Raw genomic sequence first — 123,622 nt, 5'->3', positions numbered from 1 at the left:
GATTGGCCCAGTCAGCTTTTAAGTGTAAGGCAGGACTAGAACTCCCAGTCTCCTGGTGATTGGCCCAAAGTCACCCAGTTTTCATTCTTAAGGTGGGACTAGAACTCACGCCCTCCTGCTTTCTAGCCTGGTATCCTAATCACTAAAAGGGCTCTGTGATGCCCACAATATGGCCGGAGATACGCCACAAGCTGAGAATCTCAGCTTTTATTTACTCCGAAGGGGGGCAGCCCCTTACGAAATAAAAGTTTCTTGTGGGCCTGTCGATTCTGGGGTCAGCAGCCGTCTCAAAGGAGAACGCTGAAGGCGCTAAGAAAACACACAGAGGGCAAAAGTATGGATGGATAAGAGTTCTGAAGGCCGGGAAGAGGGGCGTGCTTGCAAACGACGCAATTTCTGTTTTAAATGCGGCCGCATTCTGTTCCGCAACCGGTCGTCTCTCGTGACCTGTTTTCGGCCTGGAAACAGGCTGGGACGTGCACAGTTGTGTTGCAACTTGAAATTTGCCTTAGTGCCGTGATGGCGAACCTATGAAGCCATGTCGCAGTGGTGAAATCCAATTTTTTTTTTACTACCGGTTCTGTGAGCGTGGCTTGGTGGGCGTGGTGTGACTTGGTGGGCGTGGCAGGGGAAGGATCCTGCAAAATCCCCATTCCTACCCCACTCTTGGGGGAAGGGTTTTGCAAAATCTCCATTACCACCCCACTCCTGGGAGAAGGATATTGCCAAATCTCCATTCCCACCCCACTCTGGTCATGCCTCTTCCTGCAGAGATGGCGAAAAGTGGCTCGGTGGGGCTGGAAGATATGGAGACGGCCCTGGTTGCAACTCCCAAGTGGAGTTTCCACAAAGCCGAAGAGGAACAGATGCTCAAAACAGTAAGAAAGATGCATTTTAAGGGGCGAGGGGTTAAGTAGCACCCACTTCCCCATATCCTGGCCCTTCCCTTTGTTCTGTGGTTGGGTTGTGCTGAGGGTCTCTGCTACCCTGGCACACCTGGGCATGGCTAGTCTAGTGAAGAGAAGGACCAGGGGAGACATGAGAGCATCTTCCAATATTTGAGAGGCTGCCACAGAGAGGAGGGGGATCAAGCTATTCTCCTAAGCACCCGAAGGCCAGACAAGGAAGAATGGATGGAAACTGAACAAGGAGAGATTCAACCTGGAAATAAGAAGGAATTTCCTGAGAGTGAGAACAATCAACCCATGGAACAGAAGTTGCCTTCGGAAGTTGTGGGAGCTTCATCACTGGAGGCTTTCAAGAAGAGACTGGACTGCCATCTGTCAGAAACGGTGTAGGATCTCCTGCTTGGGCAGGGGGTTGGAGTAGATGACCTCCAAATTCCCTTCCAACTCTAGTTATTCTGTGACAGGTGGGCTCGGTGTCCTTTCTGCTAGGCGGGGGAGGGCCCCCCCAAAACTTTTCCTTGCCATTGGAGAGCCCCAAGACGCCGCCTTCCGACGAAGCCATTCTCCTTTTGAGGCCACGCCCGGGGACGTTAGCGGTGTGAGTCATTTTATTTAATTGTTCCTCCCTTTACAACGGTTCCACTGGCTGCCACTCCCCCTCCTCCCGAAACAAAACGAGGAAGGTAATTCTCGACGCCCCTTACAAAAAATCAAAATAAATAGGTGTGAGGAGTGGAGGAACTAAAAAAAGAGGGGTTTGTTGCAAGTCTCAGCCAAGCTGGCCGTGGCTGCTCCTTAGGAAGTTTAGAGCGGGGGGGGGAGAGGGGGGACTCTCGGGCTGTAGCGGACTACCGGGCCACGGCTTGTTCAAAACCGGGCCGCTGGAGAAAGGCGCAAGTGTGAAGCTCCACTTACACGACTGACAGGCAAGCGAGCTTTGCACGCGAAGCTCCACTAAACACGAGCGGAGAGCGGTGGGCACTTGCATTCCCGCGCAAACCATTTGTGCGAATGGAGCTTTGCGCACGAGCGCAGGCGGCCTTCATTCGTGTGAGGGGAGCTTCCCTTGAGTGAAGGGAGCACAAGCGCCCTTCACTCAAACCACCCTCCACTCGGGCACGAAGCTCCACTGGAGCTGCGAGCGCGTGCATCAGTGGTGGGATTCTACCGGTTCGGGCGAAACGTTAGCTCCTACTATCAGCTGTGAGCGAACCGGTTTGTACCGATTTTAAAGTGGGCCCACCCGCCTCTGCGTTATACTCACATATATTTCCGTTTCCGAAGCCCAGCTGATAGGCGCGGCAGAGTGGATTGCAACGCCTCAGCTTTTTTCCTTGCCGGCAGCGATGCGGAAGGTGAGTTTTCCTCAGTGTGGCGCGCGAGCTCAGCGAACCGGTTGTTAAACCGGTAGGATCTCACCCCTGGCGTGCGTGCGCCTGCCACTCACTCACACACATACACACACACCAGGGCAGGCCGCCAAGCTGGGGACTGCTGATTATAGCAGTGGTCATCAAAAATCTTATTTAAAAAACTGAAAAACCTAGCAGAACCCAGGATACTGCTGAGTTTCTTAGCTGCCGTTATTTGTGACGGAGGTAAAAAAAAAGTGTTGGGAGTCCCCAGTTTCAAAATCCAGAGGTTTTCTCTTCCTTTCCTGGGCTGTTCAACTGCTCATAGGTGTCCTCCAACACCTGCCAGAGACAACTGTCCAAGGGGAAGTCGTTGTCCACCAAGTTCACCAGGTAATAGTTGTCGTGAATGTACTGGACGATCATACGGGACGGCGATTCTTCCTCGTACAGCTTCGCCCACTGCTCGATCCACAAGGCGAAGGCCTCGTCCTGTCCCACGGGAGACAACACGGGAGTTAAGACGTTTTAAGAGGTCGTAGGCAGGGGTGAAATCTACTTACCTTCCCAACCGGTTCGGAAGTGCAAAGGGTAAAAACAGGTTGCTTCCTGGTTAAAAACAGGAAGTAACGAGGACCGGGAGGGTGGGCGGAGCCTCGCGCCACTTTACTTTACTTTACTTTATTTGATTTATATACCGCCCTACTCCTGAAGGACTCAGGGCGGTGAACAGCCAAACAGTAAAAATACATAGATACAAAATTTAAAAACAAAGTAAAATCGAATTAAACAATTTGGCCCAGACAGATTAAAACACCCCAATCATTTAAAAACCGATTAAAATTTGCATAATTAAAAAGAGGGAAAAGATTAGGCCAGGCCCGCCTGGTGGAATAAAAAGGTCTTAAGAGCGCGGCGGAAGGTGCGCAGATCCGGGATCCTCCGTATCTCCGGGGGGAGCTCGTTCCAGATAGTAGGTGCCCCCACAGAGAAGGCTCTCCATTACCAGTTCTCCGAACCACCGGCTGCCATCACTACCGGTTCAGCCGAACCGGTCCAAACCAGGAGCATTTCACCCCTGGTCATAGGGCAGGAGAAGATGGCAAGACTCGAACACGGGATTCAGCCCGGCCACGGTTCCAGTAATGAATACAGGTAGTCGCCCTGTAATTGAGCCCAAAATTTCCACGGCTAAGTCAGAAATTTGTTCAGTTTGTCTCATTTTACGACTTTTCTTATCCCATTTGTTAAGTGAATCACTGCAGCTCTTAAGTTAGCCACATGGTTGTTAAGTGAATCTGGCTTCTCCATTGCCTTTGCTCGTCAGAAGGTCGCAAAAAGGGGGTCCCCTAACCCTGGGACGCTGGCAACCGTCGTAAATATGAGTCACAGCTGTGATTTACAATCAATTGCAGTGATTCATTTAACAACTCCGGCAAGAAAGGTCGTAAAACGGGGCAGAATTCACTGAACAACTGTCTCGCTTAGCAACAGGAATTTGGGGCTCAGTTGTCATAAATCGAGAACTACCTGTATAACATTTTTAAATTTCAATGACCCCAGAAGCTTGCGCTATTAATGAGGATCAAAGGAGAGATTAATTCACAAACGCTGCAAAATTCACAAAAGAGCCGAGGTGGCGCAGTGGTTAGAGTGCAGTACTGCAGCTACTTCAGCTGACTGCTAGTTCAGCAGATCAGCGGATCAAATCTCACCGGCTCAAAGGTTGACTCAGCCTTCCATCCTTCCGAGGTGGGTAAAATGAGGACCCAGATTGTTGGGGGGGCAATATGCTATTTAGTATACTGTCTTTGGTGTAAGCCGCCCAGAGTCCTCGGAGAGTGGGCGGCATAGAAATATGAATAATAAAATAAAATAAGTAAAATAAATAAATACGTTAAAACAATCCAGGGAGCGTTGGGAAAAAAAAAATAAGACTTGCTGCTATTTTTTTCCAAAGAAGGGTCGTTGGTAGCTTCCCTTTGGGTTGCGGGCTGGACTGTGAGAAACAGGCTAGGCAGAAATCTGCAGGTGGGAAAAGGAAACAGGTTTACCTTCCAGTACATGAAACTAACTGGGTCCACCACTGTCGGCTGGATGATCTCTCTGCCCGGGAAGATCCCCCATGTGACAGCGTTGGGTTGCATCTCGTGAGCGTTGGTCACGTTTTCTCCCTGCAGGAGCAACAGGTCAATGCCATGGAGAGCTGTATGGTCACCCAACTATTAGACAACACTTGAAATACTGCATCCAGTTTTGGTCGCCACGATATAAAAAGCCGCTTCTTTCAGTCGCTAAAAACGAACCGTTGTGAAAGCTGCCTGGGACAACTTTTGTTTTCAAACCTTCCTCAATTCTTCCCGAGTGGACGAAGATAATTTTACGCAACGTTTCGCAGGTCCATGAAGTGAGGACTCTTAGCCGGGCAGCCGTGTTAGAAACACAGTGTCAAGCACGTCAAGATGCATTTATCCTAGTGCTGACATAAGAAGGAGAATGCAAGTGTCTGCAACGGGACGATTGCCTTTCACCTACTTATTTCCTCTAGAGATAATGTCCCCTAGGAGATGGATGGGAGGGGGGAAATTCTTTGAATTGGAGCAGTAGATTAGGGGTGAATGATTGGGAAGATGGCCAATGAATGCAGAGGAGTGGGGGAAGGAAGAGGAGGGGTTTTGGGGCAGCACGTCAGTGCCAGCTGCAACGAGTCAGTGTAAAAAGTGCTGGGCTTAATAAAATGGAAATTTGTTTTATAAAAGACTTTTGTTTGCGATGCAATTTATTTGAAGACAGCCTGAAAACCTGACACACAGGCCGAGAACAGACGGGGAGACTACCTCAACATGGGGTGGGATTACATCTCCCGTCGTCCCCTTCCTCCTGAGGACACACCGCCCTGCAGTTTGGGAGTGAGCCCTCCAGGGGTTGAGAGCAAAATGTAAAAGCCCATTTTCGAGGCAGAGGATTTGAATCGGGGCCATTTGCAAATACAAGGGATCCTGGAGTCTTAGTGGACAACCAGTTAAATATGAGCCAGTTAAATGTGGCGACAACAGCCAAAAAAGCCAACGCAGTCCTAAATTGCATTAACAGAGGGATACAATCAAGATCAAGAGAGGTACTAATAGCACTCTATAAAGCCCTAGTAAGACTACACCTAGAATCTTGCATCCAGTTTTGGTCACCACACTACAAACAAGAGGTTGAGACTCTAGAAAAAGTGCAGAGAAGAGCAACTGAGATGATGAGGAGACTGGAGGCTCAAACATACAATGAACGGTTGCAGGAACTGGGCATGGCTGGCCTAGTGAAGAGAAGGACCAGGGGAGACAGGATAGCAGTCTTCCAATATGTGAGGGGCTGGCACAGAGAGGAAGGGGTCAACCTAATGGTGAAATCCACATTTTTTTACTACCGATTCTGTGAGTGTGGCTTGGTGGCATGACAGAGGAAGGATACTGAAAAATCCCCATTCCCTCCCCATTCTTGGGGGAAGGATATTGCAAAATCCCCATTCCCACCCCAATCCTGGTGGAAGGATACTGCAAAATCCCCAGCTGCTCTTCCAGTTGCTGCTCTCCCAGTTTCTGATGTTCCCGCATGCGTGAAGACCACCTGGCCGGCACGCCAGAATCCGGAAGAGCAACGGGCAACGGCTCGCGTGCCCGGAGAGATGGCTCTGTATGCCACTTCTGGCATGCGTGCCCTACAGAGGTGAGTTTCAGCAGGTTCTGACCAGTTCTGGAGAACCGGTAGCGGAAATTTTGAATAGTTCGGAGAACTGGTAGTAAAAATTCTGACTGGCCCCGCCCCCATCTATTCTCTGCCTCCCGAGTCCCAGCTGATTGGGAGGAAATGGGGATTTTGCAGTATTCTTCCCCCGGAGTGGGATGGGAATGGGGATTTTGCAGTATCCTTCCCGTGGAGTGGGGTGGGAATGGAGATTTTGCAGTATCCTTCCCCTGGAGTGGGATGGGAATGGAGATTTTACAACATTCTTCCCCTGGAGTGGGGTGGGAATGGAGATTTTACACTATACTTCACCCGGAGTGGGATCGGAATGGAGATTTTGCAGTATCCTTCCCCTGGAGTGGGATGAGAATGGAGATTTTGCAGTATCCTTCCCCCAGAGTGGGATGGGAATGGGGATTTTGCAGTATCCTTCCCCTGGAGTGTGCTGGGAATGGAGATTTTGCAGTATCCTTCCCCTGGAGTGGGATGGGAATGGAGATTTTACAACATTCTTCCCCTGGAGTGGGGTGGGAATGGAGATTTTACAGTATCCTTCACCTGGAGTGGGATCGGATTGGGGATTTTACAGTATCCTTCCCCTGGAGTGGGGTGGGAATGGAGATTTTGCAGTATCCTTCCCCTAATCGGCAGCAGAGGTGGGTTTCAGCAGGTTCCGACCAGTTCGGGAGAACCGGTAGCGGAAATTTTGAGTAGTTCATAGAACCGGTAGTAAAAATTCTGACTGGCCCCGCCCTCATCTATTCTCTGCCTCCCGAGTCCCAGCTGATAAGGGAGGAAATGGGAATTTTGCAGTAACCTTCCCCTGCCACGCCCGCCAAGCCACACCCACAGAACCGGTAGTAAAAAATTTGGAAACCCACCACTGGTGCCATAGGTTTGCCATCATGAGTATAGGGTCTCCCACTCAATCGGGTTGGACTAGAAGACCTCCAAGGTCCCTTCCAACTCGTATTATTATTTTTCTAGCCATACAGAGCTGAGCTGATATTCTATTTTTCTGATCAATGAGAGATTCTTGGTTTTGAGGGGCCTGAGACAGGGGTCCCCAACCTCCAGTCCATGGAACAGCACTGGGTCGCAGCATGCCAGAAACCGGGACATGCAAACAAGCGACACCCCATCCATGGGATGCAGACAGCACGGAAAACCACGTCTTCCTCCTATCCATGGAAAAAAACTCCACAGAACCGGTCCCTGGTGCCCCAAAGTTTTTTTTGGGGGGGGGGCACTGGCCTGAGAAATTCCAGAAATACCTTCACGTTGACGATGTGGTAATTCACGCGCTCTCCATATTTTTTCAGAACTGTGAGAAGAGCTTTGATGTTCTCGGCTGAGGTAAAAAACTCGAGGTAAGCCTGTAAGGAAAGGGTAGGGGGGAAGTCAGAGGAGAGAAAAGGAGAGCAATTTCTCTTCTGTCCACACAGCTTAAAGTCGATGAAGTTGAAACAACTTCGCAAGTGGCCGCCATTTTTAAGAAACCTACCGCATTTTTCGGAGTATAAGACGCATCTTAGTTTTTGGGGAGGAAAATAAGAAGGAAAAAAAAATTCTGCCTCTGCCTACCAGCATCCATCGGTATTCATCTGGCTAGCGTCCTGTCGGTGTGTGAGAGAGTTGAGGGCTGTTTGGAAACTGAAACAGTATTTGCTGTGCGAGCAACAGGGAGAAGGAGATGGCAAGGAGCCTGGGCGTGGCTTAGCTCTGCAGCTCTGAGTCTAGTCTCCTGCTCAAAACTGAAACGGAAACTCCTCTCCTCTGCTTGTGTTTTGCTTGTATTTACTACCTGCTGGAAAACCTGCTTTTGGTATTGTATATTTACTTCATGTGTCATATTATATATAAAGAGAAGTTATTGAATCCTGCTGAATCAGTTACGTCTAAATGCTATTGTTATCTATCTTCCTTCCTTCCTTCCTTCCTTCCTTCCTTCCTTCCTTCCTTCCTTCCTTCTTCCCTCCCTCCCTCCCTCCCTCCCTCCCTCCCTGTGGTTAGAATGCGGTATTGCAGGCTAACTCTGCCACACTGCCAGCAGTTCGATCCTGACCGGCTCAGGGCTGTAAAGCACTGTGAAGCAGTATATAAGTCTAAGTGCTATTGCTATTGCTATTCCCTCTCCTTAGGCACAAAGCCAACTAGGGATCCTTATGCCAGTCCCTCTCTCTCAGCCCCGGGGAAACAAGCAATGGCCAACCACTTCCAAAAGGGAGTTTTCCTGCCAGGGGTCAAGACTGACCCCAAAGGGACAGAAACAAAGAATCAACCAAGTTGATTAAGGAGGCTACTGTTCTGATCTAGGCTTCCCCAGCAGCACGAAGCCAAGTCCTCGTCCCAATAAACCCCTTTTATTTAATTGACATTGAATTCCTCTCCAGCCAAGTCTTTCCTCTCCCAGTCTTTCAAGATAGTTCACAATGACCGACCTTTATCAGGCTTGGAGAGTGGCCAGGCCGTTATCTTTCATTGGCAAGAATGCAGGAATGAACTAATTGTCTCCTGCAAACTCCCCTCCCCTGTTGCTCCTCTTTTATTCCCTCTGGGAAGGGCCATTCATCGTCCACCTGTGGCTTTACTCCTGAGTCGACCCTTGTTCTTTAGCTGTTACCTTCGTCTGGAACTCTGCGCATGCGCACACTGGGAACAGGCTCCAGCTGTTCCTCTGCCTCACTGATGTCTGACTCTGAAGGCAGCTGATAACTGGCAGACGGCCCTGGCCCCATCTCTGCCTCCGACGCAGAGACCTCATCAGAGCCCTCCCCAGACTCCAGGACTGGCCCATCTTCCTCCCCAACCTCCTCACTGTCCGAGTCTGCTGCCAGATCCGCTGGCCACTAGTGGGCCACAACAGCTACCTTCTGGAAGACGTAGCCACCTTCTGGTCCCCAACCCACAATGGGGTCCGTGGAAGGCTTTCCGTTGATGTTAGGTTGGGAGTTGATGGTCAGGATGCCTCTCCGGTTGACTTTAACCAGCTCGTCTTTCATGAGGTTAGTCTCAGCAGCCAGAGGGTCATCGTTCCATGGCAAACAGGTGACCTTAAGGAAAAGGAGAATAGATCAAAGCTGTAGAAGGGTGTTTCTCTCATCAAACCTGGTCCTTGGAAGACGGGTGGACTTCAATTCCCAGAATTTCCCAGTCAGAACAGCTTTTTATTTTTTATTTTGTAATTTATTAGGTTATAAGATAAAATCTATATACCCTGTTTCCCCCAAAATAAGACATCCCCTGATAATGAGCCCAATTGGGCTTTTGAGTGCATGGCAATAAGGCCAAGCGCTTATTTCAGGGGAAACATGGTATATAAAAGTGAAAATATATGTGTGTGTGTGTATGTTCCAGCATAACTCTGGAACGCCTCAAGCAATTTCAACCAAACTTGGTACACAGATGACTTACTCTCTGGAAAGAAATACTGTGGGGGTAAGACACTCCTAACACCCCCCTAACACAGGGTGTGTGTTCTGTTAAGATACCTGTTTAAGGCCTGTTGTGCCTTAAAATGGCTTCTGCTGCACTGCCTTAAAATGGCTTCTACTGTACAGCACAGTGGGGTTGCCATGGTAACGGCTTCACAGTACTCCACAAGGGGGCTCCCTCTGGTAAGGGGGAAAATCCAACATTAGAAATTACGTTTGCTCCGGACATTTTCAACAAGGCTTTGATTATTTTTGAGGACAAATGTATGGCCATGATCAATAAAACGTTACTGCAACTCGGCCTGCCTGGACCAGTACGAGACTGACACGACGTACTTCACGTAGATTACGTACGAGAAAAGAACTACAACGTCGAACAGCTGAGTGTATATATCGCAGATAAGAAGCCACTTCTAAATCAAGATCAGAAAAAAAGCATACCAAATGATCACGGATCAGCTAGCAAAACCACAAGGTGGTATCGTGTTACTTGACATTTCTGGGGGCACAAAGGAAACATTTCTAACTAATTTAATTGTCGCCGAACTCAGGGCTCAGGGTGAAGTTGATCTTCCTGTCTAACACAGGATTGGGATTAATAAATACCCGGGCAACGCCGTGTTATCAGCTAGTACAAAATACAAAAGTAAATAGGAAGGCAGTTGGGGGGGGGGGGAAAAGGGGGAAGAGAAGTGAGGAAGGGCTGGGAAAAAGGGAAAAAAACGAGCGTTGACTTCCGACTCCCGCTATTGCAGTAAAATTAAGCATTAACACCAAACCGCAACTTTTTTTGCTTTTTTCATAGTAATATAAACTAGCCATTTTTATAAGCAGCTACCAATCTTCCATTTTTGTGCGTTCAGGAGTCTTGCTGCCGCTGTCAACATATATAAAATCAAAGTTCTGGATTTTTTTTCTCCAAATCGTTTTCCATGAAACCCAAAAGAAAAGTTTCCGGTTTCATTTTTATCTTTCTTTTAAAAATATGAACCTTACTCCAAAATGTCTTTGCTTTTATCACATGTCCACCATAAACGATAAAAAAAAAACCTCCCTTCTTTTACTTTTACACTTGCAACATTCATTTGACAGTTTGACAGTTCTACAGAGGAACGATGGAGTCTGTCATCTGCACCTCCATAACTGTCTGGTTTGGTTCTGCAACCCAACAAGACAGACAGAGACAGACAGAGGAACATTAGAACTGCAGAAAAAACCATGGCTACCAACCTGCCTTCCATGGAGGACCTGTCTGCTGAACGAGTCAAAAAGAGGGCTGGGAAAATATCTACAGACTCCTCGCATCCTGGACATCAACTGTTTCAACTCCTACCCTCAAAACGACGCTATAGAGTACTGCACACCAGAACAACTAGACACAAGGACAGTTTTTTCCCCAAACGCCATCACTCTGCTTAACAACAAATTCCCACAACTCTGTCAAATAATTTACTAAGACTGTATTACTATTATTCTTCTCATCTCCCACTTATGACTATAACCATGTTGCTTGTATCTTACGATTTATATTTATTTAGTTTCCTAGTTTGATTTTGATTGTTTATTTAGTATCCTATGACTATCACTAAGTGTTGTATTTTATGATTCTTGATGAACGTATTTTTTGTATACAGAGAGCTTATGCACCAAAGACAAGTTCCTTGTGTGTCCAATCACACTTGGCCTAATTTGCTTTTGACTGCTTATTTAGTATCCTATGACTATCACTAAGTGTTGTATCTTATGATTCTTGATGAACGTATTTTTATATACACTGAGAGCTTATGCACCGAAGACAAGTTTCTTGTGTGTCCAATCACACTTGGCCAATAAATAAGTCAAGTCAAGTCAAGTCAAGTCAAATCAAGTCAAGTCAAGTCAAGTCAAGTCAAAAGTCTAGTCTAGTCTAGTCAAAAGTCAAGTCAAAAGTCTAGTCTAGTCTAATTTTTTTGACATACCTTTATACATTTTAGATAACTTATCTGGTGTTGGATACCAGCGGCCAAGGTTGAAATACATGGCTGGAGAAGGGACCCTAGACCAAAGCAGTCAATTTTGGCTGGGACTTCTCATGACCAACATCCATCTTTCTTCTTCTTTTACCAAAAAAGGTCCGAGCTTTTCATGAATTCTCACCTTGTGTCCATTCCTGTTAGCCTCTCCAGCGATGTAGCACCTGAAGACTTCGTAGACGCTCTCCTCGCTGATCAGCTCTTCCCCCCACATCTTCAGGAGTTCCTCTCGGGGGGATTTGCTCTTCAAGTAGAAAAGGTAGTAGTCTTTCAGCTCCCCGAAGGCAGGGGACGAAGAGTTGCCCCTGGAGATTTGGGGGAGAATTGGCAAGTGGGTGAAAAGAAAGAAGAACCGAAGTAGGAAATTTTCAAATGCTTTGGTCGATTGTTGCCGGAGAGCCTTCAAATTAATGTTTAAATTAAGGGCATCGACTTTTTGAGTAGCTTTAACGTCCATAATTAGCAGTTACAACAGTATAGAAAAAAAGTGACTTGGCCACAATTTTTCACACTTGTGACCATTGCAGCATCCTAAGGTCACGTGATCAAAATACGGATGCTTGTTTTAACAGCGGCTAGAATTGTATTTGCTAAAAATTGGAAAAAAGAGAAAATACCTACTGAGGATGAAGTTATTAAGAAAATTATGGAATGTGCTGAAATAAGTAAATTGACATTTGAAATTAGAGAACAGGAAGACAAACAATATTATTTGATATGGGATTTGTTTTACCAATGGCTAGATAATAAGGCATGGAAATGAAGTATGAAATATGAAATTAATGTAATGATAAAATATAAGAAGTATTTTTTTTCTTCCTTTTTTTTCATGGGAATTAAACTTTTATTAAATAATTGTTAAATGAGAATAATAACATATAGGAATGTATAAAATTGTTAAATAAGAGGAAATTAAATAATTTGTAAATTGTGGATATGGGATTAAGCACAAAAGATTTTTAACCGATCGACACATTTTCTGTGATTGTAATGGATGATGGTTGTTTTATATTTTGTTATGTTTAAAAATAATTTTTTTAAAAAAAAAATGTGGTTGCTTGGCAATATATTTATGATGGCTGCCATGTCCCAGAATCACATGATCCCCTTTTGCAGCCTTCTGACAAGAAAGTCAATGTAGAAACCAGATTCACTGAAACAACTGTATTGCTAAAACTTCCCAACTGCAGGGATTTCAACTGAACAATTGTGACAAGAAAGGTCATAAATATGGGGCAAAACTCACTTAACAACTGTCTCGCTTTGTAGCAGAAATTTGGGGCTCAAAATGTGGTTGTAGGTCGAGGACTACCTATATATAATTTATGCAAAAATTTTGGGGGATTGAGAGAAATAAGGATCATTCCTGTAAAAGTAAGGAGTAAGAGTTATGCCATATTTATCCTTTGTATGACCTCAGAACTCATTAAAGGTAAAAAGGTTCCCCTCGCACATACTTACTAGTTGTGCCCGACTCTAGGGGGCGGTGCTCATCTCCGTTTCAAAGCCGAAGAGCCAGCACTGTCCAAAGACGTCTCTGTGGTCATGTGGCCGGCATGACTCAACGCCAAAGGTGCACGGAACGCTGTTCCCTTCCCACCAAAGGTGGTCCCTATTTTTCTACTTGCATTTTTTTTACGTGCTTTCCAACTGCTAGGTTGGCAGAAGCTGGGACAAGTCACGGGAGCTCACCCTGTTACGCGGCACTAGGGATTCGAACCGCTGAACTGCCGACCTTTCGACCGACAAGCTCAGCGGCTCATGAGCCACCGCGTCCCTATAGAACTCATTAGGAAACGTTAAGCAACAGTAAGCAAGAAACTGAGTTAGCAATAACAACGTTATAAATCTATTATGACAGGGGTATTTGGGCTAAGCAGCTAATTTCCAGGAAGACAGGAAGACCGCTGTCAAGGCTCCAGATGCCCTGTTGAAATTAATAACTTTATTGTTAAGATAATAGTAACTGTTGTTAAGGAAGTACTAATTATGTAAGGCAGAGGTGGGCTTCAAAAATTTTAGCAAGGGGTTCTCTGCCTGGTTGCTGGGTGGGCGTGGCCAAGGTGGGCGTGGCCTAGTCGGCCTCCTGCACCACGGGGGCAGGGGGGCGTTTTTGCCCTCCCCGGGCTCCGGAGGCTTTCCTTGAACCTCCAGGGTGAAAACAACCTCCCCAGGCCTCCGGAAGCCCTCTGGAGGCTGAAAACGGACCTGTTTTTCACCCTCTCGAACTTCCAGTAGGCCCGTTTTTTGCCCTCCCCGAGCCTCCGCGCGCGCCCTGCACTTACCTGCATCCAAAACGGGCCACGTAAGAACTCCTGGGAGGGGAGGGGTGGGGTGGGCGGGACCATTGAAGAGTGGGATGTGGGGGTTCTCCGAACTGCACAGAATCTTAGCTAGAGATTCTCCCGAACCCCTGCGAACCCCCAGCAGCCCCCCCCGATGTAAGGAGATATAACCATATAACCATGTAAGGAAATAATTAGATTGTGAACCCCAAAATAGGGGGCAGTGATAAAGGCCTAGTCTTGATGAGTGAATAAAAGACATGTGTTCCTTTGTCTCATCGTCCCTCTGCCCAGCTACCACATTTAGCTCAGAGGGTCCGCTTTTGCAAAAGCTTTCTTTGTACAATAAAGGCCTCTTTTAATTGTTCATCACATACATACAGGGACGCGGCAGCTCAGTGGCTAAGACTCTAAGCTTGCCGATCGAAAGGTCGGCAGTTCAGCGGTTCGACTCCCGAGTGCCGCGTAACAGGGTGAGCTCCCGTTCCTTGTCCCAGCTTCTGCCAACCTAGCAGTTGGAAAGCACGTAAAAAAAAATGCAAGTAGAAAAATAGGGACCACCTTTGGTGGGAAGGTAACAGCGTTCCGTGCACCTTTGGCGTTGAGTCATGCCGGCCACATGACTACGGGAACGTCTTCGGACAGCACTGGCTCTTTAGCTTTGAAATTGAGATGAGCACCGCCCCCTAGAGTCGGGAACGACTGGCACATATGTGCGAGGGGAACCTTTACCTTTACCTAATCCTTCATCTGTCTCCTGTTGATTCACCTGAGGGTTGTTTTTCTCACAGGGATTATATACGATGTATATAAAAACAGAATCTGACCACCAAATCCTGAATAACGCGCTGACGTGAATTTGTTTTAAGCGCGACTGTTTTCCAGTAGAAGCTATTTCGTTCGTTTTGCATCAACAGGCAAGAGTACTACACTCACCATCGTCCGTTGGGGAATTCGTCCCACTCCTGTGTCCGATAGATGTAGCTCTTTGGCCGGGAAGCCCAGAAAATAGGCCGGACATCTTCGACTCGCCGTTTGGGGTGAGCGCTGACCGCCCATGGCAAAGGACGCCTGGCGTGGAGAATATCAGGGATGGAAAAATTAAAAACAGTTCAAACCCTGGATCAGACTTTTCCAGGAGCTTTTTAAGGTTAGCTCATCTAGACATCACTAACCATGATGGAAAAGTTTCAGAGTTGGAAGGGACCTTTGCAGGTTATCTAGTCCAACCCCCTGACCCTACATCTGCCTCTACCTAGGATCGAACTCACAACCTCCTGATTGTGAGGCAAGAGCTCCACCTCTAAGCCACAGCAGCTGGTAAGGGAGGAAGGGCTATCCTGAACCACAATTGCTTGAGAAATGAGGAAGTCTAGTCTGGAATCTTCACTCATGTGATTTTTGAAATTTTGGTTCTCTTTTTTTTTAATTTGTATTTTGCAATCCTCCCTGACTTCTCCTAGATGACAACAGTGGCGTTTTTTAAAGCAAGCTGACTCCAAATTCATCTTAAAGAGGAAGTTACATCAAGTTTATCCCGTGTCCCTAGCTAAGAGCAGAGGTCTACAAACGTGGCCACTTTTAAGACTTTGGGGACTTCAACTCCCAGAATTCCCCAGAAACTTGGCCACTTTTAAGATTTGTGGGCTTCCAACTCCTAGAATTCCCCAGCCAGCTTGAATTCTGGGAGCTGAAGTCCACAAAGTCTTAAAGTGGCCAAGTTTGGAGTCTTAAAACAGCCAAGACCAAATTCCCTCATCTGGGTTTAGCTCAGTAGAATAGGCCAATCCAGATGTTAGGGTGATAAACCATGATTTATGGCTTAATGTGCGTTGGAAAGGAGACCATTGGGGCTTGTTCACCAAGCCAAGGCTGAGCCCCAGGTCCAGCCATCCCACCTTCTGGACAGACACACCTTGGGTCTTCTTTCCAAAGGCCCAACCGTCGTAAGACCTCCATGGTGGCCACCTCGCGATTCAAGGTGTAGAAATGCAGACCGTGGACCAGGCCGCTATCTAAGAGTTCTCGGCACATCTTGACCGCCAGTTCAATGCCGTAGTTCCTGATGGCCGCATCGTTGTCCTTGATTGGCTCAATTATGTCCTTGATTTCCTGAGGCACCACCAATTTTGAGAGCTTCACAAGCTGGCGCAGAGAATGATAACCCTGAAAGAAATCAAGATGGCCGGCTGAGAGTTGAAAAGTCTACATATCTCTTAGAATGGCTAGAGTTGGGAAACGCTGAAAGGGAGATTGCCTGAATTATTGCCATTCAGGCAATAATAATAAATAAAGCTTATTTCTTTATTTATCAAATTCATTTACCGCCCATCTCGTGGTTCAAGGTGACTCTCGAGTGGCCTTGCGGTATTAGTTGCTTTGTTATAATACGGGTAGTCCTCGACTTATGGCCACAATTGAGCCATTGAAGCTTCTGTGGCTAAGCGAGACAGCTGTTCAGTGAGGTTGGCCCCATTTCACGACCTTTCTTACCGCCGTTAAGTGAATCACCACAGTTGATAACTTAAGTAATTAACTGTTGAGTGAATCGGGCTTCCCCATCATCGACTTTGCTTTTCAGTGGGTCGCCAAAAGGGGAAAATCACATGACACTGCAACCGTCATAAATATGAGTCGGTTGCCAATTTTGATCACGTGACCCTGGGGATCCTGCAACGGTCGTTAAAAGTGTGAAAAAACCAGTCATCGGTCACTTTTGCCAGCGCCATTGTAACTTCCCAATGGTCCTTAAAACGAATTGTGGTAATTTGAGGGCCACCTGTATGCGGGACACCTTTACCTGGATGGGGAATATCCCCGGCACCACGGGGCAGCTGATGCCGATGGCCTGGCAGTCTGTTAGAAATTTGAGGAAAGTTTCCGTCCGGAAAAATAGCTGCGTAATGACGAAATCCGCTCCGGCGGACACTTTTTCCTTGAGGTGTTTCAAGTCATCGATGTAGCTCTCGGCCTCAGGGTGCCCCCCAGGATAACCTTCCAAATAAAAGTGAGAAACGGTGAGTTTCAACCTGGTTTCACCCTTCTTATCAAAATATCTCGGCTTCCTGAGTCCTTAAAACACACAAGTAGTCCCAAAAATCTCTTTTATTGCAACAGCTGTGAATTACGTTCATTCACAGCTGAGTCCCAAAGTTGCAAGAAGTCCTTCGGGATAATCACCAACCTTTCTCTCCCTTGAAACTCTGCCAAAGACCTACTTGGCAAAGCCACACGGAGCACAGAATCAAACAGAGATGCCGACTGGGAACAGAATTAACAACATTAATCCTGCAAAGTGCCCACGTGCCTTTGCTCCTCTTTTAAGCCTTATGGGAGGGGCCAATCATCTCCTGGCCTTACTCCCGAGTCATCCCTTTTGTTTTAACTGTTCATGCCTCCTGGCAGCTCTGCGCATGCACACACCGGGAACAGGCTCCCCCTGTTCCTCTGCCTCTCTGCTGGCAGAGTCCGTGCATCACTCTCAGATGGCCCTAGCCCTATCTCTGTCTCCGACGCAGAGTCCTCATCTGGGCCTTCCCCAGATTCTGGGACTGGTCCATGTTCTTCCCCCAGCCTCCTCACTGTCCGACTCTTCTGCCAGCTCCGAAGGCTGCTGGTGGACCAAAACAATATCCTCCTTAAGAGAGAGAACTTAAGAGAGAACTTTTCCAAAATGTTTTATAGATGGCATTTAGACCCAAAAAAACTAGCTCGTATGTATCCAAATTTACAACCCAAGTGTTGGCGATGCGAGTGTGAAGATGCTACATATTTTCATATATGGTGGACATGTAAAAAAATTAAGGCTTTTTGGATTAAAATATGGTGGATTATTCAAAATATTTTAAGGAAAAAAATTAAATTTACACCACAGTTTTTTTTGTTGGGAATAGTCACGGATTGTACTGTAATAGAGACTAAGTTGGTTTTGAACTTAATAACAGCTGCCAGGTTACTGGTGGCACAGTACTGGAAGAAGGAAGATCCACCTACCATTGAGAAATGGACATTAAAAGTTGTGCATCTGGCTGAGATGGCCAAAATTTCATCATATCTTAAAGACCATTCAAATTAAAGATGCATATCGGAATGGAGAAGATGGATTGACTATATGCAAAAAAAGTACCCGAACAAGAAGATTCATATAGCTTATGAATGAAATATTTTTAAGTAGTTTATGTTTGTAGTTTCTGAGCTATAAGGAGTTAAAGACCTAGGGAGAATATGAATGCAATAATTTGTTAGCATATTTTAGCTTTATGTTTGTGAATGCTATACCCTGTGCCTGTTCTGGGAAGTCTAGGGAGGGGGAAAGGGTGGGGGGGGGAAATGTTTGTATTTCTTATAAAACTTTTCAATAAAAACAAAACAAAACAAAACAATATCCTCCGTGTAATTCATAGTCATGTTGACAGAGAAACCTGTTTTACAGGATTTGATTTGCGTTTCTGGGACCTACCCTTTATTTTCCTCTACTTGCCCTCCTCCAAAAGAAGAAACCATAGTTTTCTTAGTCTCAAAGCTTCCTCTTTTTCCTCAGGTCATCGGGACCCAGGAGGAATCCAGCAGAAGAAGGGAGGTTTCTGAATTAAACTTCAAAATTTGGGTGAAATGCACAAATCTCTCTCTAGAAACTTGCATACCTGGTTTTCTTAGAGAGTCCTAACATACCAGGACACAGACGGAAAGTCGTTGTGTATCACCGGACAGATAAATTTCACATAATGTCCATAAAAGTGAAACTTGAGAAGTGGAGAAACCTGAATTCATTCTTTGTTGACACAAAGCTAGCTGAGCGAGCTTAGGCCAGCTTCTTTCCCTCAAACCCAAAAAGACCATGGCCAACAAGTTATGAAAATGTTGTGCCCCCAAAATGGCAGAGACCAGGCCGGGCCATTGCCAGGAGTCCAAGATGACCTGAAGAAGGCGCCACCGCTGGTTAGAAAAGATGGACCGACTCTTGAGGAACCTCTTGAGAAGATCAGGAGAGCTTTGCGTGAAACTCATCTACTCACCCGCCACGCAGATGTCAAAATAATCGTCAAACTCCTGACGGATGTGCTTCACCAGGTCCACTGCGTAGTTGAAGCCCTCCAGTTCTTCTTCCCACTCTTCCCCAACAGGATCTGCAGGAGAAGAAGACCCCCATATTCTTCAGAAAACAAGGCCCTTCCTTCCTCTGGAAGGAGAGACCATCTCGTAGTCGTTCCTCACCTCCTCGTAGCGCCATAATATTCTTCAGCCCCAAACGTTTGGCCTTCTGTAGGTGGGCGGTGATGGTTTCCCTGTTCTGATTGCAACAGGTCATGTGGAGAATGGTCTCTAGCCCGCAGTAGTTGAGGGCGGTGGTGGCCATCATCATGGACGAGGTCTCCTTATCGGAGCCCGGATCGCCAGCCGGATGCCAAGTGACGTCGATGAAAAGGGGGCCGCCTGCCCCCATGCGGTCGAACCTGCAAGGAACAAAAGAAATTGCCCATCTTCATCTGGTAGATGTCTATGGAGATTCTCAGTCATCTAGGTCACGGTTGTCCCAAAGGTGCTTTTTTCAAGAGGCAACTGGACTTTTTGTTTTTTCTTTGAAGACATTTCGCTTCTCGTCCAAGAAGCTTCTTCAGCTCTGACTTGGATGGTGAGGAATGGAAGGATTTATACTCCTTGCAGACAGTTGGACATTTGGGGAAACAAAACAACCACTTCATCAACGCATGGCTCAACGTAGGAGAACAAACCCATCAGGACTAGACTCAGCAGTCCACATTTAAAAGACAAAAGCTGCTCTTTTGAAGACAGCAAAGTCCAAATTTTGGACAGAGAGGACACTGGTTTGAAAGAGGGGTCTGAGAGGCCATCTATGTCCAAGTTGAACAGCCCTCTCTCAACAGAGGGGGAGGGATAAGATATGGAGTTCCAGGTGAGTTATTTTTAGCCTGATTCCCCTTATCTTAATGGCTCTACTTAAGTATTTCTACTGTCAGCTTTGTTAGCAGTGTCTTCCTTTCAGCTGGTGCTTCTTGGTTTCCTTAAAGGGGGAAGGGTTGGCTTGAATCTCTTGGTATTGTTTTCTGAGGTTTCTGGTGCTATGGGGGCCCTGGCACTGTCTCCCTGGCATACACTTCCCACAAGATGCTTGGCAACTGACTCATATTTATGACGGGTGCAGTGTCCCAGGGACGGACATTCAGTCCACTTTTATGACCCAAGTCAACGGGGAAGCCAGATTCTCTTAACCATTGTGATTCTAATTTAACAACTGCGGCCACTCCCTTAACAACTTTGGCAAGAAAGCTTGTAAAATGGGGCAAAACTCACTTAACAACGGTCTCGCTTAGCCACAGACATGTTGGGCTCCATTGTGGTCGTAAGTCGAGAACTACCTGTATTGGAAAGAGCGTGCTAGAGCAATTGTGTTCCCTTCACCCAGATTCAAGGTTTATTGGTTCGAGTCAACCCAGATTCAAGGTTTATTGGGTTGCGTCAACCAAGCGCCCATGGAAGTGGAGGAGATCCATCAACTCAGGATTTTAAATGAATCCATGGATACTTTCAAGGCCATCAGCTGTTGGAATAGCAATAACAGCCCTTAGACTTACATACTGCTTCACAGCGCTACTAAGGAACCTTGGTGGTGCAGCGGACTAAAGTGTTGTTAAGTAGCACTTAGCTGTCAGCTGCCTGCAATTACTGCGAGTTCAAATCTCACCAGACTCAAGGTTGACTCAGCCTTCCATCCTTCCAAGGTAGGTAAAATGAGGACCCGGATTGTGGGGGAAATAAGCTGATTTTGTATAAAATAGAATACCGCTTAGGGGGCACCAAAAAGCCCTACTAAGCAGGTATATACAAAAGTATGAAGGCTATTGCTTAACGCATTGTCAGCCGCCCTGAGTCTCCGGAGAAGGGCGGCATATAAATCGAACAAATAAATCGAATAAATAAATAAATAAATCTGTTTACAGAGTCAGCCTCTTGCCCCCAACAATCAGGGTCCTCGTTTTACTGACCTCGGAAGGATGGAAGGCTGAGTCAATCTGCAGCTGGTCAGGATCGAACTGCTGGCAATGGGCCGAGTTAGCCTGCAATGCTGCATTCTAACCACTGGGAAGGAAGGAAGGAAGGAAGGAAGGAAGGAAGGAAGGAATAGCACGTAGACTTATATAGCGCTTTACAGTACTTTACACCCCTCTCTAAGCGGTTTACAGAGTCAGCCTCTTGCCCCCAAGAATCTGGGTCCTCATTTTACCCACCTCGGAAGGATGGAAGGCTGAGTCAACCTGCAGCTGGTCAGGATCAAACTGCTGGCAGTGGGCAGAGTTAGCCTGCAATACTGCATTCTAACCACTGGGAAGGAAGGAAGGAAGGAAGGAAGGAAGGAAGGAAGGAAGGAAGGAAGGAAGGAAGGAAGGAAGGAAGCTATAGCACTTAGATTTATATACCGCTTCACAGTGCTTTTACAGCCCTAAGTGGTTTACGGTCAGCCTATTGCCCCCAACAATCTGGGTCCTCATTTTACCGATCTCTGAAGGATGGAAGGCTGAGTCAACCTGCAGCTGGTCAGGATCAAACTGCTGGCAGTGGGCAGTTAGCCTACAATACCGCATTCTAACCACTGGGAAGGAAGGAAGGAAGGAAGGAAGGAAGGAATAGCACGTAGACTTATATAGCGCTTTACAGTACTTTACACCCCTCTCTAAGCGGTTTACAGAGTCAGCCTCTTGCCCCCAAGAATCTGGGTCCTCATTTTACCGACCTCGGAAGGATGGAAGGCTGAGTCAACCTGCAGCTGGTCAGGATCAAACTGCTGGCAGTGGGCAGAGTTAGCCTGCAATACTGCATTCTAACCACTGGGAAGGAAGGAAGGAAGGAAGGAAGGAAGGAAGGAAGGAAGGAAGGAAGGAAGGAAGGAAGGAAGGAAGGAAGGAAGCTATAGCACTTAGATTTATATACCGCTTCACAGTGCTTTTACAGCCCTAAGTGGTTTACGGTCAGCCTCTTGCCCCCAAGAATCTGGGTCCTTATTTTACCGACCTCGGAAGGATGGAAGGCTGAGTCAACCTTGAGCCTGGTGAGATTCTCACTGCCAAATTGCCGGCAGCAGAAGTAGCCCTGCGGTACCGCACTCTAACCACTTGCGCCACCGCGGCTCTTAATAATCAACGTTTGAGCCTCCGTGACCACCTGCTTCTTCACCTGGAGATGAGATTCACGGCTCCGTTGGCTGTCCGGGGAGGGAAGAACTCCAGGGAAAACCACTTGTCCCCGGATTCCTGACGACGACGCATTTTTTCCCGCAGGCGCTCGTGACGCTCCGTGTCTAGGACGGGAGTGGAGCACCGGGAGCTGTTTTGGGAGCTCTCCCCGCTGCTGCTGCTGTTGCTGCCATTGGATCGGGTGACGCTGAGGCCGTTACTCATCGGAGGAAACTCACCGTGGGACTCGTTGACCATGGCGAAGGCCCTAGAGAAAACAACGAGAAGACAACACTCGTACTTTTTACAGGGTGATCCTCGACTTATGACCACATTTGAGCCCCAAAATTTCTGTTGTTAAGCAAGACGGTTGTTAGGTGAGTGTTTCTTCAATTTGCAACCTTTCTTGCCACAGTTAAGTGAATCGCTGCACTTACAGTAATCCTCGACTTACGACGGTTCATTTAGTGACCGTTCAGTTACAATGGCTGGAAAAAAAAGTGACTTGTGACCATTTTCCACACTTACGACCGCATTTATGGCTGACTGGCTTGTATTTATGACGGTCGCCGTGTCCGGGGGGGAGGGGTTTCACATCATCCCCTTTTGCGACCTTCGGACAATCAACGTCAAATGGGGAAGCCAGATTCGCTTAACAACCGGGTTACTAACTTAACAACTGCAGTAATTCACTTAACGACTGTGGCAAGAAAGGTTGTAAAATGGGGGCAAAATTCACTTAAGAAATACCTTACTTAGCAACATAAATTGTGGTCGTACCTAAAGGACTACCTGCATTAAATTCGTAACACGGTTGTTAAGTGAATCTAGCTTCCTCAGGAAGCTTCCTTGCTTGTCAGGAGGTCGCAAAAGGGGATCCCAGGATGGACACTGCAAATACGAGCCAATTGCCAAACGTCTGAATTTTGATTATGCGACTTTGGGGGATGCCATAACGATTGTGTGAAAAAAATGGCTGAGTCCTTTTTTTTCAGGGCTGTCACTAAATGAATGGTTTATTTGCATTTCACCTGAACTCAATCTAATCTAGAATTTCATCTGCATTAAATTCACCTGTATTCTATTTATAAATGTAAGCGACTCCAGGTGGCTTAATAACTTCTCCCATGCCTTCATCCAAGCAGGAGTTTCTTAGCTAGCGGTTTGCAAGAGCCAGTGAGAATTTTTTTTTTTACTCTGAAAACCACTGGAAATCTTTAAAAAAAGCAATTTGCAGCTGGACGGATGGGCAGGCACAACTTCTCCCTGACCCAGTGAAGGAAGGCATGGATGGGGTGGGGAAGGCAGCCCTAATTTTGCAGATCAGGAGAGGCAAATGATTACGCAAAGGATCAACTGATTATAATCAGTTGATCCTTTTCTAAGCCTGATTATAATCAGCCCCAAATCCATGATCAATCCCCCAGTTGCAAGCCAGCAGCAGAACAAAAATAAAAACAGGGAAGAGAGAATGGGGGGGGGGGTGGTATGATTGCACCCCAAACAGCAAAAGGCAGGAAGGAGCAGCAAAAAAATTGAGTTAAGAAATTTCAGCCCCCATGCCCATTTACGTTTCCGTCCTGATCTCAGCTCAGCCGCTAACCAGCCTTGCAAAATTTTGCAGACCCCCCGTTTCTTCCCCAGTGGGGAAAGGGGGGCCACACGGCTAGTTTTTCAGGGTCCCATGAGAGGAGGAAGTCAAGGGAAGGGATGCACAGAGAGAGAGAGTGATCCTAAGCATTCACTCACCTGGTGTTGGCGTTGTCCCTCTGGGTAATTTTCCACCGGGGTCTGGACCCTCCCTCCGATTTGGTTGACCGATTCAAGCCTTCCAGTTTGCTAATTTATTTGTGGGGGGGGAAGAGCTCATGGACCAAGTTCACCCCAGCATTTACTCAGTGGATTGGATCCAGCCCATACTGCTGGATCTGACCTTCCCGCAAAGGTCTGGAGAAATGCAAAGTGGCCAATTGTCCTCAAGAGAGTCACACCTTGTCTCTGGTGTCACAATATCCCTTGCAAAGGAAGCAACCTGCAGGCACCCCTTTATCAAAAAAAAAAAAAAAAAAACAGTCCCCGCCAATCGGCGCCCGGCTTCTCTACCAATGGGGGAGGTGGGTTTCCCAGAGAAAAGCCCACCCACCCACTCACCTCCTTGTTTGCTCAGCAAGGAAAAGAGGCTTTGCAAAGCTTATCTGGAGGGTGAGATTATCGCTTGGGCACAGAAACAAACAGGAAAACCGGATTCCCAAACATGCATTTAAAAATAAAATCATAAAATAATATGACATGGGAGAAATGGCATGAATGGTTAGAGGAGAGGGCTAAAAGGCACGGAAAGAGTAAATGAGGAAGGTGTAGGAGTTGAAATGCAGTAACCTACGAGTGGAAATGGAAGGGACGCAGAATGTATGATCGCTATTGAGTACACTGTTATCTGTATGTGTATAAATCAATATATCAACTGTATGTTATAAATGGCCAATTGAAATAAGGGAGAAAAATGGATATGTAAGAAGCGTTGACTGAGGTGAAATTGTTGAAAAGAAGAAAATTGTAAACATTTCTTTTTTAATTAAAAAAAGAAATGTTTAATAAACATTTCTGTTAATTTGATTTCTGTTTCATAAAAATTATTTCAAATAATTATTTAAAGTTATTTTAAAATAAATAAATTAAATTAAATTAAATATAAGGATGGTACCCACCTTGCAAGGGGCGTTTTTTCGGCCAGCTCCATCGGACAAGTCCAAAGTTTTGGCTCCCGCAAATCCCAATGGGAAAAAAAAAAAAGCTGGAAGTTTGCGTGTGTCAAATCTCCTTAAATTCCTCTTCCACAGCAGGCATGGTGGAGGGGACGGATTTTTTCCTGGCCTTTACTGTAATAATAATAATAATAATAAAATTATTACAACCTTATTGATAAAAGATTCTTAAAGTCTTTCTATAGAGATGGTTCTCGATTTACAACCACAACGCAGGCCAAAATTTATGTTTTAAGTGAGACGTTTGTTAAGTGGTTTAGGAGTGGGGAATTGTTGGGGGATTGTTATGTGTGTTGGACCTGGTCTTTGGGTGTTAAGTGAATTTCGTTGTACATATACTGTGTATACACGTACAATGACAATAAAGTTATAATTATTATTATGAGTTTTGCCCCACGAATATGCTGCCTTTTTTTTTTTTAATATTTCCCAAAATATTTCATTCTTCGGGTGAGGGGGAGCTTCCCACAGCTTCATCCCCCCCCTCCCTGAGGAAAAAAACTCTGGAAACTGAGCCACAAAATCATAAAATCTTGCAAAGTGAAAGGTAAATTCCCCCAGGTTGCGTTCCAATCTCTTCCCCTTTTATTTGGGTCTCCTGCTTGGGGCGAGGTTGGATTAGATGACCTCCAAGGTCCCTTCTAACTCTTGTTATTCTGTTAATTTATTCCAATTGGTACTGAAGCCGTAGTGACTCCGGGTCACAAAGGTAACGTCGTATCAGTAAAATTTAAAAACCATTCAAGGCAATAAACCTTTGGCCAGGATTCACCCGCAGATAGTCCTCGACTTATGACCACAATGGAGCCTGATTTTTATGTTATTAAACGAGACGTTTGTTAAGTGAGTTTTGCCCCATCTTACAACCTTTCTAGCCACAGCGGTTAAGTTAAAGTAACAAGGTTCTTAAGGGAACCCAGCTTCCCCATCGAGTTTGTTTCTCGGAAGATCGCAACGGGGGATCAAAAATGGTCGTAACTTACTTTTTTTTTTTTTTTTTTTGCAGGGCTGTGGTAACTTGTGAATGGTCACTAAATGAACTGTCGTGAGTTGAGGACAACCTGGACTACTTTAGCCCGAGGCAAAATTGCAGGAAAAAAAATAAAATTGATTGGACGCAAAATCTTTCCCCTTTGGGGGAGTTTTGTTATGGACCCTTGGGGTCATTCTTAATTCTGATGGTTTGGGGGCTGGTCCAAAGACCCCCCCCCAGGCGCTGTTGTTTTTCCTGTACAAGGAAAGACTAGTCCAAAAACGCCTTTAACCACTACACCACACTGCTCGCCCCTGTTAAAGATTACAATTGCCATTAATCTGGCCTGGTTAAAATGGTGGGTAGCGAGGATGGGACATGTAGTTAGTGACGATGGGAACTTGCAGGGTCCACCAAGGATGGCATTTTGTATCTCAGCAGGAAAGTGGGAGCCTTAAAGTTGGAGGTCGCCCCCCCACCCCCCAGCTCTGTCCCCCTGCCCTCCATTTCTCAGCCCAACCCATATAAGGGGGCGAAAATCTGGTGCCTATTTATAAACCTGGAGGCTTTATTTATTTAATTAATGCAAGGAAATGTTTTCTTTTAGGGTAGGGCAAAAGGAAATAATCTTTTTGCAATTCTTATGGTGGGGGCAGGGTTCCTTCCTTCCTTCCTGGGGAGGGAGGGGAAATTGCACCAGGTCTGCAACCCTGAAAGGAAATTGCAAAATTTTGCAATGGGAAAAAAAAAAATAATCACACGCTTCTCTCCAGCCTTCGATTCACACATTCGCATGCAAAACGGGACCATAATTGAATTGAATTATTAGGCATTAATTGTATCCTTACATTTTGTTTTTTTTTTAAATTTGATTTATATGCCGCCCTTCTCCGGAGACTCAGGGCGGCTTACAATGCACTAAGCAATAGCCTTCATCCTTTTGTATATTTATACAAAGTCAGCTTATTGCCCCCACAAACTGGGTCCTCAATTTACCTACCTTAGAAAGGATGGAAGGCTGAGTCAACCTTGAGCCTGGGGAGATTCGAACTTGCAGTAATTGCAGGCAGCTGAATGTTAATAACAGGCTATTAGTCTGCTGCGCCACCAGGCTCTTTTACAATATTGATATTGTTTCCTGATTGCTTATTTGTACCCTACGACTATCACTAAGTGTTGTACTTTATGATTCTCAATGAACGTATCTTTTCTTTTATGTACACTGAGAGCATATGCAACAAAGAGAAATTCCTTGTGTGTCCAATCATACTTGGCCAATAAAGAATTCAATTCAAAATTCAATTCATTCAATTCCCCCAGGAAGGCGGATGGGTATGCGCAGCGGGAGAAAGAGATCTAGCATCATCATCATCATTATTGGTTAATCTTTAGTGAGATTCACAGCCTTTGAGGCTGGTTAATAGTTCAGCAGCTCGAGTCCTAAACAAGGACCTAGGAACTGTTAAGGTATCGTCGGAGGATGTAAGCTGTTCCGAGTAAGGTGGTTTTTTGTAGAGTCAAAATGTTCAAGTCCGGCAAATTTAGAATTTCTAAATAGCGGGGTAGCCCTTTGGGTATTGCTCCGAGGGCTCCAATTACAATCAGGACAACACACAATTTCTTTTTCCACAATCACTCAACTTCAATTTGTAAGTCCCGGTACTTTGTGATTTTTTCTTGCTGCTTATCTTCAATCTGTACTTCACCAGGTATTGCAATGTCAATAAACCATACTTTTTTCAACTATTGTTATGTCAGGTGTGTTGTGGACCAAGTGCCTGTCAGTCTGAATCCTAAAGTCCTACAAGATCTTGAGTTTCTCATTCTCTAAAACTTTCTCAACCTGATGTTCCCAATGGTTTTTGCTGTACTTAAATCCAAACTTCTGGCACAATTTCGAGTGAATGATCTTAGCAACCCGGTCATGGCGTTGTAGGTAGTCAGTTTGTGAAATTTTGCTGCACCTACTGATCAAGTGGTCGACTGTCTCATCTTTCTCATTGCAGAGGCGGCATTTGCTGTTGGTGGTAACATGTTGAATTTTTGCCTTCACGCAGTTTGTGGCTAGGGCTTGTTCTTGAGCTGCCAAAATAAAGCTTTCTGTTTCTTTTTTCAGTACTCCTGATGTTGTTGTTGTTGTTGTTATTATTATTATTATTATTATTATTATCATTATCATTACTGATTAAACATGAAATTCAGTCAACTGAAATTATTATCTATTTTATTCATTAAACATGAAACTCAGTCAACTGAACTTATTACTTTATTCATTAAATATGAAACTCAGTCAACTGAAATTATTAATTTTGATTAAACGTGAAACTCAGTCAACTGAAATTATTATTATTAATTTTACTCATTAAACATGAAACTCAGTCAACTGAAATTATTTTATTCATTAAACATGAAACTCAGTCAACTGAACTTATTATTATTGTTATTGATTAAGCATGAAACAGTCAACTGAACTTTATTATTTATTTTACTCATTAAACATGAAACTCAGTCAACTGAACTTATTATTATCTATTTTACTCATCAAACATGAAATTCAGTCAACTGAAATTATTATCTATTTTATTCATTAAACATGAAACTCAGTCAACTGAACTTATTACTTTATTCATTAAATATGAAACTCAGTCAACTGAAATTATTAATTTTGATTAAACGTGAAACTCAGTCAACTGAAATTATTATTAATTTTACTCATTAAACATAAAACTCAGTCAACTGAAATTATTATTATTAATGTTATTGATTAAACATGAAACAGTCAACTGAACTTTATTATTTATTTTACTCATTAAATATGAAACTCAGTCAACTGAACTTATTATTTTATTGATTAAACATGAAACTCAGTCAACTGAAATTATTTATTTTACTCATTAAATATGAAACTCAGTCAACTGAAATTATTATTTTATTGATTAAACATGAAACTCAGTCAACTGAAATTATTTATTTTACTCATTAAACATGAAACTCAGTCAACTGAAATTATTATTATTATTATTATTATTATTATTATTATTATTATTATTATTATTATTATTATTATTATTATTATTATTATTTAAAATGCATTATTTGGTGGCCGCTGGAAAAATTGCTTTTGGACCCCTCTCGCCCCATTCCAGACCCAGCTATATATAAAAAAAGAAAGGAACGCTTGCTTCTCCCCCCCCTCCATTTCTTAATGGTTTCTTCTACCCTTCCCTTGCCAGTCGCTTACACAGTCGCCTTCTCCTCCCCTCCCCCCCCCCGTCCGGACAGATGGAACGCTCCGCGGGTGCGCGCGCGCCCCCACTCACCTTCCTCGCGGCGACCCCCCCCCCCCCACGCGTACAGTTGCGGGGCTCGCGCCAGCGTCGTCACCGAAGAGAGAGAGAGAGAGACGGAGAGCGCATGCACAGCAGCCCTTCGGCAATCCCTCGTGGCCGCCTCGTTTAAATCTCCGCGTCTAAATACCATGGCAAAGCCACGCCCCTTCGGGGGCCACAGCCACGCCCCTTCGGCGGTCTGGCCCGATGCCCGTTTCCAAGATGGCAGCGCTGACGTCATTTTACCCTTTAAAAAAAAAACCAGACGTCTGTCATTCGTGGTTGTTATTGTTGACACGTGGTTGCCTGGTTAACCACAAATCTGGGATGGTTTATTTTTTTTCCTCCCCCTCCTTTGCATCCTTGCTTGATAAGCAAGGAGTCCAGAATTTAATCCAAATCATTTAAATTCCTTATCTGCCTTAATTTTGGAGCACAAATGCACCAAGACAAATTCCTTGTGTGTCCAATCACACCTGGCCAATAAAAAAATTCTATTCTATTTTATTCTATTCTATTCTGTTCCATATTTTCTATTCTGTTTTGTTCTGTTCTGTTCCATATGTTCTATTCTATTCTATTCTATTCTATTCTATTCTATTCTATTCTATTCTTTGTTCACTTCAGCCACCACGTGTCTGGGCAGCAGGCAGCAAATTCCCAGTTTGCAAAGAAAGCACCCCCTCCCAAGTGTTTTTAAATGCACACCCTGCATATTGAAGGAGCATAGTGACCAAGCCAATATTTACTGTTTGCTTCTGATATACTGCTAGAAATCATTTATTAGGAATTAAGCTTTATTATTGGCTTCTTATTAAATTTAGTCCACTGTAGTACAGTGGACTAAACACTGTTATTAACATCTGATGCTTGCAATTACTGCAAGTTCAAATCTCCCCAGGCTCAAGGTTGACTCAGCCTTCCATCCTTTCTAAGGTAGGTGAAATGAGGACCCAGTTTGTGGGGGCAATAAGCTGACTTTGTATAAATATACAAAAGTATGAAGGCTATTGCTTAACGCATTGTAAGACGCTCTGAATCTCTGGAGAAGGGTGGCATATAAATTAAAAGCAAAAAAAAAAAAAGCAAACTTTTTTTCTATCGGCGTAAAATGTATATAATACTCTGAGCCACTCTCGCAGGTGTGTGGCTATTCCTTACATGCATTTTGTCTGTAAGTTTTGGATATTAGTTTTGTCTCCCAGCCTTTTTACTTTGGCCATAAATAAAAAAGCTGTTATTTTTATTTTTTTGCAAGCCTTGTTTTGAATCTCACTCTCTTTGGCATCTCAGTGGCTCGGGGAAACGTCTGGGACCTTACAATATAAAACGATGACAAGAGAGCTAAAAATAAAAGGCTTGTGGCTTGAAATCAGACAACCTCAGCCCGCAAGAACATCATAATAATAGTTCAGGTCACTGATTAACTAGATAAGGCAGGTTTGTCGCTCTTTAACGTGCCATAAACTTTCAGTGGTTGCGACATCCGGAGTCTGGTTGGAAGTGTACACAGGCCCTGCCTGTCTGAAAACCTTTGGCCTATTTTCCGTAGCAATCCAGACATGCAGATTGGTGGAGAGGAATATGTTTGAATGGGGGTGTTTGGAAAGGTTAAAAAAAAGTCACAGGAGAGAGAGCTTGCCTGCTTTAAGGCGTTGGAAGAAATGTCCATCTGGGTTCAGTTCCAAGTGGAGAGAAAGACACTGGAAACATGGTGGCTGATTGGAAATATGGTTTTTAATGGTGGACAGGACCACATGGTTTGAGGTCCTGGGCAAAAAACCACATGGGGGGGGGGGGAAGAGAGAGAGAGAGAGAGAGAGAGAGAGAGAGAGAGAGAGGGTTATACCCTTTGTTGGGATTTGATTCTGAGGTTGTCAGACTCCCATGGGGCCATGCAGGGGTAACTTTGTAGGTTGTCTGTGTTCTAGGCTTGGTTGACTCTTGCTGGGTGGTGATGTAATGAAAGGCCTTTGGGCAATTCCTACTCTAGGTCTGCCTGAAGGAGGTAGATCTTTGTTAATGGCCCATTGACGAAGATGTGGGGGAGGCTGAGTTTCTGCCTCCCTTTTAGGGGAAATATTCTGCCCTTTTAATATTTCCTAAAATATCAAATTTTCCTAGGAGAGGGGTGGGTGCTAACTTCCTACAAAGGGGAAGCAGCAAAAACAGCCAAATGCATGTTTCTCAAGGTTGAATTAAGGCTTTGTTTTATCTTTTTGATTTATTTATTGTGACATTGTACCATAGGATGTAGGTGGTTGGTTTCTATTGAAAAAAAGAAATTGCTGAAACCCCTCCTCTTCGTCAGTGCTTATAATAATAAAGGTTTAATTTTCCCACAAAGGCCACCACAGAACATCTCTTTCATTTCCTTGGGTTTTTAAAAAAAAAACTTCATTTTTTATTTTATTCAGAAGGTTAAAATACAAGGCTTAGAATAACTTTATTGTCACTTTGAATGTACACTAATCGGCATGCATTAAAATGAAATTTCTTTGCATACAGCTCTCAAAGGGAGCGCTCACCTCCAATATACTACATAAACATGATAAAATAATTAAATAAATACTGTTGGAAGAAATATCCTTCTGGGTTCTGCTCCAAGTGGGGAAACAGACACTGGAAACATGGAGACTGCTTGGAAAGATGGTTTAATGGTGGACAGGATCACATGGCTTGAGTTCCTGAACAGAAAAGGGGCAGATACAGTAAATCCTCGGGGTTTTATGCTCTCCCTGCTCTGAACTTCCTGGGGCCCAGAAAGAGTATCCTGATTGGTTGTCAGACTCCCAGGGGGTGGGGGTCTTAGCTAGCCTTGCTGGCTGATGGTCACATGTGCTTCCCAGGTCACATGCTTCCCAGGTCACATGTGGTGAGTTTCTGCTGCTATTGTGTAGAGGGCTAATCCTATCTTTGTTGGATCTTGGGCAATTCCTACTATGGCTCTGCCTGAAGGAGGTAGATTTTTGTTATGTAGAATAGACTGGCCCAAGCCTTAATGGCCCATTGACAAAGGGTGGGGCAGGAAGATGGGAGCTGCTTCAAAACATGCTTATCCCAGGGAAATATAATATTCTGCCTTTTTCATATTTCCTAAAATATTTCACTCTTCCAGGAAAGGGGTGGGTGCTAACTTCCTACAATACAAAATTACGCATATACTTCCAGACGCAAGATTCGTTTTTCTTGCCATGTACATGTATACATCCGAACTAGACTGTTGTTTCTCTGTGTCATATTATGTGGGTACATGCATAATTTTATATTTATTTTCTTATTTGGTCATGTTTATATAGCATATATTGGAGGTGGTGACCCTTTGAGAGCTGCATGCAACAAAATTTCATTTTTTAAAAATATACAAATACAAATTTCTTTACAAAATAGAAAAGAAGAAAAAATTAACAGGCAAGAACAAAAAATGTGAATTAAAAAGGACAAAAACAAAATATATTGTTTTTTTTAAATAGAATAGAATTTTTTATTGGCCAAGCGTGATTGGACACACAAGGAATTTGTCTTTGGTGCATACGCTCTCAGTGTACATAAAAAGACAAGATACATTCGTCAAGGATGATAAGGTACAACACTTAACGATAGTCGTAGGGTACAAATAAGCAATCAGCTCATACTAGGAAACAATCAGATAGATAGATAGATAGATAGATAGATAGATAGATAGATAGATAGATAGATAGATAGATAGAATTCTGTATTGGCCCAAGTGTGATTGGATACACAAGGAATTTGTTCTTTGGTACATAAAAAGAAAAGATTGTTGCAATTGATTTGTCAATGTTCAACTAGGGGTGATAATATGTTTTTTGACTTTTTGTCCATTTTGTTAGTTTTGTTTTGTTTTTTACGATCGCTCTGAATTTTCTCACAGGAAAAGCAATATTGCTTTGGGATAATATATAAACCCAAGCCCAGTTCTTTGAGAGAGAGAAAATTATCAATAGGGACATATCACTGCTGCTATTATTATTTCTTTAAATTTATTGTTCTCCCAACTCCCCATAAGAAATTCTGCTACTAATCATAGATTTAAAAATCTCTATGGTTATTCTTGAGGAAGGCTCCTATACACAAAAGGATGCATCTCTTCCCTTTTTTCCCCCCACCCATCTCCTCTTCCTAGCTCTACAGCTCCACTTCCTGTTTCGCGGCCCACTTTCAAGATGGCCGAACGAACAACTTCCGCCCCGAAGCCGCCGTCTCCAATGAGCGGAAAGCTTTCTTAAAGGAACGCCTACCTTTTCCCGCTTTTCTGCGCCGGCTCGGAGGATGGTGGTGGCGTCTTTCCGAGAGGCGCATGCGCGAAGGCGGGCTGCTTTTTGGGGGGCACCAGAGTGGGCTTCTTGAGGGGCGACGATGGCGGCGGGGTGCCGGGGGGGCTCTTGCGGGTGCTGCTGCTGCTGCTGTGGGGAAACAGAGAGCCGCACTCCGGAAGAGCTGGTGAGGGGTGGGCTAGGAGGGGCTTTCCTCGTTAGATCCCCCCCTTTTTTTTTTCAACAGATATGGGGGTGGGGTATTACATTTGCATATGCAAATTAGGCTGGGTCTGGTAGCACTTTTTTTTTTTTGCTGTTACCTCATGGCAAAGGCGAAGAGGGCGCCTCTGAGCACGTACAGAGTTCCTTGTGGAACCCAAGAGGTTGAACATTCAAAATGTGCTGAGGGTTTTGGAAGGGAAGAGGAGGAGAAACAAACAAAAAATATATATAAAAGAAATAACAGAAATTATTATTTATAAGAAAATTACGCGCAAGAAAACGACGGAAATAAAAGCAAACCAAAATGTGAAATTAAAAACAGGAGTCTTTTAAGTATTGTTTCATTTGCAAAGGCAACGACTTCAGCATGCCTTGGATTTCTAAGGCAATCCATGCAAAACCTTGCTTTTTAGGTGTTTTTTTCCCCTCTGGATGTTGGTTATGAATATTTATTTTATATTTATTTTATTTGTTTGTCAAACAAGTACAAGATAACAAGTATAGGTATGAACAGAAGCATGAGCAAAGGAAGTAAATATATTTGGTTTGCCTTTATCATACTGATCTGTTAATTATTTCTTTTATTTTGCAGACCATCCTTGGAGAGACGGAAGATGAAGACGATGAAATTCTGCCCCGTAAAGACTATGAGGTGAAGTGCCTCAAAAAAGAGCTTCATTTGTTAGAAAGAGCATGAAGCATTGCAGAAAAAAAGGAGAGAGATGTTGCTGGGAGTTTCTGCTCTTCTCTTAAAAGACTGAAAATAAAGTTAAGAGTAGTTGCCCAAAAATGGGACGTGGGTGGCTCAGTGGCTAAGACGCTGAGCTTGTTGATCAGAAAGGTCGGCGGTTCGAATCCCTAGTGCCGCGTAACGGGGTGAGCTCCCGTGACTTGTCCCAGCTTCTGCCAACCTAGCAGTTCGAAAGCACATAAAAAAAATGCAAGTAGAAAAATAGGGACCACCTTTGGTGGGAAGCGTTCTGTGCACCTTTGGCGTTGAGTCATGCCGGCCACCTGACCACGGAGACGTCTTCGGACAGCGCTGGCTCTTCGGCTTTGAAAGGGAGATGAGCACCGGCTCCTAGAGTCGGGAACGACTAGCACATATGTGCGCGGGGAACCTTTACCTAGTTGCCCAAAGCTGTTTCATTCCCGAGTAGGTCTCTTCTAAATGAGCCTTTTTTGGCCAAACTCTGCGACTTCAATCGATGTTGGGAAACTAAGCGAGGTCAGAGTTGAGTATCTTTGGAAAGGAGACCACAAAGAAACCCCCGGGAATGTAGGCAGGACAGGAGGGTCAAAATAACAGAGCCTGAAAGAATGACAGATTTCTTTTGTACAGCTGGAAAGAAAATGGCTTGGACAAGTAGGTTTAGTCACCGTTAAAAGTGATTTTAAAGGTGGCATTTTCAGTTACTCCGGAGAGGGTGGCTTTCTTTACTTAGAAGCCAACTTCTTGCAGCACTCAAAATTAGGGTTGATGAATTAGGTTCAACTACCGTGTTTTCCTGAAAATAAGACCCTGTCTTATATTTTTATGAACCCTGAAATAAGCGATTGGCCTTATTGCCATGTGCTCAAAAGCCCCATTGGGCTTATTTATCAGGGGATGTCTTCTTTTGGAGGAAACGGGGTAGTTTTTCATAGGATTATGGATTTATTTATTTAGCGTATGGCAAATACATGGACTTATAGTAGTTCAAATGTTCATGTCCAGTCCACCCAGCCATTTAAGGACAGGGTGGTGTATGTTGAAAAAAATCAGACATTGGACCGGTGTAAACTCTTGATGGACATTAGGACACAATGTGGTGGATAGTTTGAGGATTATGGAGTTTGACATACAGTCCTCGACTTACGACGCCAAGTCATAATTGAGCCCCTAATTTTTGCTGCTCAGCAAAACATTTGTTAAGTGAGTTTTGCGCCATTTTACGACCTTTCTTGCCCCAGTTGTTAAATGAACCACTTGCAGTTGTTAAAGTGAATCTGGTTTTCCCGTTGACTTTCCTTGTCAGAAGGTTTCAAAAGGGGATCATGTGACCCCGGGATACTGCACCTGTCATAAATATGAGTCGGTTGCCCAATGTCTGAATTTTTTATCCCTTGAACGTGGGAATGCTGCAGTGGTCGTAAGTGTGAAAAATGGCCCCTATGTGACTTTTTTCAGTGCTGTTGTAACGTTGAACGGTCACTAAACGAAGCGTCGTAAATTGGGGACTAGCTGTAGTGTGAGGTGTGGATCCAGCTATCGCGTGAAATGGCTTTTGCTTGAAAGTTGGCTATAACCTGCTGTCAACCTTTCTGAAAATATTGGCATTTCGTTTTTCCTCTCCAGAGTTTGGATTATGATCGGTGCCTCAATGAACCGTACTTGGAAGTCCTAGAAAGCCTCGATAACAAGGTAAGACGTAACGGGAGTCTTGATCGCAGTGGGTTTAGTAAATCAAATTGTGAAAGGGGGCTTGCGTTCCTGGGAATAGAGGAATATTTGAATTTGCTTCAAAGCGTATTAATGTTACTGTCAGGCAGGGGTGAAATGTTCCCAGTTCGGACCGAATCGCCCGATCCGGTAGCGATAGTGGCAGGCGGTTTGGAGAACCGGTAGCAAAAATCCCTGCCCCTCCCATGCCCAGCTGAGCTGTGCAATCATCAGAGGCTTTTTTTTTAAAAAAAAAAACATTGTTTCTACAACCTCTTCGGCCGAAAAAATGCTTTTAAAAGTAAAAAAAAAAAAGCCTCTGATGATTGTGCGGCTCAGCTGGGATCATCAGAGGCTTTTAAAAGCATTTTTTCTACAACCTCTTCGACAGAGGTTGTAAAAAAATGCTCTTAAAAGCCTCTGAGGGCAGAGGCCAAGGCTTTTTTTTTCTTTTATAAGTCTCTGATGATCCCAGATGAGTTGCCTGATCGGCAGAGGCTTTTAAAAGCATTTTTTTTACAACCTCTTGGGCCAAAGAGGTTGTAGAAAAAATGTTTTTAAAAGTTAAAAAAAAAAAAAAAGTTGGCCACGCCCACCTAGTCACATTACCCCCACCCCCACCAAGTCACGCCCACAGAACCAGTAGTAACAAATTTTACATTTCACCACTGCTGTCAGGTCTGGAAGCCATCTGCAGGCCTACCACAATTAGTGCTGTGGGAAACTGGGAGGGGGGATTGTATGGAGCTGGGGAGATATGTAGTCAAAATAACATTCCTTTCTCCAAGAGTCAAGGCCACTCTGCCCTGCACCTGGAGGGGTGTGATTGGGAAGCATCTCCAGTTGGGACGGTGCATTGATTGGACCATGTGATGGACATGTGGGTGCTGGTGCAGGGACCTGGACTTTCTTTTGGGTGGGGAAAACCTGGTAGCTTTCAGATTCGGGTTTTCCCAGATGTGCCAATATGACATCTCTAATAAAATGGAACTTTGAGGAACGCCTAACCTCGGAGTTTTCTTTCGTTCGGGGTGTTACTTGGAATCCTGACATTTACTGTGAGAGGCACTCTACGTTTCAAATGCATGCTTCCCTCCATATTCTCCGTCCAGTGAGTAGGTAAAGAGCAAGAGTAATTACAGGGAGTCCTCGACTTACGACCGCAACTGAGCCCAACATTTCGGTTGCTAAGTGAGACATTTGTTAAGTGAACTTTGCGACCTTTCTTGACTCGGTTTGTCAGGTGAATACTGCCGTTCTTAAATTAATAACACGGCTGTTAAGTGAATCTGGCTTCCCTGCTGACTTTGCTTGTGAGAAGGTTGCACAAGGCAGATCGCGGGATCCCGGGACGCTGCAACCGTCATAAGTACGAGTCAGTTGCCGAAGCGTCTGAATTCTGATCACGTGACCATGGGGATGGCATTGCAACAGTTGTAAGTGTGAAAAACAGTCATAAGTCGTTTTTTTCCCGAGCTGTTGAAACTTTGATCGGTCACTAAATGAATCGTTGTAAGTTGGGGACAATGTGTGTGTTTCTGTTAGTAAATTGCTAAGGTTTACGGGTCTGGGAATCTATCAACATTGGTTGCTGTTGATAGTTTTTCCCTTTGTAAACTACTGTATTTTTCACAGTAAAAAACGGATCTTTTCACCCCCTAAAAGGGGGTGAAAATTTAGGTGCGTCTTATAAACCGAATGTAGCCCCGCCCACCCACTGGCCCCCACCCTTTGGCCTCTGCCTCCCAGTAGTTACCTCCTTGCAAGCAAACAGCAAGGAAAAACAGCTCCTTTCAGCTTCAGCACAGCCTCATTAGCACAAGTTAATTGGATCGGCCTTCCGACTCTCAGTTGATTTGCTTTCAGCTGTTTTGCGCAGGGCTCTGCTGCTTGCTGCAAAGAGGTAAATTATTGGAGCAGATTTTTTTTTTCCTTGTGCTAATCAAGCTATGCTGAAAACGAAACTGAAAGTAAAGCAGGCTGTTCGTTGCAAGGAGGCAAAACGGCTCAGAGGCAGAGGGAGATTTCTTTTTCTTCTTTTCCTCACCCAAAAAGGTAGGTGCGTCTTATACTCTGAAAAATACGGTAATCTTATCTTTGCGGATGAGGCTGAGTTGGAACGTCTGATTGCAAGCACTTCCAAAGTTGAACTGTGTGTTTCGGCGTGGATTTGACCAACGTGTAGCTTTTATCATCCACGCCCCCAGGTGCCCCGTCCGACCTTTGCCTGGGGAATGTTGATTGAAGGAAAAACACTCAGACCATCAATTGGCACAAAGCAGTTATCAAAATGCTCTGAGCACAATTTGGAGCTGAAAGTGAAACACACAATTCTGGGTTTAAATGTCTGTAGAGATTCTCCGTCATCCAGTCACGCTTGTCCCAAAGGTGTTTTTTTTTCAAGAGGCAACTGGACTTTCTTGTTTTTTTCTTTTGAAGACGTTTCGCTTCTCATCCAAGAAGCTTCTTTGGTTCTGACCGGATGATGGTGGGGAAGGGAAGGATTTATACTCCTTGCAGATAGCTGGTCATTTCCATCCTTTTAAGAGAGCCGTTGAGGCCACTTAGAGGTTTGTCTGTGTCCTCAGGGTCACCTGAGTAGTGCAAGTGGTTCCTGTAATCTGCAATTTTTCTGGAAATTCATTCATACCTCCCACACCGTTCGAAGGGTGTCCAGAAAAGAGATTCTCAGAAAAAGGATCTTTGGGACAACCTGTTGTGGTCTGCCAGCAGCCTACGGAGCTGTCAGCGGAGTCAGACAATGAGGAGGCTGAGGAAGAACATGGGCCAGTCCTGGAGGCTGGGGAAGGCCCGGATGAGGGCTCTGCATCGGAGGGATGGGGCCAGGGCCATCAGGGAGTGATGTGTGGACTCTGTATCCTCCAGAGGCTGACAGTAGAGAGGCAGAGGAACAGGAGGAGCCTGTTCCTAGTGCACGCATGAGAAGAGCTGCCAGAAGGCAAGAGCAGCTACAGCAAAGAGGACGACTCGGGAGTAAGGCCAGGAGATGATTGGCCCCTCCCATAAGGCTTAAAAAGACCAGCAACGGCTCTTGGGCTCTTTGCCGGAAAACAACGTTGATAGTCTTGCTGCGCTTATCTCTTGTTGGCGTCTTCTGCTTTTGAACTTTTGCCAAGAGAAGCCTTTGGCAGTTTGCCTAATTACACCAAGGTTGGTGATTAGACTGAAGAATGGTGTTTTGAGAACTTTGCTTTCATTTAATTTGGAAGACGCTGAGAATGAGTTAATTCTCAGCTGTTTTAATAAAATCTGTTTGTTTCTTGGAACTGTGTTTTGCATTTAATGTTAACTACGTGGGCCTGGGACACAACACAACCATGATCTGGATGACTGGGAATCTCCATAGACTTTTAGCTATGCCATTTGGGATGAACGCCCTTCCAATGGTGTGGGAGGTATGAGCGGATTTCCGGAAAAATCGTAGGCTGCAGGAACCATTTGCACCCCTCGGGTGACCCTGAGGACACAGACAAACCTCCAAGTGACCTCAACGACTCTTTTAAAACACGGGTGTCAAACTCGATCGTGTCGCGTGACGTTTTGGGATGTATCGCCATGGATTTTTTGTCTATGTGGAGCCCGGGGTGGGCGTGGCCTGTGCGTGACGCATCTGCCAGTTTGACAGGCCTGCTGTCAAAGGATGCCAATGACCAGCTGTCTGCAAGGAGCATAAATCCTCCCATTATTCCCCACCAGTCAGAGGTGAAGAAGTTTCTTGGATGAGAAGCGAAACGTCTTCAAGAGAAAAAACAGGAAAGTCCAGTTGCCTCTTGAAAAAAAAAAAAAAAAGCACCGGTTTTAAATCTTTTATTTTTTAAAAAGAGTTTAAACTCAACTCAAGAGCTGGCTTGAGTTAAATTTTAAATTGATTTTCAATTGGGTTGTTTTAATTTACGGCCAAAATATTTAATTATTTTAATACTGTTTTTAAATTTTGTATGCTCTGTTTTTACTTTGGCTGTGCACAGCCCTGAGTCCTATTTGGAGAAGGGCGGTATAGAAATTTAATTAAATAATAATAAATAATAAATAAAAAAAATGAAGCATATGACCATTTGTTTAAACAAGTTATTTAAGCTATCGCATCTTCCCAAAAGCATCCATGAGATCTAGAAACCTGATGTTTGCCTTTGTCTTTCTCCCTTTCAGAAAGGCCAGCGCTATGAAGCGGTGAAGTGGATGATGGTTTTTGCCATCGGAGTTTGCACGGGGATGGTAAGCCGCAAGTGCTGTCTGCTCCGAGATAGACACGCTCTTTTATTGATTTATTTTATTTATTGGTTCGATTTATATGCCGCCCTTCTCCGGAGACTCAGGGCGGCTTACAATGGGTTAAGCAATAGCCTTCATACTTTTGTATATACCTGCTTAGTAGGGCTTTTGCCCCCCCCCAGCAGTGTTCTTTTTTATATAAAGTCAGCTTATTGCCCCCACAATCCGGGTCCTCATTTTACCTACCTCGGAAGGATGGAAGGCTGAGTCAACCTTGAGCCTGGTGAGATTCGAACTTGCAGTAATTGCAGGCAGCTGGTGTTACTTAACAGTACTTTAATCTGCTGCGCCACCAAGGCTCTTCTTATCTTTTCCTTAGTGTGCAGTTGCTAACAAGCAAACCATAAGACAGTAGAAAACAGGCACGTAATCCTCGACTTACGACCACAACTGAGCCCAAAGATTCATGCTGCTAAGTGAGGCATTTGTTAAAGTTGAGTTTTTGCCCCCATTTGATGACTTTTCTCGCCGCATTTGTTAAGCGACTCACCGCCTTTCTTAAATGAGTCACACGGCTGTTAAGCGAATCTTGATGATCCCCATGGACTTTTGCTTGTCAGAAGGTCGCCAAAGGCGAGATTGATCATATGACTCCGGGACACTGCTAACGTCATAATTACGTGTCAGTTGCCAAGCTAGTCACGTAACCGTGGCGATGCTGCCACGGTCGTAAGTATGAAAAAATGATCATAAGTCGTTTTTTTCAGTACCATTGTAGCAATAGCAGAGTTGGGATTCACATAATTTAGCTACCGGTTTGCCCAGCACTGAAAATGTGAGCGTGCGCAACCTCTGTGCATGCACCCGGCCTTTCACACATACGCTTTACTTGCGAGCGTATCTTCCGCTGGTTGCGCCTGGCTTCGAAAACGTGCCTAAATAAGACAGCATAGAACCGGGGTAATTTCCACTACCGGTTCGCCTGAACCAATCAGAACCGGCTGAATACCACCTCTGAGCAATAGCAATAGCCCTTCGACTTATATACCGCTTCACGGTGCTTCACAGCCCTCTCTAAGCGGTTTACAGAGTCGCCCCCAAAAATCTGGGTCCTCATTTTACCGACTTTGGAAGGAAGGAAGGCTGAGTCAACATTGAGCCAATCAGGATCGAACTTCAGACTGTGGGCAGAGTTAGCTTGCAGTACTGCGTTCTAACCAGGATGCAGAAGGAAGGGAAGGGAAGGGAAGGGAAGGGAAGGGAAGGGAAGGGAAGGAAGGAAGGAAGGAAGGAAGGAAGGAAGGAAGGAAGGAAGGAAGGGAAGGCAATAGCACTTAGACTTATATACTGCTTCACAGTGTTTTACAGCCCTCTCTAAGCGGTTTACAGTGTCAGCCTCTTGCCCCCAACAATCTGGGTCCTTGGAAGGACGGAAGGCTGTGTTAACCTTGAACCGGTCAGGATTGAACTCCAGGCGGTGGGCAGAGTTAGCCTGCAATATTTTATTCTAACCATTGGGAGGGAGGGAGGGAAGGAAGGAAGGAAGGAATAAGGAGAAGAATGGAAGGAAGGAAGATAGCAATAGCACTTAGACTTATATACCACTTCACAGTGCTTCACAGCCCTCTCTGAGCGGTTTACAGAGCCAGCCTCTTGCCCCCAACAATCTGGGTCCTCGTTTTACCGACCTCAGAAGGATGGAAGGCTGAGTCAACCTTGAGCTGGTCAGAATTGAACTGCTGGCAGTGGGCAGAGTCAGCCTGCAATGCTGTATTCTAACCATAGGGAGGGAGGGAAGGAGGAAGGAAGGAAGGAAGGAAGGAAGAAAGGACGCTTAGACTTATATGCCGCTTCATAGTGCTTCACAGCCTCTCTAAGCGGTTTACAGAGTCAGCCTCTTGTCCCCAAACAATCTAGGTCCTTGTTTTACCCACCTCGGAAGGACGGAAGGCTGAGTCAACCTTGAGCCGGTGAGATTCGAACTGCCAAACTGCTGGCAGCCGGCACTCTTTAACTTTGTAACTTTGAACAGTCACTAAATGAAGTTGTGTTGTTGTTGTTGTTGTTGTTTTAAATTGCCTTGTTCCTTCCTCCCTCTGCAGGTGGGCCTTTTTGTAGACTTTTTCGTCCACCTCTTCACCAGAATCAAATTCCACGTGGTTCAGAACTGTATCTTTTCTAGTTTGGATGGTGGGTCTTGAAAGTTGACAGGAGAGAGAGAGAGAGAGAGAGAACGCCAGTCGTCCCGTTAGAGGAATCCTGCTGGCCTCGGGCAGGGCCCAGCGTTTGGGGCAAAACAATTACAGTAACGGTAACAGTCACGGAAGGGACCTTGGAGGTCATATAGTCCAACCCCCCTCACGCAGGAGACCTGTACTAGGGATTCGAACCGCCAAACTGCCCATTTTTCTGATCGAGAAGCTCAGTGTCTTAGCCACTGAGCCCACCTAGTCAGGCGTTGTTACCTTGCTCTTAAGCCAGGTACTTTTTCACGAACATCACTTGGTGCTTCTCCTTCCTTTCCTTGACTCCGTCTCTGCAGCGGTGGAGGACTGCAGCGAGAAAGGTTGCCTGGCCATTTCCCTGCTGGAGCTGTTGGGCTTCAACCTCACCTTCATCTTCCTGGCCAGCCTCTTTGTCTTAATCCAGGTAAGGCTTCCCTTCCGGTTCTCCGTTCACAAGGAATAGATTTACAATCGACAATCTGTCTGTAGAGATTCTCAGGTCATGGTTGATCCAAAGCAGTGGTGAAATACAAAAATTTGTTGCTACCGGTTTGGTGGGCGTGGCTTGGTGGGCGTGGCTTTTTTTTGTTTTTTTTTTGTTTGTTTTGGCTTTAATTTATATGCCCCCCTTCTCCGGAGACTCAGGGCGGCTTACAATGCGTTAAGCAATAGCCTTCATACTTTTGTATATTTTATACAAAGTCAGTTTATTGCCCCCACAATCCAAGTCCTCATTTCACCTACCTTTGAAAGGATGGAAGGCTGAGTCAACCTTGAGCCTGGTGAGATTTGAACTCGCAGTAATTGCAGACAGCTTGATGTTAATAACAGTGCTTTAGTCCTCTGTACTACAGGCTCGTTGGGGGGTCATGTGACGGTGGGCGTGGCTGACCTTTTAAAAAAAAATTTTTTTAAAGCATTTTTTACTAGCTATTCGCCTGAACCGGTAGCATTTCACCCCTGACCCAAAAATGCTTTTTCAGGAGGCAAACTGGATTTTCTTGTTTTTTTCTTTTGAAGACGTTTCACTTCCCATCCAAGAAGCTTCTTCAGCTCCATTCCCCACTAACCTGTCAGTGCTGAAGAAGCTTCTAGCTGCGGTTAAGACATGTAAAATTAAGCATGTATTCCCTTTATTATATTTTTTCCGGTAAGCTGCCCAAAACAAGAATATTTCTGATTTTAAATCTATATTGTTGTTTTATCATTTTTTTTTTCCAACCACATATGTACTTTTCTCCAGTATTTTTTGACTTTGGGGCATGTCCACCACATATGATAGTACGAGCCTGGTGCCTGATGACATTTCCAACATTTAGCAGAATTACCCTTAAACATCTTTGCCAACCTTGTGGGTGAAAAACGCCATCTGTAAAACATTTTATAAATGTCCTGTGTTGTGCCTTCCTTTCCAGCCAGTAGCTGCCGGATCTGGGATTCCAGAGATCAAGTGTTACCTGAACGGAGTCAAGGTCCCCGGGATCGTACGTCTTCGGACTCTGATCTGCAAAGCCCTGGGGGTCCTTTGCAGCGTGGCTGGAGGTAACGCCCAAAACCGTCGCTCATTCTCGGTCCTTGTTCTTTCTGGCGTTGGGAAGGTAGCTGGGTTTTCCCGTAACCGGACGTATCTTTTCTCCCAGGTCTTTTTGTAGGGAAGGAAGGCCCCATGATCCACAGCGGCGCTATCGTCGGGGCTGGCCTACCTCAGGTGAGCGCGAGTGCTAAGCTCGTCCCAATGGGGGAGTGTGAGATTTTTAAAAAACAGCAAACCTCATAAAAAGTGAAACAGAGACTATGAACAAGTAAAAAGCAGATTTATTATGTATGTATGTATGTATATGTATATGTATATATGTGTATTTTTCTTCAACCGGGTATTTTCCTACCTAAACCAAGTTTCTCAACTTGCAGCCATAACTCAGTGAAATCACATCCACTATCCTAGGCTTCTTCAGACAGCAAGCAAGCATTTTGCTGCCTTTTGGGAGACTAATATAGATCTATTTCAGACGATCAGCAAAACAATTAGAATGCCCCCGCCAGATATTGTTTTCGGTTGTTACATAACATTTTGGCTTTCATTCACATGTTCCGCCCTGGAGTTCCCCTCCAAAATTCCTCTCCAAAAATACATCTCTTCCTCTTTTTCAATAGAACTTAGGTCAAGCTTGGCTGTCTCAGGAATTCTGGGAGTTGAAGTCCACCGGTTGTAAAAGAGCCACATTTGCCCACCTCTGACTTAGGTCAACCTGACCCAACTTAGAATGTACCAAAACATCTATTTCCTCAAAACCAAGGAGTCACAGTTCCCTTATTTTTAGTCACAGTTCCGTTTCCCAGAACAAAATGCTTACCCATGTCCTATTCTGATTAATGCTGGAGAGCCAAACTCAGGTTATATAAAACAGTTATATAAAGCATGTTATATAAAGGTTAAATATGGAGTTGCTTAGGTTTTTTAATTTTTACAGGAATAATTCATTTTTCTCTCAGGCAGAAATTTTTTTTTTTGAAAATGCTTCTCCGGATCTGTGCTTGGTGTGTTCCAATGCAAGATAAAAAAAAAGCTGAGTTTTAGTTAACGCTTTCCAAGGTTTTCATTTGAGGCAAAGATTTCTGACAGGAAAATCCCAGTTTTGCTAACCTGCATTTTTCAGAATTTGGCCAACCTAGAACAAGCGCCGATACCTGGGTCCCAGAGGTCTGTCTGTGTGTCTGGTTTTACAGTTGTGAGATTAAGAAGAGTTCATCGCCTTTTCGGGTTTTTCTTTCCAAAAGAAAAAACGGACACTTCAGATAATTACAGGTAGTCCTCCACTTACAATCACCATTGAGCCAAAAAGTTCTGTTGCTAAGTGAGACATTCGTTAAGTAAGCTTCGCCCTATTTTACGACCTGTTTTGCCTAAAATGACCTGTTTTACGACCGTCATTAAGTGAATCCGTGCAGCTGTTAGATTAGTCACACGGTTGTTAAACGAATCTGGCTTACCTGTTGACTTGGGCTTGTCAGACGGTCACAAAAGGGGATCACATGACCCTGGGACTCTGCAACCGTCATAAATACGAGTCAGTGGCCAAGCGTCTCATGACCACGGGGATGCTGCAACGGTCATGAGTGTTGAACAACGGTCATAAGTCCCTTTTTTTCACTGCCGTTGTCACCTTGAATGGTCACTAAATGAGCTGTTGTAAGTCGATGACTACCTGTGTAGTATCACTCCCTGTGAATTTTGTCTGGTGTTTTTTATATATATATATGTGTGTGTGTGTGTATGTGTATATATGTATATAAGAGGCGATAGACATCACGGACGTTTAAAGTTCGCGATAGACATCACGAACATCCGGAACGTTTAAAAGTTTAAAATTTTTCATTTTAAAACTTGTGCTAAGCTTTCGTCGGCCCCTACCGACTTCGTCAGAGTATAAAATCCCCATTGAGGAGCTGCTTGCTTTTATGTGATGCTGATCAATTTAGTCATTGCGTGTGTAACAGGCCCACACCCTTGCCTTCCCCCTGTAATTATCTTTTTTTCTGCCTTAGGGAGACTAGTATAGATCTATTTCAAGCTATTTAGCTCTCATCAGCTAGCCATATTCTTACTCGGATTCGAACTTGGGCTGCCTGCATATTAGGCAGTTGTATTAACCTCTGAGTCACAAGTTCTCCTCCCTTCATCAACTTGAGCCAGGGGAGAGATTAAGTGTTTTTCTATCAAGGCACCTGGTCTACCCCAACATGTGGGATATGTATATATATATATATATATATATGTAAATAACTTGGCAAACCCGCAATTATCCTTCAACATTCACTTACTTTTCCTTCTCTCTCTCTTTTTTGTTGTGCAGTTCCAGAGTATCTCTTTAAGGAAAATCCAGTTTAATTTCCCCTATTTCCGAAGTGACAGGTATGGTGGCTCCTTGAGTGGAGAAGGCATGGCTCTATGTGTAGGAGAAGGATGTGTTTTCAGATTTGCTGTTTGCCCAGTGGTGAGAATTTAATCATGTTTTGCTGTGGGATGGTGTTGCCATGTGGTGTCTCTTTTAGAGAAGCAATTGCACCCTCTCATCAGTGGCTGCCTTCGTTATTGGCTGCCAATCAGCTATCAGACAACAACTGACAATCCATAGATGGAGAAGCTCCCGTGTTTCCCCGAAAAGAAGACCCGGTCTTATTTTCTTTTGATTTTCTTTTGAAAAAATGACTAGGGCTTCTTTTCGGGGGGGTCTAATTACTGACTCATCTTGTGGTGGCGGCACCAACAGCTCTGACCAGCAGGAGCCCGTTGACGGCCCACTTCTGCGGCCGCTTGCTGTCGCTCGCACGCGTTACCCCCGGCTTCCGTTTCGCCGTTAGAACCTTCCGGAAGTCCCTCTGCAGCTGAGAAACGGGCTCTGGATTGATGCATGCTTTGCCCCCCTGCCTTGGCTTCCATTTCGCCTTCAGAGGCCTTCCAGAAAGCCCTCTGCAGCTGGTAACAGAGCCCCGGATTGATCTGGAGCTCTATTATCAGCTTTCCGGAAGCCTCTGACAGTGAAACAGAGGCCGGGGGTGACACACGCAAGCGGCCACAGAAGAAGGGGATGTGTGGGATGTGTGAGGCCTGGTAAGTAGGGCAGCTTCACCACCCCATATCCCCACCCTAACTTAATTTTTACCTGTGCACCCTGCACCCACCTCTTGCACCCCACCCCCTGCATCCCGGGGTAGGCAGGATCTTAGGGTTAATTTGGGGGGTAGGGCCTATATTGGGCACATGTGTAACAATCAAGCTAGGACTTACTTTCAGGGTAGGTCGTGTTTTTAGAGAAACACGGTATTTATTTTCCTCTTTTTTTAAAATTTCTAACTCTGAAATCTGCTCAGCTTTTTAAAAAGTCTCCAGCTAGTCCATGGTGAATAAGTCCAACTGCAATTTTTTCCTCCCTTGGTATTTTCGAGGGTCTCTAACAGGTTGTGTGTCAGGTTTCGATGTCATCTCAAATAAATTGCACTCCCAAACAATTAATCTTTGCTGAAATATTCCATTTATTTGAGTACGACAGATCTGGCCCCGACTTCGTCGTAGCCGATACTAACCCTCTGACCCCCAAACCCTTCCCTTTCCGTTCCCCAATTCTCCTCTTCATATTGGCCATCTTCCAAGTCAGTCTCCCAGCTTCTGACCTCAACCCACAGGAATGTCCCCCCTCCCATCCCATCTCCTAGGGGATATTATCTACAGAGAAAATAAGTAGGTGAAAAGTCAAGCCTCTTCTTCTCCTCTTTATGGCAGCATCAGAATGCTGACATTGTGACTATGAACTATGGAGGAACTCCTTTTCAAAATCCCTTTTAAAACCATCCAGATCTGAATCGAAGGCCGTATTTGCTACTCTGAGAATCTAATTTGCCTTCATTGCTGTGTGACGTTTTGCACTATAAGCCTTGGCGCTCAGTAAACTGGCTCAGTACAGGTAGCCAGCTAGAGCTTTCCTGACAGACCATCACTAAGCAGACCATGGTTTAGCTTCCAGCCAGCATGGGCAGTAAGAAATTCTGAGAAGGATAGTTTTAACCATCTGTGTCTCACTAGGACTTCCCCCTGGGTCTTTTTCGATTCATTGATTGGTCAGTTATTTGTCCAGAGTGGTATACGGTCTCCGGCTTGAGTAAGGGGTTGAACTTAGGAGACCTCCAAGGTCCCTCCTTACCTTGTTATTCTATATTCTGTGAGCCACTTAATGTATCGTACTTTTCGGAGTATAAAACACACTTTTTCCCTCCCTAAAAGAGGGTGGAAATGTTGGTACATCTTATACGCTGAGTACAGCCATTTTGGGCCTCCTGAAACCCCGCCCTGTGTGTCCCGTTTTCATCAAAAACAGGCCCATTTTTCGTAAAAACGGGGCCTGCAGAGGGTTTGAGAGGCCTGCAGAGTGCTCCTAGGGGCCGGAGAGGGCAAAAACGCAACGTGTGTGGGGGGGGTGTTGGGTGGCCAAAAATGGGCCTGGTTTTTTTTTTGCAAAAAACGGCATTTTTGCCCTCCCCAGTCCCCAGGAGCACTCTGCAGGCCTCCCAAACCCTCTGCGCACTGCATTTTTGTAAAAAACGGGCCCGCTTTTGGTCTCCCAAACCCCTCCACGCGTTGCGCTTTTGCCCTCCCCAGCCCCCAGGAGCACTCTGCAGGCCTCCCAAACCCTCTGTGCATCCTGTTTTTGCGAAAAACGGGACGCCCAGAGAGTTTGGAAGGCCTCCAGAGTGCTCCTGGGGGCCGGGGAGGGCAAAAACTTTTTTTTTTCTTGTTTACCTCTTCGAAATCTTATGCGTCTTATACTCCGGTGCATCTTATAGTCCGAAAAATATGGTACTTCTTAAAACATGCCCGTTGCCCTTCCCCAATGGGGGTGTGGAAAATACAATGCTGCCTCCCGTGTTCGTTCTTTCTGCCTCAGGCACCTCCTGTTTTTTTTTCCCCCCCTCTCTTAGGGACAAAAGAGATTTCGTTTCTGCTGGTGCGGCTGCTGGAGTCTCCGCAGCCTTCGGGGCGCCCATCGGAGGGACGCTTTTCAGCCTGGAAGAAGGCTCCTCCTTTTGGAACCAGGGCCTCACGTGGAAAGTGGTGAGACCAAACTCTCAGCTTGGCCCTCGTGGGTCTGGCTGGTGGGTCAGGATGCCGTCCCCATGTTCACGTGCTCCTGGAGGGCTCTCGGCGGGCCTTTTAGCTCTGAACACGGCATAGCCAGGCAGTCCTCAACCTACGACTGCAGTGGAGCCCTGAAATTTTTGCAAAGCTAAGCGAGGCGGAATATTTTGTTCCTATTTTTACGACATTTCTTGCCACAGTTGTTCCGTGGATCTTGGCAGTTGTTTAAGTTAGTAACACCGTGGACGAGTGAACTCTGGCTTCTCCCATGGACTTTGCTTGTCAGAAAGTCGCAAAAGGGGATCACACTGAAGTTTGAAGTTTATTCGATTTCTATACCGCCCTTCTCCCGAAGGACTCAGCCATATTAAAAGACATAGATTTATAAAATTTAAAACCAATTAAAATCAAATATATAAAATTTGGCCCGCGAATTAAAATACACATACTCCCATAATAAACACCCAAAATAACACTCAAACCGTCATAAATATGAGTCAGTTGCCAAGCGTCCGAATTTTGAACAAATTTTTGAATTTGTAGCCATGAATAGAGGCTACAACGGTTATAAGAGTGAAAAACAGTCATATTTTTTTTCAGTGCTGTTGTAACCTCAAACAGTCACTAAACGAGGACTACCTGTAGGCAAGCTTTGGGACCTCGAAAATTACCCACACAGATCCTGGGAATGACCTGAATTTGTATGTCTTTTCCTTCCAGCTGTTCTGCTCCATGTCCGCCACCTTCACCCTCAACTTTTTCCGCTCCGGCATTCAGTTTGGAAGCTGGGGGTCTTTCCAGTTACCGGGGTTGCTGAATTTTGGAGAGTTCAAGGTAGGCCTTACTTGACTTTGAAATCTCTTTTCCTTGATTAGAAAACCATCTGTTTTCCTAAAACCAGTGTAGAAAAATGTCCTTGGCTAATAATAATTTAGCCTTCTGGCAACAAGTTTCTCTCTCACCGCAGGCTAACAAGTCCCTCCGTCCAGAAGATGAATAGTTGCCTGCCACATCTATTCATCTCCGCCCCCTGCCTTTTATCCCCAGAGTTAGGGTGGGGCTTCACTAGCAGCAGTGGCTCTTCTGTCCCAAGGACCGGCCCATAGATTTCCAATGCTCTCCTCTCCTCTGCCTTCTGTGCATCCGTGCGTCAGGCACTGGACCCAGCTGTTCCTCCTCTTCCTCATCAGCCACCTCCAGACCTGGGGGCTATTGACTCTCCATCTGAGGGCTGATGGACGGCCCAGGCTCCGCCTCTGACTCTGTTGTGACCTCGGCTTTCTGAGTCATTAAAACACACGAGTAGTCCCAAAAACCTCTTTTATTGCAACAGCTGTGAATTACGTTCATTCACAGCTGAGTCCCAATTAGTTGCAAAAAGTCCTTCGGGATAATCGCCAACCTTTCTCTCCCTTGACACTCTGCCAAAGACCTACTTGGCAAAGCCACACGGATTCCAGAATCAAACAAAGATGCCAACTGGGAACAGAATTAACAACGTTGCTTTCCTGCAAAGGGCCCACGTGCCTTTGCTCCTCTTTTAAGCCTTATGGGAGGGGCCAATCATCTCCAGCCCTTACTCCCGAGTCGTCCCTTTAGTTTTAACTGTTCGTGCCTTCTGGCAGCTCTGCGCATGCGCGCACTAGGAACAGGCTCCTCCTGTTCCTCTGCCTCTCTGCTGTCTGACTCTGGAGGCTCTGGAGTCCACGCATCACTCCCAGACGGCCCCAGCCCCATCTCTGCCTCCAACGCAGAGCCCTCGTCCAGGCCTTCCCCAGACTCCATGTTCCTCCCCAGCCTCCTCACTCCACTGCCAGCTCCGCATGGCGGACTACAACCGTCTCCCTCTCTGACAGCTCCGTTCCCTCTTCCCCCTTGGAGCTCTCAGGTTGCCTTGATGCTGACCTGACTCCCACACCTCCTCCTCCTCTGATTCGGCTGCTGGAGGGGCCGGCGGCTGACAAGCCACAGCAGCAGGTCTCCAGGCCCAGGTTAGAGAAAGCTGGATTGCGGCCATGAAACATGCAAGGCATTTGCGCCACTTTCCTTTGTCTTGTCTCTTCCGTCTCCAGTGTCCAGAGTCTAACAAAAAATGCCACCTGTGGACCATCGTGGACTTGGGTTTCTTCATCCTGATGGGGGTCGGCGGGGGCCTCTTAGGGGCCACCTTCAACTGCATCAACAAAAGGCTGGCCAAATACCGTATGAGGAACGTGCACCCCAAACCCAAACTGGTCAGGTACCAGGACCTTTTCTGCGCTTGGAAGGTTTTTGCGTGTAACGGTTGCTGGAAGTGGGTATGTCTAATATAATGAAAAGGAGGACTAGGGGAGACATGATAGCAGTGTTCCAATATTTGAGGGGCTGCTCCAAAGAAGAGGGAGTCAAGCTATTCTCCAAAGCACCTGAGGGTAGAACAAGAAGCAATGGTGGAAACTACTGAAGGAGAGAAGCAACTTAGAAGTAAGGAGAAATTTCCTGACAGTTAGAACAATTAATCAGTGGAACAGCTGGCCTCCAGAAGTTATGAATGCTCCAACACTGGAAGTTTTTAAGAAGAGACTGGACAATCACTTGTCTGAAATGGTATAGGGCCAATGATGGCGAACCTATGGCACGCGTGCCACAGGTGGCACACGGAGCCATATCAGTGGGCACGCGAGCTCAGCTCCGGCGTGCATGCGTGCACCAGCCAACTGATTTCCAGGTCTTCTGGGCCCACTGGAAGTCAGGAAAGAGGCCGTTTCCGGACTCCGGAGGGCCTCCAGGGGGGTGGGGAAGGCCATTTTTGCCCTCCCCAGGCTCCTAGAAAGGCTCTATAGCCTGGGGAGTGTGAAAAACGGGCCTTTCGGTTCCACAGGAAATCAGTAAATGGGCCATTTCTGGCTTCCAGAGGGCTTCGGGGGGGTGGGGAAGGCTGTTTTCGCCCTCCCCAGGCTCCTAGAAAGCTTCGGGAGCCTGGGGAGGGCAAAAAAAACGGGCCTACTGGGCCCACCGGGCAAAAGCAGGGGAGGCGCATGAGCATGTGTGCGGGGGGGGCACATAGAATTATGGGTGTGGGCACGTGCATGCGTGACCCCCCTGCGCTCTCTCCGCTTTTGGCACATGATGGCGAAAAGGTTTGCCATCACTGATATAGGCTTTCCTGCCTAAGCAGGGGGTTGGAGTAGAAGACCTCCAAGGTTCCTTCCAACTCTTATTCTGCGTAAATCAGGAGAAGGCATTTTTGACAATAGCTGTTGTTCGGGTGCCAGGGTGTGTTGGGGTGAAGAGGAAGGGGGCTATGCAGGCAGTCCTCAGCTTACAACCACAGTTGAGCCCCAAATTTCTGTTGTTGAGCGAAGACAGTTCGGTGAGCTTTGCCCCATTTTACGACCCTCCTTGCCACAGTCGTTAAGTGAATCCCTGCAGTCCTTACCTTGATAACACGGTTGTTAAGCGAATCTGGCTTCCTCGCGGAGTTTGCCAGAAGGTCGCCGAAGGGGATCGCTGAACACGGCAACCGTCATAAAGATGAGTCGGTTGCCAAGCGCCTGAAGTTCGATCCCATGACGGTGGTTTGTAAGTTTAAAATGGTCATGTCACATTTTTCAGCGCCGTTGTAACTTTGATAGGTCATTAAACAGATGGTTGTAAGTCAAGGATGCCTGTACTTCGTTTTCTGTATACGGGGGGACCAGGGGAAAAGTGCGAGGGACACTTATTCCCATGTCGCCTTGGGCGCCATGAGGAGAAAAATCACCAGTGCATCTTCACATTCAGTACAGTTAGTCCTCGACTTACAACAGTTCATTTAGTGACCGCTCAACATTACAAACAGCACTGAAAAAAAGTGACTTGGGACCATTTTTCACAGTTGCAACCGTTGTAGCCTCCCCCTTGATCATGCGATCAAAATTCAGACGCTTGGCAACTGGTCCCATATTTACGGCCGTCGCTGTGTCCCAAGTTCCCACGTGATTTCCCCTTTTGGCGACCTTCTGGCAAGCGAAGTCACCACGAGGAAGCCAGATTCACTTCACAACCGGGTGGCTAACTTAACAAACGCAGTGATTCGCTTAACAACGGTGGCAAGAAAGGTCATAAAAACGGGGCAAAATACACTTAACAAACATATTTTTATCTTGGCTGTTCACCTGAGTCCTCCGGGAGTAGGGCGGTATACAAATACGATAAAATAATAAAAATAATAAAAATAATAAATAATCTCACTTAACAACAGAGGTTTTGGGCTGGCTCCCTTGTGGTCTTAGGTCGAGGACTACCTGCACCTCAAATCAAGGGGTCCTGTTCTAACCTAGGCTCCCTTAAAAAAGTAGGAAGCAGAGTCTTGGTCCCAGCAAAACCTCTTTTATTTACACGACTGTGAATTCCTTTCATTCACAGTCAGCAAGGCCTGTCCAAACAGTCTTTCAGAGGAATACTTATTAACACAGACCTTATCTCGCTTGGCAAGCTGCCACGTAACTTGTTTCCAAACGCAATACAAGGCAAAACTTGGCACAGAGTGTCTCAGAGTCACGGAACGAACGAATTGTATCCTGCAAAAGCCCCCTCCCCGTTTGCTCCTCTTTTGTTTCCTATGGGAGGGGCCAATCGCCTCCAAGGTGTGGCTTTACTCCCGAGTTGACCCTGCTTTCTGAGTTGTTCTTGTCTTCTGGTAGCTCTGCGCATACGCACAGTGGGAACGGGCTCCAGCTGTTCCTCTGCCTCCCTGCTGTCTAACCTCCAACGCAGGGCCCACGTCTGAGCTTTCCCCAGCCCCCAGGACTGGCCCATGCTCCTCCCCAACCTCCTCACTGTCCGACTCTGCTGCCAGCTCCGCTAGCAGGTCTCCTAGCTCACCTGGAGGGCGGGTCGGTGGGTATCTCAGCTTCTGTGACTTTTCAGGACATTGGTGTGGGGTTCCAAACAACGCATGTTTTTCGTTGTGCTTTGCATTGATTGCAGAGTCCTAGAGAGCCTTTTGGTGTGCTTGACAACTACGCTTGTGATATTTTTCGCTTCGATGCTCCTTGGGGAATGCCGGCCTCTCTCTTCCACTGGCCACGGAGACAACAGCTCCTCCTCCTTCAGCCTGCAGGTGAGCGGAGAGCGTTTCATGCTGACGCGTCTCAAAAGATGGATGATGTGCATCTCGGGGTCACCTCTGGGTTGTTTTAAAATCCGTTTGAAACCTTTTGAAGGTCGCCCGGGAATCGATTGTAGAGCCCCCCCATCACAACCCCAATGTCCTTGGGGGTCTTGGGGGGGGACTCCCTTTTAGAGGATAGATAGAGGAAGGGACACGGTGGCTCAGTGGCTAAGAGGCTGAGCTTGTCTATCGAAAGGTCGGCAGTTCAGCAGTTCGAATCCCTAGTGCCGCGTAACGGGATGAGCTCCCGTGGCTTGTCCCAGCTTCTGCCAACCTAGCAGTTCGAAAGCACATAAAAAAAATGCAAGTAGAAAAATAGGGACCCCCTTTGGTGGGAAGGGAACAGCGTTCCGTGCGCCTTTGGTGTTGAGTTATGCCGGCCACATGACCACAGAGACGTCTTCGGACAGCGCTGGCTCTTTGGCTTTGAAACGGAGATGAACACCGCCCCCTAGAGTCGGGAACGATTAGCATATATGTGCGAGGGGAACTTATACCTTTATCTTAGAGGAAGTCCTCGCCTTACGACCACGATCGAGCCCAACAATGTCTGTTGCTAAGTGAGACATTCGTTAAGTGGATTTTGCAACCTTTCTTGACAACGGTTTTATTTATTTGATTGATTTATTTTAGAAAATGTGTATCTCGCCGCCTGCTTTCACATGGCGACTCAAGGTGGCTCACACGGATATCAAAACCCTATAAAAGAAAGATAATAAAATAATTAATTAGGAAAATAATAAAATAATTGCCCATCCCGGTGACAACACACATTCATACCAGCCATTTAATAGACTCCATCTTGCTGTGGGGTCCCCAGGCCCTCTGGCAGAACTGCGTCTTCAGAGCCTTCTGAAAGAGAGTAAGAGTGAGGACTAATCTAATTTCCGGAGGGATGATGTTCCAGAGAGAGGGAGCCACCACAGAGAAGGCCCTTCTTCTGGGTCCCACCAGATGGACCTCCTTAGGGGACGGAACCGGCAACATTCCTTGCCTCCCCGCTCCGATAGGTCAGGTAGATGTGACCAGCAAGAGACGGTCCCTCAATTAACCTGGTCCCAAGCCATGAAGATCTTTAAAGGTGACAACCAGCACCTTGAATTGCACCCGGAAGCAAATCAGCAACCAATGCAGCTCCCGCAGCAGAGGTGATACATGTGCACACCGACGTCTGCACAAAACCAGGTGGGCCGCTGCATTTTGCACCAGCCGGAGCTTCCGGATGCTCTTCAGGGGCAGCCCCTTAACGGTTGTTACCATATTTTTCAGAGTATAAGATGCACCTACCTTTTTTGGTGAGGAAAAGAAGAAAAAGAAATCTCCCTCTGCCTTTGCCTCTGAGCAATTTTGCTTCTTTGCAGCAAACAGCAAACAGTCTGCTTTACTTTCATTTTCGTTTTCAGCATAGCTTGATTAGCACAAGGGAAAAAAATAAAATCTGCTCCCAGCAATTTATATTTTTGCAGCAAGCAGCAAAGCCCTTCGCAAATCAGCTGAGAGTCGGGAGGCCGATCCAATCAACTTTTGCTAATTAGGCTGTGCTGAAGCTGAAAGGAGCTGTTTTTTCTTGCTGTTTGCTTGCAAGGAGGCAGAGGCCAAAGGGTGGCGGCCAGTGGGTGGGCGAGGCTACATTCGGTGTATAAGACACACCTAATTTTCATCCCCTTTTAGGGGATTTTACTCCAAAAAATACGGTAAGTGACTCCGTAAAGTTGTTAAGTTAGTCATAAGGTTTATATTGCTTGTCAGGAGGTCGGAAAAGGGGATCACGTGAACCCCCCCTTCCCAGGGCACTGCGACCGTCATAAATGTGTGAGTCAGTTGCCAAGTGTCTGAATTTTGGCCACGAATGGGTGCTAATGTCAACGTTCCAGAAAACCCCCAACTCCAATTAAAACCTCTGAGGCAAGCATTTCTTCCATTTATTAGAGTAGGTATACTAGCACATCTGGGAAAACCGGAATCAGAGTTCCATGTTTCCCTTCAGTAAATCAAAACTCCCAAAACCATCCCCTCACTCATCAGTCCATCACATGCTCCAATCACCATCCGTCCCATCTCAAGACATCACTCCAACCACTCCCTCTCTAGATGCAGGATCGCCCTGACCTTGACCGAAAGGAAGAATGCTATTTTGTCTAACTACATTCCCTCTACTAAATCCCCTCTCCTACTTTCCCACACACGAGAAGGTGGCAGCATGGAAGCTTCCGGCCTAATATGGCTTCCAAAGCTGATAGCTGCAACAGTTATTAAGTGTGAAAAATCGTCATAAGTCACTTTTTTCCAGTGCTGTTGTAACTTTGGTCCCTAAATGAATCGTCGTAAGTCAAGGACTGCCTATACTTCCACTTAGCGGGGAAATATTTATTATTATTATTATTATTATTATTATTATTATTATTATTATTATTATTATTATTATTTTAATTTGATTTATATGCCGCCCTTCTCCGGAGACTCAGGGCGGCTTACAATGCGTTAAGCAATAGCCTTCATACTTTTGTATATTTATACAAAGTCAGCTTATTGCCCCCACAATCCGGGTCCTCATTTTACCTACCTTGGAAAGGATGGAAGACTGAGTCAACCTTGAGCCTGGTAAGATTTGAACCTGCAGTAATTGCAGGCAGCTGTGTTAATAACAGGGTGCTTTAGACCACTGTACTACCAAGGCTTCCAAATATTGAAATTGGAACCAGAGATGGAAACCTCAGAACGGTCCCGAGAGAAGGTGCCATCTTAAAAGGTTGCAGCCGTTCAGGGACCTTGGGAGGTAAATTTTTAGAGATGCTTGACATGATTTTTGTAACGGGGGTTAAACACAGTGCTCGTTTCTGCCAAGGATTCGTCATCGGAGGAGGTGAATTCAAGCATCAAGACATTCTTCTGTTACAATAATACTTACAATGACATGGCAACCCTGTTCTTCAACCCTCAAGAGTCGGCCATCTTGCAACTCTTTCATCAGGAGGGTGAGTCCCAGCTCTCCTCATACCAGAGCCGCGAGGAAAGAATAGGCTATTTCCTGCGCTTTTATGCTTGCTTGCCTTCCTTGCTGGATTGGGCAGTGGCTCCAGAGGGTCTTGGTTAGAAATTTGAAGAAGTTTACTCTTGAGATGAAATTCAGGGAACTGGGGTTTTCATGGTCTCGGAATTCGTGGCTTGAGGGACGTGCATTTTTAATTAAGTAAACGAATTAAGCAAATTTACTTAAATGAATTAAGTAAATTTATTCACTTCAGGTGTCAATAAATTCTCCCAAGGTGGCCAACAGCTTCCAGGCAGTTCACACGCTTAGTGTCAGCGTCCCAGCTCTGACATATATAAGGCGAGGAGAAGCTTGAACTTTTGCCTACTTAATCCCTTTGAAGATTCTGCCTCCTCGGAGATGGGAGGAGGGAGACATTCCTGTGATCTGACGGAGAAGGGATGAGGAAAGTAGCTTGGAAGATAGCCAATGAGATGCAGAGAATTGGGGATCGGAATGGGAGGGATTGAGGGGCAAAGGTCAGTACTGACCGCGAAAAAGCCAGGGACAGATCGCTATGCCCAATAAAGAGAAAATTTCCTCAAAGATCGGCAGTTTGGAAATTCATTTATTTTGAGATAGCATCGAAACCTGACACTTAGGGCATCTAAAATTCTCACGTTTCACACAGGAGTGTGAAAACACGGGGAATTACGCAGGTTGTAAGTCCTCCTTCCCTGCCTCTGTGGTACTTGGCTAGCAGTTAAATTTATCCTTTCTTGGTTTCTCTGGCAGGAAAAAAGACTTTTTTCTGTTTCCTTCTCTGCTGGCACATGCACCGTCGCCGCAGGTCAGATCTCTGTGGCGTTTCTTTTGTGAGCTTCTGTTTCCCTACAATCAACGAAACAGAAGCTCACAAAAGAAAAAGATCTTATCTCTTGCCGCGCTGCCAGTGTTGTGATGCCCCGCCTCCCACACATGCACACATGTCCACGCATTCGCGAGCACGCAGTTTGGACACTCGGCGTGTAAAAGGTTTGCCATCACTGCCCTAGCCCGATTTTCATGCCTGTGCCTAATATGAGCCCTAACCGAAAATTAAATCCTAGTTAAGCCCCGCTCACCATCTGGTTGTATGAGGGAGGATGGCACAGGCATAAAAATCAAGCAGGGGTGAAGCTGTGCCCCGCATCTCCTTATCTTAGAACCGCTGCACCCAGCCTCCCATGCCCCGGATGCCGCGAGACTCATTGCGCCAGTGTAGCTGCTCGCACACACAACAACATCATGCACACCATCCTGCTGTAAGAAGCTGTACCAGCGCAATGAGCCACGCGGTGTCTAGCCGCGAGCAGCCGTAGAAGAAGTCAGGCAGTGGCACAACAGGTGTCAAGGCGTGGGAGGCCTGGCTCCGGTGGTCCTAAGGTAAGCTGGCAAGACATCCCCCGAAAATAAGACCTGGTGCTTATTTTGGGGCCAAAAAGAATTAAGACCGGGTCTTATTTTGGGGAAACATCCAAACATCCATACGATTTATTGGCCGCCCATCTTATTATAGGGCAGTGATGGCTAACCTTTTTGCCATCGCGTGCCAAAAGCGGGGGGAGTATGGGGGGGGGTCACATGCGTGTGTGCCCACACCCATAATTATATATACCCTACCCCCCACACATGCGCGTGAAACACCCCCTTGGTGCTCCCCCCGCTTTGGGCATGCGATGGCACGGTGTGCCCGGTAGGCCCGTTTTTTTGCTCTCCCCAGGCTCCAGAGCCTCCCTAGGAGCCTGGGGAGGGCAAAAACAGCCTTTCCCATCCTCCCGGAGGCCTTCAGAGGCTGGAAATGGCCCGTTTCCCTACTTCTGGTGGGTCCAGAAGGCCCGAAAATCAGCTGCCCAGCCCGCACATGTGCGTCAGAGCTGAGCTCACATGCCCACCGATATGGGTCCATGTGCCACCTGTGGCACGCGTGCTATAGGTTCGCCATCACGGCTATAGGGTAACTCTGGGCAGCTTACAGTTACATAAAGTTAAAAATCAGACATTAAAACCAAAGACATCTGGGGAGGGCGGAGTGGGGGGCGGAGATGGGATCTATTAGTACTCAATCCTCTCCATTGCGCTGATCCCCCCAACTGGGCCCCCAAATTGACTGGCACAGCCACGTCTTTAGACCTGTATGAAAAGATAGGACAGGCTAACCTCACATCGGCGGTGTTGGGGAGAGGGGCTAGGTGTTCCAGAAGGCAGGAGCCACAGCAGAGAAAGGTCCTCCTCCTGGACCTGGCCAGCCAGAATAATCGGGCTGACAGGACCCCTAGCAGGCCTCCTGGTGGTACGGTCCAACCCCAGTGGGGAGAGACGGTCCCTCCAAGCTTAGGAGGTGCTGGATGGACTTGGCTTTTGTCTTCAGCTGCTCCTCAACCCCCTTTCCTGTTTCTCTTCCTGTTTTCCAGGTACTTTCAGCCCTGTCACCCTCTCTCTCTTTTTCCTTCTCTACTTCTTGCTCTCCTGCTGGACTTACGGGATTTCTGTGCCCAGCGGCCTTTTTGTCCCATCGCTGCTCTGCGGGGCCTCTTACGGACGCCTGGTGGCCAACCTCCTGGAAAGGTGCCCTCTTCAGCTTTCGTGGGTTTGCTTTTCCCCCGGGCAGAGCCTTAGCCCTCGCTCCCCTTTGGCTCCAAAGACCTCCTCGTAACGCTCTTCCTCCCTCCCTCCCTCCCTCCTTCTCTCCCAGCTACATTGGCCTGGATCATGTCTACTCCGGCACCTTTGCATTGATCGGAGCGGCCGCCTTCCTGGGCGGGGTAGTCCGCATGACAATCAGCCTCACCGTAATCCTGATCGAGTCCACCAACGAGATCACGTACGGATTGCCCATCATGATCACCCTGATGGTGAGTCGGGGGCCTGGAAAGTCCTCCCGGATGGTGGGGATGGTGACAAGTCAGCATCGTCAACATTTCCCCGAAAATAAGACCCTCTCATATGTATAATAGACACCAGGTCTTATTTTTAATAAGTGGGGGGCAATGGTGAAATCTAAAATTTGTTACTACCGGTTCTGTCGGCGTGGCTTGGGGGGGGGGTAATGTGACCGGGTGGGCGTGGCCAAACAATTTTTTTTTTTACTTTTAAAACCATTTTTTCTACAACCTCTTCGGTGAAGAGGTTGTAAAAAAATGTTTTCAAAAGGCTCTGACAATCCCAGCTGAGTTGCCTGATCGGCAGAGGATTTTTTAAAAAGCCAACGTAGTCCAATGGCTTGAGGACATAGACTTGCAATATCTAAGAGCTAGAGCTAATAAAACCTGCTCCCCTCTGATCTTCAGCCAATTTAACAATTACGGACTAAGGATGGCCTCATATTTTTACACTTTAACCATCCCTAAGTATAGAAGAGTCTTCTCCCTTGCTCGTTTCAACATCTTGCCCTCAGCATTGTTGGACGGACAATTTAAGAGGCTCCTGATAAGTGAGTGATTATGTCCCTGTGATAGAGCTGAGGTTGAAGTTGTGGAGCATGTTCTTTTATTTATTGATTGATTGATTGATTGATTGATTTTCTATACTGCCCTATGTATAACGCAGGCAGGACTAAATTACTGTCTCTCTTAGAAACAGATCTCTCTGGATCCAATGCTAGTAATTTGACCTTATATTGTATAGAGGATGGCTCCTCTTCACACATTACTTTTCAGGTTTCTAAATTTTTTTTTAAGAGCTGTAACTATTAGAGGAGAACGATGTAATTCCTCTCAGCCAAGGCTTCTGGTAGCCAGCTGTTTATGATGTTACTTTCCCCACGTTCTTTTGCAATTATATTTGTATTTTGGTCTGTGACCGTAAATAAAAGTTGTTATTATTATTATAAAGCACATGCACAAAAGGCCCCGTCCGTGCACTCATATTTTTGGTGTGCGGCGAACCAGTGGTAAAATTATGTGAAACTCCACCTCTGGAAAGAACCAACTCTTGCCTGTCCCCCTTCTGTTTGCAGGTGGCCAAGTGGACAGGTGACCTCTTCAACAAAGGGATTTACGACATCTACGTGGCCTTGCGTGGGGTCCCCCTGCTGGAGTGGGAAGTCAAAGCAGAGATGGACAAGTAATGTCGGCCGATCTTAAGGCTGGGAACATCTGCCAGCTTGGACTCAAACTTGTTGTTTCCCTTTTCAGTTCAATCTGAAGTGGCATTCGAGCAGCCCCGATTTTCTAATTATCTTTATTCTCATTTCAATTTCTTATTCAGTTAATATTTATTTTTATTTCATCATTTGTGTACGTTTTTATAATATCTCACTTTTTTTCCCCTTTTACACCCCCCCCCCCCGTTTCTCCTTTTACTTGGCATCATCCGGGTATCTATTTTTTTAATTGTTTTCTCCCATCTGTTCTCTATCTGTTTTATCTCTATACCCTTATTCATATTTCCTTTCTAACCAATCATAAAATTTTCCCCATGTCTTGAAATACATCGACGCCTCTTTATCTTTTATTCTCAATGTTCATCTATTCATTTCTGCACGTTCTAAAATTTTCTTTATAATTTCTCCTTCCAATGGGATTTTATCTGCTTTCCAATTTTATGCAAATACAATTCTAGCCGCTGTTATTATATGAATAATCAAATATGTATCTTCTTTACTGTAATTCTCTGGTAAAATTCCCAGTAAGAATATCTCTGGCTTTAACGCTATATATTGCTGCAACATTCCCTCTAACCATGTTTGTATTTTCACCCAATAATGTTTTGTTTCTTTACACAACCACCACATACGATAACATGATCCCGGCAACTAGTAACATTTCCAACACTTAGCTGATTTATCTTTAAACATCTTAGCTAATCTTTCTGGTGGCATATGTTATCTATAAAACATCTTATACAAATTTTCTTTATAAGCTGTTGCCATTGTTAATTTATAGTTTCTTTCCCAAAGTTGTTGCCATTTGTCCAATTCAATGGTGTATCCAAAATTCTTTGCCCATGCTATCATTGTTTCTTTTACTTCTTCATCCTCTAGTCCGGGGGTGGGCAACTGTGGCCCTTTTACAACCTCTGGACTTCAACTCCCAGAATTCCTGAGACAGCCAAGCCAAGCTGTCTCAGGAATTCTGGGGGTTGAAGTCCAGAGGTTGTAAAAGGGCCACAGTTGCACAGTTGCTCTAGTCTAATACGCAATAAATAATTATATCATTTCTTAATCATTTTCTCATCTGTTCCTGTCAATATTTCATCCAGTTCTGCTTTCCCTAAGTTAAAGCCATATTGTCTACGACTCAAACTTGCCTGGCTATTTCCAAAGCTCGCTTGCTTTTGATTTCACCCCAACTTTTTTGTCGCCCAAAGGCTCAGAGCGAGCGACATCATGGAGCCCAACCTGATGTACGTCTACCCACACACCCGGATCCAGTCCCTGGTCAGCATTCTCCGCACCACGGTCCATCATGCCTTCCCGGTGGTGACCGAGAACCGGGCCTACGAGAAAGAATTTATGAAGTGGGACCAGCTTATCAGCAACAATATTAAATTCAAGGTGAGCATTTTGATCGGTGACTTCCTTGTTCCTCTGGAGGAGAATCTGCGGCAAATAATGATTATCGACTTCGTTGCTCAGCTTTCAGCAAACCGATCTTTTCAGTTTTATGCGTTGTGTGTATTAGTATGCACTGACATTGTGAGCTTAGGAGACTAACTGGAGCAGGGGTGTCAAACTCGATTTCACTGAGGGCTGCATCAGGGTTGTGTTTTCATGGCCAGCTCAACGGCACTCATGTTCTGGGGGTATCTGTGATGGCCAAGTGCTAAGGCAGGACTTCCCTCAGACCCTCCCTCCCTCTCATTATATGCTTCCTTCCTTCCTTCCTTCCTTCCTTCCTTCTCTTCTCTTCTCTTCTCTTCTCTTCTCTTCTCTTCTCTTCTCTTCTCTTCTCTTCTTTTTCCTTCCCTCTTCATTCTCCTTCCCTCCCCTCTTTCCTTCTTTTTCCTGCCTTGCCTTCTTCCCATCTTCCCATCTTTGTGTTTCCTCTGTCCCTTTCTCCTTTCCTGTCCCTTCTTCCATGCTCAAATGCAAAACGGAGAAACATTTCTCCTTTTGTTTTGTTTTGCTTTTAGTTTGTTTTGCTAGCCCTTTGCCAGTGAAAACGGAGCCCGGGGGGGGGTGTGTTGCACGCGGCCCCTCCTTCCCCATTTTTGGCCATGACAGACTCCTGAAGCCCTCTGCCAGCGAAAACGGAGCTCGGGGAGGACTGCTGGCAGAGGCACCACAGGCTGGTCCTTTGCTGTTGGCAGGGCAGCCCCGCGGGCCAGATCTAAGCGCCCAGCGGGTCGAATCCAGTCTCTGGGCCTTGAGTTTGATAGCCCCTGAACTAACCACCTTTCAGAGGGATGTCCCAGTTCTGAAGAATTTGCTCAAGTCAGTCATGCATGAATGTTGCCTGTTTAACATCAGTTGAAAGAGGATTTCAGCAGCGGCATGCTTAAATTGAGATTCCAAGCCTGGAAAGTTAAGTATTCTGTTCTGATGGGATATTAGATCTACAGGCTCAATTGAGAAATTGGGGGGGGGGGAAAAAATCTCTAGAAAAATCTAGTAGTAAACCCCTCTGTGCTGTTTGCAGAAAAATGACATGGTTGTGCCAGTCAATGTGGGGTCGTTTTTTAAATCTTTTTTTAGACTTAGCGGGAATTAAAATGGCCGCAGTGTGTTTAGAATAGATCAGTGGTGGGTTCCTCCCGGTTCGGCCCGGTTCTGCCGAGCCGGTAGCGGTGACGATATGATGTCACCGAATCGGTTCTCTTTGTTCGGGAGCTGGGCCCTCCCCTCCCCCCGCGTTATTCTTACCTTTTATTTGGCCCCGCCCCCAATCTATTCACTGCCTCCAAGTCCCAGCTGATCGGCTGGAAGGAAAAAAAAACTGTTTAAACTCTTGCCGCGGGGCTTCAAAGGGCCGCCCTACAGCTGATCAGTGTTAAAAGGCAGTGTGGTGGTAGACCAGTAGGCTCGAAAAACAAATAGATAGACCAGGACGCTCCAAGAACAAATGGGTAGACCGGTGCCTGCAAAAATAAATGGGTAGACCAGTGCCTCCAAAAACAAATGAGTAGACCAGTGCCTATAAAAACAAATGGGTAGATCAATGCCTCCAAAAACAAATGACTAGACCGGTACAGCCCTGCAAGCAGTTAAAAGCCTGGTAGACCAGTACTTCTGCTAAATCCTAAAGAATTGTCATATGACCATCAAGCCACACCCACAAAATAAACCACGCCCACAGAACCAGTAGTAAAAAAATTTAGAACCCATCCCTGGAATAGACAGGTGAATCTTGTTCTTGATTCTGAGGGGCTGACTTGCATGAAACAATCCTGGATGTTCCCCCCCCCCACCTCCCGAAATGATCCTTGGGTAAACGGCGTCCCGCTTTCCCTATTTCAGAAATCCAGCATCCTCACTCGGGCAGCCGAGCAGCGCAAACGTAGCCAGTCCATGAAGTCGTATCCCTCCAGTGAGTTGAGAAATGTGTGCGATGACCACAACGCGGCTGAGGAGCCTCCGGAGACGGAGGACATGCTGCAGCAGATGTTGGAGCGGAAGTGAGTGTGGGGAAGGGCGCTTTGCGTCATGAGGTGCACAAACCCTTGGCTGCCTGGGTGGAGAGGCCACCGCATCCAGCCAGCAGGATTAGTAGATCCCTCCTTATATATCAAAAGAGTTTGGCACTTAAAGACCAGCTGATTTTTGATTTTCATGGATCCTTATTTGCTTAAGCTGCTTTAAAGCTCTTCCTTGACTGTGTAAGGAAGAAATGTGGACATGTCTCAGAAACTGATAAACGCAATCCATCCCATCCTTCCCGTTCCTTCCATCACATCCATCCATCCATCCCACCTCCCCTCCCTTCCATCACTTTATTCCTTCTATCCATCCATCCCACCTCCCCTTCCTTCCATTACTTCCCTCCATCCCACCTCCCCTCAATCATATCTCTGCTTCCTTCCCTCCCTCCCTTCCTTCCATCCCATCTCCTCCTCCTTCCATCATATCTGTCCCAACTCCCATCACATCACTTCCTTCCTTTCTTCATTCCTTCTATCCATCCATCCATCCCATCCCATCCTTCTCCTTCCTTCCATCACATCCATCCATCCCACCTCTCCTTCCATCACATCGCTTCCTTCCTTTCTTCATTCTTTCTATCCATCCATCCATCCCATCCTTCCCCTTCCTTCCATCACATCCATCCATCCATCCCACCTCCCATTCCATCACATCTCTGCTTCCCTCCCTTCCTTCCATCCCATCTCCTCCTCCTTCCATCATATCCGTCCCACCTCCCATCACATCACTTCCTTCCTTTCTTCATTCATTCTATCCATCCATCCATCCCATCTCATCCTTCCCCTTCCTTCCATCACATCCATCCATCCCACCTCTCCTTCCATCACATCGCTTCCTTCCTTTCTTCATTCTATCCATCCATCCCATCCTTCCCCTTCCTTCCATCCATCCATCCCACCTCCCCTTCCATCACATCACATCACTTCCTTCCTTCCTTCCTTCCTTCCTTCCTTCCTTCCTTCCTTCCTTCATTCTTTCTATCCATCCATCCCACCTCCCCTCAATTACATCTGTCCCTCCCTTCCTTCCATCCCATCTCCCTTCCGTCATATCCATCCCACCTCCCCTCAATCACATCTCTCCCTTCCTCCCTCCCTTCCATCCCATCTCCTCTTCCTTCCATCATATCCATCCCATCTCCCCTTCCTTCAATTATATCCCTTCCTTCAATCCTTCTATTATATCATCCATCCATCCATCCCACTTCCCCTTCCATCATATCTCTACCTATCTTCCTTCCATCCATCCATCCATCCAACCTCCCCTTCCTTCAATCCTTCCATTACATCATCCATCCATCCATAACAAAGCTGTATGGTTCCTTCTAGATACACTCCGTATCCCAATCTGTATCCAGACCAGTCCCCCAGTGAGGAGTGGACGATGGAGGAACGCTTCCGGCCTCTGACTTTCCACGGCCTGATCCTGCGCTCACAGCTGGTCACTTTACTTGTCCGAGGAGTCTGCTACGCAGAGAATCAATCAGTGAGTTCCGACGAAGAAGTGACCGGGTTGTCTAAATAGATGATAATCCAGCAGATTTTTCTGGGAGAGGAGAGATTCTTGCTTTAATGCCCCAATTGGGTGTGGTTTTTTTCCCAAGCAGAAACCCTCTTAGGATGTATTTTTTAGTGTGTTAGAAAAGTGGTGTCTCTATTTCTTCTTGTTTCACCCCTTCTTAGAGTGCCAACCAGCCTCGTCTCTCGTATGCAGATATGTCAGAAGATTACCCACGCTATCCGGACATCCATGACTTAGATCTCACACTACTGAATCCACGCATGATTGTGGTAAGGCCTTCTCCTTGCAGTTGTGCGGTTTCTACCTTGTTTCCTAGAAAAGGCACTTCCGCAAATCTTGGAATGTTTCTAGACTCTTTTCCATACCTCTGTGTTTGTTTTTGGAGGTTACCTATCCAGAACCGGCTACAGAGGACAAATGGTTAGAGACTTATAATGCAGACTTTGGGGGCATTTTGTTCACCTAAATAAATTCCTCTGTGAATGTCACAGGCTTTTGAAAAAATAAAGGGAAAATAAGAGAGGAAAAGGTTTAGGGAAAAGGAGAAAAGAAAAAGAAAAGCATTTTCATTTCTCTTCGCATTTCTAAATTTTATATTTTGATAAACGACCGTTTTTTTCGGACTATTAAGACACACTTTTTTGTCTCCCAAAATGGGGCAAAAATGTCTGTGGGTCTTATAGACTGAATATTGCTGAAGCCCCACCCACTCACTAGCCATTTTTTTGGCCTCTGCACGCCCTGTTTTCGGACCTTTTTTTCCGGCCTTTTTCAGGCCTCTTTTGGCCCATTTTTGAGTCTTTTTTTTTTTTTTTTTTGGCCTGTTTACAAAGTTTTCTTGGCCTGTTTTGAGGCTTTTTTTGGCCCGTTTTTTCGGAAAAAACAGGCAAAAAAAGCCTTGGAAACAGGCTGAAAAAAGCCTCAAAAACAGCACCAAAAAAGCCTCAAAAACAGTACCAAAAAGCCTAAAAAAAGGCCAAAAAAGCCTTGAAAACAGGCCAAAAACCCTTGAAAACGCCCCCCCCAAAAGCCTCAAAAAAGGGGCCGAAAAAAGCCCCAAAAATGAGCCAAAAAAGCCTCGAAAATGTGCTGAAAAAAGCCTCGGAAACAGTCCAAAAAAAAAAAAAAAAAATGGAAAAGGCCCAAAAATAGGAGGGCCAAAAACTTTTTTTTGTTTTCCGCCTCTAAATCTAGGTGCGCCTTTTAGTCTGAAAAATACGGTAATAAAAATTTGAACTGAAAGTCGAGCTTTTTTTCTTCCCAACAGGACGTCACGCCTTACATGAACCCTTCTCCCTTCACCATCTCGCCTAATGCTCACATTTCCCAAGTCTTCAACCTCTTCCGGACGATGGGGCTGAGGCACTTGCCGGTGGTGAATGCTGTCGGGGAGGTGAGTCTGTCTGCGGGATCTTTGGAGAAAACTTTCCTCTTTTCTGATCTGATTTGTAATTTGCAGTTGCTTAAAAGTTGAGCCAAGGTGAAAAGTTGAGGTTTCGCCACTAGATGTCGCTGCAGGCCCACAAATGGCACTGAAGCTCTCAGATGACCTAGGAAGAAATATCATCAGCTTGTGGGTCTGTTCCTGAAACCACTTGTTGAACTTGCTGCAAAGGCAACTTTAGAGCAGGAGGGTCCAACCTTGGCAATTTTCAGGGTCATGGATTTCAACTCCCCGAATTCCCCAGCCAAGTTGAAGCCCAAATGCCTTAAAGTCTCCACCCCTGCTTTAGAGTCTTTACTCAGAAGGGGAAACTAGTGTTAGGCTAATTCTAAGAGGGGAGGAACATTGCTGGACGGCAGAATTCGCTTCCCTTCCAGCTCTGCTTTCAGTTTGAGGGAAGATCATGCTTTGAAATTTCAAAATAAGTTTTTTTTTTGGAAGGAGAAGAGTATTGGGATGGGGTTTTCCTGCTGGGAATGTGGGTTTCTTGCACCGATTTCATGGGTTCAGCTTCCCTTGTCCCATTCCTGAGGGTAGAGCTTATGGAGCAGGACTACCATCTCCTCGTAAAGCCGAATTCAGACAAATCACCTGCCTACTAATTTAGGGAAAGATTTCTGGGAAAGGAATACTCTCCAAAGCTGCAGAGGCAGGGGTTCTGGTTCACCAAACCGGTAGTTACAAGGACTGGCTCTCCCCATCCAACCCCTCCCAGGAGTCTCCACGCGGCCCGTTTTGGATGCAATGTAAGTGCAGGGTCTGCGCAGAGGCTCTGGGAGGGCGAAAAAACGGGCCTACTGGAAGTCTAGAAATGGGCCCGTTCTGGCCTCTGGTGCCCGGGGGAGGCTGTTTTCGCCCTCCTGGAGGCTTGAAGAAAGTCTCCGGAGCCTAGGGAGGGCAAAACTGCCCCCCCACTGTGGTGCAGGAGGCCGAGTAGGCCACACCCACCCAGCAATCTGGCAGTGAACCGGTTGCTAAAATGTTACAATCGCACCCCTGTGCAGAGGGAGCACCGTTCAGGGTGGGACAGAGTGAAACCAGAAGGCAATGCTGGAAAGACGTCCCTAGCCCGATTCAGAAAAGCCGACCCCTCTGGCGATTCTGCTATTGTTGTTTTTTTTTGCTTTCACGCTTGACAAATTCACTTGCTTTTTTTCCCCTCTCTCTCTCTCCTCCCCCCGCTCCCCTTCCAGATTGTGGGCATTATTACTCGACACAACTTGACCCACGAATTCCTCCAGGCCAGGCTGCGCCAGCATTACCATACCATCTAAACCTCGTCTCCCGCCTCTTCCACCTCCTGAGACCCCCTCTCTTCCTCCTCCTCCTCCTAGGGATTCCTGGGCCCACCGTGTGCACTTTAGTCAACAAAACGAGCCCGTTGTCGTTGCCCCTCTTTTGGAGCCGTAAAAACTGTACATCCTTCAGGCTACGTGGGGAAATCTGGAGAGCTGGCTGTCGTCTTCTTGTTCTAGCAGCCACGCGCTTCTCCGTGGATTGCGGGTCAAACAATCCCAGTGCTTCGTCGCTCAACCCTGCAGACACCTGAAAGGATTATATCTCTACCTTATTCCAGAGAGAGAGAAAAAAAATGTCATTTTTTTTCCTCTTTACCTTGCTGAAGTTTTTGCAAATCTTGCAGACTTCCCTCTTTTGGGCCGGTTGGGACACCGTTATCTTCACTTCAAACTTTAGCCACCTGCTTTTCGATTTAATTAAGGTTATCCATCTTAATTGGAACGGGACAACAACAACGAGTTTCTGACTGGGGCTTTTAACTTTCTGCTCTTCGCACCTCTCTCCATCTTTCACTTTTGTTGACGTCTTTCTGAGATCAACCCCCACCGGGCGTCAAGGATGTCTCCCGCTTTGGGGAGGTGGGGGAGAGATTCAGATCGAGTCCTCGGTTCTCCGGATCCTCCCTTGGGGTCCCCTCCAAAACTTTGCAAGAGTTTTTAAAGCATCGGAGCTGCTGTCGTTAGAACGGGGGAGCTGTTGAACCCCGGATTTCGAGCACGTTCGCCTCCTTTGGGTGCTGAGCTTCAAACTGAGCCTCCCCCTCTTTTTTTTTTTTTTAAAAAAAATCTGATGCAGAGACAGTTCGTTGTTAAGTGATTCTCAATGTGCAGAAGGGAACCAAGATTTTTTTGCGGGGCGGGGCGGAATATATTGTCTGGCGGGACCAAACCGTGATGTTCTCTCTTCAACCCCTAACAGCCCCTCTTTGCATGCTGTTTTCCAGCTTGGCTGGTTCTCTCTTTCCCCCCCACCACTACTTTCCTCATCCTGTCCAGTGTTTCCTTTCTTGCCATCTGACAATTGCCCCCCCACCCCTTCCTCTGTTTTTGGCTAGGAAGGACTGTTCTCTCCCAATTCTCCGAAATCCCGAGAGCCTTGCGCGCAAGGGCGACCTGCAGAGATGTCCCCAAATAACTTCTCCTCTCGGCCAGACCTTGCCTGGAAGGGGGCGGGGGGGCGGGGAAAGGGGTACATAGTTGGTAACCAACACCTTTGTTCTCTGCGGGTGGTAGAAGTTTCCCTTGCCCTGGCATGACCCTCCTGGCACTTCTCCTCCCTTCCCCCCCCCCCCCCCGGTTTGTTTGTTACCTTCAACAAATCTGGTTTTTGCTGTAAAGGGGTGTAATTTCCAACCAGGGTGGGGGAGTTAGGGGGGGTGGCAGGCCAGGGAGGACACCTTTAATAGTTACGAGGGATACCCAGGTAGGACCGGAATGGATCTCGGATGGGAGGGGGTGGGGGGTGCGGAATGTTTGCAGCGGCTGCATTCAAGAGCTTTTCCATCCTGCCGCCGGCTGGCTCACACAAAGCCTTGAGCCGGCTGTGACCGGCTGAGTCCTTTCTAACAAGCCTCATCTCACTGGCTCTTGTGATTCCGGCAGACTCCTGTCTTTGTAGCTTGGTGTGTGTGTGTGTGTGTGTGTTTAACCTTTGCATAAATCTCTTTTTCAAGGGAAAGCAGAAATTGAGGCATGGAAGAGAGCTGATACAGCCTTGATAAAGCACAGTCGTCGATGTTTTGGAAGGAAGAGGGGACCTGGGCCCAGCTCTTTCATTCTTCCTTCCCCCCCTCTGGTTAGATGACTTAATCCATGCAGCTGCCCCCCCCCACCCCATTCCCTCAGTTCTCCGCTAAAGAAGAGGAACACCCATGTTGTAGGGGGGGTGGGGGGGGCTCATTCACTCAAAATTTGGTCAAATCCTCTCCAATTTCCCAGCGGGGCAGGGGCCGCAGCTGGTTGCAATCTGGAACTGCCGGATTTTGTAAAGGGTTGACCAAACGTAACGATTCCTTGCTTATTTTTTGCCCGCCGATGCAATCCGGCAGCAAAATAATTCGATTTTCTTAGGCTTAGACTACAAATGGGGCACAGTCTTCTTCTTCTTCTTTTTTTTTTTTTTGCACAAGCGAAATTTTGGATGTGCTCCGATGCTAATTTAAGTCTCCCATCCAGTGTGTTTGTGTGTGTGTGTTTTCTCCTTCCACTTTCCAGTAATAAGATTTATCTCTAACCTATTTTGGAGAGACGCGGTCTGGGCGCCGAGCGGAAGTCCAATTTTTGAATACCGGTTTTGTCTACTCAAGACAGGAATGCTTTTGCAAGATTTTTTTTTTTGGTTCACCTCTCCAGAATACTCAGTTTTATCTTTTTCCCCCCTCCCCTCTTCCTAATGTTTCTTTGCTCCATTCTCAACCCAAGCGAGATTGCACCTCCTCCTTTGCCCCCTCCTGCTCTTGACCTTAAAATATATATATATATATATAAGTCATTTTCCTTTTCCAAGGTGTTACCTTCCCCTGCCCTCTTTATAACCATTTCTGGTTCGAACAGGTCCTGTTAGCGACTCTCCGCGGGCCTGTCTTACACGGCATCAGCCCGTCCAACGTTCCTTTTGCAGCTTGAATTTTCACAAGACCAAAATTATCCTGTCTGGGGGTTTTCTTTTCTTTTTTTTACTTTGTTGTGCTGGGCCAACGGGCATTTTTATTCTAAAGCGCGGGCTATAAACGACTATTTTATTTGCATCTCCGTGTGTTTGTGAAAGAGACCGATATTTTTATTTTCCCAGGAAGCTAAAGTTGTTTTGTTCTTTGGGAATTCCAGAATTCACAAGAGAGAATAAGAGAGTGAGAGAGAGAGAGAGAGAGAGAGAGAGAGAGAGAGAGAGAGAGAGAGAAAGGAAAACAAAAATAATTTATTTGATATCTACTTCAATACTTTAAAAGTGGATAAGGGGGAAAAAAATGCCAAGCTAATATTTTGGGGGCAGTTTTGTATGATTGCAGGCCAGTTATAACTTCCTTTCTCATTTCTAGAAGCTTGAAAATATTAGAGCGTAAAAAAAACTTGGATTCTCAGCTGGGTTCATCTGTAAACCCAATAATTGACATCTTACTAGGCTGGGAATAAAAATATTTTTTCATTTAAAACATGTAAGGTAGCCCTAGAAATTCAGGTGACCCTACAGTCCATTGTCAAAAGTGGGTTAGCCCCGTTGTTAGCAGGTTCTCGCTTCATCATCCAGAATGACCACTGTCTCTTTTCTCCCAGGTGTTGATATGTGTGCGTGTGTTACTGTGTGCATTATAATCAAAAGATTTAAAGATTCCGATTACGCGGTTAACACCTTTCAGGTTTGTAAAGAGATGCGGGAGGGCTTCTCCGTCTTATGTGTCACGGCTTAAAAATCATAGAATTGATTGAAGGGACAGCGATTCCCGTAAAATGACACTAATCGCTCCTGCGTTCCACGAATTGTGTTGAGAATTGTCTTCTGTCTTACAATAATGAAGAGGTTTTTCTCGCCTTCCCCAGAAAACTCTTTATTTATTTAACATTCGCACGCCAAATTTGGCTAGACCCACTTCCGTTCCGGATCGATAGGCCCCTCAGAATTCATGTCTTGGGATTTTCATGGATGCTGGGAGAGTCTTGGAATTCTCATTATTTCTGGTCTCTCGTCCCTTCAACAGTATTAATATCCATTCCAGAGGGAGAAGCACACACAGGGCATTTCTTTGGTTTCTAAGGTCTTATAAATATCTTGATTTCCAATTGCACTGTCCCTCGTCAACGTGATCCGAATCTCGGGGGGAACGAATTTTGTGTGCATAACATTTTTGTTTTTAATAATGTTTCAAAACATTCCCGGGCAGAGAATGTGCTAGATATATATATTTTTTAATTTTGGTTTGAGCACTTGTATTCTATAACCATGGTCCTTCTCTTAAAAAAAAAAAAACACAATAAAATTCCTCCTTTATGTCTTTGGGGTCCCGTCCCCACCCCGATCTCTGTCATTGTGACTCTTTATCGCCGTTCTTGATTTATTTTCCCCCCAGTGTTTAAGCTTTGTTGCATTTTTATTTTATTTGATATTCAGAAACCAGCATTCTCATCCCCAGAGACATTTTAACAGCTTATTGGAATGTAAAAAAAAAATGGCGTTATAACCAATTCTCTTTTCATCTCCATGATGTGATATTCAAAGGTAGAGTGCTTCTGAACATGCAGGCTCGCTTCAACTGTCTCCCAGTCTGCTTTGCAGGTGCGTTGGACTTCAGTTCCCATGTACCGTATTTTTCGCTCCGTAAGACGCACCTAATGTTTAGAGGAGGAAAACAGGGGGAAAAATATCAGGCGGAGCCTGAGAGGACCACAGATAGGTGTCCTCTCATGTGCCAGCTCGGCCTATTGACTCATTCACCCTCAGCAAAGTCTTTCAAGGGAGAATTTACAGTCACAGACTTTATATGGCTTGGAGAGCTGCCAAGCTGATATCTTCAAAACTTGGCAAAGAGTCTCGGAGAGTCACAAACCAATTAAGTGAACGAATTGACTCCTGCAAACTCCCCTCCCCTTTCGCTCCTCTTTATTCCCTCTGGGAGGGGCCCTTCATCCACCTGCGGCTTTACTCCCAAGTTGACCCTTATTCTTTAGCTGTTACCTTCGTCTGGTAACTCTGCGCATGCGCACTCTGGGAACAGGCTCCAGCTATTCGTCTGCCTCACTGATATTTCACTCCGAAGGCAGCTGATAACTCAGACGGCTCTGGCCCCCTCTCTGCCTCCGACGCAGAGCCCTCATCAGAGCCTTCCCCAGACTCCAGGACTGGCCTAGGTTTCTCCCAAACCTCCTCACTGTCTGAATCTGCTGGCCACTGGCAGGCCACAACAACTTTTTTTTTGTGGGGGGGAAATGTGTCTTATGGAACAAAAAATAACGGTATATTAGCCAGAGATGAGAGCGACAGGTTTTTAACACAGCTCAGCTGTGTTCCTCTCCCATTGCTACTTGAGAACATTGCGTTCGTAGGACGTTTTTAACTCACTAACTTTGTATTTGCAAAGTTTGGATTTTTAAAATCACAAACCAATTCATACCTTAAATTCCCACGCAAGTGGAGAGGAAAAAGCATAACCACGTTTAAAACTACCGTAGCCAAGTTTCCTTTTTTTTATGTGCGCACAATTGCTGGATCATTCGTCATCCTGAATAAGCATTTAATGAAAAGAGAGTTGGTTTCAGGTGTTTGGTCATCGTCGTTTTTTTTTTCAGGAAAGGTGTCCGTCTGTTTTTATCATCTCGTTTTTATCTCTGAAATACCCTCTTGGTTACTGCTTTGAACCTGAAAACATTTTGCTATGTTTGTGCCCAATTTTTGCCAACTGGAATTTTCCCTTCTTGGGAACAAAATATCCTAGCGATACCTCTGAAGCAGCAAACAATTTTTTTGCAATCCCCGCAGTCAGTCGAGATGCCGAGTTACACAAATCACACACCCACCCAAGAAATATAGCTACACACAAAGGTCATTAAAATCCTGTTTATTTAGTCATACCAGTGTTCCACAAAGCCTTGGTTGCGTGCAGATTAAATAAAACCACCAAATTAAATATCTTCTCGCTGTATCCTAACAATTCCATGATGCTTGTTGATGGCGTCCGTTCAAATTTGAAGGGATGAAAAAAATCTCTCTCAAAACCGATTAATAATTCAAAGAATGAGGAAACACGATGGGTTTTTTTTCAAATTTTCCCACAAACCCAAAATCTTAGTACAGGGTTGTTGTTGTTGTTTTATTTTTTTGGCAACAAGCCATTTTAAGGGGATTTTCTTGCCCTGTGTAATTTTGGAAAACAAAATTACACAAAATTAATGTTTGGGAACATTATTCCCTGTCGCAGTCTCTTCATACTTCAGTGGGTTTTATTTATAGGGAAGAAAGTAAATTATTGTTGACACTCTTAATTGATGGATAAAAATTGTGCAGAGTGGAAAGAACTCACCCTGGCTCTGTCCTTGGTGCTGAATTTAAGAATTCCTGGTTTCAAATTATCCAGGAGATTAAATGCATGGATCGGAGGGAAAAGCATGTACGTATTTAAATTCACATGATTAGGGGGAAATGTTAGATTTTTTTCCTAATTCTTGTCCTGAGAACGGTTGGCTTACAGGTTATGTGTGGTCTTGCTTGGACCTCAAAAATTGCCCTGTGGGGTATATTTCAGCTGGAACAAAATCCTGATATTCTAGGATCCGGTGTATTAAATTTTTCTGGTGGAACACACTCTTTTGGCCGGAAGAATCTTCAAGTCACAATGATAAAATGGGATAAGATGACTTACAAGATGATTTCTTCCACAGAGTTTCACTTCTGTTAAAAAAAAAAGGAAAATGAATATGGTTTACCTTGACTGCCAATCAATGTTTGGAAATTGCAGTCCTGTGGCCAAGTTAGATTTTGAGTTTATTTTACAGGAAGGAGTAAAACAGTTTAGAAATCAAAACGCATGAATAATCTCATCAAACATGGAGCAGAAAACTGGCGTTTCCCCCCCCCCCCCGCCTTTCTCAAAGTTAGTTTTTAAGGGCTCCCTCCCTCCTTAAGATAATTTTCCATTTATCTGGAAAGAGAGATACCCATAAAAAGCTGACACTTATAAATAAATTTATAAATGCAAAACGCCTTTAAGATGACCCTCTTCTGTTCAATTTTTTTTTTTTTTAATTTGATTTGTATGCCGCCCTTCTCCGGAGACTCAGGGCAGCTTACAATGTGTTAAGCAATAGCCTTCATACTTTTGTATATTTATACAAAGTCAGCTTATTGCCCCCACAAACTGGGTCCTCATTTTACCTACCTTAGAAAGGATGGAAGGCTGAGTCAACCTTGAGCCTGGTGAGATTCGAACTTACAGTAATTGCAGACAGCTTGATGTTAATAACAGTGCTTTAGTCTGCTGTGCCACCAGGCTCCTTTTTTAGCCCCCAAATTCTGCTCACTGACCCCTTTGTGGAGTTTTAGATTGTTCAACCCTCCCCGCAAACATTTTATTATATGAAAATAATGTAATAAATACTACTTTAACAGCGCTACGAATAATAATATTTAACAGGGTTGGAAGGGACCTTGAAGTTCATCTAGTCCAGGAGTCAGCAACCTGCGGAGCCGAATGTGGCTCTTTTCACCCGTCTGCTTTGGCTCCCTGTCACTCAAAATATGCGTCACAACAAGCAGTGTGTGACACCCGCCAGCACACGATTTATTGAGCTTTTCAAATCCTGATAGGCCAACCATGGATAAATCCAAGAAAAACATTTCAGAAGAAAACAGAACATTTAATGCAACTACATATGCTAGTTTTCAAGTTTCAAGTTTATTAGATTTCTATACCGCCCTTCTCCCGAAGGACTCAGGGCGGTGTACAGCCGTATTAAAACACATAGATTTATAAAATTTAAAACCAAATTAAAATCAATATATAAAATTGGCCCGCAAATTTAAAACACACATACACCCATAATAAAATTCATATTAGGCCAGGCCAACTTGCTGGAACAGGAGAGTCTTAAGGGCGCGGCGAAAAGTACGCAGGTCGGGGCTAAGACGGAGCTCTAGGGGCAGCTCATTCCAGAGGGCTGGTGCCACCACAGAGAAGGCTCTCCCCCTGGGTGTCGCCAGTCGGCATTTTGTGGCTGCTCAAGAAATAGGCTTGGGAAGGGTTTTGTGGCTCCCGGTGTTTTCTTTTCTGTGGGAAACGGGTCCAAATGGCTCTTTGAGTGTAAGGTTTCAGACCCCTTATCTAGTCCAACCCCCTGCCCAAGCAGGAGATCCTACACCATTTCACCTGATTCACCAGTTGCGTCCCTTTCTAGATCGGGACTCCCTACACACAGTCACTCATGCCCTCGTCACTTCCTGCCTGGACTATTGTAACGCTCTCTACATGGGGCTCCCCTTGAGGAGCACCCGGAGGCTCCAACTGGTGCAGAGTGCGGCCGCGCGGATGGTAATGGGAGCGACATGGCGTTCCCATGTAACACCTCTCCTGCGCGAGCTGCACTGGCTCCCGGTGGTATTCCGGGTGCACTTCAAGATTTTGGTTACCACCTTTAGAGCGCTCCATGGCTTAGGACCTGGTTACTTACGGGACCGCCTACTACCACCAATAGCCTCCCACCGGCCGGTACGCTCCCACAGAGAGGGGCTCCTCCGGGTGCCGTCGCCCAAACAATGTCGACTGGCGGCCCCCAGGGGGAGAGCCTTCTCTGTGGGGGCACCTACTATCTGGAATGAGCTACCCCCGGAGATACGGAGGATCCCGGATCTGCGCACCTTCCGCCGCGCTCTCAAGTCCTTTTTATTCCATCAGGCGGGCCTGGCCTAATCTTTTCCCCTCTTTTTTAATTATGTAAATTTTAATCAGTTTTTAAATGATTGGGGTGTTTTAATTTGTCTGGGCCAAATTGTCTAATTCGATTTTATTCTGTTTTTTAAATTTTGTATTTATGTATTTCTACTGTTTTGGCTGTTCACCGCCCTGAGTCCTTCGGGAGTAGGGCGGTATATAAATCAAATAAAGATAAAGATTTCTGACAGATGGCAAAAATATGGACAAGGCCAGCTGACCATCCAAATCTGGTCACCCAGTCTCGCCAGTAGCCACCTCATCTTCAGGACCAGGGACTCCAGAAAAGTAATTGACCCCCTATTGACCTGCCCTCATTTTTTTTTTGACCACCTCTTAACTTCCATTTATCTTCCCCTGGGATAGGCCCATCAACTCATGGGAGTTGGTATTGACCACTTGACCATGATTTGGATGCTTTCCTGGGCGACGAAGAGCTTCTGATTCATCCCCCCGCCCCCCAGCAATTGAACTAACATCGCAGACCTTCCCCATGTTGCAACTTACGTGTCTCCTGTTGCACCCGAGTCCGCTCACGGATCCTATTCTGTCCAGGCGTTGTCCGAAGCAGCTGGATAACCGTCGGGGGGCGTTGAAAAAACCCTTCAGTTTGTTCCGCGCGGCTGCTGCTGGGGCTCTTTCGGGAGGTTGCCAGTTGGTGCCGTCACTTGGGGGTCTGGAGTAGTCGCCATCCCAGGACGAGAGAAGCTGGGCGGCATCGCCTACCGGTTCCTCGTTGGCATCGTTCGGATCCCGTTCGATTTCTTCCTTTTCTGCCAGCGCCACTTTACTCTCAATCCGCTGCAGAAGATCCTAAGAGCAAAAGGGGGAAAGGAAAAACATATTTGGCAAACTCTTCCGTTAAAGTCGATCTCTACTGAAGTGGTTGTCTATATTCCCACTCGGGCAGGGGTCCCCAACTTCCGTTCCATGGGCAGGCAGCGGTCGGTGGCCTGCCAGAAACTGGGTCGCGCAAACAAGCAAAGCCCCATCCGCGGGATGAAGGCAGCATGTGAAACCATACCCCCCTCCGGTCCACGGAAAAACCTCTCTCCACAGAACCACTACTCTACTCTTAGGCCACTACTCTTAAGAGTATGAACAGGCACGTCAGGAAAAAAAAAACCCAGTTAGAGCTGTCCAGGTACGTCTTCAACCAGTCCTCTCCTGCGCGAGCTGCATTGGCTTCCGGTGGACTTCCGGGTGCGCTTCAAGGTGTTGGTGATCACCTTTAAAGCGCTCCATGGCTTAGGGCCAGGGTACTTACGGGACCGCCTTCTGCCACCAATAGCCTCCCACCGGCCAGTTCGCTCCCACAGAGAGGGCCTCCTCAGGGTGCCGTCGGCTAGACAATGCCGGCTGGCGACCCCCAGGAGGAGAGCCTTCTCTGTGGTGGCACCTACCCTTTGGAACAATCTACCCCCAGAGATACGAGTGATCTCCGACCTCCGGATTTTTCGTCGGGCCCTAAAAACTCATCTCTTTCAGTTAGCCGGTCTCTCTTGATTTTATGATTTTATGGTTGGTTTTAAATTTTGATATGGATTTTAAATTGATAAATTTTAATCTATGGGCCAAATTTAATTATTTTAAATCTATTTTTAATCGTACTTATGTATAAATGTTTTTTATTTTGGCTGTTCATCGCCCTGAGTCCGAAAGGAGAAGGGCGGTATAGAAATTCGAATAATTAATTAATTAATAAATAAATAAATAAATAAATAAATAAATAAAATTTACTAGTTGCAGTGAAAATGCAACATTCTTTTCAGCGTTTGGCTGTGTTGATTTCTTTAGTTTAACAGAATAACAGGATTGGAAGGGACCTTGGAGGTCATCTAATCCAACCCCTGTTCATGCAGGAAACCTATCCCATTTCAGACGGATGGTTGTCCAGTCTCGTTTCAAGAAAGGTCTCTTCCCATCACCTGTTCTCTGAACCTGTCTATAGACCGAGGAATCTTGGTGTGCCAAGCAAGTGTCCACCAACGTTGAGGTTCTCCCCAAGTTATCCAAGGCTTCTCCCAAGTTTTGACCCAACCCTAGATGGCTCTTACCTTGAAATCTGTTAGTTCTGACCAAGAGATGGGCTGGGCCCCAGATGGACCTTGGAGGTGAGCCGTAAGGAACAGGGAGAGCAGAAAAGGAATCCTTGAACCCATCATCATCTTCTCCACCAGGACCTTCGTCTTCCTCTGTCCTCTGCCCGCAGTTGTGTCGATTTCCGCGCCCTCTATCTTTATATCTTTAGGGCGGTCGAAGCTCATGCCTGAAGAATGAACCCCCACATTCCATCACCCTGACTCGATAAAGCATCTCAGACACCGGAGCCAGGAGAAGATTCCCTTTTAAAGTGATCTTCGTGGGGGCGGAAAACAACCTTCTGTGGTTTCCGATCAGCGGGGACCGTAAGGGCACCAGCGGGAGGGGGGGGTGGATGGACCCGTGACACACACATTCCTTGGGCCTTGTCTGAAGAGCTTTCACACTTCCTAGGTGTGAAAGAAGCTCTAAAAAATCCCTCTTTATCTGTTTTGGGAGACGGCCTTGTAGGAGGGAAGAGAGGTTGTTTTAGGAGTGGAAAATCTGATTGGCTGGGGAACATGGGCCTGCTTGGATACCCCCAACAACAAGCCACGGCGGATGTGTGCTGATTTATTTATTTTTGTCAAACATGTACAATGTAACAGATATAAATATATATATATATTTATTTATTTATTAGTTTGATTTATATGCCGCCCTTCTCTGGAGACTCAGGGCGGCTTATTTATTTATTATTTATTTATTAATTTAGATTGTATACCGCCCTTCTCCAACAGGACTGAAGGCGGTGAAGAGCCAGAATAAAACAGAACATACAAAATTTAAAAAACAATTTAAAATAATTAAATATTTTTTGGGCGCAATTTTTTGGCTTACAATGTTTTTAAGCAATAACCTTCATACTTTTGTATATACCTGCTTAGTAGGGCTTTTTGGCCCCCCCCAGGCGGTGTTCTATTTTATACAAAGTCAGCTTATTGCCCCCACAAACCGGGTCCTCATTTTACCTACCTCGGAAGGATGGAAGGCTGAGTCAACCTTAAGCCTGGTGAGAATTGAACTCGCAGTAATTGCAGGCAGCTGGCAGCTAAATACTACTTTAACAGTAGTTTAGTCCACTGCGCCACCAGGCTCAGTATATAAACATGATTATGAATACAGGAAATGGATACCGATAAATGGGGACAGTAAGACAGGGACAGAAGGGACGTTGGGGTGCTTATGCACGCCCCCTTACAGACCTCTTAGGAATGGGGTGAGGTCAACGGTAGACAGTCTAAGGTTAAAGTTTTGGGGGATTTGGGGAAGAAACCACAGAGTCAGGTAGTGCATTCCGAGCATTGACCACTCTGTTGCTGAAGTCGTATTTTCTGCAATCGAGTTTGGAGCGGTTTACCTTGAGTTTGTATGTATTGTGTGCTTGTGTATTATTGCGGTTGAAGCTGAAGTGGTCATTGACAGGTAGGACGTAGCAGCAGATAATTTTGTGTACTATGCTTAGGTCAGACCGAAGGCGGCGTAGTTCTAAGTTGTCTAAGCCCAAAATTTCAAACCTGGTGGCATAAGGGATTCTGTTGTGAGCAGAGGAGTGGAGGACTCTACTCGTGAAATACCTCTGGACCCGCTCAATTGTATTAATGTCTGATATACGTGCAGATTCCAGGCAGATGAGCTGTATTCAAGAATTGGTCTAGCAAAGGTTTTGTATGCCCTAGTTTGCAGTACAATATTACCGGAGAAGAAGCTTCGCAAGAATAACAACAACAACAACAACAACAACACGAATAATCATTTGTCAAACTCTCAATGATTCTGGGCAGCTCACAACACTCACACAAAAAATTATGATACAACCAACATAAAGTGCGACACACCAGTTGGGAGGGGTTTGGTTTTTTATCTTGTTGAGAGTTTGGGGTGTGTTTTCAGAATTGGAGGCCTCAGCGTTAAAATCCTTCCAAATGTGTGTACCCGTTAAGAGGGGGAGAATCAGCCCTTGATTAATTATGGAAGGTATGTTAATGATAGAGCCAAAACATGATGAGGATACCAAACTAGAGAAGGCAGAACCCATGTTTTCCACAGCTATGAATGCAAAAAAGGAAGGAAGCCTTCAGAAGTTGTGGATGCTTCATCACTGGAGGTTTTTAAGAAGAGATTCGATCAGACTAGAGCTGGAATGGAATGGAATAGAATTGAATTGAATAAGAAATGAATAGAATAGAATAGAATAGAATAGAATAGAATAGAATAGAATAGAATAGAATAGAATAGAATAGAAAATATGGAATGGAATGGAAAATACGGAATAGAATAGAATAGAATAGAATAGAATAGAATAGAAAATATGGAATGGAATGGAAAATACGGAATAGAATAGAATAGAATAGAAATAGAATAGAATAGAATAGAAAGAATGGAATGGAATGGAATGGAATGGAATGGAATGGAATGGAATAGAATAGAATAGAATAGAATAGAATAGAATAGAATAGAATAGAATAGAATAGAAAATATGGAATGGAATGGAAAATACGGAATGGAATAGAAAATAGAATAGAACAGAACAGAACAGAATAGAATAGAAAATATGGAATGGAATGGAAAATACAGAATGGAATGGAATGGAATAGAATAGAATAGAAAATATGGAGTGGAATGGAAAATATGGAATAGAATAGAATAGAATAGAATAGAATAGAATAGAAAATATGGAATGGAAAATACAGAATAGAATAGAATAGAATAGAATAGAATAGAATAGAATAGAATAGAATAGAATAGAATAGAAAATATGGAATGGAATGGAAAATATGGAATAGAATAGAATAGAATAGAATAGAATAGAATAGAATAGAAAATGCGGAATAGAATAGAATAGAACAGAACAGAACAGAACAGAACAACAGAACAGAATAGAAAATATGGAATGGAAAATACAAAATGGAATGGAATAGAATAGAATAGAATAGAATAGAATAGAATAGAATAGAATAGAATAGAATAGAAAATATGGAATGGAATGGAAAATATGGAATAGAATAGAATAGAATAGAATAGAATAGAATAGAATAGAATAGAATAGAAAATATGGAATGGAATGGAAAATATGGAATAGAATAGAATAGAATAGAATAGAATAGAATAGAATAGAATAGAATAGAATAGAAAATATGGAATGGAATGGAAAATATGGAATAGAATAGAATAGAATAGAATAGAATAGAATAGAATAGAATAGAATAGAAAATATGGAATGGAATGGAAAATACGGAATGGAATAGAATAGAATAGAATAGAATAGAATAGAATAGAATAGAATAGAATAGAATAGAATAGAAAATACGGAATAGAATAGAATAGAATAGAATAGAATAGAATAGAATAGAATAGAATAGAATAGAATAGAATAGAATAGAATAACAGAGTTGGAAGGGACCTTGGAGGTCTTCTAGTCCAACCCCCTGCCCAAGCACGAAACCCTCCACCACTTCAGACAAATCATTATCCAACCTCTTCTTAAAAACTTCCAGTGTTGGAGCATTCACAACTTCTGGAGGCAAGTTGTTCCACTGATTGATTGTTCTAACTGGAAGGGACCTTGGAGGTCTTCTAGTCCAACCCCCTTCTCAAGCAGGAGACCCTATACCATTTCAAACAGATGGCTGTCCAGTCTCTTCTTAAAACCCCCAGTGAGGAAGCACCTACAACTTCTGAAGGGAACTTCTGTTCCACCGATTAATTGCCCTCACTGTCAGGAAATTTCTCCTGAGTTCTAAGTTGCTTCTCTCCTTGATGAGTTTCCACCCGTTGCTTCTTGTCCTGCCCTCAGGGGCTTTGGAAAATAGCTTGACTCCCTCTTCTTTGGGGCAGCCCCTGAGATATTGGAAGACTGCTATCATGTCTCCCCTAGTCCTTCTTTTCTCTAGACTAGCCATGCCCAGTTCCTGCAACCGTTCTTCATGTGTTTTAGTCTCCAGTCCCCTAATCGTCTTAGTTGCTCTCCTCTGCACTTTTTCCAAAGTCTGAACATCCTTTTTTGTAAGGTGGTGACCAAAACTGGATGCGGTATTCCAGGTGTGGCCTTAACTAAGGCTTTATAACTAAGGCCTTAGAAAGGCTTTCGATGTGATTTTGATTCTATCCCTCTGTTTATGCAACCAAGGATTGTATTAGCTTTGTTGGCTGCTGCCGCACACGGCTGGCTCATGTTGAAGCCATCGTCCAGTAGGTCCCTCTCACAATTACCGTATTTTTCGGAGTATAAGACACAGCTTTTTCCCCCCTAAAAGGAGGTGAAAATTTGGGTGCGTCTTATACACCGAATGTAGCCCCGCCCACCCACTGCCCCCCACCGTATGGCCTCCGCCTCCCAGCAATTTACCTCCTTGCAGCAAGAAGAAACAGCCCATTTCAGCTTCAGCACAGCCTGATTAGCACAAGTTGATTGTCCCTTGGATCGGCCTCCCGACTCTCAGCTGTTTCAGGCTGCCGGGATTGCCATGGCCTATTGCTGCTCAGGCCTCTGCTGCTTGCTGCAAGGAGGTAAATTGCTGGGAGCAGATTTTTTTTTTCCTTGTGCTAATCAAGCTATGCTGAAAACGAAAACGAAAGTAAAGCAGGCTGTTTGCTGCAAGGAGGCAAAATTGCTGGGAGGCAGAGGCAGATTTCTTTTTCTTGTTTTCCTCCCCAAAAAAAGGTAGGTGCGTCTTATGCTCCGAAAAATACGATACTGTTTTTGAGCTAGGTTTCGCCTATTTTGCCTGAAGTGATATAGGCTTTATTTATTTATTTTTTAATTTGTTTTAATTTGTATACCGCCCTTCTCCAGCAGGACTCAGGGCGGTGAACAGCCAGAATAAAACAGAACATACAAAATTTAAAAACAGTTTAAAAAATAATTAAATATTTTTGGCCGCAATTTAAAACAACCCAATTAAAATCAATTAAATTAAACCAAAACAGTGGGATCAAGCCAGCCCGGCTAGGTGAAATAAATAAGTTTTTAGGGCAGGGAATTGGACTAGAGCAGCAGTCATTAACCGGTGGTCCGTGGACACTGGTGGTCCGAGAGAAAACTTTGGTGGTCCGCAGAAAAATTATTTGCATTTTTTATATTGCACTAAATCAGGGGTCCTCAAACTACAGTCCCTGGGCCAGATACATGCAATGAATGGTTGTGTTGCTGAAGAGAGTCTCCCCCTTTGGGGTCTTTTTGTGTGGGGCAGAGGGGGGGCAGAAATTCCAACTTGGGGTCTGCTTCGGCCTCCTGGTGTGGGGCTTTGGGTGAAGGCTGGAGGGAAGTGCCACTGGTGGTGAAGAGCTGGTGGGCCTCGTTCCAGTGGGACTGCATCATGGCCTGGAACCGGCTGACCATCTTAGCCTGCTGAGCCTCCAGGCGCTGGTACCTGGCCTTGGACTCCCGCAGGTCTTCCCTCTACTTGGAATGCCTATGCTCCTAGTCCTCAGTGAGGTGCTTCTGCTGAGCCTCCTTCTTGGCCAGATCCAATTTGAACTGAGCCAGCTGTTTTGCCAACTCTTTCTCATGGTGGTTGCTTAGCTCCAACAGCTGCTTCCTGTTGGGGCCCTAAGGAGCCCGGGTGGGTGGGCAGGCAAGGAGTGACGAGTAGAGGCTGGGAAAGTGCCCCTCCACGTGAGTGACATTATGACTACCTTGCCATGCCCACCCAGCCGGTCATTAAGTGGACCATGGGATTTAAAATTATGAATTTAGTGGTCCCTGAGGTCTGAAAGGTTGGGGACCCCTGGACTAGAGGACTTCCAAGGTCCCTTCCAATGCTGTTATTGTGGTAGGTAGGTAAGGAGAGAAAGAGACAGGGAGGTAGGAAGAGAGAAAGAGACAGGGAGGGAGGAAGAGGGAGAGAGGGCAGGGAGAAAGAGAAAGAAAGAAAGGAAGAAAGAGAAAGAGAAAGATAAAGAAAGAAAGAGAAAGGAAAGAAGGAAAAAGAAAAGGAAAGAAAGAAAAAGAAATGAAGGAAAAAGAAAGAAAGAAAGAAAGAGAAAGGAAAGGAAAGAAAGAAAGAAAGGAAAGAAAGAAAGAAAAAGAAATGAAGGAAAAAGAAAGAAAGAGAAAGAAAAGGAAAAGAAAGAAAAAAAGAAATGAAGGAAAAAGAAAGAGAAAGAGAAAGAAAGAAAGAAAAAGAAATGAAGGAAAAAGAGAGAAAGAAAGAGAAAGAAAAGGAAAGAAACAAAGAGAAAGAAACAAAGAAAGAAAGAAGAAAAATCTCGGAAGAACACGCAGCCTCTCCAGACCCTAAGAGAGAATGCTGGGCTCATGTTCTAGGAAGCAGATGTGAACAATGAAGGACTTGGCTGGTTGAGGGCAAAAAAGGATGATGGCTTAATGGAGGCTTGTCTGCCTTTCGTTGACCATGAATTTTTTTAATGTAGTGCCCGTATTGTGCATGCCTAACAGTTCATCCTCGGGCCTGCTGACTGCAAGGAAATAGATATTTTTGGATTGGGAGGAGATAACGTTTGATTGACGTCTGGAGGTCTTCGTCAGGAAGGAGGTCTTGGGAGTGAGAGAGAGAGAGATCTGGATAGTTGTAGCCGGGATGGTTGAGTAGATACCCTCAGCGTAGGAGATGTTGCATTGCCAGAATGGGTCCCACCCCAGCTTTCTTCAGGATTTGATTAAATCTTTTGGCTCCCCATCTTACCACAAGGTAACTCTTTGCATTTCTTGTCAATAACTGCAACTGATGTTGTGTCAGAAGTACATATTTCTAAAAGGACGTTTGGCCTATGAGTGTGGGCATTCTTTTTTTTAAAAAAAAATTATTTATTTAACAGATTAACAGAGTTGGAAGGGACCTTATAGGTCATCTAGTCCAACCCCCTGCTTAAGCAGGAAGACCCTACACCATTTCTGACAGATGGCAGCCCAGTCTCTTCTTGAAAGCTTCCAGGGATGAAGCTCCCACAACTTCCAAAGGCAACTTCTCTTCCATGGGTTGATTGCTCTCACTGTCAGGAATTTCCTCCTTATTTCCAGGTTGAAATTCTCCTTGTTCAGTTTCCATCCATTGTTCCTTGTGTGGCTTTCGGGTGCTTTGGAGAATAGCTTGACCCCCTTCCTTCTCTTTGTGGCAGCCCCTCAAATATTGGAAGATGCTATCATGTCTCCCCTGGTCCTTCTCTTCACTAGACCAGCCATGCCCAGTTCCTGCAACCGTTCATCGTATGTTTGAGCCTCCAGTCCCCTAATCCTCTTGGTTGCTCTTCTCTGCACTTTTTCTAGAGTCTCAACATCTTTTTTCTAGTGTGGTGACCAAAACTGGATGCAGGATTCTAGGTGTGGTCTTACTAAGGCTTTATAGAGTGCTATTAGTACCTCTCTTGATCTTGATTGTATCCCTCTGTTAATGCAATTTAGGATTTCATTGGCTTTTTTGGCTGCAGTTGCACACGGCTGGCTGATATTTAGCTGGTTGTCCACTAAGACTCCAAGATCCTTCTCACAGTTACTGCTATTATGCCTGCTTTCACCCAGTCTGTATGTGTGTATCTTTGGTTTTTCTTGCCTAAGTGTAATTATTTTTTTATTTTATTAATAACATAAGATACAAAAATGCCAAAGAAAACAATAGGAAGGATAGGAGAGGGAAAGGGGAAGGGAAAAATGTAAGGAAGAAGGAGAAAAAGAAAGAAAAAGCATTGACTTCCCACACCCTTTGGTGCAGTAGAATAAATTATAATAACCTCCACTTTTTACTTTGAAGTAATAATATCAGCTAGCCATTTCTAGAACAACCAACCTACACTTCGATTCCCACAAAGGACGAACGGCTGCAGGAGTTGATGGGAGTTAGCAGAGATGGCTAAACTGATTGATTGCTTTGATTAAAGACAAAAGACCTCAATTACGTTTGTTCCTATTCGGAAACCGCTTCTGGACTTTGTGCTCGAGGTAGGGGAAAAAAATGAAACTTTGATTTTGGGTTTTAGGCGGGGCAATTCTTGTATCGCTTAGGACACTCTCTGATGCCGGGGGCAAGGACACCCCTCCCCAATCACCCAGGTTTCTCTGCTTATAGTTTGGGATCCATTTATTCATCCTTTGCAGTGATAGGCCCAAAGGATCAGGAAATAGAGATAGTCCTTGACTTACAACAGTTTGTTTAATGACCGTTCAGTCTTATGACAGCACTGAAAAAAGGAACTTATGACCATTTTTCACACCGATGACCATTGCAGCATCCCTGTGATCAAAATTCAGACGCTTGGCAACTGACTCACACTTACGACGGGTTGCAGTGTCCTGGAGTCATGGGATATCCTTTCGCGGCTGCCTGACAAGCAAAGTCAAAGGGGAAAGCCCGATTTGCTTAACAACTTAACTTACTTAAGTTGTTAAGGACTGCAGTGGTCCTTGCAACTGTGGCAAGGAAGGCCCTAAAATGAGACAAAACTCACTTTTCAAAATGTCTCGCTCAGCAACATAAATTTTGGGCTCAGTTGTGGCCATAAATCGAGGACTGCCTGTATTTTAGACTTTAGAAGCAGAGGAAAATGGATAGAGAGATGGTAGGGAGTTAGATGCCTTAAATCCTTGATGGAGATTAAGAGGAATAAATTAGCAACTCGGCAGCGCTCGTGTGCCCACTGATATGGCTCCACGTGCCACCTGTGGCACGCGTGCCATAGGTTCGCCATCACGGATTTAGCGTACTGTCTGGGTTAATTTGTTTATATAATAATGCTTTTTCAGTTCCTAGTTTCTCCCTCTATTATCCAACCCTTGACAAAACAAGTCCCAAGTTCGAAAATATTCTGTATCTTCTTTTTCTTTTATCCTCAGTGTTAGTCTATCCATTTCTGCACAGTCTAATATTTTTTAAATTATATTTTCTTCTGTAGCTATGCCTGACTAGGTGGCTCAGTGGCTAAGACACTGAGCTTGTCAATCAGGAAGGTCGGCAGTTTGGCGGTTCAAATCCCTAGTATAGGTCTCCTGCGTGAGCATGGGGTTGGACTAGATGACCTCCAAGGTCCCTTCCAACTGTTACTGTTACTTTAGATGTCTCCTCATTTTTCCGATATTGTACAAATTCAATTCTTCCTGCTGTCAAAAACATGTAATCTCTCTCTCTCTCTCTCTCTCTCTCTCTCTCTCTCTCTCTCTCATATGTATGTATGTATGTATGTATGTATGTATGTATTTTTCTCTCAGCAGGGTTTTTTCCTACGTAAATCAAGATCTTTATACAGCCATAGCTCAGTGAAATCCCATTCACTAGTTTCTAGGCTTTTTCAGACATCAAACTAGCATTTTGCTGTCTATTGGGAGACTAAGGGAGACTAAGATAGATCTACTTTGGACTAATTAGTCCTCATCAGTTAGCCACACCCTCATCTCATGTCTCCTCCCCATAAAGGTCAAATATTTATACTGTGGGGGTAAAACATCCCTAATACCCCCTCGGGGTGAATATAGCGGCTGCGCTGCCCAGCTGATCGGTCCTGGCTGCCTTCCGCAGCGGCCACGCACCACCCGCTGGGCCATTCCAATGGCGAGGAGGACTGTTGCCGCCAGATGTGTAACTGCCCAGGCAGTTACCATGGCAGCCAGCCATGTGCAGCCCCAATGCTGCCGGCCGCCAGATGGTGGTTACTGGTGGGCGTGGGCAGCCGGATGGATAGGGGTTGGAGCCCAAAGACTTATAGTGATTTTGTGTATGATTTTACTTTATAATGTGCATATTGTACGTATACTTTTAAAAGCCTGTAAGGATTGGGATACATAAATACCCGGGCAATAACGCCGGGTTACCAACTAGTATTAAATATACATTCCCTTTATCATATTTTTCTGGTACTATGCCTAATAAAAATAGTTCTGGTTTATAATCTATATGCTGCCTTAACATTTTTTCTAACCATGTATGCACTTTCATACAAAATTTCTTTTCTTTTTTTTGCTTTTCGACACGTCCACCACATGTGATAATATGTGCTCAATATTTGATTAAATTTCTAACATTTGGCACCAAGTGTCAGGAATTTTGATCATGTGACCATGGGGCTGAAACAAAGCTCACATAAAAATGTTCCTAAGTCACTTTTTTTCAGGGCCGTTGTAACTTTGAACGGTCACTAAATGAACTGTTGTAAGTCGAGGACTACCCATAGAGATCTCAGGAATGTGGGCCGAGGCAGCTGGACCGTGCAAATGTCTTGTTTTGAAAAAGAGGAAATAGCAAACTTCTTTAAAAACGCAAAGCGAGCGGAAGAGTCGAAAGCGAGCGACGCAATCCCAGACCACAAAAACAGAATAAGATAATCATACTTTTAATGATAGTTTCAGGCTAAGTTCTCTGTGCTGAAAATAAGAAAACAATTTTTTTTCTTTTTTTTTGAAAAAGGAAGGGGGGCGGGAAAAAGAAGCAAACGAAGGCAGGTAATAAATAAGTTAATAAATAAATAAATAGGGGGAGCGCTCTCTCTCTCGCTCTCGCTCTCTCTCCTAGCGCCCACAGGTTGGAAAAAATCTTCGGAAATTCACACGCCACGGAAAAGGAGCGGCTTTTTTAGTGTCTTCTGGATCCTGTAAGCAAAGAAAGGAAAAACAAATTTGGTTAAGGGAGGAAAAAGCCAAGCTTGAGAATGATTTTATTTATTTATTATTTATTTATTATTTAAATTTTTATACCACCCTTCTCCCGAAGGACTCAGGGCGGTGTACAGCCAACAATAAAACACACATATCCATAAAATTTAAAAACAGTTTAAAAACATATTAAACAATTTGGCCCCAATATTATTAAAAACGAACTAAAACAGCCATTAAAAATCATGTTTAAGCCAGCCCAGCTTGTTGAAACAATAATGTCTTGAGGGCACGGCGAAAGGCACGTAGGTCAGGGATCATACGTATCTCCGGGGACAATTCATTCCAGAGGGCAGGTGCCCCCACAGAGAAGGCTCTCCCCCTGGGGGTCGCCAGTCGACATAATTTGACCGACGGCACCCAGGAGTCCCTCTCTGGGAGCGTATTGGCCGGTGGGAGGCTATCGGTGGCAGAAGGCGATCTCGTAAGTAAGTGTGAATCCCGTAAGATTTGTGCTGAACGACACCATGTCAAGGGGGTATTGGGGGTCCCAGGAAGAGGGAGTGTTTGCTTTAGGCTAGGCCAGGAGTCGGCAACCTTAAACACTCAAAGAGCCACAAAGCTCCTAACTGGAAGCCCCCGTTCAATTCTGGAGCCGACCGGAAGTCCGGTTCCCCTACCATAGAGTCTCCTCCTAGCGTGGCATCCTTTTTCCTCTACCTGTCCTAACCGAAAGCCCTATCAATTGTGGAGCCGACCAGCAACAGGGAGCCGCAGCAGAGGAATGAAAGAGCCACATGCGGCTCCAGAGCTGCAGGTTGCTGACTCCTGGGCTAGGCCAATGGCACCACATTACAGAAAAGATGTTACGACCTTTGGAAGAAGGGCAGAGAAGTGCAACTAAGAGGATTAAGGACCTGGAGACTACAAGATTCGAAGAACGGCTGCAGGATTTGGATTTGGCTGGTGTAGAAAAAAAAAAGAATTAGGGGTGACATGATAGCAGAATTCCAGTATTGGAGGGGCTGCCACAAAGAGGAGAGGGGTCAAATTATTTTCCAAAGCACCCGAAGGCCAGACAAGAAACAATGGATGGAAAATAATCAAGGAGAGAAGCAATCTGAATTTTAAGAAAAACTTCCTAACTTTGAGGACAATTAACCGGCGGAACAGCTTGCCACCAGAAGTTGCGGGTGCTTCATCCCTGGGGTTTTTAAAGAAAAGACTGGACTGCTACTTGTCTGGTTACAGAATGATAGATGTCAACGGGTGCCAATTTTTTGGGAGACATCTATCACAATTATTGGAAAAATACATTGACTTACATACTTATCGGCTCTCCACTCATGTAAATTAGGGAATGACCCTAACGGTTTGAGGTTATGTAGTTTCATAACAGGGATGTTATTATTCATGATTAATGTCAGTATTATTTTTAATTTATTGTATGTCTATTGGTGGTCGAGGACCGTAATAAAGTTGTATTCATTCGTTCATTCTCGGATGAGAAGCGAAATGTTTTCAAGGGAAAAAAAAGAAAAACCAAGGAAAGTCCAGTTGCCTTTTGAAAAAGCACCTTTGGGACATAATCAGAACAGAGTCCAAAGGTTGACTCAGCCTTCCATCCTTCCGAGGTAGGTAAAATGAGGACCCGGATTGTGGGGGCAATAAGCTGACTTTGTATAAAAAAGAACACCGCTTGGGGGGGGCGAAAGCCCTACTAAGCAGGTATATACAAAAGTATGAAGGCTATTGCTTAACGCATTGTAAGCCGCCCTGAGTCTCCGGAGAAGGGCGGCATATAAATCGAACCAATAGATAGATAGATAGATAGATAGATAGATAGATAGATAGATAGATAGATAGATAGATAGACTTTGGAGAGCTTCTAATCCACCCCCCCTGCTCAAACAGGAGGTCCTGTATCATTCCAGACAAGTGAGTGCCCAGTCTTTTCTTAAAAACCTCCAGTAATGGAACTTCTGGTGGCGAGGAGTTCCACTGGCTAATTGTCCTCACTGTTAGGAAGTTTCTCCTTAATCCCAGGTGGCTTTCTCTTTTTGATTAGTTTCCATCCGTTGTTTCTTGTCTTCTCAGAATAATTTGACCCCCTCTTCTTTGTGGCAGCCCCTCAAATGCAGGAATACTGCTATCATGTCACCCCCTAATTCTTCTTTTCTCTAGACTAAACATACCCAATTCCTGCATCCTTTCTTTATATGTTTTGGTCTCCAGGCCTTTAATCATCTTAGTTGCACTTCTTTGCACTTTTTTTCCCCCAAAGTCTCAACATCTTTTTTATAATATGGAGACTAAAACTGGATGCACTATTCCAAGTGTGGCCTTGCCAAGGCATTATAAAGCGATACCAATACTTCATGTGATCTTGATTTTATCCTTCTGTTAATGCAACCTAGGACTGAATTAACTTTTTTGGCTGCTGACACATATTGCTGGCTCATATTTAAGTGATTGTCCACTAGGACTCCAAGGTCCCTCTCACAGCTACTATTTTTGAGCCAGGTTTCACCTAATCTGTTCGCTTCTTCCGTCGGGACTTGAAGACTTGGCTTTTCAAACAAATAGGCTGAGACTGATTCCAGGCTTTATTATTTACTACTAATTAATTATTTGGATTAAATTATGATTTTATTGTACTTGTTTCTTAACTTGTGTTCGCCGCCCTGAGTCCTTTGGGAGAATGGCGGCATATAAATACATTTAATAAATAATAATACTAATAAATAAATAATCTGTACTTTGTATCTTTGGTTTTTCCTGCCTAAGTGTTAAAACCTTCTGCTGAGTTCTTTTTACATTTCTAAATTAAAGACAGCCTTCCTCGTAGAAATAATGAGGGGTGAAAGAGGATTTTTTTAAAAAGTTGCTTTTAAGATAGGAGGTCCTTGTGAAAGAGCCTTGGTAGTACAGTGGTCTAAAGCACCCTGTTATTAAGACTAGCTGCCTGCAATTACTGCAGGTTCGAATCTCACCAGGCTCAAGGTTGACTCAGCCTTCCATCCTTTCTAAGGTAGGTAAATTGAGGACCCAGTTTGTGGGGGCAATAAACTGACTTTGTATAAATATACAAAAGGATGAAGGCTATTGCTTAGCGCATTGTAAGCTGCCCTGAGTCTCCGGAGAAGGGCGGCATATAAATCAAATTAAAAAAAAAAAAGCAGCTGAAAGTTTGGCAAAAAAAAGAAAAGCTTTGAATCGGCTCAGGAATTATTTGAGGCTTTGATAAGCTCTTTCCGTGACTGCATTTTCCTTTGAGATAACCCTGGTTTTGGAGTGTCCCTTTCTCTTTAAGGGGCTTATATTTGCATTTGCAATGGCTCAGTGGCTAAGACGCTGAGCTTGTCGTTGGAAAGGTCAGCAGTTCAGCGGTTCGAATCCCTAGTGCCACGTTACGGAGTGAGCTCCCGTTCCTTGTCCCAGCTTCTGCCAACCTAGCAGTTCGAAAGCGCATAAAAAATGCAAGTATAAAAAAATAGGGACCACCTTTGGTGGGAAGGGAACAGCGTTCCGTGCACCTTTGGCGTTGAGTCATGCCGGCCACATGACCACGGAGACGTCTTCGGACAGTGCTGGCTCTTCGGCTTTGAAACGGAGATGAGCACCGCCCCCTAGAGTCGGGAACGACTAGCACATATGTGCGAGGGGAACCTTTACCTTATTTGCATTTGGGCGTGAAGGGCAGCTTCTTCCCTAAGTAACGGTGAGATCCTCAACGTAAAACAGAAGCGGCTTTTCTACTTTATCTCCAAAGCTGGCGCCGAAATATTGTGGTTGTAGATAATATTACCTTGGCTCATTTTAGAGGGCAACGGTGAGCTTTTTATTATAATTCACGGGGGAAACCATCTTTTCTTTTCCCAGAAATGTGGGGGATTTTTTTGAATAGGCTTTAAATTGGGGATCAGAGAATAGGATCCACTCACCTTTGCAACCCATCCCACTGACGGATCCGATCCGGTCCAACCGTCGGCCGAAGCAGCCCGATTCTCTCATGCTTTTGGCAGCTTGGATCCCTCTCATGTGCTTCAGCAGAGCCGTTCGGTCAGAGAAGACGGGGAAATCGTCGGCCAGGGGCTCATCGTTCAGGTCCTCTTCAGCCTGGCGATCTCCCCGAGCTTCAACGTCGTCAGGGTTGCCTTGCAAGTCCTCCATCAAAGCCACTTTCTCCTCCAACCTCTCCAGGAGAGCCTGAGGTGGGAATCGAGAAGGTCAATTACACAATATGGGCAGTCATGTCTATTGCACCCCCCAAAAAAACCCTCACCCATTGCTTCGTAGATAACTGATGGAGCCTTAAATTGAATTCTGACTAAATAGATCCTGAAGAGGAAACTCAAATCCTTTGGCCACCTAATGAGAAGGAAGGACTCCCTGGAGAAGAGCCTAATGCTGGGAACGATGGAGGGCAAAAGAAGAAGGGGACGGCAGAGAACGAGGTGGCTGGATGGAGTCACCGAAGCAGTCGGCGTGAGCTTCAATGGACTCCAGAGGATGGTAGAGGACAGGAAGGCCTGGAGGAACGTTGTCCATGAGGTCGCGATGGGTCGGACACAACTTCGCAACTAACAACAACAAAAATGTGATTTCAGTTTAAGCAAGAGATGGCTGCTCGGGCCACATTGTAAAGCCTTAGTTAAGGCCAGGGGTGAAATCCAGCAGGTTATGGAGAACCGGTAGTGGAAATTTTGAGTAGTTCGGAGAATCGTCAAATACCACCTCTGGCTGGTCCCAGAGTGGGATGGGAGTGGGGATTTTGCAGTATCCTTCCCCTACCATGCCCGCCACACCACGCCCACCAAGCCGCGCCCACAGAACTGGTAGTAAAAAAAATTGGATTTCACCACTGGTTAAGGCCACAACCGGAATACCACATCCCGTTTTGGTCACCACATTACAAAAAAAAGGCGTTGAGTCTTTGAGAAACATGCAAAGAAGAGCAACTAAGATGATTAAGGGCCTGGAGACTGAAACACACGAAGAAGGGTTGCAGGAACTGGGTATGGCTAGTCTAGTGAAAAGAAGGACTAGGGAGGATATGATAGCAGTATGCCGGTTATTTAAGAGATACCACAATTTATTTATTCTCCAAAGCACCTGAAGACAGGACAAGAAACAACGGATGGAAACTAATCAAGGAGAGAAGCAATCTGGAATTAAGGAGAAACTTCCTAACAGTGAGGACAATTAACCAGTGGAACAGCTTGCCACCAGAAGTTCTGGGTGCTCCATCAATGGAGATTTTTTAAGAAGAGACTGGGCTGCCACTTGTCTGAAATGGTATAGCGTCTCCTGCTTGAGCAAGCGGGTCGGACTAGAAGACCTCCAAGGTCCCTCCCAGCTCGATTCGGATTCTGATTCTGTTAAGTCAAATCTGCCCAGAAGAGCCAGGAATTTGCATTTTGAAGCAAACTAGAGGAAAAAATAGACCTGAAACCGGTACGTCTTGGGGCATATTTGACTGGCCCCGAATGTTGATCTCTCCTGTTTATAAGAATGTAAAGAAAAATCTTTTTCTCTGTTTGGGATCCTTAACTGTTGATGCTCCCACTCTGCCTGAAAATAATTTGAAGGAAGGGGAGAACGTGTGTTTTTCAGGAGTTTCTCCCAATTTTTTTTTTTTTACAAAACCTCCTTTACATTGGGGCTAGTCCTGCTTCCTGGAGCCATTGGGAAGCCATTGAGAAGAACAGAATCCGAAGGGACCTTGGAGGTCTTCTAGTCCAACCCCAGCAGGAGACCCAATTCCATTTCTGATAGATGCTTGTCTGATCTCTTTCTCTCCGGCTAAAACACACCAGCTTTTTCTGCCGAAGGCAAACACCGCCTTCCCACATCAACTCCCTGCTTCCAATGGAGTCAGCCAATCTGCGACCTGGGTATGAAATCGACGGCTGTTCCTTTAGGGTAGACTGCTCCTGAACCTGGGTTCCCTACGACTGCTCCTGAAAGAATCCTCTCCTAAGAGGCTTGCGGGCTATTGCGAGGGGGAATAACAGAAAAGAGCTGGAAGGGCCTTGGTGGCGCAGCAGACTATAAAGTGCTGTTAAAGTAGCACTTAGCTGCCAGCTGCCTGCAATTACTGCGAGTTCAAATCTCACCAGGCTCAAGGTTGACTCAGCCTTCCATCCTTTCGAGGTAGGTAAAATGAGGACCCAGTTTGTGGGGGGCAATAAGCTGACTTTGTATAAAAAAGAACACCGCTTAGGGGGGCCCAAAAAACCCTACTGAGCAGGTATATACAAAAGTATGAAGGCTATTGCTTAACGCATTGTAAGCCGCCCTGAGTCTCCAGAGAAGGGCGGCATATAAATCAAACTAATAAATAAATAAATAAATAAATAAATAAATAAATAAATAAATAAATAGGGACCTCGGAGCCCCAGCTCCTCAAGCCGGAGACACCTACGCCATATCAGACAAATTGATTGCCGCCAGTGCCTGTTGGATAATTCCCCGAATCCAGATCAAGATCCCAAGAAGCCCCTTCTCTTACCTCCATGTTCGCTAGCTCCTCGGCCGAGCTGAGGCTATGGATGGGGTGAGCCGCCGGATGCTGGAACCCGAGAAAAAACACCAAGGAGACCACGGTGAGGAATGAACCCTTAGCATCCATCCTTGGAGATCACGAGTCGGCTGTTTTCAGAGGGGGCTTCTTAACCTTCTCTCTCTCGGTCTCTCTCTCTGTCTCTCTGTCTCTCTCTCAAACCGCAAGTTCTTATATACCCTTCGGAAGCGAGCTTTGCTTTCCTGGGTTATCTGGAGCGCATTCCAGTGCCGCGGCTGGCATGCTGCGTTTTCCAAAAGAGAAGATTCTCTTTATTAGGTGTCACGGGGCAAAGCGGCCTCTTTTCGGAGGCATGCGAGTCACAAGTCAATGATTTCATGTCGCCGGGATCTCCAGCGTTGATACCACGAGTGGAGATTACACACCCATTCCTGGCTGGGCATTCTTCGCATTTCTCTTTCCCTTCAACACCCCCCCACCACCACCACCTTTCAGGTTGATGGCCTTTGCGGGAAAGAGGGTCTTTCATTTTTCCCAACGAGGCTAAAAGCCTCCCGGAGAAAACTTCCTTGTATAGAAAAGGCACAAAAGAAGGCAGGCATTTTGGTGTCCCAGCATCGTTTATCGCTACCATATATGGCCTATGGAGAGTATTTTCTGCCTCTCTCCCCACTCCCAAATAAATATGGGGGCTTTTTTTCTTTGCAAGTTTTGATAGAATGGAATGGAATAGAATGGAACAGAACAGGATAGAATGCAGAGCAGAACAGAACAGAACAAAAGAACAGAACAGAACAGAATAGAATAGAATAGAATAGAATAGAATAGGGAATAGATTAGAATGGAATGGAGTGGAATGGAGTGGAGTGGAATGGAATGGAATGGAATGGAATAGAATGCAGAATGGAATGGAACAGAACAGGATAGAATGCAGATCAGAACAAAACAGAACAAAAGAACAGAACAGAACAGAACAGAAAGAATAATAGGGAATAGAAATAATAATATGGAATGGAATGGAACAGAACAGGATAGAATGCAGAACAGAACAGAACAAAAGAACAGAACAGAATAGAATAGAATAGAATAGGGAATAGATTAGAATGGAATGGAATGGAATGCAGAATGGAATGAAACAGAACAGAACAGGATAGTATGCAGATCAGAACAAAACAAGAACAGAACAGAACAGAACAGAACAGAACAGAACAGAACAGAATAGAATAGAATAGAATAGAATAGAATAGAATAGAATAGAATAATAGGGAATAGAAATAATAATTAGGAATGGAATAGAATGCAGAATGGAACGGAACGGAACGGGATAGAATATAGAACAGAACAGAACAGAACAGAATAGAATAGAATAGAATTTTATTGGCCAAGTGTGATTGGATACCCAAGGAATTTGTCTTTGGTGCATATGCTCTCGGTGTACATAAAAAGAAAAGATAACATTCGTCAAGAATCATAAGGTACAACACTTAGTGATAGTCACAGGGTACAAATAAGCAATCAAATCATACTAGGAAACAGTCAGTATAAATCGTAAGTATACCAGCAACAAGGTTACAGTCATAAGTGGGAGGAGATGGGTGGTGGGAACGATGAGAAGATTAATAGTAGTACAGTGATTAACTATTAGTGAATAGTTTGACAGTGTTGAGGGAATTATTTGTTTAGCAGAGTGATGGCATTCGGGAAAAAACTGTTCTTGATTTTGAAAAGTTGTCAGGCTTTTAAGGCGATTGGTTACTCTGAAAGGAGTTGTGGACGCAAAAGCATGCAGCATGCCGAAATCCGAAATGACTCACGGTGTGAATCTATTGAACCCTTAAAAACTACATGGCGAAGTTAGCTTAATTGTACACGCGCAGTTGCAACCTAGGAATCCAGCTGCTTCCGAAATGCTTGAGGGGAAAACAGCTCCTCTTTGCAGGTAGAGTGCTTCTGACGATGGAGGATCTTAATCTTAAAACTAATCACGGAGAGAAGCAACTTAGAACTAAGGAGAAATTTCGAGACAGTTAGAACAAATTAAACAGTGGAACAACTTGCCTCCAGAAATTGTGAATTCTCCCAACACTGGAGGTTTTTAAGAAGAGGTTGGACAACGATTTTGTCCTAAATGATATAAGGTTTCCTGCCTGAGCAGGGGGTTGGACTAGAAGACCTCCAAAGTCCCTTCCAACTTCTATTCTATTCTATTCTATTCTATTCTATTCTATTCTATTCTATTCTATTCTATTCTATTCTATTCTATTCTATTCTATTCCATTCCATTCCATTCCATTAAAATTACATTACATTCTCTCTCCTATTCTAATCTAATCTAATCTATCTTGATATCATGTGTGTGTTTGTGAGCTGTGTATAAAATGCCTGAAACAAGGTATTGTAGAGGGGGGGCGAGGAGAGGATTTTTTTTCTTCTTCCAGATTTTAAATTTGTACATGCTCAGCCATTGCATCAGGGGTGAAATGCTACCGGTTCGCTCCGGTTCGAGGTCCGCCCACCCGCCTGGACATCGTTACTTCCTGGTTTTACCCTGTTTTTGACACTCTGTGCATGCGCAGAAGACTTTGTGGATGCGCAGAGGGTCCAAAAATCAGATGTGACGATGGCGCACGCACTTCCGAACCGGTAGGGAAGGTAAGTAGATTTCATCCCTGCATTGCATGGTATCTTACTTTCTGTGCTGAACTCAAGTGTAAGAATCTGGCCCCTGTGGCTTTTTTGCCTCAACTGAACTGCTGGGAGATCTCCAAGAAATTCAAAATAAGGAAATAATCCCAGTTTAGTGAATGAATCCAGCCAGTACAGAAACCCTTGCAATGTGATGGGTGTTGATGGCTGCCCCCAGGGCTTTGTTTTTTAGGATCGATAACCACCAGCAAAATTGGGAAACGTGTCTCGGAAAATAATTCGTTTAGCCCTTAACGGAAGATGAAAATAGTGCAGTTATTTATTCTCTGCTATCAAAAGCCGCGGCGTGAGTTTACGGCCTTCTGTGTGTAAAACCAGTCAACCGCTAAATATCGGCACAAAATACAATATAACACAATACAATTCTTTATTGGCCAAGTGTGATTGGACACACAAGGAATTTGTCTTTGGTGCATACGCTCTCAGTGTACATAAAAAGACAAGATAACAATTCGTCAAGAATCATAAGGTACAACACTTAATGATAGTCATGGGGTACAAATAAGCAATCGAAGCGTGCTAGGAAACAATCAATATAAATCGATAAGTTACAGCCATACAGTCATAAGTGGGAGGAGATGGGTGATAGGAACGATGAGAAGATTAATAGTAATAGTAATGCGAAGCAAGAAGGTGGAAACCTTGAGGTGGCTCATTTCTTTGTACCAACGGACTTCCTGGGTTGAGGTCAGTTTTGACCTTGGGGGGGTGAGAAAGGCCTCCCTTGGAGGTCAAGGGAGGAAAAAAAAATCCGGTCGGAGCTGGTCAGAGAGGGAAACCTGAAGGAATCTGTGTATCTAAGTTGCTGGGTGCTCTCCAAGGTGCTGAACCCACTGATCTAGCTCACGGCCTTGCAACTCGCTCTTGAGCCTAGCAAGCATCGCTCGAACCTGTAGAAGTGCGCGACAAGGTGTGAGAAATTTGAGTCGGTCCTTCCACACGCTCCGAATTGGGCACCCCTAGTTGGAACTCGCCAACGGCCATCCGCACACTTCCCTTTTGACTTTTAAAGTTTTTTATTATTTTTATTTATTTATTTTTTCCCAAAAAAAAGTTTTTTATTTTTATTTCCCATAAACACATTTACATGTACAGTCATTTCCATCATTTTTCATTCATCTTTAACTTTTAATTTTTAATTTTTACTTTTTCGGGGCTGCTCTTTTACCCTTTAGCTTTACTCCAACCTTTCTTCTTCTCCTCCCCTTCTCTCCCTTCTTCTTTCTCCTCCTACTTCCTTCGTTCTTCCTCTCCTTCTCTTTCCTACTTCACCTTCTCTTCCCCCACTCCTCTCTTCTTCCCCCTTCTAACCTTCTCCTCTGCTCCTCTTTCCCCTCCCTTTTCTTCCTCTCCTTTTCCCTTTCTTCTTTCTCCTCTCCTCTCTTCTTCCTTCCTCTCACTACTCCTTCCCCTCTTTCCTGTTGTTTCCCTTTTCAGTTCAATCTAAAGTGGTATTCGAGCAGCCTTTTTTGGGGGGGTGAAGTTTTGTTTTTTTTTTTAATTTGACTTATATGCCGCCCTTCTCCGGAGACTCAGGGCGGCTTACACTGCGTTAAGCAATAGCCTTCATACTTTTGTATATTTATACAAAGTCAGCTTATTGCCCCCACAAACTGGGTCCTCATTTAACCTACCTTAGAAAGGATGGAAGGCTGAGTCAACCTTGAGCCTGGTGAGATTCGAACCTGCAGTAATTGCAGGCAGCTGTGTTAATAACAGGGTGCTTTAAACCACTGTACTACCAAGGCTCAAGTTTTTAAATTTTTTTTACAAACACATCGAATCAATGCATGAATGGTGTGGCATCTGAGTGTCCTACGTTCTAATACAAATAAAACTTGATAAAATTAATCATAGTTATTACATCCGATCAACTTATATATTTCTAATAATGATACATGATGATAAGTTGCAATCTGTCATTATTCAATTCTTCCATGTTTTCTCTTATTTTTACTTTATTTTATTATATAAAACTGTCTACACTAACATTCCCTTTTCTCTTATTTCTATCACCTATTCTAACTTTTAACCATATCACCTTTTATCCTACCTGGCTTCTATTCGTGTCACCTACCTGAAACAAAGAAAAGAAGAGAAAGGAGAGAGAGAAAAGGAAAAGCAAATCAGAATGACAATGATGACGACAAAGAAATCATTTATCCATCGTCTCTTGCCCGCTTCAATACTTCGGTTGCTATGCTTTTTTTTTTTTAATTTGCCTTCCATCTTCCTCTCTAGAATCTTTCTCTATTCTCTCTATCTGTAACTGTTCAATCTGGGTATTTCTCCCACCTCTAAACTTCCCTTTTTGTAGGGCAGTTGCTTTCCAGGACTCTTTCCCCCCCCCCCTTTAGACAAAGAGCCAAGTCTTCCATTTTTACAAAACCTTTATTGATGTCCGTGACAATCAGATTTGGTCCCCATGATAAGGGGTAAAATGGGTCTCCAGGACCGGAGGGACAACAACCGTGCTTGAATATTGAAAGACTGAAGGTTGAAGAATTAATATTGGATGTTAAAAGAGTTCTCTACAATATTTAGACAGTGTGGAAAATGGAATGGATCTTTTCGCAGGGAACGTAAAAGAGGTGATGAAATAGTTCATATCAAGGACCATGTCATCTATTTACTCCTGGAGGTAGAAGGTGAATTTCAGCTTCTTCGCCTCCTCCAGGGACCTGAAACAGAAAATTAAAAAAGGAATGAGTTGAAGGGGCTCCATCTTTCCCGAAGACAGCAAGGATTCACAGTTTCAGATCCACAAATCCCATTTCTGCTCCTCAGAAGCCATCCCAGAATACAGGAAAAAGAACAGCTATGGGACGCAAAATCCTTTCACGCAGAAGAGCCCTTTGGTGTGAGCTGCTTAACATGGAAGGGAACGAAGCCAAGCAAGACGGTAACCCTCCCGCCTCGAAGAGCAGAATCAGAATTCAAACAGGTAGAGCCGAAGCCTTGAAGGACATCTAATCTACCCTTGCAAGAACCTCATGTAGCATTTGTCTCAACCGTGCTAAGTTTCTCCTACAACACTTTGTTCCTTTCCCACACCTTAAGTAAAGTGGAAACTGACTTTTGAAAGCCGAATTCTTATTTGTCGCTTTCTGGATTCTAGAAATGTTCTAGATTCTGTCACCCTCTTCTGCTTTGGGGCGATCTCACATAGCACACATTGTGTCCCAGACGTTTTAATTCTCGCTTTTTTCGAACTCGGGGTGGTTCCCCTTGACGGTTATTTCTTCCTTTCGATTCGTTTTACAAAATTGTGTTACGAATAACACAAAACAGTTGAGTTTTTTTAAAGACCCTTTTCATCCCTGAGTGAAAGTTGATCCAGATGTCAACTTAAAGTCCCTCCCCACTCACTGCCCCAACGTAGGGAGAGAAAGCAGTTTTAGGATTTGGGGGGAAAAAAATCTTAATTTGGGGGGGGAGAAGTCACAGGAAGCAGAAGGGAGGGTCCACCCTGCTCGTGGTACCGTGTTTCCCCGAAAATAAGACCTCCCCGGATCATAAGCCCAATCGGGCTTTTGAGTCTGAAAATAAGGTCAAGCGCTTATTTCAGGGGGGGGGCGGGGTCAAAAGAAAATAAGACCCTGCCTTATTTTCTTTTGATCCCCCGAAATAAGCGCTTGGCCTTATTCAGAGCGCTTCTTTTGCGTGACTTTTTCAAAGGTTTTCCAAATCCAGACTGGTCTGGGTGTGATGCTTGGAACAGCCCTACATGGTGAAACTCTTAAAAAAGGGGGACCTACGGGGTTTGTAGGGCTTGCAGCCGAGTCCCGTCTGGGTCCCGATCCGATCGAGCCTGATTCCGAAGCACCCGGAGAAGTACCTCCTCGACGCCACCAGGAAATTTCTCCATTGAACCTGAGTGAGGGAATCTTGAAGTTTGGGCAGGTGAGAAGGGATCATCTCGCCCTCGTCTTCGAGGTCAGGAGGATAATCGCCATCGTCATTTGCACCGCCGGCTTCTTCGTAGTCCGGACGTTCCAGATCCTCCTCCTGCCGGATCTTTTCGCGCAGCCGATCAAGGAGGTGCTAAAAATGGTAGAGGGTGAAAATGGGGACATTCTTAAAATTCTCTCTCTCGCCCTCTTTCTCTCTGTCTCCCACTCCCCTTCCTCTCCCTCTCTCCCCCTCCCCCTCTTTCTCTCTCTCTCCCTCCCTCCCTCTCTCTCTCTCCCTTCCACCCTCTCTTCCCCTTCTCCCTCTCTCCCTCTCTCTCCTCCCTCTCTCTCTCCATCCCTCCCTCTCTTCTCTCTCCCTCCCTCTCTCTCTCACTCCTTCTCCCTCCCTCCCTCCCTCTCTCTCTCCCCCTCTCCCTCTCTCCTCCCTCTCTCTCTCCCTTCCACCCTCTCTTCCCCCTCTCCCTTTCCCTCTCTCCCTCTCCCTCTCCTCCCTTTCTCTTTCCATCCCTCCCTCTCTTCTCCCTCCCTCCCTCTCTCTCTCTCCTCCTTCTCCCTCCCTCCCTCCCTCTCACTCTCTCCCCCTCTCCCTCTGGACTTATCCCCGCACCACCAAAACCCTGTGGGAAGCCTGGTTTTGTTGCTTGAGCCGTTTCTGACTTACAGCTGACTTCTATAACGAGATTCTAGTCCTCATGGTTCCCAGGTTTGTCAAACAGAAAGTGGCAGAAGGCCACCTTACCCTCAGAGCATCTACATTCGTGATTGGCAGATGCCCTGCCTGCCTTAAGATTGGGAGATCTCATTTGATGCACCTGGATTTTTCAGCCAGCTGGAGATCTTGGCTCAGCAAGTTCCTCCTTACCTGTAGAACTTGCAAATCTTGGCCGGAGGGACTCCACGTCACTGGATGAGCCCGGCCCGGCCCAGCCAGGAGAAACCCCACGAGCAAAACGAAGGGATAAGTCAGACATAGGCAGCCCATCTTGTCTGGTGCTGTGTTCTCAAGGCCTCGGCGATGTTTGTGGCACGGTAAGCAAGGCGCTTCGTTTTATAAGGCCCTCGCAAGGAACTTTCTCTCTGCTTCAAGCCGGCTGCGCTCCAGTGACAAAGGCCACGAATCTTGATAAGGAGACTGGTTCTAACTAGCTCAGCTAGCGGTGGAGAGTTTAGGCTAAGCTACCTTTGCTTTTCACCCCCCCCCGCCCTCCTCATCCAGGAAAGCAATTAGGGTTATGTTGTTGAGCTGCCCAGCACACGGCTGCCATTAAACCTTGCAGCCCAAGGCCAGGGGATGTATCTCAGCTTCCCCTGTCTTGGCAAGCGTCAAAGAAACACACGCATACACATACAAGGATGACAAGCAAAATTTGTGAAGCGTTCCATTTTTTTTAAATTTTTTTTGTACATGGTAGACCTGCCCAAAGGCAAAAAAAATTTTTTTTTTTAATTGGACTGAAAATACATAACACGGTTAGAGAAAACAATAAAGCAACATCATCGATTTAAAAGCCAGAAATATTTTTTGTTTATATTTAATACTACATTCTTTTGACGGCAGTGAGAATTGTTTTTGCACAACGTTGGGAAAAATTGAGGAAACTCCCAGATGAAAATGGGATCAAAAAAAATATTAGATTGTGCGGAAATGGATGGGTGAACATTACAGATAAAGGAGAAGGAAAACACAACAGAATATGTTTTAACTTGGGATTTGTTTTACCAATGGTTAGATAATAAAGGTAGAAATTAAAAGTTGGAAGAATACTATTATATACAAGTAAGGAATATTATTATTACTACAATTATGTATATGTAAAATGACCCAGACAATACACTGTTTATTAAATACCTGTATATGTTAAATATATTTGAGCGCCAAAGAATTGAGGCCTTTGAATGATGGTGCCAGAGAAGACTCCTGCGAGTCCCTTGGACTGCAAGGCAATCAAACTGCTCAGTCCTAGAGTCCATATCTCTGTCTGTCTATCTATCTATCTATCTATCTATCTATCTATCTATATCTATCTTATATCTCTTATCTCTATCTCATATCTATCTATATCTCTTATATATATGTCTATCTCTTATATCTCTATCTCTTCTATCGCTATCTATCATATCTTTTTATCTCTTATATCTATCTCTATTATATCTCTGTCTATATCTATCTTATCTCTATCTCTATCTATCTTATATCTCTATCCATTTATATCTCTTATATATCTATCATATCTATCTTATATCTATATCTTATATCTATATCTATATCTAATAGCTCTTCTATATGTATCTTATATATCTATCTATATCTATCTTATATCTATATATCTTATATCTCTATACCTATGTATCTATCTCTATCTATTTATCTAATAGCTTTTCTATATCTATTTATTTATCTATCTATCTATCTTATATCTCTTATCTCTATCTATCTCCTATCTATCTCTATCTATCTCTTATATATATGTCTGTCTCTTCTATCTCTATCTCTTCTATCGCTATCTAATATCTCTTTATCTCTTATATCTATCTCTATCATATCTCTGTAGCTATATCTATCTTATCTCTCTATCTTATATCTAATATCAATCTATATATCAATCTTATATCTCTATCCATTTATATCTCTTATATATCTCTATCTATCATATCTATCTTGTATCTATATCTCTATATCTAATAGCTTTTCTATATGTATCATATCTATATATCTTATATCTATATATCTATCTTATCTATCTCTATCTATCTAATAGCTTTTCTATATCTATCTATCTATCTATCTATCTATCTATCTATCTATCTATCTATCTATCTATCTACCTATCTATCTATCTTAGCCAGCCAGAGAAAGAGAGGGAGAGAGGGAGAGAGAGAGGACAGTAGAAGTCAAATGAAAACAAATAAATAAAGGCGGAAGATGGATCTTGGCCGAGACAGCGTTTGTGCAGGTGCCTTGGGAGGCTCTCTGTCGATGCTCAGAGGCCTTTCTTCAGGCTTCCTTCTGCCTGCCCTGGCCTCTGAAATTTTAATGTTCTGCATGAACCTGGTGGAATGACTGAGGCCTGCAGCAATTCTCATGAATTCAAAATGTGAGGGAGGGGAAGGACTTGGAGGTTTCTATGAATCCAGCTGTTCTTTCTCAGTTCCTGTTGCCCTTCTGTCCTCCCCCCCTCCCCTCCCCACTTCCTTCTACCTGTTTTCATGGAGGCTCCATTCTCTGTCATCTCCAGCCCCGGTTGAGCTTCAAAGGGCACGTTCATTATTTATATGCTAATGGAATAAACAAGCGAGCCAGGGCAGGCCAATTATTTTAATTAGGAGCGCTGCCTTTTATGTGCAGGGAAAAATACTTCTCCGCGGCTGAACCGGCCTTTTTGTTTTTAATTGAGAGTTTTCTGCAAAGGTTTTCATTTTCCCGGGGTGAATTTAGGACAGGTGTGGCTCTGTTAGTAGGATACTTTGTGAAGGTCCGGAAGAAGGGAGAGAGTGGGAAAATAAAATTTGGAGAGGTAGAAACAGGAGTGGAAGTGCTTGAATTTTATTTCATTTTATTTTATATTTATTTATTTATTTTTAATATTTTATTGTGGTTTTTTCCATTTTTCCATAATTCCAATACGTAAACAATCAGATAGTGTTACTTTTCCCACAGGTTAGATTAATTTTCCCTATATATTCTATAACTCCAAATATATGGAGCTCTTTGGAATGAACTGCCCCCAGAAATGCGTAAGATTTCCGACTTCCATGTATTTCGCTGTGCCCTCAAAACCTTGTTGTTCCGCCAGGCTGGGCTATCAATGTAAAGATTTTAATTGGTTTTAAATGTGGGATTTTAAATTTGGGGGTTTTATAATTGAGCCAATTATTTAATAATTTTAATTATTTTTAAATTTTGTCTGTCTTTGTGCTTTTAATCAGGCTGTACACCGCCCTGAGTCCTTCGGGAGAAAGGCGGCATAGAAATAAAATTATTATTATTATTATTATTATTATTATTATTATTATTATTATTATTATTATTATTATTATTATTATTATTATCCCCCACTGGAATATAAGCCAAAAATTAGCATTTCTGTTGAGGGCTGACTCTCCTCCCCTGGTGAGAGCGATCACTCGATACCTTAAAAGAATGACGGCAATACGAGCCAGTTATATCAAAAAAATTTTTATCGATTGTAAGGAAGATGAGTTCAGTTAGAGAGGAGCTATCCTATTTGGGTTATCTAGTCTTGGCAACTTAGCTATTGAAATTTGATATTGTAAAATTTTAATGTCATCTATCATATATTTTTAGATTGCTATTTTTGTAACTGTTTTATCTTTTTCTCTTTTTCTTTTCTGTTTTGTTTGAAAAGGCCTTCAGGCTATTCAATAAACTATACTACATACTATTATTATTATTATTATTATTATTATTATTATATATTAAACTTTATACTAATTTTCATCTATTTGTAATTCAGTTATCAATCCACCTACACCAATTATATTGGAGTAAAATACAAAATTGGCTACAAGAATTAATTAATAATAAAATCGAATTGATTCCAGAAACCTTTCTCCTGGGAAGTACTAAAGGCCAAATATGATTAAAAAAAAACCCAGGATATTTAATCATTCACATACAGCAGCGAGAATAACATATGCACAATATTGGAAAGGAAATCATATACCACCTGAGGAATCTATTATTCAGAAAATATTTGATTGTGCTGAACTGAATAAATTAACATTAGAACTAAATGAAAAAGAGGATTCAGAATTCTATACAGTGTGGGATTATTTATTTATTTATTTATTTATTTATTTATTTATTTATTTATTTATTGCGATTTATATGCCGCCTTTCTCCCTAGGGACTCAAGGCGGCTTACAAAATGACAACTTCAATACAAATCACAATACAATACCTAATTAAAATCAGTAACCCAATTAAAAAACGATTTAAAATTATACCAGTGTACCAGTATAATTGGTACAGGAAGTGCTTTGAATTTTAAACCAGAAGTTGCAATTGCCAAAGAAGATCCATTTGAGGAAGGGTCCGCTAAGCCAAAGTGGGAAACAGTGATATGATTGTTTCCCATTGAGAAAGTCATAACTAGTGGACAAAATTAAACTTAATAAAATAATCAAATCCCCCCCACTCCAAAAAACCCCCACACACTCTGTTTTTAAAGAATCTTAAAATTAAATGGAGCCACCTACAAAAGTGAGGACTTGAGAAGCAGAGCCAGGGTTCCTTTGAGCCAGCCTTTCCAAGCTGCTAGTCCTCAGCGTCCATCTGTCAACGGATATTTTAATTGCGTAAATACGTGACTATCTTTTGTGCATAGTATTGCACACACTTGCCTCCCAGCCTTCTTGCAGGAACTTCAGGATTGTGATGTGTTCAAGGAAGCTTAACAAAACAGTCCATTTTTTTCCCCCCTCTCTGTTTTTAAAGAATCCTTAAGATAAATGGAGCCATGTGCAAAGTGGGAACTTGGGAGGAGGCAGAGCCAGTGTTCCTTGAGCCAACCTTTCTGAGCTGCTAGTCCTCAGCATCCATCTGTCAACGGATATTTTAATTGCGTAAATATGCGAGTATGTTTCGTGCATGGTATGTGCACACTTGCCTCCCAGCCTCCTTGCAGGGACTTCAGGATCGTTGTGTTCAGGGAAGCGAGACTGCATTGCTAATTATGCCTCCATGTTTATTTACTATTTATTTATTTCCTCTTTCCCAGTGTATTGTGGTCATTCTTTGCCTGTCATCTTTAGGTTTCTGTTAGCAAAGTGGCCACCAACTGCGCGCGCACTCACATTTGCGAACCGGTAGGGAAGGTAAGTGAATCCCACCTCTGGGTACTACCAGAGGTGGGTTTCAGCAGGTTGTGGAATGATGAGACCAACACAACATTCCTAGGTTAGTCAGAGACAGTGTATTGCGCAAGGTTCAGAGCCAATTTTTACATGAAGCTTTGAACAAAGATAGAACTTTGTTACAACAGTTTTATAGACTTCTAAGACAAAGGATTCTGTTAACTCAGCAGTTTATATGGTCATATACATTTGTTATATTTAATTGACATTTCCTAATTACTAAAGTTTCATATTATTCTTGCCAAACAATCATAATTCTTCTGTAAATTACTGGAGCATAGATTCAAATTATCTGTTTATCTGTTGATAAATGACTTATAGCTCATGTGGATCCCCTTGACCTAACCAACCTTTAAACTGTATGTCATTAGAATGTTCCTTTCTTCTGACAACTTAGAGGCCTCCTAAAAGTATCAAAAGGATTTTGGCTGAGTTTGTAATTTTTCCAACCGGATGCATTTTCTGCCTTTAGAATAGAGTGAATAGAAAGTTATCCAGTGGTCATCTATCAGAGCCCGCTTCATTTACATTAGGTTCTAACCAGTTTTGGAGAGCCGGTAGCGGAAATTTTGAGTAGGTTGGAGAACCGGTAGTAAAGATTCTGACTGGGCCAACCACCATTTATTCTCTGCCTCCTGAGTCCCAGCTGATCGGGAGGAAATTGGGATTTTGTAGTAACCTTCCCCTGGATTGGGGTGGGAATGGAGATTTTACAGTATCCTTCCCCTGGATTGGGGTGGGAATGGAGATTTTACAGTATCCTTCCCCTGGATTGGGGTGGGAATGGAGATTTTACAGTATCCTTTCCCTGCCATGCCCACCAAGCCACGCCCACCAAGCCATACCAAGCCACACCCACAGAACCGGTACTAAAAAATTTTGAAACCCACCACTGGGTAATACCAATAGTAATAGGCACCTTGGGTGCGGTCCAGAGGTGGGTTTCAGCAGGTTCTGACCAGTTCTGGAGAACCGGTAGCAGAAATTTTGAGTAGTTTGGAGAACCGGCAAATACCACCTCTGGCTGGCCCCGCCCCCATCTATTCTCTGCCTCCCAAGTCCCAGCTGATCGGGAGGAAATGGAGATTTTGCAGTTACCTCCCCCTGGAGTGGGGTGGGAATGGGGATTTTGCAGTGACCTTCCCCTGGAGTGGGGAGGAAATGGGAATTTTGCAGTATCCTTCCCCTGGAGTGGGGTGGGAATGGAGATTTTGCAGTTACCTTCCCCTGGAGTGGGGTGGGAATGGAGATTTTGCAGTGACCTTCCCCTGGAGTGGGGAGAAAATGGGGATTTTGCAGTATCCTTCCCCTGGAGTGGAGTGGGGATGGAGATTTCGCAGTAACCTTCCCCTGGAGTGGGGTGGGAATGGGGATTTTGCAGTGACCTTCCCCTGGAGTGGGGTGGGAATGGAGATTTTGCAGTGACCTTCCCCTGGAGTGGGGAGAAAATGGGGATTTTGCAGTATCCTTCCCCTGGAGTGGGGTGGGGATGGAGATTTCGCAGTAACCTTCCCCTGGAGAGGGGTGGGAATGGGGATTTTGCAGTGACCTTCCCCTGGAGTGGGGAGGAAATGGGGATTTTGCAGTATCCTTCCCCTGGAGTGGGGTGGGAATGGAGATTTCGCAGTAACCTTCCCCTGGAGTGGGGTGGGAATGGGGATTTTGCAGTGACCTTCCCCTGGAGTGGGGTGGGAATGGAGATTTTGCAGTGACCTTCCCCTGGAGTGGGGAGAAAATGGGGATTTTGCAGTATCCTTCCCCTGGAGTGGGGTGGGGATGGAGATTTCGCAGTAACCTTCCCCTGGAGAGGGGTGGGAATGGGGATTTTGCAGTGACCTTCCCCTGGAGTGGGGAGGAAATGGGGATTTTGCAGTATCCTTCCCCTGGAGTGGGGTGGGAATGGAGATTTCGCAGTAACCTTCCCCTGGAGTGGGGTGGGAATGGGGATTTTGCAGTGACCTTCCCCTGGAGTGGGGTGGGAATGGAGATTTTGCAGTTACCTTCCCCTGGAGTGGGGTGGGAATGGAGATTTTTGCAGTATCTTTCCCCTGCCACGCCCACCAAGCCATGCCACGCCCACAGAACCGGTAATAAAAAAAATTGGAACCCTCCACTGGTGCAAGTCCCAAAACAACTGGGAGCACCATCATTGGCATTGACAAGTTTGCCCTCAGTCAGTTGCAGAAAGCGGCTTTACTTGGAACTGCTGCCATCCTGCAACGATCTCTGTAACACCGTCAAACATCCAGATTTGCCTATCCCAGGTCCTTGGTAAGGACTCGATAAGGTAGACATAAAATGCAAACCCAGTCTGAACATCTGGCTGACTGCAAATAAGAATAGAATAGAATAGAATAGAATAGAATAGAATAGAAAATATGAAGTAGAATAGAATAGAATAGAATAGAATAGAATAGAATAGAATAGAATAGAAAATATGAAGTAGAATAGAATAGAATAGAATAGAATAGAATAGAATAGAATAGAATAGAATAGAATAGAATAGAATAGAAAATATGAAATAGAATAGAATAGAATAGAAATAAGGAATGGAATAGAATAGAATAGAAAATATGAAATAGAATAGAATAGAATAGAATAGAATAGAATAGAATAGAATAGAATAGAATAGAAAATATGAAATATGAAATAGAATAGAACAGAATAGAATAAAAAATATGAAGTAGAATAGAATAGAATAGAAATAAGGAATGGAATAGAATAGAATAGAATAGAAAATATGAAGTAGAATAGAATAGAATAGAATAGAATAGAATAGAATAGAATAGAATAGAATAGAATAGAATAGAAAATATGAAGTAGAATAGAATAGAATAGAATAGAATAGAATAGAATAGAATAGAATAGAATAGAATAGAATAGAATATGTTTGACCTGGTCATCGAAACTATGCAATTATGAATGAAACATGTAACAGTGATAACCCATTGCCATCGGGGCACTTGGTGCCATGTCCAAGAATTTTACAAAACATATCAAGAAATTGCAGCTTCCTGCAATCACACCAGCGGAACTGCAAAAACCTACTATTTAGAACATCGTATATTTTAAGAAGATAACTTGGTTGATACTTAGGATGCTGGCAGAACCCTTATCAACCTTCAGTGCCGGTCAATGGTATTTGTGATACATTTTTAAATGTTCAGTTGACTGAGTTTTGTGTTTAATGAATAAAAGAGATAATCATGTTTAATGAATAAAAGAGATAATCATCTTTAATGAATAAAAGAGATAATAATAATATTGTACATTTTAAGAAGATACTTGGTCGATACCTAGGATGCTGGCAGCAACCCGTATCAACCCTCAGTGCCAGTCAATGATATTTGTGATACATTTTTAAATGTTCAGTTGAGTGAGTTTCATGTTTAATGAATAAAAGAGATAATAATAGGGAGGAGAAGGAGACGAAGAAGAAGAAAGAAGAGAAGAAGAAGGAGGAGAAGAAGAAGAAGAAGAAGAAGAAGAAGAAGAAGAAGAAGAAGAAGAAGAAGAAGAAGAAGAAGAAGAAGAAGAAGAAGAAGAAGAAGAAGAAGAAATTACAAAATCTAACATAGAGTATACGACCATCACAAGTACAAAGTTGTTAGGATGTGTATACAATCACAACTGAAAGGCTCAGCACAAGCAAGAGGAGAGCGTCTCAAAGAACGAACGCCAAGGTACAAATTAGCGTGACTTGTTCCCCCCACCGGAGTCATTTCGCACAATTATATTTTCACGGGGTCTTTCCTCCTTCCTGAAGTTTACCTGAAGTTCAACCATTCGGAAGAGCTGACGCAACTGTTTTTTGTCTCTGTGTGGACTCCTTTACAAAACACACACACACATCGTTTCAAATTTCAAAAAACGAGCTGTTTTTTTTTTTTTTTTCTAAGAGATGCTTCTGGGGAGGTCTGAAAAGATGCAGCTGGTGTTTCCTGGACATGGAGGCTCCACTGGCGGTCCCCCGAAGGATCCCTCTGTCCTTTGTGCAAACGAACTGGAGGAAGGATACTCAACCGTACTAAACCAGCTTCCCAAATGACTCAATGTGCATGTGTGAATGAATCCTTCCGGATCAGAGAGACACGTCTGCAGAGGGGTTGACTTGACGCTGCTGCGGTGATGATGATGATGATGATGATGAGGGGGGTCTTGGGAAGATGCCGCTGGTGTGGTCTCGGCTGGAAAGCCTGTGTAGGGGGAAGAAAAAAAACAACAGGTAGTCCTCGAGGTATGACTGCCACTGAGCCCGGCATTTACGTCGCTAAGTGAAACATTTGTTAAACCGGGCTTTGCCTCGTTTTCTGATTTGTCTTATAGGGATGCGGTGGCTCAGTGGCTAAGACGCTGAGCTTGTCGATCGAAAGGTCGGCAGTTCAGCGGTTCGACTCCCTAGTGGGCAGGAGATAAGGACTCTCCCTATGAAGAAAAGTAAGTTGCTAGTCCTCATGGTCTGAAGTGAGTGGAACAGATACAGATTCACAGAGTTGGAAGGGACCTTGTAGGTCATCTAGTCCAACCCCCCACCCAAGTAGGAGACCCTACACCATTCCTGACAGATGGCAGTCCAGTCTCTTCTTGAAAGCTTCCAGTGATGAAGCGCCCACAACTTTTGAAGGCAACTTTTGTTCCATGGGTTGATTCCTCTTACTGTCAGAAAATTTCTCCTTGTTTCCAGGTTGAATCTCTCCTTGTTCGGTTTCCATCCATTATCCCATGTCTGACCTTCAGGTGCTTTGGAGAATAGCTTGACCCCCTCCTCTCTGTGGCAGCCCCTCAAATATTGGAAGCCTGCTATCCTGTCTCCCCTGGTCCTTCTCTTCACTAGACCAGCCATGCCCAGTTCCTGCAACCGTTCATTGTATGTTTCAGCCTCCAGTCCCCTAATCCTCTTGGTTGCTCTTCTCTGCACTTTTTCTAGAGTCTCAACATCTTTTTTATAGTGTGGTGACCAAAACTGGATGCAGGATTCTAGGTGTGATCTTACTAAGGCTTTATAGGGTGGTATTAGTACCTCTCTTGATCTTGATTGTATCCCTCGATGTAATTTAGGATTGAGTTGGCTTTTTTGACTGCCGCCAACACACTTTAAGCCAGTTCGCTGGAAGTGATGATTCCTGGCCCTGAGTGGCAGCCAGGCTGCCTGGACTGAGACTGGATGGGGCTGGGGGCTTTCTGCCCATCCTAATTAGTTGCCAACATCTAACTTTTTTTTTAACTCAAATGAGGTTTCCAGCCAGGGACTCACCTGCTCGCTTGGAGCTCAGCAGACCAACCAGCTGAAAGCTCCAATACGGTCCAGCTTGGCCCCGAAGCAACCTCGCGATGGCCCCTTTTTGTTCTTGGACTGGTGCCTCCTGGCGGAGTTTAGGAGCTCTCTCAAAAGCTGCTGGAAATCAGCCGGGTGCTCCTCCAGGCTCCTGGCCCACGGGAAGACGACGTCTGACTGGTCCAGGGCTCCGGTCATCAGGGACTCCTCCTGACCCCGGTCCATCTCCTCTGCGCCCATGGGGGGCTCCAGGTCTTCCTCCAGCAATGTTGATAAGCTCTGCAAGGAAGGAGGAAGAAAAGGGGAAGGAGGAGAGGAGAAGGAAGGAGAGAAGAAGGAAAAGAGGGAGGAAGAAGGGGAGGAAAACAAGAGGAAGGAGAGGAGGAAGAAGAAGAGAAGGGAGGAAAAGGAAAAGAGGAAGGGGAGGAGGAAGAAGCAGAAAAGACAAAGGAGGGAGAAGAGAAGGAGGAGGTGGAGGAAAGAGGAGAGGAGGTAGAGGAAGAAGAGGAGAAGAAAGAAAAGGGGGAGGAAGAATAGAAGGAAAAGTAAGAGGAGGAAGAAGAGACAAAGGAGGGAGAAGATGAAAAAAGGAAGAAGAGGAAATGAGGAAGGAGGAAGAAGAAGAAGAAGAAGAGAAGAAAGGGAGGAGAAGGAGAAGAGGAAGAGGAAGGAGAGGAAGAAGAGGAAAAGAAAGGGAAGAGGAGAAGAAAGAAGAGAAGGAAAAGAGGAGAAAAAAGGAAAAGGAAGGAGGAAGAAGAAGGCAGAGGAGGTGGAGAAGGAGAAGAAGAGGAAGAAAAGGAGAAGAGGAGGAGGAAAAGAGGAGGAGAAAAGAGGAAAAGGAAGGAGGAAGAAGAGAAGGCAGAGACGATGGAGAAGGAGAAGAAAAGGAAAAAGAAGGAAGAGAGGAGGAGGAAGAAAATAAAAACCTGATTTCCTCTCTGCAAGGTTGGGAGCTGGCTAGCCCCCCCAGCAGCAAGAGCCAGGGCTCCGTCTCCCCCCCTCCACTCCCATTCCAGAGGGGCAGTTGCCCCCATCCCAAATGGGGTGCCTTCCCTTGCGGGAACGTGCTTCCAGGGAAGGCAGGCAGGAAAAGCCCAGCTGGCTCGTAGCAACCCGTTCCTCGTTCTAAAGGGAGCCCCTCGATCCTTTGAGCCTGCAGAAACCCAGCAGGTGCAGCCTCCCCCTTACCTGGATCTCAGCCAGTGGCTTGGCTCTCCCTTGACCGAGCATCGGCAGAAGAAGCAGAAGAAGCCAACCTGAGCAGGAAAGTCGGCCAGTCATCCTTGCTTCGTAGCAGTTTCTGGGACAGGGACCCCTTCCTCCCCACCAAGTGCCAAGGTGCAGCCGGCCTGCTTCTCTCGGCCGCTTTTATACCCCCTTTAAACCCTCCCAAGCCCCCAGGAAAAGCTCAGGGATTGGCTTAGATCCAGCTCATCCTTGGTCGGAAGAGGAAACGAAACTCAGCATCTCTGCCCTTCCTTCCATCCGTCCGTTCTCTCTGCAGGTGGGAGCCACCTCTGGGATGGAAGAGCAAAGAGGAGATCAAAACCTCTGGACCGGTAGAACTCAGGCCACCTCCTTGTGCCCATCCATCCCAGGCTGAGAATTGGCACAAGATTGCTTTGACGGGCCGTTCACCAAGAAAAGAGTTGAGAACGGCTCAAAGGGGGGAAAAGACTTTGGACTTAGTTATTGTCACTCTGAATGTACACGAATCGTTGATACATTCCAATGAAACTGCATCGCGCACAGCTCTCAAAAGCATCACCGGCTCCAATATGCACTTCGTACAGTAGCGGCCAAAATTGTGGAAACCTTTTGGGGGGGAAAGTGTTATTTTCTAAAACTAGCTAATAACACCACTTTTTTTTTTTTTAATTAGAAAAGATTTACAAGTACAAATTTTCCCATTTCCCCCCACTTTCCCTCCCTAACCCTCCCTAGCCCTCCCCTCCTCCCATGACTTCCCCAAGGTGAAATCCAAATCCACATCATATTATATCATACTTTACCGCCCTTCTAATCTCCCCCCTGTGTACTATACATTTCTACATAACATTGAACTATTCTACCCCCTATATACTATACATTTCTACACAACATTCAACTAAAAGCTATCTGGTACTTCCTAGTTTGGTATTTATTCTGCACATAATCTATCCATTTCTTCCACTCCCATGCATAAGTCTCTTGAGTCCGGTCTTTTAAGTATGCTGATATCTTCGCCATTTCTGCAAAACTGGCCACCTTCAAAGTCCATTCTTCAATGGTAGGCAAAACATCCCTTTTCCAATATTGACCAATCAATAACCTAGCTGCTGTCACCATGTACAATATCAAGTTTGTTTCACCCGTTGAAAAACCCTTAACTATACCCAATAAAAACAATTGAGGAGAAAATTGGAGTTTTTTCTTCAGAACATTTTGCATAACCCACCAAACTTTTATCCAGAAAGCCTTCACTTTCTTGCAAGTCCACCATATATGATAATATGTGGCATCTAAACAATCACATCTCCAACATTTTGGTTGAACATTAGGATACACGCATGACAGTTTCTTAGGATCTAAATGCCACCTATAAAACATTTTATAAAAATTTTCCCTCAAGTTCTGTGACTGCGTAAATTTAACATTCTGAACCCATATTTTTTCCCACGTTTCCATCATAACTGGTTCTGCAAAATTTTGCGCCCATTTTATCATACAATCTTTAACCAGTTCATTTTCTGAGTCTCTTTCTAACAAAACATTATAAACCCTCTTGATATGCATTGGGCCTTTCTCTTTTATCTGTCTGACCAATTCTTCTTCATGCAACATTAAACCAGTTTTTTGACTTTTTTTTTTTTTGAGTATTAGTACTATAAAGTTATATATCAATGGAAAGATAATTTAATCAAGAATGTATTGCAAGAACTTCTATGAAGGATTTGCCATTAGAATAGCAGTTACAGTAGAAAGAAGAAAAGTGAAACACGTAGAAAAAACGAGATATATATTTTTTATTTTTTTTTATTATTATTTTTTTATATGCCGCCCTTCTCCGGAGACTCAGGGCGGCTTACAATGCATTAAGTAATAGCCTTCATACTTTTGTATATTTTATACAAAGTCAGCTTATTGCCCCCACAACCGGGTCCTCATTTTACCCACCTTAGAAAGGATGGAAGGCTGAGTCAACCTTGAGCCTGGTGAGAATTGAACTCGCAGTAATTGCAGGCAGCTAGATGTTAAATGCTGCCTTAGTAGGAGGCATTAGCCTCCTACGCCACTCAGGCTCCTGAGAGCATATACAAAAATGATCACCATAGAAAAAAACGAGATATACGAAGATGGAAGGATGGCTTCTATTAACTGGGTTTTATCGCTGGGTCGCCTCTGACTAACCAGTTTCTTGAGTCGGCTCCCTAGATTTTCAATGGGATTAAGGTCTGGGCTATTCTCAGGCCATTCCAGCAGTGGAATAGGATTCTCTTGAAACTTGGGGGGGGGGAAAGTGGTGTTATTAGCCATCAAACCTCAAAAATACACTTTTTCCAAAAGGTTTCCACAATTTGGGCCGCTACTGTAAATAAGATCAAACAAACAAACAAATAAATAAATACAAAAATTATGCATATACCAGGGGTGAAATCCAGTAGGTACTGACAGGTTCTGGAGAACTGGTAGCGGAAATTTTGAGTAGTTCAGAGAATACTGGAACATTGTTGGGGCTCGTTTTCTTTTTTGACAGGGAGAACGAAAGTGTGAAGTTTGGGTTGAACCTGCAAATTTAGGTTCCTCTCTCCTTGCCAGGAAGGTCAAAGCCAGGCAAGCTTGAGAGTTGGCTTATTGATTATCTTTCTTTAAAAGGCCTGAGTCCAGGAGTGGCATTCAGCTGGTTCAGACCAGTTCGGGCGAATCGTATGCTAATTTTACATCTGGTTCAACGAACTGGTAGTTGCAAAGATTGGCTGGCTCCACCCACCCACTCTGCCCCGCCCCTCCCAGGAGTCTCCACGTGGCCTGTTTTGGATGCCAGGTACGTACAGGGCCCACGCGGAGGCTCTGGGAGGGTGAAAAACGGGCTTCCCGGAAGTTCCAGAAGTCTGGAAACGGGCCCGTTTCCAGCCTCCAGAGCCCAGGGGAAGCTGTTTTCACCCTCCCGGAAGTTCGAGCAAAGCCTCCAGAGATTGGGGAGGGTGAACCCGCCCACCCCCGCCATGATGCAGGAGGACCGAGTAGGCCACGCCCACCATGGCCACACCCACCCAGCAACCAGGTAGAGAACCGGTCGCTAAATTTTTTGAATCCCATCCCTGCCCGGGTCTGTTTGGGAAGCTGACAATCTCAACTTGACGAACAGAAGGCGGCTGTTTTCCCCTCTTCCAACCCTCCCAGGATGATGAAGCAGCTTGAAGCTGCCTTGCACTGGCACAGTTTGGGGGCTCCCCAACGACTCCCCCAGTGGGCGGCTTAATGAGGTACCTCTGTCTGCTTCTCCAATTAGAAACCGTCCATTAATTTTTCAGAAGGTCTGGGGCGGACATGCTGGGAACAAAGAGGGCAGCCTTTTCCATAAATGTTGATGCTTACAAGTGTAGGAAGTTAGCACCCACCGTTCTCCTAGAAGAGTGAAATATTCTGGGACCGTGATGGCGAACCTATGGCACAGGAGCCACAGGTGGCACGCAGAGAACCAGTTGTTAAAAAACACCGGGAACCACAAAATCCTTTTGACATCTTTCTCTCTCCCCCCCTCCCTTCCTCCCTCTCTCTCCCCCTCTCTCTCTGTATCTCTCTGTCTCTCTCTATATATATATCTCCCTACCCTGGCCGCTTCTCCATCCCCCACCGTCACCCTTACCTTCTCAGGCCAGGCGAGGAGTAACTGGGAGTGGAGGATGAGGGGTAGGGCCGGCCAGTGGTGGGATCACCTGACGGAGCCACAACAGAGGGCCCAAAGAGCCGCATGCGGCTCTGGAGCCGTAGGTTGCTGACTTCTGGTATAGGCTTTCCTGCCTAAGAAGGGGGTTGGACTGGAAGACCTCCAAGGTCCCTTCCAACTCCGTATTTTCTATTCTATTCTATTCTATTCTATTCTATTCTATTCTATTCTATTCTATTCTATTCTATTCCATTCCATTCCATTCCATTCCATTCCATTCCATTCCATTCCATTCCATATTTTCTATTCTACTCTATTCTATTCCATTCCATTCTGTATTTTCTATTCTATTCTATTCTATTCTATTCTATTCTATTCTATTCTATTCTATTCTATTCTATTCTATTCCATTCCATTCCATTCCGTATTTTCTATTCTATTCTATTCTATTCTATTCTATTCTATTCTATTCTATTCTATTCTATTCTATTCTATTCTATTCTATTCCATTCCATTCCATTCCGTATTTTCTATTCTACTCTATTCCATTCCATTCCATTCCATATTTTCTATTCTATTCTATTCTATTCTATTCTATTCTATTCTATTCTATTCTATTCTATTCTATTCTATTCTATTCTATTCTATTCTTACATCGTCGTACGTCGAGGACTGCCTGCAGCCACCAAATCTCCTGTTTTGTTTCAGCCAGCGGAGAATCTAAATTGATTTTAGTGGCCACGTGACCCGTCCCCCTAAACTAAGCAGGACCCCAGCAATTTTAGGACAGGTGACGGGTCAATCATTTCCTTCTTGGCTTTGGGCGGTTGGTTCTTTCTATAAATAACAGAAGAGCAGAGGGCCAGCTCGGCGGATAACTTGGTGGGAGGCCCAGCATTTAGTTCTGTGCCAGCGGTTCAGATAGATTGCCATGGCACTTGGAGGTCCCTCTAATAATGTGTCTCCCGGCTCTTTGTTTTTCGTTGGAGATTTAACATTTCATTGGAGATTAACCTCCACCTTTCTGTCCAGCTCCTCTTTCTCATTCTGCCTTCAGCCCATCCGGAGGCAGCTGGTCCTGCCAATCACTGGGGCACGTAGGGGCATGGACCCCTTGCAACCCTACCCCCAGCCCCGAAGTTTGTCCTTTGTAAATGTTAAGAGGCGGAGAAGGTCTGCCTCCGCCGAGAAAAAACCGGTCATTAAGAGAATTAATGGGTGCCCTCCTCCTGGACTTCCAACACCGAATGCGTGACGTTTGCAGTTGAGTTGCTGTTGTCGTGCAAATAGTGGCCCTTGGGGTGTTCATTGATATATAGATAGAGATAGATAGATAGATAGATAGATAGATAGATAGATAGATGATAGAAAGATAAATAGATAGGAGAGATTAGATGATAGATAGATAGATATGAAAGATATGATATATATAGATATAGATATATATAGAGAGAGAGATTAGATAGATATGAGAGAGAGAAAGATATGATATATATATATATATATATATATATATATATATAGAGAGAGAGAGAGAGAGAGAGAGAGAGAGAGAGAGATTAGATAGATAGATAGATAGATAGATAGATAGATAGATAGATAGATATGAGAGATTAGATGATAGTTGATAGATAGATATGAGAGAGAGAGAAAGATATGATATAGATAGATATAGATAGATATAGATATATAGAGAGAGATTAGATAGATATGAGAGAGAGAAAGATATGATATATATATGTAGAGAGAGAGAGATTAGATAGATATATGAGAGATTAGATGATAGATAGATAGATGATAGATAGATATGAGAGAGAGAGAGAAAGGTATATATATATATATATATAGAGAGAGAGAGAGATTAGATAGATATATGAGAGATTAGATAGATAGATATGAGAGAGAGAGAAAGATATATATATATATATATATATATAGAGAGAGAGAGAGAGAGAGATGAGATGAGAGATTAGATAGATAGATAGATAGATAGATAGATAGATAGATAGATAGATAGATAGATAGATAGAAAAGAGAGAGATCTCCTTAGAGTCTCTTGCCAATCATTTTTTCCGGATTCATTTTTTAAAAAACCTTAATCTTGTTTGCAAAGTCTCCCATTTAGCCCCGGCCAGCTGTTTTGCCAGGAATGGACCACAACGGAGATCCAGCTGTCCTAAATTGGAAATGGCTCCGATTCAAGAATTTCCAAGGGGCCAAAACAGGCCCAGCATGTGCTGATGGGGAAGGCAACCCATTTCCTCCCATTCTGAACAACCTGCCTTTCCCCAGGGACCCAGCCACGGAAGCTGCCCTCCCAAATCCCGTTTGCCAAATTCTTCTTTTATTGAAAAAAAGAGGCTGGGTGACCTCCTAGCTCAGGAGTCAGCAAACCCACGGCTCTGGAGCCGCATGTGGCTCTTTCATCCCTCTGCTGCGGCTCCCTGTCGCTCAAATTATACATCACAATCGCCAATGTGTGATACCCACCGGCACACGATTTATTGAACTTTTCGACCCCCGGTAGGCTAACCATGGATAAATCCAAGTGTTGTGGAATGGAAGGACCAAGCAACATTCCTAGGTCAGCCAGAGACAGTTTTATTGCGCAAGGTTCAGAGCCAGTTTTTTACCTGAAGCTTTGAACAAGGGAAGAACCCTGATACAACTGGTTTTATACATTTCTAAGACAAAGGATCAGTGAGATCATACATTTGCCATATATGGTTAATCATGAGATCATACATCCGATTTTCCCTATATGGTTACATACATTGGATAATGTGTTCATCTAATTACTTAAACCAATAATTTTAGTTTATAAAATTATCTTAGCCACACAACTTTTCTTAAGTGCTTGTAGTTGTTAATGGGAGAGTTACTGCTGTCGTTGGGTAAATTTATTGGATTAAGTAACTCTTTGTAACATATATGTCTTTGTGTCATTCACAGTGAGGTCACTCAGATGTTTTCCATATGGCTGTCCTTCCGTGACATCTAGGTTTCATCAGAAGATATATTACCACTTAATGGGGTTTAACTGTTTGTTAATATAATTTCCAACAAGCACTTTCCTCTCTTATAATAATGTGAATAGAGAGGTTCTCTCAGAGTTCATGTATCTAAGCACGTCTTCCCCTGGGTACTTGCGGGACTGCCTACTACCACCAATAGCCTCCCACTGGCCGGTACGCTCCCATAGAGAGGGGCTCCTCTGGGTGCCATCGGCCAAACAATGCCGACTGGCGGCCCCCAGGGGGAGAGCCTTCTCTGTGGGGGCACCTACTATCTGGAACGAGCTCCCCCCGGAGATACGGAGGATCCCGGATCTGCGCACCTTCCGCCGCGCTTTAAAGACCTTATTATTTCACCAGGCGGGCCTGGCCTAATTTTCTCCCTCTTCCGTAAAAGATTTTTAATTTTTAAATATCTTTTAGTATTTTATACATTCAATTTTAAAATTGGTTTTAAATAGTTTGGGGTTTTAAATTTGTCGGGGCCAAAATTATTTAATTTGATTTTATTCTATTTTTAAATTTTGTATTGTATGTGTTTTATTGTTTGGCTGAGTCCTTCGGGAGTAGGGCAGTATAGAAATCAAATCAAAAGAGCCTTGATAGTACAGGGGTTTAGTGCACCCTGTTATTAACACAGCTGCCTGCAATTTCTGCTGGTTCGAATCTCTCCAAGGCTCAAGGTTGACTCAGCCTTCCATCCTTTCTAAGGTAGGTGAAATGAGGACCCAGTTTGTGGGGGCAATAAGCTGACTTTGTATAAAATATACAAGAGAATGAAGGCTATTGCTTAACGCATTGTGGGCCGCCCTGAGTCTCCGGAGAAGGGCGGCATATAAATCAAAATAAAAAATAAAAAAATAAAAAAAAAAATAAATCAAATAAATAAATCAAATAAATAAATAACAATGTGAATAGAGAGGGTCCCCCAGAGCCCATATATCTGACTCTGTATGATTCCTTTCTTTTATCCACATTATTTCTTTTATCTACATTACAAGAAAAGAAAAGTTTCAGAACATTTAATTCAACTACATATGCTAGTTTTGTGGCCGCTCAACAAACAGTCAGGCACGGGAAGGGTTTTTGTGGCTCCCGGTGTTTTCTTTTCTGTGGGAAACGGGTCCAAATGGTTCTTGGAGTGTTTAAAGTTGTCCTAGACAGAGGAATCCCCCGCCCCTTAAAAACCCCCACTTCCTGGAAGTAGTGATGTGCCTGTGTGTTATAGGACCGCAGCAGCATCTGTGTGTGTTGGTGTGTTTGTATCGGTATGTGTAGATGTCAGAACACTCACTTTTCATCACTGCTGATTAGCAGCCAGGAGTTTTGAAACTTCACACTTTGGAAGCTCTCGATAAGCCGTCCTCGGGGGCTGCAGGCCCGGAGTCTGAGCGAGGGTAGCCGATAAGCCTAGCTGTCATCTCATTGT

General features: G+C 44.6%; 6 protein-coding genes across 6 annotated transcripts; 1 reads left to right on the top strand and 5 right to left on the bottom strand.

The window, feature by feature from the left end:
- Nucleotides 1–1,360: 1,360 nt before the first annotated feature.
- Nucleotides 1,361–28,990, bottom strand: MTHFR (methylenetetrahydrofolate reductase). Its single transcript, XM_070956000.1, has 13 exons — nt 28,971–28,990; nt 24,621–24,791; nt 21,914–22,180; nt 18,938–19,176; nt 18,739–18,849; nt 16,524–16,717; nt 15,639–15,889; nt 14,660–14,794; nt 11,563–11,743; nt 8,863–9,045; nt 7,267–7,368; nt 4,315–4,434; nt 1,361–2,752 (listed from the first exon to the last, which is right to left on the bottom strand). The coding sequence occupies exons 2-13, from the start codon at nt 24,650–24,652 to the stop codon at nt 2,537–2,539; spliced, it is 2,031 nt and encodes a 676-aa protein (XP_070812101.1). The 5' UTR covers nt 24,653–24,791; nt 28,971–28,990; the 3' UTR covers nt 1,361–2,536.
- Nucleotides 28,991–33,356: 4,366 nt separating this feature from the next.
- Nucleotides 33,357–69,210, top strand: CLCN6 (chloride voltage-gated channel 6). Its single transcript, XM_070955940.1, has 23 exons — nt 33,357–33,440; nt 34,071–34,130; nt 35,817–35,882; nt 40,071–40,136; nt 42,236–42,302; nt 42,676–42,782; nt 43,774–43,900; nt 43,999–44,066; nt 46,213–46,271; nt 48,833–48,965; nt 49,710–49,823; nt 51,062–51,228; nt 53,940–54,072; nt 56,969–57,098; nt 59,548–59,701; nt 59,829–59,988; nt 61,092–61,198; nt 62,444–62,630; nt 64,533–64,690; nt 66,044–66,200; nt 66,398–66,505; nt 67,504–67,629; nt 68,874–69,210. The coding sequence occupies exons 1-23, from the start codon at nt 33,357–33,359 to the stop codon at nt 68,952–68,954; spliced, it is 2,619 nt and encodes an 872-aa protein (XP_070812041.1). The 3' UTR covers nt 68,955–69,210.
- Nucleotides 69,211–74,527: 5,317 nt separating this feature from the next.
- LOC139325909 (natriuretic peptides A-like) lies at nt 74,528–79,659 on the bottom strand. The gene is made up of 3 exons (XM_070955939.1): nt 79,450–79,659; nt 77,900–78,205; nt 74,528–75,357 (listed from the first exon to the last, which is right to left on the bottom strand). The coding sequence occupies exons 1-3, from the start codon at nt 79,657–79,659 to the stop codon at nt 75,352–75,354; spliced, it is 522 nt and encodes a 173-aa protein (XP_070812040.1). The 3' UTR covers nt 74,528–75,351.
- Nucleotides 79,660–89,736: 10,077 nt separating this feature from the next.
- LOC139326013 (natriuretic peptides A-like) lies at nt 89,737–96,776 on the bottom strand. The gene is made up of 3 exons (XM_070956096.1): nt 96,526–96,776; nt 93,956–94,220; nt 89,737–90,008 (listed from the first exon to the last, which is right to left on the bottom strand). Exons 1-3 carry the CDS (start codon nt 96,643–96,645, stop codon nt 89,992–89,994), a joined length of 402 nt encoding a protein of 133 aa, XP_070812197.1. The 5' UTR covers nt 96,646–96,776; the 3' UTR covers nt 89,737–89,991.
- Nucleotides 96,777–101,898: 5,122 nt separating this feature from the next.
- LOC139326109 (natriuretic peptides A-like) lies at nt 101,899–104,139 on the bottom strand. Its single transcript, XM_070956231.1, has 3 exons — nt 104,020–104,139; nt 103,002–103,287; nt 101,899–101,924 (listed from the first exon to the last, which is right to left on the bottom strand). Exons 1-3 carry the CDS (start codon nt 104,137–104,139, stop codon nt 101,899–101,901), a joined length of 432 nt encoding a protein of 143 aa, XP_070812332.1.
- Nucleotides 104,140–114,303: 10,164 nt separating this feature from the next.
- LOC139326093 (C-type natriuretic peptide 1-like) lies at nt 114,304–115,590 on the bottom strand. The gene is made up of 2 exons (XM_070956216.1): nt 115,498–115,590; nt 114,304–114,588 (listed from the first exon to the last, which is right to left on the bottom strand). The coding sequence occupies exons 1-2, from the start codon at nt 115,588–115,590 to the stop codon at nt 114,304–114,306; spliced, it is 378 nt and encodes a 125-aa protein (XP_070812317.1).
- Between the last annotated feature and the right edge of the window lie 8,032 nt (nt 115,591–123,622).

Source organism: Pituophis catenifer, unplaced genomic scaffold, assembly GCF_029215685.1.
Source record: "Pituophis catenifer annectens isolate HBS135680 unplaced genomic scaffold, rPitCat1.0.hap2 SCAF_18, whole genome shotgun sequence".
NCBI lineage: Eukaryota > Metazoa > Chordata > Lepidosauria > Squamata > Colubridae > Pituophis > Pituophis catenifer.
This window is presented reverse-complemented; position numbering and strand designations above follow the sequence as displayed.

Coding starts and splice junctions, on each gene's coding strand:
- LOC139325909 (XM_070955939.1), bottom strand. CDS start 79,659: ATGAGCTTCGACCGCCCTAAAGATATAAAGATAGAGGGCGCGGAAATC. Junction 78,206..79,449: donor CAGAACTAACAGATTTCAAG/GTAAGAGCCATC, acceptor TTTTGCTCTTAG/GATCTTCTGCAGCGGATTGA.
- LOC139326013 (XM_070956096.1), bottom strand. CDS start 96,645: ATGGATGCTAAGGGTTCATTCCTCACCGTGGTCTCCTTGGTGTTTTTT. Junction 94,221..96,525: donor AGGAGCTAGCGAACATGGAG/GTAAGAGAAGGG, acceptor TTCCCACCTCAG/GCTCTCCTGGAGAGGTTGGA.
- LOC139326109 (XM_070956231.1), bottom strand. CDS start 104,139: ATGGGCTGCCTATGTCTGACTTATCCCTTCGTTTTGCTCGTGGGGTTT. Junction 103,288..104,019: donor AAGATTTGCAAGTTCTACAG/GTAAGGAGGAAC, acceptor TACCATTTTTAG/CACCTCCTTGATCGGCTGCG. Junction 101,925..103,001: donor CTGCAAGCCCTACAAACCCC/GTAGGTCCCCCT, acceptor TTTCTGTTTCAG/GTCCCTGGAGGAGGCGAAGA.
- LOC139326093 (XM_070956216.1), bottom strand. CDS start 115,590: ATGACTGGCCGACTTTCCTGCTCAGGTTGGCTTCTTCTGCTTCTTCTG. Junction 114,589..115,497: donor AGCCACTGGCTGAGATCCAG/GTAAGGGGGAGG, acceptor CCTTCCTTGCAG/AGCTTATCAACATTGCTGGA.
- MTHFR (XM_070956000.1), bottom strand. CDS start 24,652: ATGGAGCTGGCCGAAAAAACGCCCCTTGCAAG. Junction 9,046..11,562: donor CTAACAGGAATGGACACAAG/GTGAGAATTCAT, acceptor CTTTTCCTTAAG/GTCACCTGTTTGCCATGGAA. Junction 4,435..7,266: donor ACCACATCGTCAACGTGAAG/GTATTTCTGGAA, acceptor TTGCTCCTGCAG/GGAGAAAACGTGACCAACGC.
- CLCN6 (XM_070955940.1), top strand. CDS start 33,357: ATGGCGGCGGGGTGCCGGGGGGGCTCTTGCGGGTGCTGCTGCTGCTGC. Junction 49,824..51,061: donor TGAATTTTGGAGAGTTCAAG/GTAGGCCTTACT, acceptor TTCCGTCTCCAG/TGTCCAGAGTCTAACAAAAA. Junction 62,631..64,532: donor GCAACAATATTAAATTCAAG/GTGAGCATTTTG, acceptor TCCCTATTTCAG/AAATCCAGCATCCTCACTCG.